Here is a 141,894-nt window from a genome sequence, read left to right as displayed (position 1 = left end):
CAGCAACTGCCTTGATCCTGGACCAGCCACACTCATTAGCTCTGAGTCTGAACGCTTTTTGTGGGTTTCGGGCTCCTCTGAACACGGAGCGAGGACAGTCCTAGGAGCAAGCTTTCCTTCTTGCCCTTGGCTTTCCTACAATTCCCCCAACTTCCCCCAGCTGTTGGTGTTTGGCAGAGGGAGGGCTGATCTTCCTGGACAAGGCCAAGACCCTATCAGTTCACGCCAGCCTGGTGGCTTCCATCATGGTGCCCCCGCCCCCGGCAGGCTCACTGGAGAGTCTGAGCAGGAGGGGCCCGTGCAGGCAGGAGAAGCCATAGGTGTGATGGAGCCTTGTCACTGGCTCTGCACCTTCCAGGGAGGGGCTTACCCAGCCACCTCTCCGTGCACCAGGGCTGACCCACCCCCAGACACACCATCCGGGAAGACTGGCGTACCCAACTCTATGCAAAGCCAGAGAGAAAGGGAGAGGGATAGAAACACCGATGAGAGAGAAGCATCCATCAGCTGCCTACTGCACACTCCCCACTGGGAATGTGGCCGCAACCAAGGTACATGCCCTTGACCGGAATTGAACCTGGAACCCTCGAGTCTGCAGGCTGACTCTCTATCCATTGAGCCAAACCAGTCAGGGCAGCAAGTGCCACTTTTGAAAACGGTTTAGATGATTTAAATTACTTCCCAGGCATTGCCACGGCTTCCCCGTTGCCATCATTGGCAAACCGTGACATGAATTTCACGTTGTGTCCATCAGCTCCGTGAGCACTTAACTCCTGGCTCCTGTCCCTGTGTCTGCTTGGCCTCTTTCGGCCTCTCACGCCTCTCTTCTGTAAGGTGGCTGGTGCCACTCCTCTCTGTGTTTGCTTGGGCTTTACCAAGCCCCTGACTTACCTCTGCCCACAGTCCACCTCTGCCCACTCTCCTGTTCCTTCAGGGCAGCAGGAGCTGGGAGAAAGCTGAAGCAGACCAAGGCAAAATCGAGACGCAAAGGCAGTGAGGATGCTAGTGAATCGGGTTAGCGTCTGGTTGTGGCGTGCTCGGGCCTTCCACCGTGGACAGGGCAGGGTCCTACAGGACACGGGTCCGAGCCTCCCTCGCCACCGAAAACTGCTCCTCCAACGTTCAGCCCAGGGGATGCCACTCGGGCTGAACTCTGCTCGACTGGGACCAAGGAAGCGGGGCCTGTGCCAGCCTTTCTCCCTCTAAGAATTCTGAAGTCACTTGACCCTGATTCTGTAAGTCACATGCTCCTTCTATCAAAAAATGGTGACAAAATAGGCAGAAGGGACACTGTCTAGGTTGTGGCCTCAGGTACTCAACCCCGTTTCTTCCCATCCCTCCTAACCTTCAAACGTGTCTCGGTCATAGACTATATGACTCAAGCTATTATTTAACCATGAAAAGAAAAAAAGAAAGAAAAAAAAAAGACAAACCAGGAAATTAGAGGCTGAATGACCTAAAATTTATTCCATTCAACTGAGCTAATCTCCTCACAAGGGTGTGTATGCTAATAAGTCATCCTATGTCTGCTCTGGGACAGGCGAACACTGCAGGGGAAAGTGCGATGTGGCTGCAGATCCCAACTTGTCAAGATTTGTCCTCAAAAGGTTCAAGTGTCTGGGCCTCGGCCAAGCTGCCTTAGCCGTTCGCGAAACGAGTCTCAACATTTGGGAGCCGACGTGTTGCAACAGAGAGAGCACCCAGGGCTCAGGCTGACCACATCCAATCCTGGCACCGCCCCTTCCTCAGCCAGCGAGGGACCGGACCTACCTGCCTCCTCCTTCTCCCGTCTTCCTCGCTGTGAAATGGCAGTGACAGTAATACCCGCCTCCTGGGGCTGCTAGAAGGATAGATGAGCAAAGCACTTGGCAAGTGCACACGACCCCCACACACACACACACACACACACCGCCCCTTTCCCAAATGTAGCCCTGGTCAACTGTTGCTGTATGTTCAACACTGGCTTGGCAAGACCAAGGAGAAGGTTGGAGGCCCCACCACGTGGGGTTGGTTCCACGGAGCCACTGGAACACAGTCAAGCATCCCGAGCAGGACAGAGAGAAGGGGTCCCAGAGGAGGCGCAGGCAGCTGGCGGGTGGAGCGCCCGCAGAAGGCCAAGGACGGCCACTCGCAGCCTGGCTCCGCGTGGTGGGAGGACGCAGGGGGCTGCGGGCAGGCCTCCCTCCCGCATGAGCTCAGCGGGCTGCAGCCCCACCCTTGCGGGAACTCCCCCTGCCAGGAGCTCTGCGCGCAGACCAGGCCCACTGTGTGCCCGGCTCTGACCCAGCAGGAGCTGTAACGGGCAGGGCAGTGACGGGCTTATTGGCCTCAGGGACTCAGTAACCGGGGGTTTCCGCCCAAATCCACAAGCCTGCCCTGGAGCAGCTAGATGGTAGGGACGTGACCCACCACTGAGAAATTCTCACTCAGAATCCGGGCTTTTTCTGCCTGAAGTAGAAAGGGGTAGGGTTTTAAAACGTTCCAGGAATGTGAGCACCAACGGAATCTCGGTAACATTAGGGGACATCATTGAATTTCAGGTGCAATAAGGATGCTGTGGTTCGGTGTAAGTTTTTTTTCCTTATTTTTTTATTAAATTTATTATCTGTGTACATATCTTACCATTGCCCCCGTAAGTTTTTTTAAAATATATTTTATTGATTATTTTTTACAGAGAGGAAGAGAGAAGGATAGAGAGTTAGAAACATCGATGAAAGTGAAACATCAATCAGCTGCCTCCTGCACACCTCCTACTGAGGATGTGCCCACAACCAAGGTACATGCCCTTGACTGGAATCGAACCTGGGACCTTTCAGTCCACAGGCTAAGGCTCTATCCACTGAGCCAAACCGGTTTCGGCAAGTGTAAGTTTTGTGTATGTGTGTTGGGGTGGGGGGGAGGGGGTTTGTTTTGTTTTGTTTTTGAAGCTATGGACTGACATGCTGTAATGATATGATCTGATACAAGGATTCACTTCCCAGTTACCTGGGCGTCAGGGAAGCAGGCGGTGATACTCGGACAAGCGCGGGCAGCATTGAGTGACATCGGTGAATGGTATATGGGGCTTCACCAGATGACTCTGTCTCCTCCTCTACGTATGGGATTTTCTCTACTAACGTGTTTTAAGTGCAAAGAAGCTATAAGAATTTTTGAACTCCAAGATTCCTGTCTTATTGGGGGTTTTTGTTGTTTTGTTGGCTTTTTCATCTTCACCGAGAATACGTTCTCACTGATTCTTAGAGAGAGAGGGAGGGGAAGAGAGAGGCGCATCGATGTGAGAGAGAAACACTGACCGGTTGCCTCCCATACACACCTCGATCCACCCCGCCTGGGAGTCCAGCCCACAGGCTTTGGGTGCCCAGGACAGCACCCCACCCAGCCAACCAGGGCTTGTGGTTCTTGCCACACGGTGTTTCCCTCCTGAGGACTCGCGCCCTCGGACAGCAGGTGAGGCTGTGTGGGGAGATCTTCCAGGAGCCGGCGAGGGCTGGACAGCAGGCGGGAAGACACACACACACAGCCGGTCACGCTGAGGACCAAGAGCGTGGTCCTCAGACTGGGAGAAACATTCCAAGGGCCTGGTGTCCACCTTGCACTGCTTTTAATCTCAATGAAAATGGTTTTTTAAGTTGGTTCCAATGTATTTTAAGCCACGGTGAATGAACGGTCCCCCACCTGCCCGCTCCCCCCGCCCTTCCCCTAAGCAAAGTGGGCAAGCTACTCAACCTTTCTAAAATCACTTCCTTCAGCTGGAAAATTGGGGGGTAATCACCAGGACCCCATTTTCTAGGGTGATAGTAAACGAGTTAAATGTGGGTAAAGTGCCCTCATGCTGGTCAGCACTGATAAAAGGCGGGGACGATTTGAGGGGTTTTGGCAAATGTCAACCTTTAACCCAGGGGTCCTCAAACTTTTTAAAGTGGGGGCCAGATCACGGTCCCTCAGAGAGCTGGAGGGCCGGACTATATGAACTACTAATTCCTACTGTAACACCTCGGCTGCGCTCACTGCCCAAAAAACATGGCGGGCCGGATCAGACTCCTCTGCGGGCCGCATGTGGCCTGCTAGCCTCTGAGGACCACAGTGGAGCCACCCCATCTTGGGCGTTCTGTCTGAATTAAACATCTAAATTCAACAAAAGTCGCCCTCGCTGGTTTGGCTCAGTGGGCAGAGCGTTGGCCTGCAGTCTGGTCTGAAGGGTCCCGGGTTCGATTCCGATCAAGAGCACGTGCCTGGGTTGTGGGCTTGGTCCCCGGTAGGGGGCCTGCAGGAGGCAGCCGATCCATGATTCTCTCATCATTGATATTTCTATTCATTGATGTTTCTGTTTCCCTCTCCCTTCCTCTCTGAGATAAATAAAAATAAATTTTTAAAAAATAAATTAAAAGTCAAGGCCCACTCACGCTGAGATCTCTTTGATCAGGCGCCGTACCGGATGAAAGCCCCTTCAGGTGTCACGGAGAAGTCACTGCTGTCTTCCTCCCTTCCTGCTCAGAGGAACAGGCCGAGTGGGACGGAGCCACGCTGCTCTCTCTCTGGGTGAAGAATGAGTCGGAAAATGAGAAATAGGGCACAGCTCCCTCTGGGCCATGGCTTTGAATGGCGACAGGCATTTCAAGAAAGCAGACCTTCGGCAGATCAACTCACCCCCCAAGATGGAGCCGGGGGGTGGGGGTGGGGGTGGGGGAGGGCGGCGGGGGGGGGGGGGGGGGAAGGTGTGCAGGGTACACAGACCTAGAGCAGGCCCGGGCTCAGAGGTGCACTTCACAGGGGCCTTCCCCCCTGAGCCTTGGGCAAGCGGTCCCGAAGGCTTCCAGACTGCAGGGGGCAGCAGCACACACCCTCCCCAGCCTCGGGGACCCACCGGGTGGCCAGGCAAGGTGACCTGGCCAGACACTTTTCCCAGAACAGACCTAAGGGAGGAATCCCAGGACGGGGCAGGTGACACACACAGCCCGCCCCTAAGCCTCTGCCACTGGCCCCAGCAGCTTCCTGTGAGACTAGTTTCCGCCAGAGGAGGGTGTTTGTGACTTCAGGTGAGAAACCCACAGGCTGCGGAGGAGGGCACAGAAGCAGAAGGCAGTCCAGGGGCGAAGGGCATAGGCTTTGGAACCACAACGCCTGGGTTCAAGTCCCAGCCCTGGAGCAATGGGCAAGGCTCCCCCCACTCTGTGCCTCAGTTTCCTCCTCTTTACCGCAAGGAGGACAGTGGCCCTACAGGGCAGAGCTGCTGCTTACGGCAGTGACTGGCAGGTGGAAAGCCCTCAAGTAAGAACTAGCAAGGCTTCTTCCTGAGCTCCGCGGGGATGTGCTTCGAATGACCCCCAGGCCTGGGGGGAAGAGCTGCACTGAGCTTCCCTAGGCAGCGGCTCAGAGACATGCATGGAGCACAGCTCTCAACACAGACCACAGGCCCCCAGATGTGTGCTCTTCTCCATCGGAACACAGCAGGCCCAGGCTATGCACAGGGGCAGGAATGGGTTACCCCAGGGCTTTCCTGGAGGGGGTGGCCCTGGGTGTAGCCCTCCCTCCGGTGCCCACGTTGGGTTCTGTGTGGGACAAGCAGAGAAGGGAGCTGGGTTTCCGAAACGCATGGCCCCGGGTGAGAGGCTGGGAGGGAGGTGGGCAGGCGGGCCTGTGCTGGCCAGGCCCACGTGGGCCGCCCCGAGGCTGTGCAGAGCCCGCCGGCCGCACTGCAGGGTTGGGCTTCGCTGGGGCGCCGAGGGAGAAGGGGAGGAAAGAGTTAAGCCCGCACTCGGGCCTGGAGGAGGGCTGGGCTGCTATAAACAGTGAGCCAGGGGAGGGAGGGAGGGAGGGAGGGAGCTGACACAGGATGTGGCCGGGCTGAGCTGTCTGATTATTAACTTCACTTTTATTTGGAGGGGGGATTCGATTCTCTGTTTTACTTCCCATCGAGGAAGTGAAAGCCCAGGTCTCAGAGGGGCCTGGTTTCAAATTGTTTTGTCACAGCTCATTTATTTTTCCTCTTAAATAAATAAACAAAACCACCTCTTTGTTTTCCCCTTAATGAGCGTTCTGCAAATCATCTGCAGGAGAGGCATGAAAGGGGTTTTCTGGAGCCCTTCACCGGGCACTTTTGGCTTATTCTACCCTGGTGGGGGGAGAGGGGGGTTCTTCCTGAGGCCCAAGCCTTCTCCCAAACTCTCCAAGGACTTGCTTTTCTGCCTCCTCCTCCCTGCAAGATCTCAGCCTAAAATCATGACCTCAATCCCAGTGTAGACTCTCCTTGGCCGGCGTGGGGGGCCTGACCTGCCGATTGACTGCCGTCCCATGTCCCAGGCTCCGACTCAAGGCCACAGAGAGGAAGTAGCCAACACAAGACTCAGGAGTGAGTGCTCTTGGTCCAGCCGGGACCCACGGTGTGTGTTCCTATGGCACCCTGACATGTGCGCTAAAAATACCTTACAGCAATGAAACACAAAGGGATTCCACGACAGGGCTAAGGAAAACACCATCACGTGTTCCTTTGCCCAAGGTCCAAAACGTTTGGGCCAAACCCATTCAGTAATTTCCCGATTGTCCTGCAACCGCCCTTTTCTCAATGAGCCGGAGGGGTGAGGGGCCACAGGGACCAGGGAGCCCATCTCCCGGGGCCCTCCGAGCAGCAGGGAGAACAGGGGTCCCGAAGCAGCGAGGCTGGTGGGAATGTAGATGGGTGGGGGAGGGGAGGAGAGAGGCAGAACCTGCTGGAAACCAAGGGAGGAAGGCTTCCTGGGGGAGGTGACCTTTAGGCTGGGCCTTGAGAGATGGACAAGATCAAGAAGAAAGAATATTCTAGAAGCAGAGCAGGACCCAAATGACAGAGAGAGACACTATCAATGTGTGCGCCAGGCCACATATCAGACAACAGGATGATGTGGCCTGTAGGGCCTGCAGCTCCTCACACAGCATCCAGAATGGAATTTATAGTCCTCGGGGGGGTTGAGTCAGCCACTTAGACGGCGCTCCAGGCTGCCAGCCCTTGACCCCTGGCCGGAGGCAGCCCTGACCCCGGAAGGAGTTGTGCCTCATGCAGGGAGCAGCCAGACGCTGCCCTCGGATAAGGGCTCCGCGGGCCTGACACGCCGCTGCCCACAGACACCTCATGAGTAGGAGCAGACTTTTACTGCCCCTGGCTCCGTGCTCTTGGGATATGGGGCAAGAGGGAAGGAGGTGACTGGATCCAATCCAACGCACTTGCAAAAGCTCGGGCTCCCCGGGCTCCTCGTGGCCAGTGGAATGGGATTTCCAAACACCCGCGAGGAAGCTGCCAGGGTCCAAGGTTTTCTTGCAGTTCTTAGAAATCCCTCCCCATTCCCATGGCGCCTCAGCCTCCAACCCTAAGCCCGCCCCCGCCAGCCAGGAGAGGGTTAAGCTGCCCCGGCTGCCCTCCCTCCCCCCCCCCCCCGCCCCCACCCCAGATGAATGGCTTGTTTTGCACTGCAGTGGGGGTCACGAGGGAGGTTGCCCTTTGCCTCTGGGGAGGCAGTCAAGGTCCTGCTGCCCTCTCTGGCACTGGGCCCCAGGCAGCCTGGCAGTATCTCCTCCCCTGGACGCCCTGCAGCCCTGAGCCTCAGAACCTTCCAGGCCCAAGGCCGGGGACCGAACCCCAGCACCAGGCCAGGCTCTGGAGGGGCCAGGCAGGGAGGCCCCCTCAGAGATATAGGAGCCTAGGGTACATGCCAGCGGAGTCCCTTAGCTTCTACGAACCTCTGGGGACCTACTGCCTGGAACCAGATCCCTTTCTGTTGCTTGGCTCCTGGCTGAGACCCCCCAACTGCTGAGTCTTCCTGGGTAGGTCGGTGAAGGCTGCTCCCTCCTGAAGCCTTTGCAGGGGCTTCATGGATGTGGTCACACTGCCCTCCAGTGGCCAGCCCACCAAATAGCACTCATGGGCTCCAAGTGGGGTTGGGGATGGTGGTCTGGTGTACACACACACACACACACACACACACACACACACACACGGGGGTGGCCCCTGGTGAGACTGGGCTTCCCTTTGCTACCTCTGAAGACGTGGCTGTGCTCATCCCAGCTCCTCTTACAAGCAGTCCAAGCTGCCCTTCGCCCCGGTGGACACTGGTAGCACAGCAGGGACCTGCCTTCTCCAGTGGTTCTCAACCTTTAGTACATGTGCCTGAATCCCTAGAGAGCTGGTTCAAACCCAGATCGCCCACCCCGAACGACAGAGAAGCTCCTTTGCTAACAAGTTCCCAGGTGCTGGTGCTGCTGGTGCTGCTGGTGCTGCTGGTGCTGCCGGTGCTGCCAGTGGTTCAATGCCCTGAGACCACACGTGCAGAACCGCTGGCTCCTTCTCTCCTCCTGCCCTGGGGCTTCTGGCATTCACTGGAAGAAGTGCCCACGACCAAGTCCCTACCCCACTCAGCCGGGCTTAAACTAACAGGAGAGACAGACTCATTTAAACAAATAATCTCGGACAGAAATATAAGATTTCATTTGAAAAAGGGAGAGATGCAGGGGTGGGGGATGGCGGGGCAGAAGGGCAGAGCAGCTAGGGCGATGGATCCGCCTCTCCAGAAGGGGCAACATTCTGAGGAGGGAAGAGAGAAGCTGGACCCGAGCCTAGCTCTCTCCTTCAGGGCCCAGGCATGGTGTCCCGCCTTCGGGAACCTCAGCCTGTGGCCCATGACCTTCTCGCTGCCCGGACCAGATTTGCTTAGCCCCTTCCCCAAGGCCTGGAAGAGAGTCACGTTTGATGGGCCCGGGTTGGCTGAGCAATGGTGAGAAGACACGGTGTTTCACCTCCTCAACGTTCCATCTCCTCTCTACTGTGGGGCCAGGGGGCGGCCACTTCTCGAACGAGCATTTTTAGCGCCTCCTGTGTGTCTGCACTGGCATTGCTTCTGTGACCTGGGAGGCGTATGAGGCCTGCCCTGTGCTCTCCCTCTGCTCCAAGGAGGACTCCTCCGTCCCTGCCCCCGTCTCAGTTCCCGGTCTGCTGAATGCACCGCGCGAGGTGCCCGTGGCAGCCCTTTGGGAAAAGACCCGATGGGCAGGGGAAAGCCAGGTGCGGGTTTGCTACTCAAAAGTACAACATTCCCATGGAAACTGCCACAGGCCCAAATGGCATAAAGCAAAACAATCACCCCTTCCTTTACCTGGAAAGGAATCTGGGTGTCCACAGATCCCCAAACCTACCGAATCATACTAAAATAACACCAACATAGAGTAAACGCAGGAATGCACAGAATCCATCTTGACGCTAAGTGTAGTTCCCAGGACGGGCACTGGGTGGCGCCACTGTCGCTGCCGCACTGCCTCCGTAAGGATGGCTGCAAAACAGAGAGGCTGAACGCCCTTCTTAGTGTTCACCTTTCCTCAGAAAAGCACAAGTCCTCTTCGGATTTCTCCCATTTTTCGAAAACAGTTACTAATGTAGGCCCTTTGTAAACGTGAAGTGGTGCTAGGCAAGCTTTTGAAAAATGTGTGTGTGGGGGGGAGGGAAAGAAGAAAAAAAATAACAACAAAAATGTGGGCTACTGTATTCTCTCCTGAGGAGGCCTGATACTTAGTAGCCACGCCAGCTCAGGGGAGCGGGTGGGTGCGCAGCTGCGGTTGCCCACAGCCTCTCGCTCCTGGTGCTTTGAGGAGGAGGCATCTTCCCACAAGGCCTGTCCTCTGGCACAGCCACTTCCTTCTCCCGTTTTCTCATCTGGAAAATGGGTCGGGGGAGTCGTATTCGATAGTCCCCAAGGTTTTAAGGTCTCAGTCCAGCCCACCCGTGCCCTCTGGGAGAGATGGATGACCCCACCACTACACACTGTGAGGCCTGGGGGTTGGCGGCCTCCAGGTCGTGGGGAGGGAGGGAGGGAGAGAGGAAAAAACACCTGAGAACTTAGGTGCCACGTTAGCGTCACACCAATCCAGTTCCCGCGGTGGCTCTGCCCCCGACGCCCGGTGTGATCTCCAGCAAGTGGCTTCCCCCCTCTGAGCTTCAATGTCCTCCCCTGAGAAATGCAGGCAGCGTCGCACCGCCCTCGTCGAGTTGTTCTGAGGATTCAAGTCGTAGCTACCCCCTATCAAGTGCTTATTCCACGCAAGACTCGGAGCCTGGGGCTTCCCGTCCTTTCCATGAGGCCATGCGAGGAGGCCCCATGCCCACGGGGAGCACGGCTGGGTAGTGAGGACCGAGGCTGTTGCCATTTCACGGCGCCCGGTTCTCTGCGCAGGTGGGCACGCTCCATGGACAGAAGGAGGCCGTGGCCTTGCTCCTGGGAAGCTCCAGGCCTTGCCCCAATGGTGGCTTTCCTTAGCAGCCCGAGAGGGGTGCCTGGGGAAGAGGTCCCCAGGGAAGAGCCGTGAGAAGGACTGGGTGGCCCCAGCCGATGGCCTCCCCACTCCTTCCCAGGAGAGCCAGCCCCGAGTCCGGGGAGCCAGTGCCCGGCTGGGACGTCAGCTCTTACTCACTCTTCCCAGAGCAGCTAATTAGCCTGCCGGCAGCCCGCAGCTCCCAGATGAAAGCTGCTTAATACACACGCGAGGCGTGTCCTCCATCTTTATAACCGAGGTTCCCTCGGGTGAGGAAGGCCCAGGGGCGGACAGACAGGCCGGGCCAGGGCCTCGCCTTCTTTATGGCAGAGGTTCTCAGGGAAGGGAGCTGGGGCGGTGGCCAGGAGCCTGAGAAAACGGCTACAAGGGGGCGGGGTGGGGTGGGGGTGGGGCCTCCCAGGGCCTGGGAGTGGGAGGAGCCAGGTGGCTGAGGGGGCAGAATGTTCCAGGCCCCAGGCTGCCTGCCTCGCAGACCAGAGCTGCCAGGCTGGGGGAGGGGGGATCGGAGGGAGGACTCTGATGCTGGGCTGCCAGGGGGAGATCCCAGCTCTGGGGTGGCCGTCCCATGTGCCAGGGCCTTGCTTCCTTATCTGCAAAGCAAGCGGGGATAATGACAGCCCTGACCTCACAGCTATTAACCGATAGCGCTTCGTGAGGCGGGGCCTGGCACCCACTGTGCGAAGAATGATGACGTGTGCGTTTGTTCACCCAACAGACATTTTTAATATATTGTGTGGTTGTTGTTGTTTTTAATTTTTGGATAGAGAGGAAGGGAGAGGGAGAGAGAGAAACATCTATCAGCTGCCTCCTGCACACCCCCTACTGGGGATCAAGCCTGCCACCTGAGCATGTGCCCTGACCGGGAACTGAACCGGCAGCCTCTGGGTGCACTGAGCCACACCAGCTGGGCTCAACAGACACGTATTGAAACCCACTACGCGCCAGGCACTGGGTGCTGAGTTTACCGTCCGTTATGAACAAAACAGACCATCCCGTGGGAAGGATTTCCTCCCCATGGAGCTTGCCTTCTGCCGGAAAACAGACAAAAACGGCAATAACCAGGAGGTGCCTCACACAGCGCCCAGCCGTGGTCTGCACAGCTACGTGCTGTGGCTGAGCAATGTCCCGCTGCAGGCAGGCACCTCCGTCCTACAGACGAGGAGACAGACTCCGGACAAACCAGCCGCATGCGAAGGTCACGGCCGGGCCGTGGCAGAGCAGGACCTTGATCCCAGCCGAGTCCACGCTGTGGAATCGCGGCCGCGGGACCCTGCCGTCCTGAGGGCCCCCTCTGGGCACTGCCACCGGGGAGGGGGGCTGCTGCTGGGGGCGTGTCTGGCTCTCCGCCTGTGGCCCAGGCTCTTCGGGGCACAGGCTCCCAGGTGTGAGCGAGGCGGCCTCCCGGTCACCCTGCTCCCGGCAAGGTAATCACTGCTAACGAGGCCGCCTCCTCAGGGATATTTCCAGCTCCTGGCCACCCGGGCTCCAGGGTTCAAACCCTCCCTCTCAGCTGGGTCATGAGATTGGGGCGGAGTCTCAGCCGGGGGACCAGCCTGGTGGGACAGTGCCCCTGACCCAGCCAGCCAGTGGGCACCTCATGGACAGGCATGCATTCAGCACCCGCCTCAGTGCCAGGTGTCATGGGTGCCTGTAAGGTGCCCCCTTTCTGAGGAGGATGCTGATCCCCAAACAAAGAGCGGGTGCTGGGACCAAGGAACAGGACACGGGGAATCCCTGACCTCAGACCCGGAGGCTGCACACATGCCAACTTGCCAACCTCCCGCCTCAGTGCAGGTGGAGGGCACAGGGCAGGCAGACACAGGACTCTGGAGCACCTGGCCTTCATTGTCTGGGTACCCTCTATGGACCATGTGCCTGCCTAGTGTCCATTCAGTCATTCATTCATTCATTCATTCATTCCTTTTATTCACTCAGTCCGTGCTAGTCACACTACTAGGCTCCAAACAAGGATCCAAAGGTTTAAAAAAAAAAAAAAAAAAAAAAAAAAAAAGTCCCTGTCTTTTGAGAGCTTAAAACTGAGCAGACTAAGCAAGCGAACAATGACCACGTGGCCAGGGCCACAACCCCATGGGCAGCTGCTGGTGGAGTGTGGGGTACGCCTGCTCGCATATGGCACACAGCTGAGCCCACCCCTACACTGACATCCCCCTTAGCAGGTCCATTCAGTAAATCAGGCTGAACACAGGGTCTGAGGGCGCTGGGCTCCTTAACCACAACCCACACCCACACCCAGGGTGCAGGAGGCTCTCCCCAGTAAGAAAATGTCCCCCACAGGCGCCCCCTAACAGCCTGGCGGGGGGAGGGAGGAGCTCCTCCATCGCGGGAGGCAGTGCTGGGCGCTGGGCTGAGCTGAGTGGCCAGGGGACTCACCAGGCCCACACACAGCCACTGCCCACAGCGCGCTCCCCGACACCAGAGCCCGGCCGAGGTCCCAGGTGCCTGCTCAGTGCGGCACGTGCGTTTCTTAAACCACCATGGCTTTCACCCGTGAGGAGAGAATCTGCATTCTGGGTGGAGCCACTCTCAGTCCGGACGGCACCCTGCACATTTCCCCAGCTGAGGCCAGAGCTCCCCTGTGTACTGCACGGACCCCTGGCCAGGCTGTCTGGGGGGGAGGAGGAAATTCCTCAGCCCAGATCCCCCCCCCACCCCGCTCAGCCAACCTCCTGCCCCTCCCCCCTCCCCCATCCAGCTGACCCTTCCAACTCGACTGAAGCACCTTCTGCCCCCCAGGGAGCCCCGGGGGGGGGGGGGGGGGGCTGACTGGTTCCTGGCCACGAAGAGGCTTCAGATGGGAGGAGAATGACCCCTCAAGGGTCAGACACTCTAGGCCTATCCCCACGCCCACAGCGGCCCCGGGGAACTTGGCAGGGGAGGGCGAGAGCTGGATCTTCCAGGTGTCTTGGCTGAACTTGTGCAACCCCAGACTGCCCTTCGGGCCAGAAGGCAGAGGAGAGGGTGCGTGGGAAGCCGGTGATTACCACCCTCCGTTTCAGGGTGGGGATGGGGCCGCCTGCCCAGGGAGCACAGCTGGGCCAGAGGCAGGGATGAGCCTCTGACTGCCCCAGGGGTAGCCCGGGACAGGTAGGGTGACACACATGAACCTTGAGGGCAATCCTTGCACCCGCCCTTGAGGAGGCTCAGACATTTGAGAAATGTGTCCGGAGCCACACAGCCTGGAAACAGTACAGTCAGAATCCACATCCCGTCCCTCTGACCCCCGAGACTTCGCCCTTGACAGCTCAGGGCGCCCCTGCTGGCTGAGGCCCCAGGACCGGTGGGGCCTGAGATGGTCAAACATTTGCTGGGTGAGGAAGCGAGCGGACAACAGAGCAGCCAAGTGGACGAGTGAGTGGACACGTGCATGAGTGGACCGGTGGACAGTCAAGGCCTGGGAGGGTGGTGAACAGGCTCAGTTGGCTGGGAAGCACCTGCTGCTTTGTCATGTAGCTTCTGAGAGACTGGTGGCCCGTTGGGGTGCTGACTTACTATGGAGAGGACCCTGGGCCTCCCCCTCAAACAGCAAACCTCCAGAACAAGGGGCTCTGAAGGCCCCAGGCCCCTGCCTGCCTGCCAGACACACACACACACACACACACACACACACACACACACTCAGTGACCAAGTAGCGGGCTGACCTGGTCAGACATCGATGGGCCATTGAGAGCCCTATTGCTTAACTATGAGGACCCTGAGCCAGTATTGACCTTCACCCTGCTGCGCGGAAAAGAGGAGCAGGGACCCGTTGGCCCTGCCTGAGGTGGAGGTGGGGTGGGTGGCCGGGAGGCCCGCCCTGTTGCTCTGGGCGGGCAGGGCAGTCTGGCCAAGGCAGCAGCCCAGTGCGCGGGCCCCTGGGCCCCCGTGTCGGCTCCTGGGCCTGTTTGCCTAAGGGGGGGGGGGGGGGGGGTAGCTGGCAGGGAAGCGGTTTACCAAGAGGTCACTGCCATGGTCAGGGAGGGTCAAGGGGTAAGGCCCCTCTTGGGCTCTGGACTGGGAGGTGGGCAGGTTGGACTGGACCCACGTGGGGGCGATGGGGCAGAAAGGGGGTCAGGATGAGGCTGTGGCTCTAAATTGGGGCTCTGTATCTCAGTATCTTAGAGCTGGGGGTGGGGGGGTGCTTACGGGTGAGTGAGCCCTGCCCCCAACACCTTCTGGGAGGGCCGGAGGAAAAGTAACTGGACCAAGTCAAGGGCAAGTCCCAGAGTTAATGGGCACACAGAGGACTCCCCCCTCACCTGCACCCCCAAACAACTCTCTGGGGGAGACTGAAGCCCCCAGGGGGCAGGTGGGCCCCAAGTATCTCTGGAGAACAAGCCCCAGAATCTGCTCAACTCGGGGACAGAGGAAGGCACGGCCTCCCTATCCTCCGGCAGGAGTTGTTATCTGCGCCCCCAATGGGGTCCAGGGAGGTAACAGGGAGGTTGTGAAGGGTGGGGACGGGGCACACATTAAATGTGCGTGCCCCCCCCCCCCCGCCCTTCCCCCTTCCCTGCCCTCTGGTCCTGCATGAGCGCCCTGCCCCCAGGGAAACCTTTAAGGGGACAGAGACCAGAACCGCCCTCTCTGGCCTCTCGGTGCAGGGTCCCTCCAGTTTGTCAGCTCCTTACCCACAAAGGGGGACCTCCTGGAGAATGCACTCCGCCCTAGAAAATGCCCCAGAGGCCAGTTTGGATATGGAGCAGAGAAGCAGTGGGAGATAGCGTTGGTTCACAGGCTCTGAGGAGGCGGTGAGCGCCCTCTGCTGGCTTGTGGTGGCGCAGGTGCATGGAGCCCTCCTGAGACAGAACTCGGCAACCGCAGCCTCCTGCAGCCTCCATCAGCCTGTGGGAGCATCTTATAACCAACCCGCAATTTCCTTAACAAAGAAAGAAAGCGGTCCGACTTACACAAAAGGACACCGTGAGGATCGCCCCACGTTTGCAGCCCTCTTAGACATACGTTCTGCAACAATAATAGTGGCAACACCAAGAGCAAAAGTTGTTTTCATTCTCACAGTCACCCCATCAGGGAGGTGTTATTATTTCCAGTTTTCAAATGAAATGGGGCTTGCACATGCATGCACAGATGGTAACTGGCAGAACTGGGATTTAAACGGAGGTGTGATGCCCAATTTTGTGCTGTGTTTTAGGGACTCAAATCAAAGGCTGTTTCCAGCCAAGGAGTAGCTTTCTCTCCTGTTTTCTCCTAAGAGAGATTGCCCCACTGGGCAGAAGGCAAGGAAGTGGCCCTCCCGCCTCTTCTGGCTAAAAGGGTCACTGATAAACCTTTGCTTATCTTGTTGTACTTTACAGGGACTTTCATCTGTGTTGCCTCATTTGCACAGCACACCAGCCTGAGAGGGAGGGGAAGGTGACTGCACACCATACACAACCCCAAAGGCAGGGGTCCACTCAACTTTAGTCCTACACCCACGTAAGCCAAACACAAGACCTGAGATTCCTGTAAAAATCCATTCAGAGAAAATATTTTCAAAACCCACCTGACAAGGGACTACTATCCAGGGTTTAGAAAGAACTCCTATAACACAGAGACAAAGAGACAAATAGCCCCATTTACAAACAAGAAAAGGATCTGAACAGACACTTCTCAAAAGAAGATATATGAATGATCAATCCTATCTAATAAAGAGGGAATATACTAATTGACCATCATGTCCTCACAAGATGGCAGAGCCCATAAGATGGCAGCGCCCAAGTCCCCTCAGCCCTGCCTCATCCAGCCTCAGTCCCCCAGTTCTCTCAGCCCTGCAGGGGAAGGCAGTTGGGGGCAATCAGGCTAGCAAGGGAGCAGTTAGGTGTCAATCAGGCTGGCAGGGGAACGGTTAGGGGGCAATCAGGCTGGCAGTTAGGAGCCAGCAGTCCCAGATTGTGAGAGGGATGTCTGACTGCCAGTTCGGGATTGGGCCTAAACCAGCAGTCAGACATCCCCCGAGGAGTCCCAGATTGGAGAGGATGCAGGCTGGGCTGAGGGACAACCCCTCCCCCTCGCCCCCCCCCCCCCCCGCATAAATTTTGTGCACCAGATCTCTAGTAAGGATACAAAAGAAGATAAGCAGCATCATTAACCAATCATCATTAGTCATCTTTAGGACGTGCAAGACAAAACCACAATGAGTGAGATACCCTTCTACACTCACCAGAATGGTTAAAGTAAAACATCCTGATAAAGCCCAATGCTCATGAGGGTGTTAACTGGAACCTGCATAACATTGTTGGTAAACATGTAAATGAGACAGGAGAGTAAGAGGTTAGGAAAATTCCTTGGCAAGTGGAATGGGGAAACAGAAACAAATAGCTGATTCACACTGACCCCATCCCGCACTCTGACTCACCTGCCTCCTTCTCTCTGGCATGGCCGCTCTCTTCAGCATTAAGCCCTCAGGACAGTGAGGTTCCACTCAGCATCAAATAATCTTAGGAACAAAGACACTTGGTCTGTCGATCCCAGAGACAAAGTTTTGGTCAAACTACAGATAACATCTAGGCATCAGTTGTGTTTCCGCTCCAAGCCCAGAAAAGCAGCAAAACCAGACAAAGTGACACCATGGCTGCCTGAGGACCAGAGGCACTGACTGATCCCCCCCTACCCCATCTGTGCTGAACAATCAGCAGAGACCAGGACCAGGACCCTATCTACTCGTTTTGATGAAGCAGTGTCCTAAAGGCACACCTGGAAAGCTGATGAATATTCTATTAAAATTCTATTAAGAATTCCTGCCTTTGGAAAACAGATAAAAACCCTTCAGACAAAGGACGCAGTGCACACGCTCTCTCTTGAGGGCTTTCTGAAGAAGCATGTATGTTTGCTTTCTTTCTCCTAAGCTCTACAGGGTCCTGTGAGACTTGTAACCAGAGGAGCAGTGGGCAGCAGCAGCTTCTCCCGGGCTAAACCCTGAACCTGTCTCCAAGGGCCCCCTCCTTTTGCTTCTGTAACTTGTTTCCTGAGTCCACACAGCCCAGTGGGCTCACTTCTACCACTTCTGTGACTTTCTAAAACTCCAAGCTCTCTGAGCAGCCAGCTCAATTCTTCTCTTCAAGTTGACTTGCGCCTTGCATGCTCAATAAACTTCCTCTTGAGCTAGAGTTCTTGGCTCTGAATTCTTTCTTTGCCAAACTCAAGAACCAAGAACCAGAGTCCACACCACGGCAAACAGAACGTAAAAGGGTAGAAGGAAAGTGATCTCTCCTCCCCCACACATGGATGTATCGAAAGCATTATGCCGAGTGATCGGAGTGTTACACAAAAGCACCTATTATAGGATTCCATTTACATGGAATTCTAAAACTGATCAGAATAACAGTTGCCTCTAGGGGCCGGAGCTGGATTGATGGGGAAGAGGGATGGGGGTTGCTTTCTCGTTGCTGGTAATGTTTGGCTGGTGTCTGGTTTCATCAGTAGATGCATTTGTTAAAACTCAAAGGGTACGTTAACATATACATTTCATGGCATATAAAGGTTACTTCAAAGGAAAGCAAACTATAAACAAATATCGGATCCCAGTTAAGACCTTCCATGTGGAAATATTTAGGGAGCAGGATACGGGTTGTCCCAACCCACCTCTCCGGTCTTTTCTCTCCTTGCCCCACCAAACTGCTAGTCCCATGAGCTGAGGCTGAGAGCTGGGCTTCTCACAACCCGACACCCAAACTAATCACATGGACCACTTACTTGATAAAGGCCACACGCTGAGTCAGGAGGCCTGGGCTGGGGCCCAAGAGTCTGCATTTCTTACAGCTCCAAGTGATACTGCTGCTGGTCCTTGGACCACATTCTGAAGAACAAGCCCTTAGCACGTGACCTTCTGATAAAGGTCACTCATCTGTGGGGACCCAAGAAATGCAGGCTGCCCCAGGGACCCAGTCCACATCACAGGTCTGAACCTGAGTCAGTCTGCACTTACGGGAAACCTACCACTCACCCACAACCCTCCAACTCGTCTTTTGCTGACCTACCTGACCTCAGAAAACGGGTCCTGCTCACCTCTTCCAGTAGATGGCAGCTGTAATTATGATAAATGACAGCAACCACAATCAACCGTGAGAATTCTCAGGTACCAGGGACTGTGCTACATGCTTTATAGGCATTATCATCTAACAGCCCTCTGAGGTCAATGCTAATACTGTTTCCCTTTTCCAGATGAGGAAACTGAGGTCTAGAAAGGTGAAGGTCACGTCGGCTTGGCCATCTGGAGGCTTCCCTTGGCTTTAGTTACTGGCAGCCTTAAGGTGACTGCATGGTGTTCACACACTGGTGTGTTTTCTCTTTCCACCGAGAGCACGCTGTCCTGAGGAGAGGCACGGGTCATGCTCTTTTCCATCCAAAGCAAGGCCTCCTCTTCAAAACAGGACATGTGACAAGCAGCTCCCAGCCTCCCCTGTAACAGGGCCATCATGCTCCCCTCTCCCCTCCCCCAGGCTCTGGTGTGGGTGCCCACAGCTCCCAGCCCTACTCCCCCTGGCCCCAGTACCCCCAGCAGCCGCTCTCCCCCTGCTGTGTAGACTCTCCAGCTCATCCCCCCTGGCTCTGCTCATCTCCACTCCCAGATCTCTCCTTCCAGTTTTCTCTCCCACCCCAGGATGTCCAGTCTACAGCAGTGACCCCTGACCTGGAAGAGACCCCCTGTTCTGCTCTCCCCCAACAAGAGCAGCAGGCTCTGTGTCCCAGCTGCATCCACAGTGGCATTTCGTCAACATAGGTGGGTGGCCAGAGGGGGTGACCTAGCCTGGTCCCCAGAGGTGAGAGCAGAGCTCAGGTGAGAGGGCCCTTCCTCACCCCACCCCACCTACCCCACCCCACCCCACACCTCCCGCCTAATCTTGCCCTCCTGTCTCTATTACCCTCTGGCCCAACCCAGAGTCCCACAGGTTGGCCACTGGATGTCCTCAGACCCAAGGCACTTCCCACTCGGAGCCCTAACCGCTGCCATGCAGTTCCCAGCCCTCCCACAGCCTCCTCCTGCTGCAAGGCCTTCCTTCTGCGGTGTCTCCCCACCCACCTAGGGCCACTTAGGGAGGATATTTTACTTTCCCAGACAAGCTCAGCGATGCAATTTCTCCCCCTAAGAGGTTAGGCTAATTGCTCTTCCCAGAAGAAAACCCTCCGAAGTTTTCCTTGTGGTGGGATAGGAGGTTTGAAAATTATATGTTCAGGGCGACATGGGGTTACTATATTAAGTCCCGCTACACGGTCGGTGGCCACTGGGGAGCGCGGGCGCCATCTGCTGGCCTGAAGCAGGATTCCCGCACTGTCCTCGGAGATGCCAGCTCAGTCTACTCATTCATCCAGGTGCAGCCCTGGGCCCCCATTCAGGGCAAAAACCCAGACCCGGCTCAGCCCTCCCTCCCGGTCAGCTTCAGTGTTTTCCATTTTAAGTCCCATAACAACAGCGATGCCTGATTCATTGGCCCCCACATACATAAATTGTATGATTTCCAGGGATGAAGAGATGTAAAATGTGCCAGACACAAACACATCAAATTGTATACATTAAACATCCACAGATTTTTGTAAATATTTTGTAGATATTGCATCTGCAGCTTTTTAAACCTCAATAAAGCAGTCTTTTTAAAAAGAACCAGACTCACACTTTATAAACATTAGACAATGAAAAAATTACGTAGTGGCACACACACACACACACACACACACACACACATATACTGAGACGTTTCATGGACAGTGATCTCTACCACGTCTCATATCAAATTAGACTATGCAGTTTTGATCCTATTGGATTGTTTCTAAACTCATCTTTAAACAAATGGGTTCTCTCAATTGTCTAATTCATGGGAACATGAATTAGAAGTAATTTTCAGTCCGTCCAGTTACAAAAGCACATACCCATCAAGGCAGCAATCCCATTACTGGCAATGAACCCCACAGATGCACCCACGGTCATGGCAGCAATATGTATTGCCTCTGCTGCATCACTATTAATAGCAAAACACTGGGAACCACGGGTAAGACGCTGGTTAAGGAAATGACGGTCCCTCCATGCAAGGGAGATGATAGAGGGATCTCTCCCTGCTGATATGGACCCGTCTCCAGGCTGTAACGCAGACTGTGGTGATGTAAATTATATCCCAGTAAAGCTATTTTTTTAAAAAGACTATAAAGCATAACATGTAACTTACTCTCTTCTATAAAACTAAATTAAAAGTACATATTTAATCATATATGCTTGCATATGCATAAAAATTCTGGAAGAATATATTAAAAACTTAATAATAGTTGCTCCTTGGATGGGAAATTTTTATTATATATGCTTTGTCCTATATATATTTACTATGAGCAATGCATACTCTCTCAATAAATTATTTAGTCATTTCACTCATCATCCCATAGTTTCCACAGCAACAATTTATATAGAATAAGAAATATTTTCAATATTTTAACAACTTGAAGAAAAGAGATTTTTTTTTTCACCAAAGACTTAGGTTTTATGTACAAGGTACTTACTTCCTCATAAATAGAACTTGAAAAAAACTCTTTTATTCCATACTGATTACACCCTCATGTGCAAATACACGTGCACACACACACACACACACACATACATGCCTGTGTTTTTCTGAATATGCTGAATTTTCAGACTAATACTTGATTATTATAGAAATTTTTAAGTAGCAAAAACTATTTTAAAAAGAGAAAAGAATCATCTATAATACAGCAACTGCTAACATGCTGGTGTGTGGTTTCAGCCTATTCTTACATGCACATATTTCCTGTTTTACAGTGTTATGAACAAACTACAAATAGTTCTGTGTCCCAGTTTTTCTTCCAATTCCTGTATCATGAAAAACTTTCCATGTCCTTAAAGCATTCTTGTTTTTATCATATGGATGGGATTATATCCTGTGGACAGTTTCTAAGTTCTTTAATCAGTTTCTTTTGAAAACAAACAAACAAACATATTTTTATTGATTTCAGAGAAGAAGGGAGAGGGAGAGACAGAAATATCAATGGTGAGAGAGAATCATTGATCCTCCTACACGCCCCACATTAGGGATCAAGCCTGCAACCTGGGCATGTGCCCTGACCGGGAATCAAACTGTAACCTCCTGGTTCATAGGTCAACACTCAACCACTGAGCCACACTGGCCAGGCTGGTCAGTTTCTTCTTGGACACTTGACTTCTTCCAGAGTTCTGCTCTATAAATAGTGTACTCATCCTACAACTTCTCCAGGACTGAATCCTTGAGGCGGAACAACTGGAATCTCAAAGGACACGCCCATCTCAACACTGGCAGCAGGTAGCCAGCCAATGGGCCCGCCACAAGCGTCACCCGGGGAGAGGGTGGGGGTGAGCACTGGGCCACTACCGGGTGCACAGTCATGGCTTCTCCGGAGGACGGCAAGGCCAGCGGCATGGTCGGAGGCCTGCTAAGTACAAGCGCCATGGGGGGGGCGGGGGGGATATTTATACACATGATTTCACTGAATTCTCACAGAGAGACTTTATGATGGTCTCTTTTTGACCCATTAGGAAACTGAGGCTAAGAGGCTGACACTTGGCAGTCCAAAGCCAGGACTGAAAATCAGGTCTGATTCTAGAACTCACACTCTTCCTTAGGAGGAGGAGAAAGAGGAGAAAGAGGAGGAAGAGGAGGAGGAGGAGGAAGAGGAGGAGGAGGAGGAAAAAAAGGAGAAATAAGAGGAGGAGGAGGGAGAGAAGGAGAAAGCTAGGGTACATTTTTCAACGAAAGCCATTCCTCTCGTGCCTGAGTGCCCAGGGCCACAGTTAGGGCTCCGGAGTACACTGACTAGGTCCGTGAATGGCTAAAGGGTTTTGAAATGCAGATACTAGTATAACTTTCATGCAGGAGAAACAAGAGCTAGCAACCACTTAGCCAATTTATCTCAAATGAGCAACAATAACAATTTTGGAAACAAGTTTTTTAATTCATAGCCATCAGCCTTACCTTAACTATGGCAAGAAGGAAGTATAGTCGGGTATTAAAAGGCAACATTTGACAGAGCAGACCTGGTGTGAAAGCCAAGCCCTGGCCTGTGTCTGGATGGGCGACTGGCACAGAGACCCCCATGCACCTTGCCCAGCGCCGGGGGCTCAAAGAGCCCTCAGGGCCGAGGGAGACGGGGCCTGGTTCCCTCTGCCCTGAGTGGGACTCACCTACCCGACCGAGAACTGCGGGATCCGAGGAACAGACGACAAACTGGCTCTGGCCTTGTCCCCTCACTTTACCCAGAAGGAAGGGAACAGGGGCAAACTAGTGGACAGGCCTGGGTTTGAACCCCTGCTCTGCTGCCTCCCAGCCCCGTCGGGCAGGGCACGCCCCTCAGCTCTGTCTGGACCTTTATCCTTCAGCTCCAAGCTCAGGCGCTTCCAGGAAGCCCTGGTGCAGGGCGCACAGCTCCAAGGTCTGGGAGCAGCTCCGGAAACATGGCCTCCCCGGCCAGCCTCCACCCCCGGCCTCCCAGCCCTGACTGCAGGTTTGCTGTTGCCTTCCTAGCCCCCTGGGCCTCCACTGACCAGCCTGTCCCTGCTCCTCCGCCCGCCCCAGGCCCAGGGCCGCAGGTAGAGGCCCCGGGAGCTCCCAGAGGTGGCAGTTGTGAAGACACTCATTGCAAGTCCTCCAGTCAGACTGGACCCTGCTGGGCGGCTGGTGAGGCCGGGACCCCCACTTTCAAATCAGCTGATGACGGGAGGGCCCCCTGGTGAGGCCTGTCTGGGTTCCAGCCTCAGGGGAGCCCATGGACAGCAGGCCAAACCAGGGGTGCTGTCCCCCAACGAGGCTGCTCCCCACCTCCCCAGGAGCCCAACCTTCCTCACACATGCTCTCCCCCTGCACCCTCTTTGTAGCTTTGTTCTCGCTGACCTCCGTGTGTTCAACTTCTTCCTCCCTTCCCGCCAGGCCCGGTGGCCTCAGCGTCCCAGCTGGAAGGCCCGGCAGGCGGCCACAGCTCTCCCAGGCCCACGCGTCCCCTGCCCTCTGCCCAGACACCCTTCCCCACCCGCACTTCTCACCTACCCACCTCCACGGCTCTGCTGCTCCCGAGGCGCCACAAGCACGTGTACCTGTGGTGAGTGGACACTCTGCTAAGTGCTGAGGTGACAGGACACCACGTGGGGGGCGGGGGCAGAGTAGGAGGCAGACCCCGTAGACGTGTCAGCGTTGCAGCAGCAGCACATGCAGGTGCACCTCTCTGCTCGTGGTCTGTGCGGCCCTGGTAGGCGTCCTCATACCGCGGGAGTCAGCCACCAGGTGGTGGTTGTTTTCCTCACCGGCAGGTTGTTAAGCCAGAACACATGTCCTGGCATGCACTGCAGGAGGAGCACATGGGGCCATGGCCAGGGAGGGCCCGGGGCTGGGTGTGGGTTCCCCCTCTCCTGAGATGGGGTCCCCCCTAAACAGGCCCGGAGACGAGGATTTGACAAGTGGTTTATTTGGAAGGTGACCGCAGGGAGGAAGGACAGCAATGAGGTGGAGAAGAGACATTTTTAAAAAATATATATTTTATTGATTTTTTACAGAGAGGAAGGAAGAGGGATAGAGAGTTAGAAACGTCGATGGGAGAGGAACATCGATAAGCTGCCTGCAGCCAAGGTACATGCCCTTGACCGGAATCGAACCTGGGACCCTTCAGTCTGCAGGCCTCAGATGCTCTATCCACTGAGCCGAACTGGAAGAGACTTATGGAAGAGGTAGTCAAGCCGTTTTGTCCCTGCAGCCAACTGGAGCTCAGTCCCAGGGATGGCAGAGAGCATGGGGCAGACCTCAGTCAGCCACGGGGCTACCGGGAGCCCAGGCATGTATCCGCCCCGCCCTGCCAGCCTTTGTTTGGACGTGGTCTACGGCTCCTCCAGCTCCTCCGGCCCCTCCCCCCTCCGGCAGGCTCGGTGCTCAGACCCACCCTGTGGGGAGGAACCCTCCCCCTGAGCGGGAGGGCTTCCCCATGAGCAGCTGCCTCCCGCAGAGGCGAATGCCATGGAGAGCCGGCGGGCACGACGGTGTGGGCCACGAGGAGCCCACCCAGAGCACCAGTCCCCCGAGGGCAGCTCTGCTTTCCGCCCGGGGGGGGGGAGAGACCCCATCAGGACATCCGTGAGGTCAGAGCGACCTTTACAACAATACCAGGGCATTCGTGTTTTGCCCTCTGGTTCTCTCATGCATATACAATAGAATTTTCCAGATGCTGTACCACATGTAATATTGCAATAGATGGAGTGCTGAAGCAAATCTGAGCGTCCGGCTGCTGTTTTAAGGCAGGCATCAAAGAGATTTGCAAAAATCTATATAAAATACTTACCTTCTCACTAATTTTTTTGGTTTGTTTTGAAAGATGTTTATTTTTCTTTTTTTAAATATATTTTATTGATTTTTTTTTTACAAAGAGGAAGGGAGAGGGATAGAGAGTTAGAAACATCAATGAGAAAGAAACATCGATCAGCTGCCTCTTGCACACCCCCTACTGGGGATGTGCCTGCAACCAAGGTACATGCCCTTGACCGGAAGCGAACCTGGGACCTTTCAGACCGCAGGCCGACGCTCTATCCACTGAGCCAAACCGGTCAGGGCTACAGTTATTTTTCTTAAAATGAATTTTTTTAATCCTCACCTGAGGATATTTTTTCCCACTGATTTTTAGAGAGTGGAAGGGAGGGGGAGAGAGAGAGAGAGAGACATTGATGTGAGACACATCAATTGCTTGCCTCCTGCACACACACTGACTGTGCAGCTAGGGATCCTGCAACCCAGATCCATGCTCTTGACGGGAAATCAACAGACTAAGCACACACGGCCTCTGCCAGCACCTGTGCTGTGAGGCATCCCATTTCTTATTCAGGTTCAGAACATGGAAGAAGTCCTTCACGTTCTGCTGAGAAACTTGGAGTCCTTCCTCTCGGTCACACAGCTGTCACACGCCCGGCAGTCACTCAGAAATACCCTGGCATCGGCCAATGTGGAATTCTCCCTTCTCTCTGTCCTCCTGAGCCGGACTCCGGATGTGGACTGCAGCATTCTCTTGGGCATCGATATTTTGTTTTTTTACTACATTCCTTCTGCATGCAGTGCTCACACTTCATCTGGAGCAGGGCAGGTAGGTGCCAGCTCGAGTGGCCTTGGAGGAAGCATGGGGAGAACAGTCACCGCTGGTCACCCCTGGCGCTGCTGGCGGCCGCTTTTATGTCCTTTCTTCCTGTGAAGCCTCTAGGGAGGGAAGCTGCCGTGGGGCCGGAGGCCGGGCTCCAGGAGGCCGGCAGCACTGCTGGGATCCAGCAGACAGTGGCGGCGCTGGTCCATCAGTGCCCGAGCGGTTCTCTGGAGATTGAACCTGCAGGACTACTGAGGGAGGGAGTGCCGCTGGGCTGGTGGGAGCGCACTGACCACCAGCTCCCACATTGAGCGTCTGCCCCCTGGTGGTCAGGGCACTTCATAGCCTCTGGTCGACCTGTTGTTCTGGTCGCTCTGCCATTCGGTCACTGGGCTTTTATTATATAGGATAGCTAACGTCAGCATGACATGACCACTCAGACATAAACACTCCCCTAACCATGTACTCGGCTGGTTAGAGAGCATCCAGATACGCCAAGATTTGATGCCCGGTCAGAGCATAGATAAGAATCAACTAATGAATGCATACATAAGTGGGACGGCAAATCTCTCTCTCTCAAATCAAGAAATAAAATAAAATCCTGTTTCTGTTACTGGTGGAAGTGGGGTTTCCCTTTCCCCACTGGGTGCTGAGGGTGGGGTCTTGGCAATATCTTAAGAAAAGAATTTTCGGAGACTTGCAGGGGAGGAGGAGTGATTTTTGTGTAGGGGGGATCCCATCCCTGGGTTTCTACAGTCCCATTTCCTTAACCCAGTCCTGGAAGAGGTGCAGCTGGGGGTGCAGTAGAGCTGAAAGCAGAGCTGGCGTCCGGGTTTCCTTTCCAGGGTGGCGCTGGGTCGGTACAGCACAGGCTAGCTGCAGGCCATTAGTCCATTGTGTGGGTAAATGTAGGGGAACCAAAAGAGAGAGCTCCCTGCAATAAGAGTCCCAAAGTCCTGAGAGCACAAGAAAGCGAACTCCTTTGTTTAGGGGATTAAATATTCCAAATCTCCCCATAGGTGCAATGGCCATAGCTACTCCGGCCAATGACCTGTTCCCAGGTGTGACTGACAGGCAAGTAAGTACCTTCCCTGTGTCACCCCCTTTACTGGGCATGCTCTCCCACCCACGGCCTTCCCCCAGCATCTGTGTGGCACGAATCGCCTGGCCTTCCCTCTGCTCCTCTCCTGCTACTAATAACTAGGGTGATACTAATGGTGTCATTTCCATTTTTTTAAAAAGGAAAGATATAAACAGTGAACACTTTGGGTGTATCTCTATGTAGTTACTCACTGACGTAGAAACACAACAGTGCGATAGGCTGTATTTACGATTGAGGGCCAGGTGCTCTGTTGTGAGGGAAAGGTGCTTTCCCTTTTAATCCTCCAAATAAGCCTCAAAGCGGGCTTATTTTTAACTTGTTGGAAGATAAACTGAGGCATATTAAGATTTTTTTTAAGAGTTTATTTGAGCAAATACCAATTTAAACCACCCAATCTCGCAGCTAGAAAAGAGCTCCAAGGAGCTGCACGAAATGAATTACTTTTATGCGCAGAAGGAGCAGGAACAAGGAAGCTACCCTAGGCAAAAGGCAGGCTGGTTATTGCAAGGTTACTTCCCTCAGCACGGTAGGGAATGTCTGGCCCGAGGGCCATAGAAGGCCCTCGACATCCTTTGCTCTGGTCCTGCCAAGGCATTCGGGTGAGTTAATTAAATGACCAATAGAACAGGCTAATTTTTAAGCTGATAATCTTGTATGGGCTGCAAATGATGTTTTAAATACCCAAATGGCCCTTGCAGAAAAACGTTTCCCACCGCTGCTCAAGAGCTGGCAGGGTTTTATCGGGCAGATCACCTAACTAGTGCTGACCAGGGGATTCCTGATTGACTGGTTTAAGATTCCATTTCCAGGAGAGCCAAAACCAAAATTAAGTGTTGGTTTGGTGACATGGGGCTTTGAAGAATAAGTGACTCCATTTGGGGCCTGCTGTCTTGTTTGTTTTGTGTGTGTGTATTTGTGTGTGTGTGTTTTAATATATATATAGTGTATATATATATATATTTTTTTTTAATTGATTTCAGAGAGGGAGAGAGAGAAACATCCATGATGAGAGAGAATCATTGATTGGTTGCCTCCTGATGAGCCCACTACCCAGGCATATATCCTTGAACCTTCAGTCTGTGGGTTGACTCTCTATCCACTAAGCCAAACCAGCCAAGGCCTGCTGTCTTGTTTTTAACAAACCCCAGGAGGAACTACATGCCCAAGGTCATGCCATTGGGAACAGGGCTCCGTGTGAACATAAGCTACTAGACTCTGGAGCCAGAGCTTTCAAAGGCTGTGGTCCATCTGCTGTGTCACATGGCATGGCACCTGGCCTATTGGATATTTCAAGCTGAAGGAACGTGAGATACTGGCAGGTGTAGGAAGGACTTTCTGACATTGCCCTGAAGCGGATCATGACACCATCAGGTGCGCGGTGCCCTCCCTGTGCCCAGAGGAAAGGACACCCCTATCTCCAAGATGGAATCTGAATGAGCAGCCTTGCTACGTTTACCCAGGTGACTACACTCGGCTCCACCTCCTGTCCAATAGCTTTTCTCCACTTCCCCCTCTTCACCAGACCTGACATGAAAATGCTCAGTCTAACCACTTCTTCAGCCTTCATTTCCTTCTGAAGGTTCCCATGTCACTCAATACTCCGATTAAACGGGTGTGCATGCTTTACTCTTGCTAATCTGTCTTTTGTTGCAGGCTCCCAGTTGAGAACTTAGAAGGAGAGAGTTTTTCCTCCCCTAAGCAACCCTACAATTACCTGTCTATCTGACTTCGGGCTTCCATTTTGAGTGTTTCTCCATGCCATCACCCATTCTTCTCACACAGCGGTTGGTAAGACCGCATTTCTCTGGGAGCAAGGTTTAGCTGCACCAAGAAAAAACAGCTCTGAGCACCAACACAACATCAGCCCGGCTGCCTCTCAGACAGGGCCCTAGATCTGCCTGTTTCAGGGAGCACAGATCCATGAGCATTTTTGTGAGAGACACATCGATTGGTTGCCTTCCACATGTGCCCTGACCAGGCCGAGGGATTGAACCTGCAACCGAGGTATGTACCCAGGATCCTATAATCCGAGGGCCGATACTCTATCCATTGAGCCAAACCGCCTAGGGCAAGTTGGGGTTATTTTAATAAACAATCTTAAGATTTTTAAACAAGTTTTCATAATGATATTTCACATTTAAAAGACATTTACTCTAAGACCTTATATTTCCCAGTTAGAATTTTCTCAAACTGGGTTCTGAGATTTTTTTCTTAGAAATATGTGAGAACATAGTTCTTCTTTTTAAAAAAAAAAAAAAAAATTAGCTCATAACCTGTTTGGCTCAGTGGGTAGAGTGTCGGCCTGTGGACTAAGGGTCCCAAGTTTGATTCCAGTCAAGGGCATGTACCTTAGTTGCAGGCACATCCCCAGTAGGGGGTGTGCAAGAGGCAGCTGATCGATGTTTCTCTCATCGATGTTTCTCACTCTCTATTCCTCTCTATCTCTCCCTTTCTCTCTGTAAAAAAAATCAATAAAATATATTTTTAAAAATATTTTTATTGATTTCAGAGAGGAATTGAAAAGGAGAGACAGAAACATCAATGATGAGAGAGAATCATTGATCAGCTGCCTCTGCATACCCCTTACCATGGATGAAGCCTGAAACCCAGGCCTGTCCCCTGACTGGGAACTGAACCATGACTTCCTGGTTCATGGGTTGATGCTCAACCACTGAGTCACCCCAGCCAGGCGCCACCATAGATCTTTTCAATGAAATTATTGCTCTAGTTGAGTTAGCCTGTTTTTCTGAGGATCATCCAATTTGTAGTTTTCCTCAAACAAAAGTGTTTATATACAATTATAAAATAACACTTGCTTCATGAAAAAAAAAATCAGGTAATACAAAATGGTATAAAGAGGAAGTTGTGAGGGAGACAGACACTAAAGAAAGGAGCACTGCGGGGGGGCAGGGGGAGGAGGAAGAGTGAGGGGAGCCCTCTGGTCCTGGTTTTGGAGTAAGAGGAGCAGGAGGGCAATTCTACTGGGTTTGAGGGGACAAAGCAAGGATCCCCGTGCAGGGTTCCTACTGAGGGACCCCCTGTCTGCGTAAGAGCAGCGGGACCAGCCACCAGGGCCGGGTGACAGATTTCATCCCTGGCTCCCAGGCCCCACGTAAAGCTTACACAGCTTGGCAGCTGCCACCCCCACCTGTAAAGCAGAAGCTGGATTACACTGTCCATGCTTCCTGCTCCATCCTCCCATCGCAGCAGGGTGTCCGTGCCAAGCCCCCTCCCTCTCCCTTTCACACACACCCGGGCCATTTCAGCCTGAGGGCCTGATCCCCTAAGTGGGGTGGAGAGACTAGCAGCCCATTCCTCTCCAGCCCTCAGGACTCCGGGGAACCAACCCCCCCCCCCTGCCCTAACCCCACCCCCAGCCAGGAAGGCTCAGTTCTGGTTCCACAAAGCAGGGCCAGAGGACTCTCAGGGTCTGCTTTCTGCCCAAATCACCAAAAGGCTAAGCAGAAGCCCCCAACACTGCAAGACCTGGAGCCTGGGAAACAGCAGGCCTGTGGCCACTGCCCAGAGGGCTTTCCTGTCTCCCTTGGGTGCCCTTACTCAGCTGTTAGGCTGCCCAGGACTTCAACTGGTGCAGCAGCAGCTGTGGCAGAGCTAGTTGCCCCTCCCAGCCTGCCTTGCAGCTTGTGTGCTGCCCTGGTTCCTTGCCCCATGAGAACACCAGGCTTACTGCACAGCATCCCTTCCCCCGGGGAGGATGGGTCCTGACTCATTAGCACAGTGGTCGGCAAACTGCGGCTCGTGAGCCACACGCAGTTTGCCGCTCTGATGACTAATGAGTTTGCCGACCACTGAGTAAGGCATTACCCTCACCCAGAAGTTTTTACTTCAGGTTAAAGACATTAATACATTATTTAAATGTTTTTTAAGTGTTTTTCCCTAAGGCAGTGGTCGGCAAGCTCATTAGTCAACAGAGCGGCAAACCGAGTGCAGCTCACAAGCTGCATGTGGCTCGAGAGCCGCAGTTTGCCAACCACTGCATTCGCACTCTGTGGGCTCCCTGAAAAGCAGCCCCCCAGGGACCAGGACTTGGCTCCCAAGTGCTGTTACCGCACCTTGTCTTCCTGCAGGCCTTTCCCAGGGATCCGCTGCTCCGGAATGATGCTTCCTCAGTGACACCTGTGGCAACTGCTCCTCGGGTCCAGCAACCCCTCACTCAAGCCTGTGCACTGCGGATGGGGCCCTCACTTCCCTGCACTCACTCTGTGCCCTGGTCAGACAGCGCAGAGGTCCCCAACAACATCAAGAGGCAGCACAAGGTAAGGGCTCGAACAACTGTCTGCCACTGTTCTCCTGCTAAGTGTGCCTGCTTGCTTCTGCTGTCCCTCTGTGACACAGTTCAAGGCCTCTCGCCACCCCGGGAGTAACCCAGCTGGGACCTGTTAGGAGCAGGGCAAATGGAAGCCAGGTGGATGGAGGGGCTGTGGTTCTGCTCCCTGCTCCTCTCAGTGGAACGCTGTAAGGACGCATTCGGCCACTGGAGGGCAGCATCCACTTAGCACATTTGAAGACAAGCTTTCTCAAAAGCAGCCTTTTCTGGTAATTGTGCGGGTTAGGGGGAAGGCTTAGTGGACTGTGGGTTAGTTGCTTTGTCCCAGGATTTCATTCACATCCACCCTCCTCCAGGCAGGTGCCCTTATAGAGAAGTGTTCTAAAATATAATCTATAGGCCCTGGCCAGGGTAGCTCAGTTGGTAGCATCGTCCCTATATGCCAAGGTTTCAGGTTCAATCCCTGGTCAGGGCACATACAAGAATGAACCAATGAATGCATAAATAAGTTGTGGAACAACAAATTGAGTCTCTCTTCCTCTTCCTCTAAAAAAATTAAAATTTGTTTTAATATATATATATATCCTATATAATAAAGATCTAATATGCTAATTAGACCAGACAACGGAACCACCTTCCAGAATGATCAGTGGGTGGGGTCCTGGGGCCACAAGGCAGCTGGGGGCTGTGAGGGCCGAGCCTCTTGCATGAATTTCATGCATCTAGTTTGTGTGTGTGTGTGTGTGTGTGTGTGTGTGTGAGGCCCAATGCACAAAATTTGTGCAGGAGTAGGCCTTCCTTCCCCCAGCTGCTGACACCAACTTCCCTCTTACACTCAAGACCCAGGCTTCCCTCCAGCTGCCGGCAGGCTCCCAGGACCTGGGCTTCCCTTGCAGTCCTGGTTTCATCCGGAAGGCCATCTGGCCTAATTAGCATATTATGCTTTTATTATTAAGATAGTAGAGGCTTGGTACACAAAATTCATGCTTGGAGGGGCAGTCCCCTCAGCCCAGCCTGCACTCTCTCCAATCCAGGATCCCTCTCACAATCCAGAACCACTGGCTCCTAACTGCTCACCTGCCTGTCAGCCTGATTGTCCCTAACTGCCCTAGTTGCCAGCCTGGTCATCCCCACTGTCCCCCCTGCCAGCCTGGTCTCCCCCAACTTCCCCCACCCCCACTGGCCTGGTCATCCCTAATTGCCCCCCTCCTATGGCCTGGTCACCCCCAGCTGCACCCCCTGCCAGCCTGGTCGCCCCACGCAGCCTGTGTTGTGTCATCTGTCCAGTTGTTTCAGTCATGACAGCCCCTGGATTTTTATATATTAAAAATATATAAAGGCCTGATGCACGAATTCATGCACACTGAAAGGAAATTAGAAGGTGGCTGGTGGGGTGGGACTGGATGAGACGGGCTGGACACGCCCTGGAGCCAACTTCCTGCAGTTCCTCCCCAGTCAGCTGCACCTGGGGTGGCGCCATGGCATGAAAGGCATCTGCGGAGTGAGTGGAGTCCTTCCAGCAGGTGAGGTCCCTCAGTCTGGCCTGCAGGGATTGGGCCGAAACTGGCTCTCCAACATCCCCTGAGGGGTCCCAGGGTATGAGAGGGCACTCTGCAAAGTTGCTGCCATACAGCGTGTGGAAAGCAAAGGCAAGTGTGCAGTAAACCAGATTCGGGGCTGACAGTGCCCTACCAACATCATAACCCATGGCCAAAGGTGAAATCTCATGACCCCACAAGGAATTGGGCTCCCTCCGCTCTGGTTTTGACGTGCATCACCCAAGAACATCTGCTGCCAAGTCACTGCAGCTCCCACGTTGATTGTCTGCCCCCTGGTGGTCAGTGCATATCATAGTGACTGGTCAGATGAAGGGAAGGACACAGTATTTCATATATATATATATATATATATATATATATATATATATATATATACACTAAATTTCTGTGCAAGGGGGGTGTCCCTCAGCCCAGCCTGCACCCTCGCCAATCCAAGACCCTTCAGGGGAAGTCCAACTGCTGGTTTAGCCCCCCCCCCCCCCTGCTGGACTGATTGCCCCTAACCACCCTCCCCTGCCTGCCTAATTGCCAGCAGTCAGACATCCCTCTCACAATCCAAGACTGCTGGCTCCTAAAGGCTCACCTGCCTGACTGCCTGATAGCCCCAACCCCTCTGCCTGCAGGCTTGATCTCCCCTCACCACACTCCCCTACCAACCTGATTACCCCTAACCGCCCTCCCCTGCCGGCTTTATCACCCCTAATCACCTCTGCCTCGGCCCCCGCCATGGTGGCTTTGTCCAGAAGGAGGACCACTCAACCAGAAGATGTCTGATCAACCCTATCTAATTAGCATAATACCCTTTTATTAGTGTGTGTGTGTGTGTGTGTGTGTGATATATATATATATATATATCTCCTATAAAATAAAGATCTAATATGCTAATTAGATTGGACAATGGAACCACCTTCCAGAATGACCAGTGGGTGGGGTGGGGTCCTGGGGCCACAAGGCAGCTGGGGGCTGCAAGGGCCAAGGAAACCAATAGGTCCAGGCCTCTGGAGAGCCCGGTTGCCCCCGTGACATCAGTGACTCAGCTTCTAAGGGCTGATCTGGCCACTCTGGTCCCTGGGTGGCTGCCTTAGCTGCTGGACCAGAGCCCCTAACCCTGAGAATGCTAGTCCACAGAGTGGGGGATGGATGCCCCAAAGCCCTGAGCCCCCACAAACGGGCCAGAATGACAGCTCAGCAGAAGTGGGTGGGCTGGTTAGTGGCACTGGGCTGATTGACATATATACACACACACACACACACACACACACACACACACACATATATATATATATATATATATAGAGAGAGAGAGAGAGAGAGAGAGAGAGAGAGAGAGAGGAGTTTTACATAAAGAACCCTGCTTTCCCATAGCCAGGAATTATAAAATGAGAGATTGTTCCTAAGCCTGGGTCCTCCCACACGTGCCCAGGAGCGGTTTTCTGCGTGCCCACGTGCCGCCCACCAGGGCCCTCCCACAGGGACATGCTCCCACCTGCCAGCTGCTGCCTGCTCGCACAGAAACCCGGAGGCCGCAGAGAGGGCGCAGCCCCTCCCAACACCGCTGCCTCTTTCTCCAGGCAGAGCAGGGCAGGTTTCCCCACCAGCGGGCTCAGTGTCCTGGTCCCCAGTGAGGACCCGGCCTGGGCTCCAGGGTTTTTCTTCTGCGGCCCAGCCTGCAGGCTGTGATCCTGGGGCTTGATCTTACCAGAAGGTGTTAATGGGAATTTGAGACAAAACCAGGACTCATGTTCCTATATCAAATGGTAGGGCAATAACACCAAGTCGACCAGCAGCGATGGTAGGACATCCCAGCCTCAGGGGTGAAAATGGATGAATTGAGGGAGCCCTCTAGGTAAGGTGACCAGACGTCCCGCTTTTGGCGAGACAGTCCCGATTTCTAACCATTTGTCCCGCGTCCCACGGCATTTTAAAACGGGACTTTTTTTAAATGCCCTGGGACACGGGACAAATTGTTAGAAATCGGGACTGTCCCGCCAAGAGCGGAACATCTGATCGCCTTACTCTAAGGCCACCTTTTTGATTTTCTGTCCCACCTAAACCCCGAGAAATGGCCTCAGCCTGTCCACTGCTAGGCGTCAGCGTGAAAGGCCGGGCAGGGCCAGGCGGCTCCTGCAAACTTGGAACCGAGACCGGCCTCTTGTGCAGAGGAAGTTAAACCCTGGGGCACTGGGGTATGCCTCTCCCACCACGGGGGTCATGACCAGAGACAGCTGGACAGGGGGAGGAGTGAAGCCCACAGGCAGGTGGGAGAGTGCAGGCTCTCAGCTTCCTGAGGGTTTTCCAGGTCCTGCGGCCGCTCCCTACCTGAAGCTGCCTAGCTCAGGGTTTTGTGAGACACCCCAAAACCTTCAGCACCTCAACCCAGTGCCACTAACCAGCCCACCCACTTCTGCTGAGCCGTCATTCTGGCCCTTTTGTGGGGGCTCAGGGCTTTGGGGCATCCATCCCCCACTCTGTGGACTAGCATTCTCAGGGTTAGGGGCTCTGGTCCAGCAGCTAAGGCAGCCACCCAGGGACCCGAGTGTCCACCTCAGGCCTTGGAAGCTGGGCCACTGATGTCACGGGGGCAGCCGGGTTTGCCAGAGGCCCGGACCTATTGGTTTCCTGCCGCTGCTACAAATGGCCACGAACGCAGTGGGTGAAATACACAACGCTGTCTTCCAGTTCTGGAGGTCAGAGATGCAAAATGGTTCAGCAGGGCTGATCCTTTCAGAGGCTCGAGGGGAGAGCCATTGCCTGCCCTTTTCCAGTGGCTGCCCACAGCATTCCAACCGGCTCCGTCCTGGCAGCCCAGCCCAGTGGCTGATCCCGGGTCCAGGGCACAGCTCTGAGCTGGCCCAGTGGTGCAGGGCACAGCATCTTCCTGAAGACAGGGCTCGGAACAGCCATTAGGATTTTGCTACAAGGTTGACAGACCAGAGAGAAGTTCTTTTTCAGTTAGCCTTCACAAAGCTGTCAAGCCAGTCCCTATACACATATGGGCAGAGGCCGGTAGACATACAAGGACATGCATGCTCCACACAAGCAGGAGAAAGGCAACGAATTCATCCCATAGATGCAAAAACGACTGCCACCTGGGTTGGGGTGCAAGCGTCCTCAAACTTTTTAAAGTGGGGGCCAGATCACGGTCCCTCAGAGAGCTGGAGGGCCGGACTATATGAACTACTAATTCCTACTGTAACACCTCGGCTGCGCTCACTGCCCAAAAAACCTGGCGGGCCGGATCAGACTCCTCTGCGGGCCGCATGTGGCCCGCGGGCCGTAGTTTGAAGACCCCTGGGTAGAGACTCCACCTACCTAGTCATTCAGAGTGAGCTGCAGTAGATGGGGATGGGAATTGGGCAGGGGTAAAATCCCAGGATGCATCGGGGCGTGATGCAATGGGTTGCAGAACAAATGCCAGATGGAAGGCATGGGCTCAGGGACCCTGGGGACATAGCCAACAGTGCGTTAGAATCAGCGCCACGACTTCGCCTGGGCCGTGGGTGGCATCTCCCTGGAAGTGAGCGACCTGGTTTAGAATCTGCTAGTGATATAAGAGTATCAGGATTCTAAACCTTTGACCCCACGCCCCCCCCCACCTTCCCAAAACCAGGAACAAATTGTAAAGGGACTTAAAAAAATCACCTGTTGTTTCTCTGGATTTATTTTTGTTCACCAGTTTATGTTGATCATTATATTCCACAAATGAGTGAGACCAATGTGATATTTATCTATCTCTGCCTGGCTTATTTCACTTAGCATAATGCTCTCCATCTCCATCCATGCTGTTGCAAATGGAAACATCAATAATCAGAACGTCAAACCACAGGGAAGGTAGGGGTCAGTTTGAGTAATGGGGGATCAACCAAACGACTTATATGCATGTATATAAGCCTAATCAATGGGCACAGGCAACAGGGGGATGAGGGCATAAGTGGAAGGTGGGGGGTAATGGGAGAATAGGACACATATGTAATACCTTAATCAATAAAGAATTTTTTTTTAAATCACCTGTTTAGAAATAAGGAAACCAAACTCTTACTACTGATACTTTGGTGTAGTCAGCAGTTTTGTACAAATCATGGCAACCAGTGGAATAATTGAGGGTGCTTGGATACCTTAAGACACTGTTTCCCAAACTTTTGACATATGGGTACCCCTTCTATAATTTTCGTAACGATGAGTACCCCTTGTACTCATGAGAACGTAGAATTAGGCGCAGCTAAGCACGGTGCAATGCATATCCCCACCAAACTCCGGTGCAACGCGTACCCCCACCAAAGTCTTCCCGTACCCCTGGGGGTACGCGTACCACACTTTGGGAAACACTGCCTTAAGAGAACCTGGCTTGCATTTGTGGTTTTCACCTGAAATGTGTAATTGCAATTAGTGTGCAATTCTAATTCTGGAGGTGCCAGCGAATTGTCAGTAAACTTCAAAAAGCTTTGAACTGCTCCAGAGAACCTGATTTCCTACATCTGAGCAACACGTTGCTGCTTGGATCTGAATCTTGCCTGGGCTGGCAGTCTGACATCCTGGAAAGATTCATTAAAACTTGGAAATATGTTTAAAATATTTAAAAGAAATGTAATGATGTTTGCAAATAGGCTTAATTGGGGGCATTTAATGTGTTAAATGTGTGACTAATTAGGACAAGCAGTTATTTTTACAGAAAAAAAAAATACATTATAACAAAATATAATGTATTTAATGCATGACCTTAAATTTTTAGAAATAGATTTTTAAGCTTTTACCTTTTTTTAATTTATTTTTTTTGGTCTTGATTTTTAGAGAGAGGAAGGGAGAAGGAAAGAAATGTCGATATGAAAGCAGAACATGGATCGGCTGCCTCCTGCACACCCCCTACCAAGGATGGAACCCACAACCCAAGCATGTGCCCTGACCAGGAATCGAACCAACAACCTTCAGTTGACACTCAACTGGGCCACACAGGCCAGGGCAAGTTTTTACCTCTTTGACAGATTGAAAATTTATTTAAAGTAACTATGGTCATTTGCACACATATGAACACCCCTGAACTCTGAGAAACTCAACTGCATCTCTCTGACAATTGTAGAATGCACAACCCGTTTCCATTCCAGCGACTGTTACACATTCTTTTTAAGTGAGCACTGAAGGAGGCTGATTGCTCAGACCTCTGACAAGTGAGCCATGTGTTTTTACCCTGGTTTTAGGCAACTTTCTGGTTGGAACCATTTCCCCTGTCCTCAACCCCTGTAACACAGGGCCCTCGGTTGGACTTGCATGTTAGCAGCTTAACAAGGGATCTCGGGTCTTCCCAGACTCTGATCTGGGACCAGGCTCTGGCCTGTACCGTGAAGCTAGAGCCACAGCAGATCCTCTGTGAACATTTACTAGACTCCTTACCTCCTATCGGCAAACCTATACAAATACTTCCCAAAGCAAATGCTAACTTCTCCCCATGTCCTTTCTCCTGAGCAGCCCCTTGCCTGGGCCCTTTCCCAGGACAGCAGGTATTCCAAAAGCTTACTGAACTAATTCCTCTCCAAGAGGGCCTCACACCGGACTGCCATGGTTGGCCCCAGTTCAGTAAGTTCTGATGGAGTCCTCATCCTCCTTTCTTTTAAGTTGACTTGAGAAACATCAATTTGTTGTTCCGCTTACTTAGGCATTCATTGGTTGATTCTTGTATGCACCCTGATCCAGATGGAACCCTCAACCTTGGCATTTCGGGGCGACATTCTAACCAACTGAACTACCCTGGCCAGGACCAAGTCTTCATCCTCTTAAACGAGAGGACAAATCATGTTAAAGGTTCTCTGAGAGATTCGTTAACAGAACCCCGTAAAATAGGATTGACCACAGCCAACATTTATATGGACTAATATTCTAGGAGCTTGACGTGTTGCCTTTCCAATGGCACTCTTAGCCCCACTGAGAGGATGGTCGTGCAGTTACCCCCTGTGGACAACAGCAGACCCCACAGCCCCAGCTCCCTGTAGCTGCTGCACTAAACTACCTTAACTAGTAGACACAGCCCTAACTGGAACACAGACCTATGGCTTCTGCTACTAACTTACACTTCCCTACCCCACTGCACTATTGTTATTTACACTGAAAGCCTCAGGGAGAGAGAGAGGAGGAAGCTAGAGCCAGAGCATCCAGGTCCCCTGGGATCTTGTTTAAAAAGCAGGTGCTGCCAAACAGGTTTGGCTCAGTGGATAGAGCATCCGCCTGCAGACTGAAAGGTCCCAGGTTCGATTCCGGGCAAGGGCATGTACCTGGGTTACGAGCACATCCCAGGGGGGTGTGCAAGAGGCAGCTGATTGATGTTTCTAACTCTCTCTCTCCCTTCCTCTGTGTGTGTATATATATATATATTTTTTAAAATAAATAAAAATAAAAAGCAGGTGCTGAGGGGTGTGGGGTGTGGGGGGTTGAGGACAAATATGTGATAACTTAATAAATTAAAATAAAAAAAAAGCAGGTGCTGCCCTGGCTGGTATGGCTCAGTTGGTTGGGCATCTTGCCATGCACTAAGAGGTTGCTGGTTTGCTTCCTGGTCAGGGCACAGGCCAGGATTGTGTGCTCCATCCCCAGTAGGGGGCGTGCAAGAGGCAGCTGGTCAATGTTCTGGTCTCACATTGGTGTTTTTCTCTCCCTCCCCCTTTCTCCCTCTGAAAATCAATAAACATTTTATTTTAAAAAAGAAGAAAAAAAAAGAGAAAAAAAAAGCAAATTCTGATTGAGAAGGTCAGGGCAAGGCCTGAGGATCTGCATTTCCAATAAGCTCCCAGGTGACGCTGAACAGCTGCTGTCTATGGGGCATCTTGAATAGCAAGGGGTGAGAGGACCTCCACTGAGACCACTCAATTTGTCCAATGGCAAAAATAAGAGGAATGGGGCAGACAGGCATCACAGAGCTGTTTGACATTGTGGAAAACAAATGAAGAAACTGCAGTGCAAAAAGGCTGAATGTGCCAGGCTCAAAAGCATGTTAGGAGTGTGACGGATGCCCCACACCCGTGTTCGGCAAACGGTGGCTCGAGAGCCACATGCGGCTCTTTGGCCCCTTGAGTATGGCTCTTCCACAAAAGACCACGAGTAGTGACATTCTGGGCGAGTTTATTTTGAAGCAGTGGTGTTAGAAGTTTAAAAAATTTGGCTCTCCAAAGAAATGTCAATCGTTGTCCTGTTGATATTTGGTTCTGTTGACTAATGAGTTTGCTGACCACTGTCCCACACCATCCTTGGGCCACCCTTCACACACACACACACACACACACACACACACACACACACACACACTTCTGGAATAGCAAGGAGCAAGCCGAGAGCTGCCAATGGACGCTGTTGCTTTAATCTGTCGGTGCCAAGCACTAGCAAGGTGGTCCACACTCCAATCGCATCCCTTTAATGGGCAGTACTAAAGTAAAACAAAGTGTGCTGATGAAGAGGCCCGTCACACCTCTGCACCAGAAAATGAGGCCAGCCACATAAACTCTCTTCCTTAAAAAACAGCCATTTCAAAAGATTTTCTTTAATATCATAAAATATTTCCACGGACAGTGAGCTAGCAAACACACATGCACCAATGTGCCTTCTGACAAGATCACCCCCTCCCCACCCCTTTCCCATGTCAAGTTGGACATGAGACCGGAGAAATGAATACAGCAGATGGAACAGATTAGAAAAAAAAAAAAAAAAAAAGTCGGTAACAAGGATGGCATATAACATTGTGCTTAGTTCTTTTCCTATTGTCACAAAACAAAAAACATTTTGGTGCAAATAGTTAATTCTTCCTCTTTTTCCATTTAAGTCTGGTGGAGAAAAAAAATACTTTTTTTCTATAATAAAATATGCGGTTTTTTGTTTTGTCTTTTTTACTTTTTTTTTTAACATAACTTTTTTTCTTTTTTGCAGAAAATAATTTTGTAAACTGTCACTTGGCGGGCAGGGAGGCTGGAGGCCACAGGGTCCCAGCTCAGGAGGCGGGCGGGCGGGCGGGCGGGGGCAGCGGGGGAGCAGGGCGGGGCTGGCAGGGGCAGGGTGCGGGCGCCGGGCGGGCGGGTTAGAGGTCACTCTCGCCGTAGAGCGCCGTGGAGAAGGACATGTAGTCCAGAGCACCGGGCGCGGCGTCGGGGCCGGTGTAGGGGGCCATCCGCGCGATGCAGTACTCGGCCTGGTCCGGCGGCAGCTCCCGGCGCAGCTCGTCCACCGTGATGTAGTTCTGCGGAGGGAGAGGGCGTCACTGCACAACTGCGCCTGTTCCACCCGCCACCCCTCCTGTGCTGGGTACACACAGGACACTCCGCACACGCAGGTCTCCATCCGCAGTGGGACCGTGTAGGACCCCGAGGAAGGGCGGTGGAAGTGCTCACCACCTTCCCGCAGGTCAGCGCCCACCCAGCCAGGGCCTGCCACCCCAGCGGGGCACCCGCAACCCGGCAAACGCACCTTGTCGCCAGCCAGGATCTTGAAGGAAGCCATGACCTGGTCTGCTGTGTCTGTGTCGGCCGTCTCCCGGGACATGAAATCGATGAAGGCCTGGAATGTCACTACGCCCAGGCGGTTGGGGTCCACGATGCTCATGATCCGGGCAAATTCTGCCTCTCCCTGCAGAGAAGAGCCACCCCGGGCCTGTCAGCCTCTGAGCCACACAGCCTGCGGGGACTCTGCAGGGACCTGGAGCCCTGGGGGTTCGGGGAGCCTGTGGCTGTTAGAGGAGGTACAGCTGCCCCCGGGGCCCAACCTGGGCTGTCCTGAGGGCATGAGGAGCCTCTCCACAACACCCAATAGTGAAGACCCCGCTCAGGGCTCCCCTTGAAGCAAATTATGCTAATCTACACTAATAAAAGAGGAAGAGGCAAACTGCCCGTACCTCCGCAACACCCACAAGCCAACCAGGAGTATGCAAATTAACCCAGCAAAGATGGCGGGTTAATTTGCATAAACAGGCCACCAAATAACCCCAGCTGCTCCAGGCCTCTGGGCAGTGTGGGAAGGCGGAAAGGCGGCTCCGGCCACAGCGAAGGTGGTGCCAGCAGGCAGGAGAAAGAAGGCCCATTCTTGCACGAATCTTTGTGCATCGGGCCTCTAGTGCTGCTGATGATGATAATGGCAATAACAACAGCTCCACCCACACTGCCTACATGACATCCCAGGCACTGTTCCAAGTGCTGAGCATATTTTAGTTCATTTAACCCTCACCACAGCCACACAGGGCAGGCGTTTACTTCCATTGGGTTTCCAGATGAGGCACATGCAGCCCAGACAGGCTTAGTGACTTGCCCAAGGTCACACGGCCAGCAGCAGGTAGCAGACCTGGGCTTTGTAAGTTCCTTCATTTAACTTTTACAATAGCCCTCGCCTCGTCCGGGCCCCCACGCCGGTGGTGGCAGAGCTGGGACTGACTCCTAGGTTCGCTGCTCCCACAGCCCAGGCCTCACTCCTGTGCGGGGCAGCCCAACACTCTGCACGGTGCACGGCCCGGCAGTCACCCGGCTGCCCGGCTAAGGCCCAGCCCTGCCTTGGTGGCTTGCACGAGGGCAGGCAGCTGAGGCGGCTGGGGAGCAGCCTGGGGCAGTGCAGAGGAGCAGCAGGCTCGGCTGGCCCTCACAGGAAAATGGCAGAACTCCCCACGCCTCGTACCAGAACGTGCAAACCTGCAGTCCTTCTGCTAGTCTCAGTTCGGCCCAGCAGGCCGCAGTGGGAGTGAGAACGCCCGTGTCCACGGTGAGCACCAGCAGGCAAACTGGCACCGACGGTGGGACAGCCAGAACTCCAGGACACACAGGCCCTTCCTTCAAGCTACGCCTTCCCCGAGGACCAGAGCCTTGAGCCCCCTCTGGGGAGGGCAGCCCTGGCCGGAGGGCACTGGACTGCCTCGGCGAGGACGTGGCCTCGGCGGCCGGCTGGCTGCCCCTCGCCAGGACGGAGGGTGGGGTGTACATTACCATGTTGTAACCCATGGAGATCAGGCAGGCTCGGAAATCATCCGTGTCCATCATGCCTGTCTTCTTCTGTAGAGACAGTGGCACCGAGACACGAGGAGGAAGGGCCGGCCCAGGGCCGGGAAGACAGGGCACAGAGGGCCGGAGGGGGAGAGGAACAGAGGAGGAGGAGGAGGAGGAGATGTGAAACACATTCGGGGGAGATATCCAGGGAGGAGGAAGACAGAGCAGGGAGATGCAGAGGTCCGTCCACGGGAGGGAGAACGGCGAGGAGAGAAGGCGGGCACCGAGCGGGTTCCCGGGAAAGAACCGAGGGCAGGGCCAGAGGTCGAAGTAGTGGGAGGAGGAGCCCGACGCGGGCCAGGCGAGGACAGCACGAGAGGATGAGCCCCGGGGCCCACAGGGAAGGGAGACAGGGAGATCCAGACAGACAGAGAAGAGAAAAAGGAGAAATACGCATTATTTCTTGCCCCGGACGCCACCCCTGAGCGTGCTCCATGCAGGAGGCGAGTACCTGGGGGTCGTTGCCAATATCATAACCCAAGCTGATGAGGCAGGCTTTGAACTCCTCGGGACCCAGCGTGCCGGAGTGATCCTGGGGCCGCCGTGCGTCAGGCAGCGAGCCATGCGGTGCCAGGGAGGTGAGGCCGTGAGGGGAGGGGTGGGCCATGCCCCGGGGGAGGGTGGCATGTGAGGGAGACACAGGGATGAAGGCATGCGGACAGAGAAGGTGGAGGGTGGACGGGGTGGGGAGGAGGGAAATAAAAGTGCACATGGTTAGACACACGGACACAGTCCCGAGGGTGCCCTCTCCCCGACACACGCAGCCCTGCTCCGGGGGGCAGGCCAGAAGGGAGCACGATGAGCCACGGGGGCGAGAAGCCACCACAGGTGCCCAGCCCGCCTCCAGCCCAACGCCCCACCCCAGTTTCCAGGAGGGCTTCACCCAGCCAGGCAGGGTGGTGGGCAGCTCCTAACTCATGCCCCCTCCCCTTCCTATGGTCATCCCGAGGCCCCGGAGCCTGGGAGGGGCACCCCACACTGACAGCTCTGTGCTGGGGGCGGGCGGGGGGCAGGAGGGAGCCCCCGCTCCTCTGTCCTGAGGCAGAGGCAAGGGACGGTCCCTACAGCCAGAGGCAAAAGGCCTTCCCTGAGGCTACGGCAGCCTTGCTCTCAAGAGCTGAAGTTACAGGTAAGAGAGCAAAGGTCAGGGCTCAAGGGTCCTTCCTTTCTCCACCCATGATCCTAGCTGTCTCTCCAGGAAAGCAGAGAGGCTCATGGGCCATGAGGATTGGCTTTCTGAGGCCGGCATCGGGCAATGCAGAGTAGGACAGGCTGCTGGTGATGCTCCCTCCTTCCTCCTCCTCCTCCTCTGCACCTGCCCAGGAACTGGATCCAGCTCGGCTGCCCACACCTGGGGCAGTGCCCTCCAGGGCCCTGGGGCAGGGGCTGGGGCTGCTCTAAGCACGTGCAGGGGGGGGCTCTCACCCGGTCAAAGTGGTTAAAGGAGGCCCGGAACTCGTTCATCTGCTCCTGGCTGATGCCCTTGGCGTCCCGGGTCAGGATCTGGTTCTCCACCTCGTTGATGGTCCTGGCGATGGTGGTGAGGAGCTGCTCCCAGCCCACACGTATGTGCTGGATGCGGACAAGGGGCCACGGGGCCAGTCAGGACAGGCTGCCCTGCACTCCGTCCCCTGGCCACCGAGTGGTCCAGGCAATCACACCGGCCTTCGGTGCGATCCATGGTGTCAGCAGAGGCAGGGGAACCAGAACCAGGACAGATGAGCCACGGGATGAGGGGCAAGTGCGGGCGGGGGTGGGGGAGGGGTGGCTTCCGCCTGGGACAGCAGAGACCAGCCAGGGCGGCCACCGTGGAATGAATAGGAAGGAGGGAACATTTGGTAGTAGGAAGGATTAAAGGATTAAAAAACTGGGTAGTTCTTTGAATATCCAACGCCAGAACTACACACATATGCTTTCATGGTCAGAACAAGTAATCATTCAGAATGCAGGTGCCTAAGGCAGCGTTTGGAGACCAGCATCAGAATCTCCGGGGGGCTTCTTAAAAATTTTAGATTCCTGCCGAAACCGGTTTGGCTCAGTGGATAGAGCATTGGCCAGCGGACTGTGGGGTCCCAGGTTCGATTCCAGTCAAGGGCACGTGCAAGAGGCAGCTGGTCAATGTATCTCTCTCATCAATGTTTCTGGCTCTCTATCCCTCTCCCTTCCTCTCTGTGAAAAATCAATAATAAAATATATATATATATCTTTTTAAAAATTTAGATTCCTGAGCCCCATCCAGACCCAGTGAACTCTGGAGGCGGGGTCTGGACACCTGAATGTCAACAAGCTCCGTGGGAAATCCAGAAAGCGCTGAGGACTGAAGACCGGGGTGAGAAGGGAGTGACCCCTCAGCCCAAAGCAAGCAAATTTCCTGGGAAGATGACAGCCTCCCCCAGCCCCAGCCCGGGAAGGGGACCGGAAGGGGACCCGGGCTTCCCCCCGAGCACCGAGGCCCAGACACGCACCTCCATGGTGTAGTTGGTGTGCTTGTTGTCGAAGATGAGCGCCTCCTGGATGAGCTGGTGGTCGCCCTCCAGCTGGTCGATCTTGGGCTTATAGTTGACGATGCTCTTCTCGTACTGCCGCAGGTGGCTGAGCTGGTCCTCCAGGGTCCCGTGCATCTCGATGGAGATCCTCCCGATCTCCTGCTCACCCGGGAAGGAGGCCCTGGTCAGACACCCCACTCTATGCCCCGGGGGTGGAGATAGGGCCCCCAGGCCACTGGTCCAACCCTCAGGTGATTCTTGGCTCCCACCCCAGGACCTGAGAGCCCCCTGGGGTAATTAGAAGCCCGGACTGGACACATCCAGCATCTGTGCCCCTTGGCACGGCAGTAGCGTCCCAGCAGAGTGGGACAAGCAGTGCCATCAGTGGGTGAAACCCCGCCCCTCCACCCAGCTCAGGGACCTTGTGGTGCCCACAGAGCCAGGTCCTCACAGCCTCAGTGCACCTGGCTTACCTCCCCAGGGCCATGCCCCTATGTTCTGCTCCTCAGATGCCCACCTCGGCCCTCCACAATGCTACCCACCTGTGAGCCACTAATCCCCAGTCTGTTGGCCCTTCATCAATACAGACTTTGCTTGTGAAGAACTCAACCTGGGCTCTGCCCTCAAGGAACTCAGAGGGACATCATGCTCTAACCAGGGACACTGTGGTCGGCAAACTGTGGCTCACGAGCTACATGTGGCTCTTTGGCCCCTTGAGTGTGGTTCTTCCACAAAATGCCATGGCCTGGCGAGTCTTTTGAAGAGGTGGCGTTAGAAGAAGTTTAAGTTTAAAAAATTTGGCTCTCAAAAGAAATTTCATTCATTGTACTGTTGACATTTGGCTCTGTTGACTAATGAGTTTGCCGACCACTGACCTAACCCAAGAGGTGTCCCTTCCCTGACCTACACAGCACCCCTCTATCTGGCCCGCACAATTCAGCAAAAAGTGCCTTGCCTGCCTGAGGTTTACGTCTCTCTCTGGAAAGATCCAAGCTCATTGCTTAGGAGCAGGGATAGTGAAGGAAGAGGCCTGGTCGGCCAGATACGCCATAAGGGTGAGCCAAGTCAGCCACCCAGGCACTAATCCTGCTGTGGGACTTCCTCGTGGGATTTTAGTGGTGTCCCTGTGTGGGTCTTGGCTCAAGGCAGCTGCTAAATGATTCTCTCTTATCATTGATGTTTCTGGCTCTCTCCCCCTCTCCCTTCCTCTCTGAAATCAATAAATATATATTTATAAATAAATAAATACTAAAAAATAAAATAAAAGACCGGATACTGGGATCAGCCCACAGTCTCCCTGCATGAGCTCCATCCCTCTGTAGGGCAGCAGACCAGTCACAGGCTCAGGACCCCCAGTCCGCCTGGGAGGAGACAGGCAAGCCTGTCTGGCTGGGACGAGGGCGGGAAAGGAAGGGGTGGGAGCCTCATGCCTGCCTCCCACGATGGGACCCACCTCCATCTTGGTCTGGATCCAGGGCCCGATGACGTTGGCCTGGGCGCCGAACTGCTTGCGTAGCCTCTCGTTGTGCTGCTGGCGGGTATGCTCCTCCGTCAGGGCCTGGTCCCTCCGAGGCACCAGCTGCCGCACCTGGGGCAGGAGCAACCGTGGGGCATTGGGGGTGGGCCATCTACCTGCCCCACACTTACGATGAAAAGGAGGACCCAAGGAGGGTAGGGCCAGTCAGTAACACACGGGGGTAAAGATGTTGGACGGCTCTGCCAAAACCAGTTTGGCTCAGTGAATAGAGCGTCGGCCTGTGGACTGAAAGGTCCCGGGTTCGATTCCGGTCAAGGGCATGTGCCTTGGTTGCGGGCACATCCCCGGTGGGGAGTGTGTGAGGGGCAGCTGATTGATGATTCTCTCTCATCGATATTTATGACTCTCTATCCCTCTCTCTTCCTCTCTGTAAAAAAAATCAATAAAATATATTTAGAAAGAAAAAAAAAATGTTGGATGGCTCTAGAAATTCAGTCATTCATTAACTTGACAATATGACTAGGTGACAATAACAAGAAACACCGAAATAAATAAAAATCCACCAACCAAAGAAGGGACAAAAATCCCTGCCTTTAGGAAACTTAAAGCCCTTGGACTCACATGGTCCCATTTGCCATTGATCTCCTGAGGCGTGATGGTTGTATAGGGGTTGGTGCCGGCCATGTTGACGTGGTAGGTCTGGACAATCTTGGTCACCTCGTTGTGGATGCCCAGGATGGCCAGGCGCTCCTTGTCAGCATCTGGGAGGGTGGCCTTGAACTGCTCATGCGCTGTGGTCAGTCCCTGGACGGAGATGGGGATGCAGGAGAAGAACAATGACTGGAGGGGCTGGTGCCTGCCATGGGCCAGATGAGCAAAGACAGCCCTGCAGGTCCCAGGGAAGAGGTGGGAGGAAGGGCCCCCCAAGGCCTGAAGGTGTCAACTGAGGATTATCATGGCTCAGAACCAAAAGGGGCAGGCTGGCTGGGGAAGGGGAAGGCAGAGGCATCAAAGCAATAGCTTCCTGCTCAGGGCTGGGGAAGTCAGCAGCGACCTCAAAGGCGCTCATCACCCCTCGGTCAGGCCAGGAACAAGGAGTGCCCCAAGGCCTGCTCCCAGGTGACCTCCCCCAACACAGGCTTCCTCAGCGCTTTGCAAAAGCCCTTGCAGTCTAACCTGTGCAGCTCTATAAAAGGACAAGGAGGCTGTTTACTGATATGCAACAAGTTCCAAGGTATCTGTTACATTAAACATCAAGGTTCAAGCCTTGGCCGATGGGCTCAGTGGTTAGTGTTGGCCCACACACTGAAGGATCACAGGCTAGCTTCCTAGCCCCGGTCAGGTCAGTCAGGGCCCAGGCTGGACACAACCAATGGATGTGTCTCTCTCACACTATGTTTCTGTCTCTCTCTCTCTCTCTCGCTTTCCCTCTCTCTCTCACTAAAAATCAATGGAAAAGCTCTACCAGCATGGCTCAGTGATTGAGTGTCAGCCTGTGAACCAGGTCACAGTTCAATTCCCGGTCAGGGCATATACCCTGGTTGTGGGCTCCATCCCCAGTATGGGGCGTGCAGGGGGCAGCCGATCGATGACTCTCTCTTATCTCTGATGTTTCTTATTTCTTTCTCCCTCTCCCTTCCTCTCTGAAATCAATAAAAATATTTTTTTAAGTAAAAATTAAAAAAATGGAAAAAATACCCTCTAGTGAGGATTAACAATAAATAAATAAATAAAAAGATTGGAAACACAGTATATTATAAAAGCTGTTGTATGTAAGAGTAGGGTGTGGAGGAGACTGTTAACCAGTAAGTATATTTGCTTGCGTATGCAGAGGCTGTGTGTGTGGCCATACTGCTTTCTTCTGGGGGCCGGGGGATAGGAGCACGAACTTCCTGCACAACTTTCTCATCTTTCAGATTTTATACCATCTCCATAGGTTACCTAATCGAAATGAATGCAATGCAAAGGTTTCCAATCTATGAAACTCCTGGGACGCCGTCCTCAGCCCTCTCTCCGCAGGGGCAGCCTGGGGAGTGGGCCTGGCGCGAGGGGGCTGCACCCACCTGGATCTCCTCGATGGTGTGCACGATGAAGGTGTCCTGCAGGTCCTCCATGGCCCCCTCCATCCAGTTGTTGAAGGGTGCCGCCCGCTTGGCGTACTCCAGGTACAGCTGGTCGATGGTTTCCAGCAGTTTCTCTGTCCGCTAGGGGTGTCGAACGGGGTGGAGGGAGGGACATGTGAGCAGGGTCATATCCGGAATCCCTCCCCTCTCCCCGAGGTCCCCCTGGCCAGCCCCGAGTGGCCCAGGTCTGGGAGCTCCGGGCAAACTCGGGCAGAAAGAACAGGCTGTCTGGGCACCACGCCAGGGGGAGGGCGGGAGAGGAAGCATCTCCACAAGCAAAGCCCAGACACAGTGCCCGTGTGAGTGGGTCTTCCGCACTCAGGCCACGGCTGGGGGAAGGTCTGAGGGGCCCCGTGGAGCACTGTTGCCCAAAGCAAAGGGAGTCACAGAGCTGCAGGAGCAGGCCCCCGTCTCCCTCGGGGCCCTCACCTCCAGGGCTTCCCTGCGCTTCTGAGTCAGGGCTCCTAGATTGTCCCACTGGTCACAGATCTTTTGGCACCGGGCGTTGACACTGGGTGAGTCGTAGTAGTCCAGCTCACTGGGAGGGAAGAGACGGGAGGAGTCAGTGGCCCAGGCTCCCTGGGTGACCTGCTGTCCTCCTCACGAGGCTGGGGCGCCAGGGGTGCTGGAAGGCCAGGGGCGCCCCTCCCAACCTTCCCGCTCCTTGCTTTCCGGAGGCCACTGGGAGAAGGCCAAAGAAGGCCCATCCTCCGCTCCAAGGTCCCCTCCCCGACCTCAGCCGGAGGCAGTGCCAGGCTGCACCTGAAGCACAACACCCAGGAGCCACCGAGGCAGGGAGAACTCAAAACCACGGTGGGTCACTCTCTGGTCCTGCACTAGCTACAGGTAAGATCCGAGGCCTGTGACAGGAAGGGTCCCTGGCTAATTCCCCATTTGGGGGGTGGGGGATGGGGTAGATGGCCTTCCTGCCCAGGCACCGAGCTGTCCCACCCCCTCATGGATCAGGGCCACAGCGCCCATCTCCCACAGCCGCGCAGCCCCGGGCCAGGCCACGCTTACTTGAGCTCCTGGGCGATGGCGGCGATCTGCTCCACGCGGTCCTGGTGGGCAGCCAGGTCGCTCTCGAAGGCCTCGTGCTTCTTGAGCAGGGCCTTGATCTCCGAGAGGGTGGCCGTCTCGTAGTCCTTCTGCTGCAGCATGGCCTCTTTGCCTGGGCCCGGAAAGATGGCACAAGGCTGAGCGGAAGCCGGGGCACAGGAGGTCTGACCCTCCACCCCTCAGGGGCCCAGGGGCTCCGGGTCCAGGGGTGCACCCCCCGGGGATGCCCACTGTACAACGATCAATCGTCTGCAGGGTGAGACACCGGGTTATCCACTAAGGGGCCCGGCCAGGGAAGCTGCTGCTCTCCATGGAGCATGAATGTGGTTACACACAGAGGCTATGCCGGGCTGTGGGGAAACGTGTGGGGCATAACATTAACTTTATAGACAGCAGAAAACAACGTGGCATAATCAGGAAAAAAAACAAGCCAAGCAGTAAGGGGTACCCCATTTTATAGTTTCTCCAGGCTGCAGGGAATCCCCCCTCCCCCCTCAATTACTCCCAGTGTGGTCAGTGTGTCCAGGCACTGCATTCACCGATGGCCGGAGCCTTCTTGGGCCAGCAGGTGCACTGTCCTCTCTCTTTAGGGGCAGGCAGGACTCGCATTTCTTGGGTTTCTGTTTCCCGGGAGGACAACGGAATGACCTACGACCTCTCAGGACTCTTAGATGAGATTCCCAGCTGCCTTGTGAAGTGACTAGCAAAGGCCCGGGAGGGACCTGGCCTGGCCGCCCACCCCGGCTGCACCCGTCATGGACGCTCAGCCCCCTCAGTAAACGGAGGCTGGGCTGTGAGGCCAGGGCTGGGCCCAATGTGGCATTTCTCTCCTTCCCTCTACTCCTTCCTGTAAGTCAGAATAACATAACAATACAAAAAACTACAGAGGAGCCTCGTTATCTCCGCCTTTCAGCCTTTCCTTTATGGGCGCGCTAAAACCACAGGGTATATATACGTTACACTTCCTGCTGAAACCGGTTTGGCTCAGTGGATAGAGCATCGGCCTGCGGACTGAAAGGTCCCGGGTTCGATTCCGGTCAAGGGCATGTACCTTGGTTGCGGGCACATCCCCAGTAGGGGGTGTGTAAGAGACAGCTGATCGATGTCTCTCTCATCGATGTTTCTAACTCTCTATCCCTCTCTATCTCCCTTCCTCTCTGTAAAAAATCAATAAAATATATTTTAAAAAATAAATAAGTTACACTTCCTGCTTATGAGATCAGCAGCAGCACATCACCGAGTGTCTCCCTTGGCCCCACCGTCTTCACAGGGGCCACCCGGGGGGGCTGTACATCCGGCCAAGTGGTGAACAACCCACTGTGCTCAACGGGCCCCTCAACTCACACGGTGTACTACAGATGGTCTCACCACAACGTCTCCAGACACGAGATTTCCCCCACACTTAGGGTTAATTCTTCAGACAGTCTCAAGAAATGGAATTCCCAGGTCAGAGGGCAATACACCCTCAGGTATGAATGAGTCCACGTGGCCCGATTGCCAGCACTGCTCATGGCCTGTTGGTGCTGCCAAGCCCACAGGGTGGCTCCTGCTCCGTGTCGTGCTCTGAGCTCTTCCTTGGCCCCGGAGAGGACATGACAGAAGCATGTAGGTGAAGAGTACAACCTCCACCATCGCCCTCTGCTCTGTACCGTCCACACCGGGATAAATAACTCTGTGCACGCAGTGCACAAAGCCCAGCACAGGTACCCACAACAGGGAGCTGAAGCCAACCCCCTGACTGAGTCCAGCACCCTCCTATCCCTACCAAACCAAGCCACCCCCAAGTGGCCATGGGTGCAGCTGTCCCTCTGGTCTCTCGCCTAAGGAGTGAGGGCATAACAGAGCTGAGTGGGGAAGTCTTCGAGCTCAGACCTCCCCTGGCCAATGGGTCTGCCCCGGGGGATCTAGCTGACACAGTCTTGAGGTCCTAAGATTTGGGCAACCCCATTCCCCTCTCCACCCCAGCCCGGGGTCTGAGGAAAAGACTATTCCAGATAAGATGTTCTCTCTGGAGTTAACCTCAGCTGCCAATCACACACACAAAGCCCGGGTGCCTTCGGGCTGGAGGAATGGAGACACACGCAAGAAAAGCAAGGGCTCTGCTTCTCTGAAACCGGAGGCAGAAGCAGGAGGAGGGAAGGCGTGGAGGGGAAACACGCAGGCCACCATCTCCTGATGAGAGCCAGGTGCCATGAAATGTGAAGCCAGCAATAACCCTACGAGGGGCTGTCCTGAGTTGAACGGTGCCCTCCCAAACTCAGGTCCACCCAGACCTCAGAATCTGACCACATCTGGAACTGAGGTCTTTGCAGATTTTCTTGGTTAAGATGAGGCCCTTATGGATCAGGGTGGCCCCAACCCAACGATGGTGCTTTCATTAGAAAAAGGAGTGGGGGACTCAGTCACAGAGATGCAGAAAGGAGCTGCTATGCAACGACAGAGGCCCAGGGAGGGAAATAAGGCAAGGAATTCTGGGATTGCCGCCAACCAGCAGACCCAAGGACTAAGCATAGGAAGCAACCCTGCCGTCACCCAATTTAGGACTTCTGGCGTTTGAACTGTGTCAGAATAAGCCACCCAGCTTGTGTTGCTTTGTTGCCGCAGCCCCAGGAAACGAACCCAGGAAGGCAACATCATCACCCACGTGGTCCCAATGAGGAAAGGAGACCTGGGGTCAAGTCTCGGGACTAAATTTTACACTGCTGCTTGGTGGCAGGGTCAGGATTCGAACCCCCACCTCCCTGCCTCAGGGAAATCACTAAGATGGCCTGAGCCAGTGGTCGGCAAATTCATTAGCCAACAGAGCCAAACATCAACAGTATAACGATTGAAATTTCTTTTGAGAGTCAAAGACCGACTTCTGCGCACGGGCCACAAAGCTTCAATCACACTGTACATGCGCGCCCAAATGTGGTCTTTTGTGGAAGAGCCACACTCAAGGGGCCAAAGAGCCGCACGTAGCTTGCAAGTTGCAGTTTGCCGACCACTGGCCCTGAGCTATCAGCAATGGGCCTAGCTCTGTACTACGCCAGGAACTCCTCTCGCTGCTTCACATGTACGAATTCACTTCATCCCCATAAACCTGGCAGACTGGTGCTACTATTATCCCCACTTTACAGATGAGAATACGGGGGCAACCAACGTGCCTACAGCCAAAGCCCTAGAAAGAGAAAACAAAACCAGCAAAAGCAAGAGTAGAAAGTTGTGGCCGATGGCTGGGCTGGGGGAGCGTGAAAGCGGCCGCCTCACCGTCCGTCCAGGCCTCGTGGATGGAAGCCTTCTGCCGGAACTTCTCTGCCAGGTGGTCAAGCCTCTCCAGCCTCCGGATCTCGTTCAGCAGCCACTCCTCGTACCCCTTCTCCGCCTGCTCCAGGCAGCCCCAGGCGCTGTTGATGTCCTGCGGGGAGGGAAGGTGCACGGTCAGCCCGCAGCTGCCCCAAGCCTTCCAGGAGCCTCTCGCCCACCTTGGCCGTGTCTGGCCATCTCCACCCGCCCCCACGCATCCCCACTGGTATTTCCCTGGGCTCCTGGGCAGGGAATGGGGTCCGAGTCCACGTCGGCCACTCAGCTGTGCGGCGAAAGAGCCCAAGGCCTTCTGTGGCCCCAGGACCGACCTCCAACAGGTCTCTCCACGGTTCCGGATCGCTCAAGGGCTCTGGGAGCCTGCAGGGACCCTGACCTGGGCAACGAGTCTGAGGACAGTGACTTGCTGAACACAAACCCATAGCTCTTTAGACAGGGAACCAGCAACAGGACCGCCCGCTAGTGACCATGAAGCTGCTGGGCGAGGCAGCAATGGGCTGAACCTGGCCTGCAAGCCACTCGAATCCCTCACTGGGTCTCCACCCTGTGCCCGTGCCCGGGGCCTGGCTGCAGCTGCCCAAGGGGGTGGGGGTGGGGGGCACTTTTCCGAACTTGCACAGACCCTCCGGCCAGCACTGGTTCTGGTCACCCGAAAGCTGCTGACTCAGCCTGGAACCATGAAGGACCACAATTTCCCTAACAGTAGACACGTCAGGGGCCTTTGTCCTCGCTCCGATTTCCCTGGAATCCCGCCTCCTCCTAACGCTGTTTGCAGGTTTTGCCCTTTCCCGCTCCTGGCTTTCTGTGCCCAGGCCTTTTCGTTTACTCTCCATCTTAGAGGGCAAACACTCTACCCTGGTGAGTTTTTGAAGTTCCTTTTACATATGTCTCTGGCTTATACAACGTCTCCCCCGAGTCCTCCAGAGTACACAGAGAGAAATGACATCTAAAGTGACATCTATGTCATAATGACACAGAAATCTGTTAGTTTTTTTTAAAAAAGAGCAGTTTATTAAATAAAACATGCTTTAGGTTTCCCTTAAAGACTAAGAGAATCTTTCCCCCTTCCAATTTTTTAAGTGAATAATGGGGTCGTAAGATTATAGCTAATTTCTAGGTTCTGAATTTTGCTTATTTGTATCAGAAATAGCCTACCACAAAAATCTGTTACTTGTTTAAGGTAATAAATGTGGTGTTCTTTTAGGTGCTTAAACAAGATTCCATGGAAGTAAAAATTATCTTTATCAGGCCCTGGCCGGGTAGCTCAGTTGGTTAGAGCAGTGGTTGGCAAACTCATTAGTCAACAGAGCCAAATATCAACAGTACGACGATTGAAATTGCTTTTGAGAGCCTAAAACTGACTTCTGCGCATGGGCCACGAAGTTTCAATTGCACTGTACATGCGCGCCCAGCAAGTGGTATTTTGTGGAAGAGCCACACTCAAGGGGCCAAAGAGCTGCATGTGGCTCGAGAGCCGCAGTTGGCTGACCACTGGGTTAGAGCATCATCCCCATACGCCAAGGTTATGGGTTCAATCTCCAGTCAGGGCACATGCAAGAATCAACCAACGGATACAAAGTTAGTGGAACAACAAATCAATGTTTCTCTCTCAAATCAACCAACTAAAAAATTGAAAAAAAATTATCTCTCACTACTGAATTATGCCCCCTTTGGGACATTCTGTTTGCAAAGATGATTTTTGAGAGGTGGGAAGCTGGCGGTGCCCGGGAGTCTGGGGTGGATGTTAGGGTCTGGAAGGGCCAGTCTGGCCTGGAAAGGTCAGGAGCAAGAGGCTCCCCGGGGAGAGAAGCCGCCCACCTCTGGGTGCCGGTGGAGCCTGGCGGGTCACCTGGAGGAGCAATGTTTCCGGGGCAGGATATGCAGATCAGGCCCGGCTACAGAACCATGTGGGAGCAGCTCAGAGACGGAGGCTGATGGTAGGGGGGCGGCCGGGGGGAGGGGGGGAGGGAAGGGGAGGGGAGGGGAATGACCCCAAGCTGGCCCCCTGGCTCACCGAGACCATCCTGCCCTCGGAGGGCATGAAGGCGGGCCGGTTGCTGAGGCGCAGCTTGGTCTGCAGCGTGTTGAAGTTGATCTCCAGCTGGCACTTCTCCTGCACCTTGGGCGGCTTGTGCAGGCGCCGGTAGTCGCGGAAGTCCTCCAGCTTCTGCTGCATGGCCTGCATGGTGTTCTCGGGCGCCCGGTTCTCCAGCCACGGGATGGTGCGGCGGATCCACTCCAGCAGCTGGGGGCGGGTCAGGGCGTGGAGATGCAGGAGGGAGGGAGGGACGAGGGCCAGCGCCCCTCTCCTCCGAGTCCGTCCCCCCCCCCCACACACACACACACGCACACAGGAGGCGCTGGCAAGCGTCTCTCCCAACAGCACACTTTTCCCAACCTCCCCCCCCCCCCAGGCCACGCCCAGGCCACCGGGGCAGGTTCCAGGCCCTTCCCTCCGAGAACCTGGCCTTCGTGAAACCTGGCCACTGAGGTATATTAACCCCCAGCCGGCACCACAGCCTCCCTGCTCTGTCCAGGGAAGAACCGGACTAAGAGCAGGAGACTGACTTCCGGTTCTAGGTCTACTGCCTGGCCAGGCCTCAGCTTCCTCGTCTAACCCATGGGCAGGGGTAACAGCTGTTCCCTGAGGTCCTTGGTCAAGGCCTTCTAGAATGTGGTGCCTGACACAAGAGAACAACTGGCTCCTGGGGCGCGAGCAGGGTGTGGCCTGGGCTGTTTTCCTTGATGCGACGGAGGAGCAGTGGAGGTGGTGACAGGACATACACGGCTCCCAAACTAAATCACCTGAACAGTCCTGGGGGTTAAGGGTTATGGAGGGGGTGACCAAGGCCCTGGAGGCTATGTGACTTGCCAAGGTCACAGCTGGAATGGTGAGCAGTGACCACACCCAGGCACTGGGGGCCCAGAACCTGGGGTCCTACTAGGCTGGAGAGCCGATCCACCAAGGGGCAGGGCTGAGCTGTTCAGAAAGCTGCATGCTTTTAAGGAGAAGCAGGTGCAACCTTACAACTCAAGTGTGGTCAAAGGCAGAAGAGCAGACCCAGCCCTGCCCCTTCCTGTCCCCTGGGTGGGCCCAGCCACGAAGCCAGCCTGAGCCGGAAACCATCCACCCGCAGCCCATACCCCCAGTACCAGACCTGCTCCTCTGCCAGCTTAAGTGACACTCACAGAACAGACACCAGCTGCAGAGCCTCTGAGACCCCCTTGGCTCAAGTCTCACGTGGCAAGTGAGAAAACCAAGACCCACAGAGGTGAAGGGACTGCCCAGGCTCACTGTTGGAAAAGCCGGGGACTGACTCTCTCTCTCTAAAGCCCAGAGATTGGCACCTGAGCCCCTGTCTGCTTTTGGGAGAACAAAGAGGAGCCCTCACTTCCCTGGGTCAACTGTGCTGGGGTCACGGGCCACACCCAGCCTGGGACTGTGCTCTGGGATGGATTTGAAGGTACAGGTTCTGGGGCTCCCTTCTCCCTTGGGGTGGGGTGGCAGGCCTTGCTGGGGCCAGAGAACCCATGGGTACCCACATCGCTGGCCAGCTTCTCGTAGTCTTCCATGAGCTGTTCATTCTCCTGGTTCACGGCCAGCACCTTGCAGATACGATTGGCTGCTGTCTCCGCCTGGCAAGAGGACAAAGGGGCACGGGTCAGCCACTAGGAGCACCCAGGAGGCACAGGCGCAGACAATGCCCCTCCACCCTGCCAGCTCCCGAGACTTCAAGTTCACCACCGCACCCCTCCTCGCCATCCTCTCTGCCAGCCCAGGCTCAGCCCCGTGGGTCGAGGATGCTGGATAGAGGTCCTGGTGGCTGAACAAGGTCCCGGAGAAGGGCCTGAGTTTGAGACCCAACAAACCCACTGACGAATACATTCAGAAGGCTCAGGTCAGGTGGCGAGGTGATCACATCCATCCTGGAATTCCAAGTGGAGGCCCTGGATCCCCAGGCTCAGGATCCCCGGCTGGATTTGCCAGGATCTTGGAGAGGCAGGAAGTCCAACCGGGGAGCCCCGGAGGAAGAGCGGACTGAGAAGGCCCGGGCCTCCCAAAGTCCCCACAGTATCTCCCAAGGCTCCTGGCCCGAAGTTCAAAGCGCTTTCGCCCAAACAGAAGGACCCACTGCTGCACGAAACGCAGGGCTTCGGATCAGCCCGGCCTGAGCAGGACGCCCAGAAGTAGGCATGGCACCCCTGGGAAGCCGAGCACACACCGCACTGACAGCTGGGCGCGCAGACACCCTGTGGGCTCAGCAGCCAGAGGAGCGAAAGGGGCCCGAATGGCAACCGCACCCAAAGGCCCAGGAACCCCAGGGAGACGCCGCCTCCTCCGGCCGTGCGGGGCACTGTGCACCTGACACGGGCAGAGCCAGGCGCTCCTAATACGCCTCCCTCAGGAGACGGTTTTAACTCAGCTGTGTTCTTGTGCAAAGGAGGGGAACTCAGAGCTTTTGGGGGGCCCTGGGATGGAAGGAAGACAGCCTGTGAGAAGATGATAAGCATCTTGGGGCCCCGGGGAAGTGTGACCCTGCTGATGGGTGACAAAGGCTTAAGGGTTGTAGAAAGAGGGGCCCGCACGGCTGATGGATGAATAAGACAAAACGGGTTTCGTTGCAGCCAGACAGCCTGAGGCTGGGCGTAAGGAAGAGCTTCCTGAGAAGGAGGAAGGCATTAGAATTGGGATGGGATGACTAAGAACATGTAAATGCTTTTTCCTTGCAGAATTTCTGAAATAGGACATACACCCACTAAACCATATGACTTACAGGGGACCAAGCTGGGATGTGTGTGTGAGGGGGGCAGAGTGAGATCATCACAAATGTCCTTTCAAGCTCAAAGTCGAGACTGTACCCCTCCAGGGCGAACCGTCAGACCGGGGGGTGGGGGGGGGGGTGTTTCCTCCAGGAGGGAATGGTCAGAGGGGGAGCTAAGGGCCCTCTGGTCTCAAGAAAATGAGGGAGGAAAAGAAGAAGAAACTAAGGGCAGGAGTCACATCCTAGACCCTCCTCCCCTGCTCCCCACCCAACTCTGTGCTAGAAACGGCACTTCGCTCACAGAACTCCCGTTTGGTAGTCTTTCCTTTGGAGGAACAAGTAACCCTGGGGAATCCCAAGAGCTGACAAAGAGGGAGATTCCTTTCTGCAGTCTGTCCCTGAAGATGGGGGCCCCGGGGACCCCTGTGAGGCAGAGGGTCCCGGGAACCAGGCTGGCATGCCCACTGGCTGGAGGGCCAGGGCAGGCGACCCGAGGGAGGCCTTCCTCGCCTTGGTGCTGATGTGTGGAACTCGGGGTAGCTACACAGACCCCTGCTCAACGTGCTGACCAAGCAGGAAAGGAAGAATCGGGGGTGAGGAGGACCACCCATCACAGGCAAACAGCAGCTGCCGCTGTGCTATTTCAGGAATAAAGCTCCTCCTCAACCTCAAATCCCCCTCATTCATCTTGAAATCCTGGGCTCCCAAGTTATAAACATCACGTGTCAGTTTATCACACGGGCAGACTGAGTGATGCCTGCATTTGTGGGGTTTGGGGAAACAGGGCCTAGGACCTCGGGAGCCTGGCCCATCCCTCAGAGCCCATTGGCAATTTCGGAGTCCAAGGGGGGATCCTTTTGGACGCGGTCTGGGGGAGTTCCCATGTGGGCCTCCTGGGGACTTTTTACAAAGACCCAAGCCCTCCTCTCAGCCTGCCCCATCCCAGGCTGGCCTCGCCAGGAGAGGCAGACCAAGAAAACCCATGGTCATAACCAGTAAGTCTGCCTTTGGAAACAAAGCATGGACATCATGGAACAAAAAAAAGGCCTTTGGTCTCCCCCTTGAGGGACAGCCTGCCCCTCCCCCATCCCCTGCCACCAGGAAGCAGGCTGGAATCCAGATTGGACTTTAGAAAACATGACAGGCACAGTCTTCAAACTCTGACCCTCCCTCGCTCTCCCTGCTCAATTCCTCCCCCACAAGCAGGCAGGCAGCCCTATAGGAGCCTGCTGGGTGATGGCTTACACCTGCTCGCACTGGGTCCCTGTGTAGAGAGGGGTTCCCTCACCCACCCTCCCAGCCCAGGAAGTCAGAGAGACCAGCCCGGGAAGAGAGACTTGGTAAGGCCTCCAGGGCTAACCCTGGAGTGAAAGGCAGGAGAAGACTCCTGAGGGTGGGACCTGGGCCTCCCCGCAACGTCCTGCTTTCCTCTCCCGTGGCTTCAGGAACCCTGGGCGGGAACTCAGGACGGGGGCACCCAGCACCACCACGTCTGTAAGAGCCTGCGCTCGGTCAGAAGCCCAAAGGAGAGATCTGTTCCGGGGAAGAATGACTCGCCCCCTGAGGAACCCGGAAACTGAAGCAGCCCCCGTGTCATGGCTTGGGGCTCAGAGAGGGTGGAACCCAGGAGCAGAACGCTCAGCTCTTCCAGATGGGGACAGAAAGGATGCAGCACAGGCCCCACTGGCTGAGAGTATCTGAGAGGAACAGCCCGACTGAAGGGCCGAAGGAAGAGGCTGGTGGAAATCGGTGTTCACCTTTCCTGGTTTCTATCTTTTTCAGGGACCCACTCGAAGCTGCACTACCTTCTCTATCACAGTCCTACGTTTGGTTTTACGCTCGAGTCATTTCTTTAAAAGCACGGACCGTGATTCCCGGAGTTTGGAGAGATCCCAAATGACAGTGCCAGCTGGCCCCAGCCAACGCACAGCTCTGAGACCAGCTACTCCGACGGCAGCGCCACTCCAGCTGCCACAGGCAGAGTCTGGAGAGGCCTCGTCATTGAGGACGGTGACATCAAACCATGTGGCCAGATGACACCCGACCCGCGGCCCACAGATTCCCACGAATGCCACAAAGACCTCCTCCGTGACCTTCTCAGTCCGTCATTTCCCAAATCTAACTAGAATTGCCTACTTCCTTCCTCCCGAGTCAGCGCCCCGCCCCGGTGTCCTGCCAGGGAGTCCCCCAGACCGAGGTGAGCTGGCCCCACAGCAGCTCAGCCCTGTCCCCACTGCGGTCCCTGCTCCAGCAGTGGGACGGGACCCAGACCAGCACTAACGTGCTGCTCTCCTCTTGCAGGCTGCCCTTCCCACCCTCCCTGAGCCTTTCGCTCGAGGGCTCCTATCCGACCCTTAAGGCTCAAGCTCAAGTGTTTCCTGCTCCACAGTCCCGGTCCCGCAGCCCCGCACCCGCCCTCCCCCGCAGGTCTGCAGCCGAGCGAGCGGCGCACTGGCTACACAGCAGCCATCCTGCCTCCTTCCATGAAGGGTTTTCCCAGATGGGCCATGAATTCCTTCAGGGCAGTTGGGGGTTTCTTCCCCCAGAAGATCCACAACAGCAAATAAAGCAACCAACTGGCAAAGAGAGGATGCAGACGGCACCTCCTAATCGCATCCAGAAACACCTACAGCTCGAGCCTGAAAGGGGAGTTTCTCAGAGACTGTTCCCGCTGGGCCACGACCGTGAACTTTAAAAGCTTTACAATCGGCGTCCACAGAATCTGCGTGTTGCCTGCTCATTCTAAAACCCCCTGCAGGGAAGAGGAGAGCTGAGGAAGAATTAGAACCACAACCAATGGTTCAAACTGAAGCTGGTCCTCATCTGACTAGAAAAACTTATCACGCACACTTGCATGCCACTCACCTATGTTGGGTACACGTACTGCTACCTCTGCACACACGTGTACACACACGTGCAGGCATGCATTAGACCCTCTGCCTTTCTAGTTCCACTGTCCAAGGCTTGACAAGAGAAAGACAGGGGAGGGGAGAGAGGGCACCGGGCACGGGTTTCGGCACATTTCCCCACCTCGGCTCCAGACGCGAAGGAGACAAGCACACACAAGGGTGTGTGTCTGAAGGACTTCTCCTTCCTCCGCAGGAGAGAGGAAGGACCCCCACCCCCCTGCCATGGCCTGCTCAGCTCCAAGCAGCTGCCTGAACCTTGCAGGTGGTGAGGGGCAACACTGGGTGAGGCCCTGACCCAGGACGTGAGAGGAACACCCTCCCTCCCCTCACTGCCACTTCCCTCCACCGAGCTGGGGGTCTTATCCTCCGATGTGGACAAAGGGAGCATGAAATGGTTGCAACAGAGATGAGTGAGAGGAAGAGGGCGTGGGGGTAGGTGGTGTAAGACTTGGGAGGGAGAAAAGCAGGCACACACACACATACACACACACACACACACACTCCTCCCAAGCATTATCACAGCCAGGACACAGGGAAGGTTCTGACAGGGAAGGCCAGTGTCAACTGGCACAAAGCCCGGGACAGAACCCCTGGAGGAGGAAAGAGGAAGGAGCCCTGGACAAGAGCAGCCAGCCTGTCTGTGGTTATCAGGGTGGGGGTCCCCCGAGGCACCCAGATGGATGCTGCTCACATCCCGGCTAAAAGGTGGGGGGTCCGAGAGAGAGAGCAGCAGCAGCAGAGGTGGAACAAAGAGAAAGAAAGCGAGAAGCAGGCCAGAGGAGAGGCTGCCAGGGCTGGGCCTCCTGGGAGGGCCCGGGCACCTAGGAGGGCGCCTCCATCTCCGGCAGCGCCAGTGAGGCCTGGAAGGAAGGGGAGGGGCCGTGGGGCCCACCCAGGCCAGGGAGGGATGGTGCCTCTGTGTAATTTCTTAAAGGCTCCTCTTCCTCAAGGCACCTGAGCTGAAACACGGTCACATGGACTATGTGAGAAGGCATTTTTTTACCGCCGTTGGGGGGATTCTAGTGATGCGCATTGCAACCTGCGTTGTCTACGGTGCACACAGGGCCCTCTCGTGCGTGAGCAGCCTGCCCTGCTGTCCGAGCGGGCCTGGGGGGAAGGGTCAGGCAGGGCTCTGTGCCTCCGGCCTGGACACCAGGGAGAAGGCAGGAAGGCTTCTGGCTGCTCTGGCCGCTGGACTGTTGGAGAGGATGGTCAGGCCTCAGTGGGGAGGAGGGAGAGAGACATAGGGGACGTAGGGGTACGGACAGGAAGCAGAGCCAAGAGTTGTGCTGCTGGGATAAGGGCTCTTGTCGAGGGAAGGAGCTGAAACCACAGGCTTCCCTCCGGGCTGTGACGCCCACTGTGCCCAGCGGGTAGGGACAGGGATGCAGGCGGCCATCAGAGCCTCCGGAATCTTCAAGTGTCCTGGCCAAGGTTCAGAGCGCGCCCCGCCCCGTGACGCTGTGCCCGGGGTACCGGAGGACGGAGCGCAGGTGAGACCGAGGGAGAGCTCACCTTCTGCGCGCCCGAGAAGGCGCGGCAGTGACATGAAACATTAGGTCACATGGCCTTCCCAGCCCGCCTTAGCGTGCCCACACATCTGCACAGAGAAGGAGAAGAGGTTGAGGAGGCAGTGGGCGGCAGCAGCAGCAGCAGCACAGAACACACCCCATCAGCATGGGGGACAGAGAGAACACCAGACGGACAGACAGACAAACAGGAGTGAGGGAATGGCAGAGAGAGGGGAAATGAGATGGAAGGAGGAGAAGGGGCACGGGGAGGGGAGAGCAAGGCTGAGACAGGGTGGGAGAGAGAGCATGGGGGCAGACTGGGCAGAGGGAGGCGGTGGGGGGAGCACCCCGGTCATGCATGTCAGGACGGGTCACTTAGCCACCGTGTGAGGATGAGGAATTTGCCGGGGCACGTGACAAGTCCACGGTCCAACGCCATGCAGGCCACGCCTGTGGTCCCGTGTCCACGGCGACCTGGATGCTGTGCTCCCGGGTCCTGCCTGGGAGGGGCCTGGGAGAGGGCAGCTGCTGCTGACTGAGCGTGGCCGGGGGAACATGCATGTCTCCCCCGTCTGTGCGTGAACGATGCTCCTCCGTGTGGGGCCTGGTGCAGTGCAGAGCGGGCACCGCGGGACTTTAGCCTCAGGCCTCTCGGAGCCACGTTGGGCCAGGACACTCGAAGGGGCTCACAGCTGCCCACCCCTCCGTCTTCCCTCCGAGGGGCTGTGCTTATGTGCAGGAACGCAGTGCAGAGTGCCCCAGCATGGGGGTCCCCGGCAGGGTACAGGAGGAAGCACCGAAACCCAAGGGGCTGGGAACAGACCTGCCAAATCGTGTCCACGCAGGAGGAAGGTGGGGGCTTCCTGGCACCTTTGCCAACAGGCCAGTGAGGACAGGAGGCCCCTCCCCGGGTCTGCCTCCCAGGGGAAGCCCTGCTCCCACCGAGGTGGGCCCGGAGGGCGTGCGGCCCACTGAGCCTTCCAGCGGCCCTGCCTGCTGTCTGGGCCCCAAAAGGTGAGCTCTCGCCCCGTGTTCTCAGAGAAGCAGAGGGAGATGAGGGCACAGGTGCAGGGAGGGAGGGGGAGAGCAAGAACACAGCACGTCTGCACCGGGGGCTAACTCTACCAACGAGACGGCCCGTCCTGACCCTGTGGCCAGGGAGAGGTGGGGGTGGGCGAGAGGGTGCGGCTCGGGGTCTGGCATGAGGTGTGCTGGGCGAGGAAGGAACAGGGGCCTCGGATACCTTCTGGGCACCAGAGAAGGCGTGGTAGAAGCTGGACACGTAAGTCATGATGGCCTTCTCATCCGGTCGGGCAGTCCCCACGATGTCTGTCAAGAAAAACCTGGACTTAGGGCCAGAGCCAGCCAGTGCACACGAGGTCCACCTCCCACGGGATGCTCGCTGAGCCACCAGGTCTTCTGGCCGAGATGCTGAGCCGGGATCTCGCCAGCTTCCGGCATCGGCTTCCACTCACGGGAACACGAACGGCCGAGGGATGAAACTGGGCCCCGAGGAAGCAGGCAGCGAACCCGAGGGAGAAACCTGACAGGGGACAGCTGGCCCGGCTGCGGCAAGTTCAGGGGCAGAGATACAAGGGGTAGGAGGGAGGATGGAAGTGCTACAGACTAGAAAAGGCATTAGAAATGGGATAACTACAATAATTGCCATGTGCAGACCCTGGTTGGATCCTCATTTAAATAAACCAACTCTAAAAAGAGACGATGGGCCCTAACCAGTTTGGCTCAGTGGATAGAGCATTGGCCTCTGGACTGAAGGGTCCCAGGTTCAATTCCAGTCAAGGGCATGTGCCTTGGTTTCGGGCACATCCCCAATGGGGGATGTGCAGGAGGCAGCTGATCGATGTTTCTCTCTCACCGATGTTTTTAACTCTCTATCCCTCTCCCTTCCTCTCTGTAATAAAAAATCAATAAAATATATTAAAAAATAAAAATAAAAAGAGACGACGGGGAAAGTGAATTGTGAGCTGCATAGTGGAGGAAGGAATCCGGCAATGGGAAGGTGCGAACGCTGCCTAAGAAAACAGCCACCTGTTAAAGGTCTGCAGTCTGAAGTGTGTAGCAATGAAGTACTTGTGAAGTCTGGCATTTGCTTTAAAACACGTCGACAAAGAGAACAAAAAGGGAAAAGAAAAAAATAAAACAAAATCTCGGGAATTGTTCTGTCTGGGTGACAGGTGTGTGGAAGTTCACTGTATTTTCTCTGCTGTTGTATGCATTTGAAAATGGCCCCCCACACAGACAGATTCTGCTACAAACCAGCACATCTCCCGTCTGGTCTCTGAAAGGGCCATTCATCTTCCCAAAGTCACTTGCTTTTCCATATGTGTCTGATCTTCCCCCACCTTCCCTTACAAAGTTATGTGTGCATGCAGACCACCTGCCTGGGTTACTCTGTGCGTGCGTGTGCATGTGTGTGTGCATGTGTGTGCATGAATGTGTGTGTGTGTGTAATGCACGTGTTAATAAACTTGCTTGCTTTTCTCTTGTTCATCTCAGTGTCCATCTAATCGACACGGCCCACGCCGGAGAAGTTAGGAAGGCAGAGGGGAAAGGTATTTTCCCTCCCCTACAGCAAAAGAATGCCACGCTGCACACGGCACCCGCTCCCTGACTCCAAAACAGAGATGAGAACCATCCTCAGACCTTTGACGAAGAAACAGCCTTCGGCACCAGCTGTCCCCTCTTCCTCCAAACCTCAGGGAACTGTGGGGTCCCCGACACTCAGGTGACCCCCTTAGGCCAGGCCTTCTCCCTTCCCACCTCGGGCTGCTGGTCCCCCACCCCCCCGCCTTGGCCATGGGGTGCAGGTGGGAAAAGCGGTGGAGGTCCAGACAGACAGAAAGTGCCTTTACCTTCAGCATCCAGCATCTTGGGGATGTCCAGATACTTCTCTGCCACGTCGAAGGCCGTGTTCAGATTTGTGAGGGGGTCGTCCTAGAGCGAGAAGGGAAGCTTAGACAGTGAGAGGTTTGACAGGATGCCGGCAACCCAAACAGGCGTAACCACAAACTCTTGGGGCAGAGGGGACTCGTACTGCCCTGCCCACAGTAGGTCAGGAGCCAGCTCTGGGTGTGAATGCTGGCCTCACCGGCTAGGGTGTTAAAACATCATCTTTTGCCCTGGCCGGTGTTGCTCAATGGTTAGAAAATCGTCCTGCAAACTGAAGGGTCACAGGTTGGATTCCTGGTCAAGGGCACATGACTGGGTTGCAGGTTCGATCCCCAGCCCCACTTGGGGCGCATGCAGGAGGCAACCAATCTCTCTCTCTCTCTCTCTCTCTCTCTCTCTTCATCCTCTCCCTCTCTTCTACTCTCCCTAAAAAATCAATGGAAAAAATATCCTCAGTGAAGATTAACAACAAAAATGTCATCTTTCCTTCGCAAGCCTTAGTTTGTCAGAGAAACGGGGGGTAAGAATCTTGGCCTGCAGCCTAAGGAAGAACTGCTAGGTGTGAGTGTGAGAGAAGGCATTGGCCCGGGTGCCATCTGTCTCGGCTTCCAGTTTCAGCTTGGCCACCAGGGAGCGGGACTGGAAACCCGACCTCAGTTTCCCCGCCTGTTACTGAGGAGTCGGACTAGGAGCTCCCATGCCGCGGCCCACGAAATCCTGGGGCTCCCTCAAATAGCCACAGCCTCCTGACTAATTTGATTTCCGCTACTTTCTCAAGAACACTGATTTGGGATTGGCGAGGATGTGGAGGAATCGAACTCTTATGCCCCACCGGTGGGGCTGCAAGATGGTGCAGCTGCCGTGGAAAAGCATGTGGTGGTTCTTCAAAAAGCTGAGCACCGAGTCACCATAGGATTCCACTGTGCCAGAGGCCAAGAGCTCTGGGGACGGAGGGGGTGATGGCTGCACGCCAATGCGAACGTACTGAACGCCGCTGAACTGGACACTTAAAAACAGGTACAGCCCTAACTGGTTTGGCTCTGTGGATAGAGTGTCGGCCTGCAGACTCAAGGGTCCCAGGTTTGATTCCAGTCAAGGGCATGTACCTTGGTTGCGGGCACATCCTCAGTTGGGGGGTGTGCAGGAGGCAGCTGACTGATGTTTCTCTCTCATCGATGTTTCTAACTCTCTATCTCTCTACCTTCCTCTCTGTAAAAAAATCAATAAAATATATTTTTTAAAAACAAAAAAAAACCCAGGTACAATGGCTGGCCAGCGTGGCTCAATGGCTGAACGTCAACATACGAACCAGGAGGTCTCAGTTGGATTCCCAGTCAGGGCACATGCCCGGGCTGTGGGCTCCATCCCCAGTGGGAGGAGTGCAGGAGGCAGCTGATCAGTGATTCTCTCTCATCATTGACATTTTTTATCTCTCCTCTCTCCCTTCCTTCCTCTGAAATCAATAAAAATATATTTTAAGAAACAGTTGCAATGGTAATTTTTGTTATATATACTTCACTACAATGTAAAAAAAAAAAAATGTTTTTATGTGGAAGAAAACCCACAACTTGGGGGGCAGGGGAGATCCTTGTAGGACCTCCCACCCTCTTCCTGGTTCCCCAGAATAGTAATCTAAAGCAAGCTGGTTTTGTCATCCCGGGACCCAGTTCTCCCCAGTGCCGAGGTGAGACGCACAGGGAGCAGAGAAGTGAACACATTCCTCTGAGATGCTTTCAGGAAGAAACTGCTCAAAACACAGAAGGTGGAGCTCTTCTGGGAAAGTCTCCAACCGCTTCCAGAGTGAAACAGAACCCTGCCAAGCTGGGAAGGTCATTTCCGCCCAGGGCCTCAGGCAGGCTCAGGCCAGGGTGCACATCCGCCTGCCCCACTCAGTGCCCAGGCTCTGCCAGGCCCCTCGCCCACCGAAGGTGGGTGCAGGAAGGAAGAGCCTCCTGGCCGGAGCCCCTCCACTCCCCCATACCATCACGAAAAGTTCCATGATTCAGTGGGCACAGCTCTGTGCTAGGATGTGGGCTGGATTGTATTGATGCTTCTGGATTAAAGAAACGGGGGGAAATGAAAAGACACAGAGAAGGACAGAGAGAGGGGCCAGAGCTGGCCGTGTATCAGATAAAGGCCATGGGACTGGAGGTGCCTGGAGCCAATGGAGTAGGGGAGGGTAAGCGTGGTCCCGTTTTATTCGGGGGCAGGAACAGCTGTGGATGAACCGGCTGCTGCCACCCCAGCACACCCACAAAGGGACACAGACACATGTACACCTGCCACAAAAATGCAGCAGCAGAGCAGTGAGGAGGCATCTGACGACGCCTTTAAAAGACAAAATCGCTACCTTCAGGATTTCTGGCCTCCGCCTGTTGGTCTGGCCCGATAGCTTTCAGCTGGCTCGAGGTGTTTTTTCAACTGACATTTTTATTATTTTTTTAAAATATATTTTTATTGATTTCAGAGAGGGAGGAAGGGGGAGAGAGAGACAGAAACATCAACGATGAGAGAATCATGGACCAGCTGCCTCCAGCACGCTCCACACTGGGGATTGAGCCCACAACCTGGGCATGTGCCCCAACCAGGATTTGAACCGTGACCTCCCGGTTCATAGGTCAACGCTCAGCCACTGAGCTATGTTGGCTGGGCCCTTCCTATCCCCCAAGACACCAGCTTGGGAGGGCTGCCCGGGGTGCGTACACCTGGGCGCAGCCACACGCTGTGCCAGGAGCAGCCACTCTCCTTCAGGGGTGGCCCATCCAGGTGGAAAGGGTCCCAACCTCGAGCTTCAGGCCATACTTGGGCTGCCCAGAGGGTTGGGAATCTGCCCCTTTCCTCTCTCCAAACCAGTGGTTCTCAACCTTCCCAATGCCGCGATCCTTTAATACGGTTCCTCATGTTGTGGTGATGCCCAACCATAAAATTATTTTTGTTGGTACTTCATAACTATAATTTTGCTACTGTTATGAATCATTATGTAAATATCTGTTTTCCGATGGTCTTAGGCGACCCTGCTAGCGGTTCTCAACCTCTGGAACCACTGCTCCAAACCCTTCTGGCAGCTCCCTCCCCACACCCTGAGACACAGGGCCTGATGCCACCAGGCACGGCCAGGCTCGCCCGGCACTGAGCAGCAGCAGCAGCAGCAGGGCCCCCGCAGGGCGCAGGGAGGGTGGGGGTCTTTGCTGGACACTGCACTCTCCTGTGTCAGGGAAATACAGCACCCAGCTCAGTGGTTGAGTGTCCAACTGTGAACCAAGAGGTCACGGTTTGATTCCTGGTGAGGGCACATGCCCGGATTGGGGGCTCAGTCCCCCAGTAGGTGGCATGGCAAGAGGCAATCAATGATTCTCTCTCATCATTGATGTTTCTACCTCTCTCTCGCTCTCGCTCTCTCTCTCTCCCTTCCTCTCTGAAAAAAAAGGAAGGAAGGAAGGAAGGAAGGAAGGAAGGAAGGAAGGAAGGAAGGAAGGAAGGAAGGAAGAAAATACAAGAATGGTCATTCCTAGGAGCTGCCTTGCCAAGAGACTCAAGTGCAGACTGTCAACCCGAGCTCCAGGTCACCAACTGGGGGCACAGGGAGGGCTCCAGGGTGGCCTTTCCCAGGATGCCTGTGCCATATGGGCGAGGCGCAGGATGGACTGAGAGGGAAGATGGGGTAAGTAGTCTCCAAGGTCTAGGCCAGCATCCTTTTACCAGCCCAGACACTAAGAACCACCACGAGGCTATAGACACAACTCCCAGATCCTGGTCTCCTCCCCCACCCTTCCCCCATCCTCCCTCTCTGCCTCCCCTCCAACCCCCTACCCCCCCTACCCCCCCCCACACACACACAGACTCAAGAAAATCCTGCAGCCACACCTCAGGATTGAGGGAGACCAAACCCATCGTGGGAACTGCCCAGGGCTGCACAGTGAGTCTCGGACACGGCTCAGCTACGAGGCCCGAAGAACGCGCAGTATTTTAAATCATGAAACTAACAGCTCCACCTTATCAAACCCGGGAAATGGGAGGGGGAAACGCCACTGACGATTCCACCGCCCTCACAAACTGCTGCGGTGGCTCTCGTCCTTTCCTTGTGGGCTGTGCGTGTGGGCACGCACACACATGCTGGGCACATATGGTCCTGAGGGAGCCCTAGCGGTGGAGGTGTTTTCCTCTTACTCCTCAACAGGCTGTCTTCTTGGCTGATCTAAGGAGACAGACACCTGCACGCTGGACCCCCGGCTCTCAGAACAGGGTCGCAGCTCTGCCCAGTCCTGCCCACTGGGACCCGCGGCCGGGAGCTGCAGTGGGCGGGCAGCGGGGGAGCACACGTACCTTCCGCAGCTTCCCGTAGTCGATCAGCTCAGGCCGGTGTCGGTGGATCAAGGCACAGAAGCCAAGGCCATCCTTCCAGCTGCCCGGGGAGAGAAGGGGGGGAGCTGGTGAGTGTGAGAGTACGTGTGTGTGAGTGTGTGTGTGTGTGTGTGTGTGCGTGTGTGTGTGTTTGTGTGTGTGTAGGTGGGAACACTAACTATGGGGAAAGCAGGACCTCCTTTTCCCGCAGGTGGACACACGGCCCTTCAGACCAGGAGCCAGAGGCTCTAGAGAGGATGGGCAGGAGCATTCCTATCCACCAGCACCCCAGGCGCCAGGGTTAAGACTCTAGGGGGCTTGGCACATTGAGATGCACCTGCCACATCCCCTACACCAAGGCCACGGCCTGTCTGCTCTGTCCCAGAACCCGCAGCGGCCCCAGCACAACCAAAGGCGAATGAGGCGGTAGCTGCGTCCAGGCAGCGCCAGCAGGGATGGGGGGCACTGAAGCGCCAGCAGGACTCCCTTCCCCCGAAAAGTGACCTCTTCCCCAGGGGCCTCTGCTCTGGTCTAGAGCTGAGACCGACCTATCCACGGCGGCCTGCAGGCCTCGGGGGCAAGGCCTCGGTTCTGTAGGACACCCCCCCCCCCCCCCCCGGCTCCCGGCCACTCACCTGATGTGGAAGTTCTGGATGTTGACGTTTTTGTAAGGGGCTGTCTTCCTCTGGCACCACAAGAGCAGCCCTTCCTTCGCCGAAGTCTCTGTGGAAGGGCAAGGCGGGCAGAGAGGTCAGGGGCTGGCTCAGTGGCGGGAGGGTTGCCGACTCGCGGGAAGCCCCATCGTGACGGCAGGGTCCCGGCTCCTTCACATAGAGGGTTCCCACAAAGACCCCTAGATTCCAACCCTGCTGCTGACAAAGGCCGAGGAGTTATTTGCCATAGAAGCCGGCTAGGAAGCTGTGCAGAGCGAGCTGCAGCACGCACCGAAATGCTGAGATGATGGCCTATCTCCCTGTCACTCCCTTTTATCCAAGAAATGGTAACGCCACAAAACAAGTGGGCAACCAACTGGTCTACGAAATCTAAAATTCAAGAATCTCCAGACAGGAGCGTGTGCCATATGGAAAGAAAGGATTGGGACTCCTATTGATATTGAGTGTTTATCTAAAAAGTAAGGCCTCCTTATATTAAATGCACGGATCAACTCTGTTGGTGTATGTGAAGCAAACGCATGCCTATCAGCGAAGGCAAAAAGGTAGGTATTGGAGGGGATCCAGGAGCTCCCTGAACAGGAGGGCTGCCAACCACACTGCCCCCATGTGTCCACCTCTGTGAATTGCAGGTTACAGCACTGAGTGAAGTGGCTTCCTGGATGACCTCATTGACTTTCAACTCACAACATTTTAAAATGATGTTAAACGATTCCTACCAAGAAAATATAATAATTCAAGCGCAAACAACTTAAAAAATCAGCAAAGCTAATGTTTCTACTCTCAGTTCAAGTTCTTTGTCAGCAACAAGATTAAAATAATAACTGTTTAATAGGAGCTGACAACAAGTCTGCCCAAAAAAAATCAAACTCACCAAGGCTACTTGAAAAATGAATTGGTATTTGCCATCACTAACAAGAACCAGGCTCTAAGTGACTGCTGAGGGCATCTTTTAACCACTTCCACCCTAAATACCAAGTATTTATAAACCAAACTTAGATCCTCACATCGCTGTGTCACTGCCAAGCCAAGATTTCCGTAACAAAGCAAATTAGTCCACGCTGTTCTCATTAAAATGTTACATTAAAAATCTTTTAAAGATTTCTTTAAAGTTAATTTAAAATACTATCTCCATCTTATTTTTGTGTGTATTTTGTAATATGCTTGGAAATACATAAACATAAATTATGACAAAATAAACACATATCTCAGCTCAAAAGTTGCTGGAATGTAGAATCAAAAGTTTAGAGATCACCCTAGCCGGTTTGGCTCAGTCAATAGAGCATTGGCTGTGAAATGAAAGGTCCCAGGTTCTATTCCAGTCGAGGGCACATACCTGGGTTGTGGGCTCGATCCCCCATTGGGGACTTGCAGGAGGCAGCCAATCCATGATTCTCTCTCATCATGATGTTTCTATCTCTCTCTCCCTCTTCCTTCCTCTCTGAAATCAATAAAAATATATTATTAAAAGAAAAGTTTAGAGCCAAAACCGGTTTGGCTCAGTGGAGAGAGCATCGGCCTGTGGACTGAAAGGTCCGGGTTCAATTCTGGTCAAGGGCATGTACCTTGGTTGCGGGCACATCCCCAGTAGGACGTGTGCAGGAGGCAGCTGATCGATGATTCTCTTTCATCGATGTTTCCAACTCTCTATCCCTCTCTCTTCCTCTCTGTAAAAAAAACAAAAAAAAAACAAAAAAAAAACAATAATATATGTGTGTATATATATATATATTTTTTTTAATTAATTTATTTTTTTTTTTTAAAGAATGTTAAAAAAAAAAAAGTTTAGAGATCACTGACCTGTAGTGGCCCCTTGCAGATTTACAAAGTGGCCACCAGAGGGTGTTATGGGAGCAAAGTGGAAGACGTGGGATCCTCTCCCCAGCAGGCAGGCCCTCCTGGCTGCTAGTCCCCTACTTTTTCAAGATTTAAAATCCAAGAGCCAGGCGGGGTTCCCAATGCCCTTCCCCAAAGCAACCTCAGGCTTTCTCCAAGTGGGGCGTTTCCCTGGCGCCAACACTCCTGAGGGAACCAGCACCTCCAACAGTTCTCCTCTAGGGACTAGGAGGGAGGACAGACACTAGAAATGGGTCAGAAGCTCAGGGTGTGGCCCGGGATCAGGCTCCCATGCCCAGACCAGAGAGCCCTTGAGGCTGAGCCGGAGGGGGGCTTGGAGTAACCATGGAAGTCCGAGAAGACCTACCTTCCACGGAGATGTCCTGGATGGCAAAGCGGAGGATGATGGTCCAGATCATGCCCAGGGTCATTTTCGCGTTCCCATCCACGATTTCTACAAAAACAGCAGCAGGATGGGTCGTGCAGGGGAGGGGCAGAGTTAGCATTCCCCGAGAGCCCACGTGGCTCTGTGCACCAGGTAGCGACTGAAAGACCACACTGTTCCCTTCTGGAGGGAAGTCCGTGTGTTTTTTAAAGTTAGTGCAATTGCGTTTCACAGGTGGCATGACCTGGGGGAGTCGCAGAGGCACAAGGTGGTAGACTAGGGGTGTCCTGGGGGTACAAGGTGAGTGTGGTCAGTTCTACAGGGTACAACAGAAAAGGGGGCGACTTAAACCCGAGGGTGTCCAAGAGCCTGACAGAGAGCGGAGGGTCTCTGAGCCACCACAGATGCCCTGGCAGCTCTGAGCTAAGGGCCTCTGGGCACAGCATCATGCCAGTGCAGGCCCCGGAAAGCACTAACTAAGGTTTGCACACTGCCATCCTGAAGGCTCCACTAACTCACACATCACCCGCACCGTGCCATCAACTGGGTATTTTTTAAGGAAAAGGAAAACTCAGACCTCTCCCAGACCGTAACGAGATGCCCCCTAAATTCAGTCTAAGCAGCACTTTTTCAACTTTCCAAATCATGCTGTAACTCCGATGAAGTAATATTTCCTGGGCCAGGCAACACAAGCATACACGAGCCCTGTCTGCAGGCGCCTAAGACACGGAAGAGCCACTTGCAGTCTTGGGGCTTGAGCAGCTCACAATCCAATGCAAACTCCTTCCCTCTCACCCGCCTCCAGACCCCGAGGCGGTAACCTGGCCCTGTGGTGAGGTGCTCTGGTTAAGAGTGAGGCACCCCAAGAATATCTTACTTTTTTGGCCTACCTGCAACACACGTTTTTTTTAGGGTAGACGCAACAGAATCGCAACAGAATCAGAAGGGGCAACTTCCAGGGTTCCCCGAGCCAACGCCCACTAGAGTTTGTTTCCCACACACCCACTAAACAAGAGTGGCTTCCATTATGGAAATTACACTCTAAGATCTCACTCCCTTCAGAGAAGGGAGGGGAAATGTGGGTGCTGCTGTCTGGCCTCGGGAGGCACAGGGCATTGGGGTGGGCAGGGGCCCTGCGGAGCCTGCACTGGAGTGCTGAGAAAGGAGGGGCCGTGTCCACGGAGGACCTGGGACAGGATGTAACTCTTCCTGCCCTCGAAGGCCTTGAATGCCCCTGCCAGACCCCCAGACACCAGCAGGGCCCAGGCCTGAGTCAGAGGGCCTGGGTTAGAGACACGGAGAGCTGTAGTTCCATGTGACCATGTTTCCTGAGCAACCCAGCCAGGCCTCCGCAGAGCCTGCTGGGGGAGGGGGAAGGGGAGTGGGAGGAGTCCGTGGAGACTCCGTTCGTCAAGGTTTGAGATTTTTTTTTTAAGTGCCCTTTCGTTTGTGACTTCTAATGGGTTTCATATCCGTTACATTTAAAGTGTTTATATAAATTGATAAGGAAAAAGCCTAAACCCACAACAGAGAAGCAGGCAAAGGAAAGGAAGAGACACTTTATGAGGCATGAAATAGAATAACCCCTTCACAGGATGTTCCATCTCACTTGTAATTAAAGAAATCAGACACCGTTTTCCCAGCGATCAAATTAGCGAAGTTAAAAAGAAATGAAAAGCACATGCACGCCTTGAAGTGGATATTAGCCTAAAACGAAACAAAAAACACTTCCTGGGACATCATCTGGCAAGGGGGGGGCGGGCAAGCACCTCGGAGCCGGTCAGCTTCCCGGGAGCCAATTCCACCTCCAGGAGCCCACCCCTCGCCACAGCTGTGCCACGCAGAGCGCAGCGCTGTAGGAAGGTGCCTGCTTCGGGGGTCTCTCTCACGGCCCCAAGTCAGCAGCCGTATGAATGCACCAAGCACAAGGCCTCAGACCCCATGGCTCTCTGCTCACAACCTCCGCAGCTTCCCACCTCACCCAGAGCCCAGGCTGATGGCAGGCTGGGCCCCTCGGCCCCTCCTCCCGCCACCCCCTCCAGCCACAGCTCTCCCTGCCCTTCACCTTCTCATTGAATTTGTCCTCGACCACCCACTTGACGCCTCACTTCATCTCTCTCCATCTGATGTGAGGACGTTGTCGTGTTTTCTCTCGCCCCTTCTAGAACATAAGCTCCCAGGAGGGTCATGATGTTCTGTTTAGCGTCACTGCTTAGAGCCCAGCACAGTGCCTGGCACAGAGAACACCTCAGTCAGTATCCGCTGAATGAATGAATGAATGAATAAATGAATGGGTGGATGGATGGACGAAGGGACGAACACTGGAGGACGCTAACCAGGTGGGTGGATGGGCAGAGGAAACGCAGGCCTGTCCGTCCCGGAACAGAGCACAGCTGTGCCCAACAAACAGACAATTAGCAGAGCCATTAAAATGACATTCTCGGGCTTTTAATGACTTAGGGAAAATCTTTGCACAGTAATATGGAAAGCATAAAAAAAAAAGCAGCCACAAAATTTTATGAGCCGCATTTTGAATACAAGGGGAAATTTGTTTAACGTCTAGGAAAAGGTCCACTGGTGATAACACTGCCTGTTGGCCTTTCCGGGAGTGAAGGCTGCTGTGCTGCCCCTCCTCCCCCCGCGTCCCCTCTGTGTCCCCCCCCCGCCTGCCCCCCGGGGCAGGCCCCACGCCCGGGCCTCCCGCTGGCCTCGGGCTCAGCGCCCTGCCAGCACTAATGAAGACGAGGCAGCTTCCTATGTGGGTTTTGCCTACTTACTACTCTCCTCCTTCCCCAGAAATCCCCCAGGGGTTCCAGAGGTTTTATTTACTGATTCTCACACCAAAGAGGCAATGTCGCTCCAGGCGGAGAGAGGGGTGTGATCCCTGACCAGCCGGGGCCCCGCCCCAGCCCCAGCACCCACCCGACTCCTGTCCCCCTCAGCGTGCGACCCTCCCCGGAAAGGCGGGTCCTCTCCCAGCACCTCTGTGTCTGCAACGGATGCCCCATCTCACAGGCAGCTCCCTGTCAGGAGGCTGTGGGGAGCTGGGCCCCGTGGGGACACCTCAAGGACCAGTTGACAACACAGCCGCAAGTGTGGGGGGAAGTGGAGGCACGTGCCCGCCATCCCTGGTCTACAGTGGTTATGAAGCTGCTCACATTCAGGATTTCCTCAAAACCGGCTCTCCCTTCCCCTCTCTCGTGACCACCCCCCCCCCCCCCCCCCCCGGGTTCCACAGTGTTCAGGCAGCAGAATGAACTGAGGAACCCCACAAGAGGGAAACCAGCCCCGCATGTCACCACCTCCAGACCAATGCTGCACACCCCCACAAGGAGGGACGCTAAAGCATCACCGCCCCAAGCTCTTGGCACCCACACCGTCATGCCTGCCCTGCCCAAAGGTTAAAAAAGAACCCTGCCGAGGTCCCCTCACCTGGTAAAATCCCACCCACTCACCCAGGTGAAGCCCCAGCCCCGACCCTAGAAACTTCAGAATCGAGGATCCTACAAGCAATCTGAATATCCGCAGGAACCCCTCCCCGAGGCTGCCTCCAGCCTCCATCTGAACATCTCGGGGACAGGGAGCCGCCCCCGAGTCCATTCCCAGAGGTTCCTCATGGAACCCACAACCAGCCTGCCCAGAGGTCCCCATTCCGGGCTGGTCCGGCACTTCAGGGTCGATCAGAGTCTAGTCCAGCACCAAGTGACAGCCCTTCAAAGGTCCGGGATCTCCTCTCCCCGACCCCCGCGCCCCTGTCGCGCGTCCCCGCCCCCCCTTTCCCTGCCTGGTCTCCACAGCACAGGATGCTCCTCAGTGAGGCCAACCAGCCAACGCCTGGCCCACCCCAAGCCCCAGGAAGAGCTCACTGCAGGGGACCCGCTCCACTGCCTTTTATTGCATCGTCCTCGCAGTGAAATCCATTGCGGTAAAATACACAAAACCCATTTGGAGCTCGTCTCGTTTCCTGGCTCAGCAGAGCCGCCTCCCGCAGGATCCTGGAGCTCAGCGTGAGAGGAGAGAGAGATTTCAAAGCGGGGAGCGGCGAGCAGACACGCTATCCCATCTGCAGGGACCCTTTAGGAGCCTCTGGAGAAGCGGGGCCTGTGGGAAAGGACCTGGAACAGCACGGCCAGCAAGGCTCAGTGACGGCCCGAGATCAGGGGTGGGGGTTCGGTTTCGGTCTTTGGTCCCACCCCTCTGCTGGGGCGAGCGCAGCCACCTGACCCGCCACGTCCCCGCCCCCGCCGGCCACCGCACGGCCACCGCACACGAAGGAAGCTCTGTCCTGGGCCCTGCAGGGAGGAAGCTGGGGAAGATGTTTAGAACTCAGCTCTGGAACCAAATCCTGGGTGCCGTCCCAGCTCTGCCTCCTGGAGGCAGGCAGCCTGGCCCGGAGCCCGCGATCAACGGCACTGCACGCTTCCACCCCAGCAACTCTCGTGAGCCCGAGGCCGTGACAGTGAAATGGGGCTGGTGGTACTCGCTCAGCCACGTGCATTACAGCCAGGCTCAGATCTGAACTCGGCACCTGCTCTTCTCTCCCTCCTTCCCTTTGCTGCACAAGGTCTTACACATTTTTTTCCCCCATAAATAGTTCAATTTTCCTTTCTAAGTAAGAATCTGGGTTTCTGGCTTCTTTTGGGGAAAAAAAAAAAAAAAGGGAGATCTAGCAAGTGCTGGGCCTGGATTCCCACCAGGCAGCAATCGGCTACCCCTATGTGGCAGCTGCCCCGTTTGGAAGGATGTGCTCTCCCCCGTCCTCCACAATCCCCACCCGCCCCTACCGTCCTCCCCTGGCCCAACGCACACATCCTTCACTTCCCTTCCCCGCCCCAGAGGGCACCTGATCCTGCACCACCTGATCCTGCACCGGATAGCCTGAGCAGCCATTTCTTTGGCTCCTCGTCTCTGCCCAGTGAAAACTTGTTCCGCCAAGGCTTTCTTCCCTCCCTAATAGCACCAACTATTCTTTTTTCTCACTAAAAGGCAGAGAACGTTTTCCCACTCACAGACTACCCTGCTATGTGCAAGTCCTTCAAACATGTACTGCGCACCTACTATGTGCATCACACTGCTAGGAACAGGGGCCACAAGGGTGGGTGCAGAAGGCTGGACTCTGCCTCACAGCTGAGGGGTGCTGAGATACCCCTCAAGCTAGCCCAAGTCCCCGATAGGCAGGAGTCAGCAAACTTTTCTGTAAGATGGCCGGATAGCAAATGTGTTTGGCTCTGGAGGCCAAACGGTCTCTGTCACAGCTACTCAGCTCTCCCTCGTAGCAGGCAAGCAGCGAGGACAGTCTGTAAACAAACAGTGTGGCTGAATTCCAATATTTACAAAAACCCGCGCCGGCCAGTTTCGATCTCAGGGACTGTGATCTGCAGACCCTTGTGCCATAGGATTCCGTTGGATGGAGCAACACAAAAATCCTTCGATTTCTAGAGAAAGGAGGAGGGGGACTGGAAGGCCATCCACCAGGGAAGGGCCCTTCTCCTGTGGACTGGCTGAAGCCAGGCCCCCTCCTCAAGAACAGGCAGACCCGGGTTTGAGTTCTGGCTTTGCCACGCACGATGGGACCGTGAGCAAGTTACCTACTCTACTGCGGCACCTGTTTTCTTTTCGTGAGATGGAAGCCGTAATGAAAGCCCCCGCCTGGGGCTGGTGTGAGGACTAAGTGAGAGCCCTGGTGCTCAGCACCTGCCACGGGGGAGGTCCTCAGTGATCACAGCCATAGCCACATTGTGAATGAACGCATGAATGAATAGAGCCTGCGTCTTATTTATCTTTCCATCTCTGGCACACAAGCAGGTGCCTCGTACACACTTGCTGAATCCACCCAACACAGTCCTGACGGCGCAGTCCTGACGGGGCGTGGTTATTCTAATCTAATCACCAACCCTCCCCCAGCCCCTCAGAGCCACCGCGCTGCACACAGAAGCAGGGCCACCTCCCTTTAGCCTTTAAGAAGGTGCTAATAACTGAGCCTTAACAATTTTTTCAGTGAAGGAAAAAGAGCCAAGAAGCCCCTCTGTGGGAAAATGCTATTAAGAATGTTCCTAAAGCCGAAACCGGTTTGGCTTAAGCCTTAATGGATGGAGCTTCGGCTTGGAGGCTGAAGGGACCTGGTACCTTGGTTGCGGGCATATCCCCAGTAGGGGGTGTGCAAGAGGCAGCTGATCGATCTCTCATCGGTGTTTCTAGCTCTCTATCTCTCTCCCTTCCTCTCTGTACAAAATCAATAAAATATATTTTTTTAAAAAGAATGTTCCTAAAGCCGAAGCCGGTTTGGCTCAGTGGTAGAGCGTCGGTCTGCAGACTGAAGGGTCCCAGGTTCGATTCCGGTCAGGGGCATGTACCTTGGTTGCGGGCACATTCCCGGTGGGGGGGTATGCAAGAGGCAGCTGGTCGATGTTTCTAGCTCTCTATCTCTCTCCCTTCCTCTCTGTAAAAAATCAATAAAATAGATATTTTATTAAAAAAAAAAAAAATGTTCCTAAAGGCTTGTGGGCATCAGCCTGCCGGGCCGTGGAGCCTCCGGTAGCTTCGCCCTCTACCCACTAAGTGTCTGCACCCTCTCCCCGGCCCACAGAACTCTCCGCCTTGGGCAGCGAGGTGCAGCCAGGCCTGCAGGCGAGGAAAGCGGCGCGGCACACGCAGGGCTGCCCAGCGCTGGGACTGGCTGAGGGGTGCCGAGGGGTGGGCCAGGGAGTGGACTTTTGTTTGCCCGGAGCGGACGGATAGGTGGAGGAGGCTGAGCTGGATGGAAGGTACTGTTGTCACATCAAGAATCACGTGACATGAGGTCAGCCAGATGGAGGTGTTGGGAGCCCCACTTCCCAAGGCCTCCAGGGTGTGTAGGTGCAGGAGTCAGGGTAGAAAGGCCCAGGGGAGCATAAGCTCAGGCTCCGAGGGGCAGCCCGAGGGCCGGCCGCACTCACCTTCCGCTCCGATGGACACCAGCTTGACCCCCTTGCTGGCGATGAAGTCCAGGGCCTTGTTGACGTTGGAGATCTTGTGCACCCGCATCTTGCCTCTCTCCGGCTTGGCCAGGCGCTCACCTGAACACAGACCGGGAGCGGGAAAGGGCCGGTGAGGTGACGTCCACCAGCTCCCTCATCCAGCGCACACCTCGGCCGGACGCCCCCCGGTCACCGGGCAGGGAACAAGAGGGGGCGCCCTCCGGGGCCCTTCCTTCTCCCACGCCTCGGACCTCGCTGCCTGCGTCCATCAGCCATTCTGCACGGAGCCCCTGACGTGTGTCAGGGACGTGGCTGGGCGCCGGAGTACAGGGGTGAGCAGAACCATTTCCTGCCCTCGTGTCCTTATGGCCCAGGAAGAGAGACAGATGTTCGGTAGAGAAACACACAAGTAAACATATACAAATACCGAGACAGAGAAAAGCTTAGAATAATTGCCTCAAAGGAGGCTGCAGAAGAGGAGGGGCGGGCAGGAGGGAGAGGAGTCTCGGAGTGCAGGAGAGGGCCTCCGAGAGGGAGGGCAGCCAGGCCTCGACGGCAGGGAACAGCGATCGCGGCAGAAGGAACAGCACATGTGAAGGCCCCGAACTCCATCCGGGCTAGCCTGGGCCTGGGAGAGGCGTGTGGGTCACTCCAGAGTATGGTGACCAAGTTCCCACCGGGTCCCATGGAGCTGCCCACAGCATCCCACCCTCATTGGACAAACAGGGTCCTTGTCCCGGCACTGCCTCTGGGGGGCACCCCCGGCTCAGCTCCAATTCCACCCCCACCCGCACTCGGCCGCCACTCCCCAGCCCCCAATCTCCACCTTCCACGTGGGAGCTTCTGCTGCTCAGGTTTCAGGGCCAGAAGCTGCGTGGAAACTTTCAGGACCAGAAACTGCATAGGGAAAGGGGAGCTGGTTCTCCCAATAGCCCATTCAGAGCATCATCCCAGAACAGGGGCCTCCAGAAACCTCCTGAAACTACTTGGAAAAATTTTATGTGCAACACACCTGCCCAAACCTGGGGAAGGAACACAGCTTTCAGCATCTACATGGCCACAAACCCCCAAAGGCTGAGAACCACCACCCGAGCCTGAAACTCAGGGCCCTTGCAACTGTCATGGTGGCCAGCCCGGAGCCCCGCCCCCCGGATGTCAGTGGCCTGGCTGAGGAGGCTCTGGGCCAGGCCCACCCGCCCTGTCAGCAGAGCAGGTCTGCAGGGGGCTCCCAGCTTTCCTGCCGCAGATGTCATCTGGCCTGGCAGCTCCCAGGGAGGCACAGCTGGATCGTTATTAAGTCGAGACTTTCCACGTGTGGCTCTCCCACAGCTGTGGCCGCTGCCCTCCAGCAAGGCACCCACCCTCCTCCTGAGCAGACGAGAAACCACAGGGGCTCCCTCCCATGGCTGGTGGAGACAGTGCCACGTGCCACCGCTACCACTACCCCCATTCCCTCCCTCCCTCCCTCCCACCACGGCCAGGCTGCCCCAGCTACGCCCCAGTCCTCAGCCCTCAGCCCTCAGCCCTGCTGAGCCTGAGCAAGGCCAGCGGTTTTCAAACTTCAGTCAGCACAAAGCCACCTGGAGCACCAGCCAACCACAGATGTCCAGCCACTCCCCTGCTCCTCGTTTCTGATTGAGGAGGTGTGGGTGGGGCCTCTGATCCTGCTGTGGGTGCTCCAGGGACCACACTTCGAGGACCTTTGCAGGCGGCACCTCCTTCCTTCTTGTCATCCCACCCGTCTCCAGAGGCGGGGGTGACTCGGTCTCCCCGAGCCTCTGGAAGAGACGAGCCCGCCTGACAGCCATGCACAAGTCCTCCTCGGGCACAGACCACCATGCAGTGGGGAGTGGAGGAGAACAAGTGAGCCTCGATGACTAAACCATAGGGCAAATGACACAACAGAGAAATTAATGGGGTGCCTGGAGGAGGGCAGCCACTCAAATTTGGGGGGGGGGGTCCTGGAGAAAACCCCTGAGCTGAGTTTTCAAGAATGAAAAAAAAAAACAAAAAACAATGCTAGGTTGGTTGGTTGGTTTTCTTAAACTAAGAAAATATTCAAACTAATAAATGCTGGGAGGGGAGGTTGGTAGAGGAGAATAGACTAACAGGTCATTGGAGAAAACAGTATGGCAGTTCCTAAAACCTTAAACATTGCCCAGGCCTGGTGGAATGTCGTCCTGCACACTAAAAAGGGCATGTACAGGAGGCAACTGATCATGTTTCTCTCACACCAATGTCTCTCTCCCTTATTCTATAAAAAAATAAAAATGAAATTTAAAAAATCCATTAAAATTTTTATTATTTTAATCGTCATCTTCAGGTAAGGATTAAAATAATAAATTTTTAAATAACTTAAGCATGGAATTTCCATATTACCCAACAATTCCACTTCTGAGCAATGGAATATTACTCAGCCTTAGGAAATTCTAACCCGTGCCGTACATGGATAAACTGGAAGACATTATGCTAAAGGAAATAAGCCAGTCACAAAAGGACAAACACCGTCTGATTCCACTAATGTGCAGCTCCCAGAGTAGTCACACCAGAGACAGAACGTAGAAGGGTGGCTGTTGGGGGCTGGGGGTGGAGGCAGGGGGAGTTAGCGTTGAAGGAATATGGACTTTCAGTTCTGGAGACGGATGGTGGTGATGGGTGCACAGCAACGCGAATGTACTAGATGCCACTAAACTGTACCCTTAAAAATGGCCAGGCCCCGGCCAGGGAGTTCAGTTGGTTAGAGCATCGTCCGATACACAAGGTGGTGGGTTCAAATCCCTGATTAGGGCCCATATAAAAATCAACCAATGAATGCATGAATGAGTGGAACAATAAATGGATGTTTCTCTCTCCCCCCCACCTCTCTCTAAAATCAATCAATAAGAATTTTTTAATGGTCAAAATGGTAAGTTTTATGTTTTATTTATATTTATACATACATATATATATATATATATATATGTGTGTGTGTGTGTGTGTGTGTGTGTGTGTGTATATATATATATATATATATATTTTTTTTTTTTTTTTTAAACTACCCACCCCTCCACCACACACACACACCGATTTCATCTCCAAGGGAAATAGAAAAAAAGTATTGGTGTGTGTTTTTTTGTGTGTGGGTGTGTTTTTTTAAAAGCAGTTAGCACGGAATGCGGGGAGGACCAAATGTCTCATGTGGCAGGGGGCCTGAGGACCGAGGCCTTTTTGGGAAAAGCTAGCTGAAACCAAAGCAGGTGCCAGCTCACGAAGGCTCTTGCAAGCTGTGCTGAGGAATGTGGGCTGCGGGCGCAAAGCCCTGGGGAGGCGCCGAAGGCTTCCAGCAGGGAACAGCTGACCATATATGGCTGCGGCGGACCCTCTGGCTATGGTGTGGTGATGGACTGCCTGGGCGGGAGGAGCAGAGGTTTCCGAGGGCCACAAGGACCCACGGTAGCCAATCACAGGAGGAGATAACATGTGTGGATGGAGGTAACATGTGTGGAGCTTGAATGCCAAGCTGGAAAGAAGAGCGGAGGCAGAGCTGTCTGATTCCGAATTAGGTTTAGGGGAACAGGACAGAGACTGCAGCAGGAAAAAAGGGAACAGGACAGAGACTGCAGCAGGAAAAAGGCCCGCTGGGGCCAGGGGTGGTAAGCACAGTTTTGGACACACTGAGGGGGACACACCCGGGGGACCATCTAGGTGGAGATGTCCAGGGCAGATCAGCATTTAAGAAGGGGCTTGAGCCCTGGCTGGTATTGCCCAGAGGATAGAGCGTCAGCCTGTAGATGGAGCATCGGCCTGTGGATTGAAGGGTCCTAGGTTCGATTCTGGTCAAGGGTATATGCCCAGATTGTGGGCTCAATCCCCAGTGTGGGGCATCCAGGAGGCAGCCGATCAATGATTCTCTCTCATCAATGATGTTTCTAACTCTCTCTCCCTCTCCCTTCCTCTCTGAAATCAATAAAAATATATAATTTAAAAAGATGAAGAAGAAGAAGAAGAAGAAGAAGAAGAGCAGGAGGAGGAGAAGGAGAAGGAGGAGGAGGAGGAAGAAGGTGTTTGAGAGAGAAGGCTAGACTGAGACGAGGTCTGGGACTCGCTGACACCACGTGGAAGGTCAAATGAAGGGAGCGCCTGAAGTTGCCCAGGGTGAACCACGGCTAGAATACTGAGGACCACCAACCTTCACAGGAGGTGGAGGAAGGCATTCACAAGACAGCCGAGGAGTGCGTTCAAGGGGAGCCGTCCCTCCAGACACCTGGACGTGCGCATTCCAAGCTAGAGGTACAGATGGTATCCTGTGGCTTTAGGCCGAGAGGTTGCCATGGAGCCAGGGTTTAGGTGTAGCCATGGTTGCGTTCTTGACCACAGAACCCTAGCATTTTGGAGAAGGGACCTCAGAGGCCATCTCTCAAACCCCCTCTTCTTGTAAATAAGGGTGCTGAGGCAAAAAAGGCAACGGCTTGTCCAAGGACACACAGATGATTGGCAGCAGTCTCCTGGTCTGATTCACATGTCACCCCAACTTCTTTCGGAATTCCCAAGCTAGCCCATGACCACGGCAGAGCAGCAGCAGGGCACCAGGGAAGCATTCCCAAAGTGGCAGCCCAGCAGGTCAAACTCCCAGGGCCAGGGCCCACCTCACCTGAGATGACCTCCAGCAGCAGCATGAGCTTCAGGCCGTCCCGGAAGTCCTCCTCTATGTTCTCGATCTGCGTCCCCGCCTTGCGCAGGTGCGAGTTGCACCATGCCGTGAATGTCTAGGCAAAGGAGAGACAAGCATCAGTCACACGGTTGCTGAGGCCCTCACAGGGGCCTCCCCGGGTCCCAGGGCCCCCCTGCCTCACACCATCTCTTTGGTGGTTTGATATAAGGCATGGGTGGGAACAGCCGGATGGACAAAGCAGTACCTTCCTTTAATGCCTCCCCTCTGGGCCTTCTTCCAAAACATCATTCCCCCCCACAGTTATTAGTACCACTAATTTACTTCTTAATTTTAAGGCTTAGTTTCAATCTCCATAGTTTTCTATTGTTGTTTTTATTTTTTTATTCCTCACCCGAGGATATGTTTTCTATTGATTTTCAGACAGAGTGGAAGGGTGGGAGGAGGTGGGGGTGAGGAGAGAGAAACATCAGTGTGAGAGAGACACATCAATTGGCTGCTTCCTAGATGCATCTAACCAGGGCCAGGGATCAAACCTGCAACCAAGGTACATGCCCTGAACCGGGAATTGGACCTGTGACCCTTCAGTCTGTAGGCAACACTCTACCCACTGAGCAAAACCAGTCAGCGCAATCTTCATAGTTTTAAGGCGAAGAAATACCCCAGAGGTAATACATAAAGCCTTATTAATACCATGGCGGGGGCGGGGGGAATTATACCATAGGATAAATTAGTTTATGAAATCCTAGTATATTCAGCATCTGCCTAAATAAAAGGATTCATCAGTTTTGTTAGGCACACAGTTCAGAATCACAGTGTCAGGACAAGGAGAGAGACAGGTAAATACCCCAATGTGTATGCCTGTGTCTTTGGGATGGGGGATGGAAGCACCTTAAAGAATTCTAGAAAGGGAATATAAAGAGCCTAAATGAAAGACCATCGGTGTTAAATGTTCTAGTCTGTGGGGAGAAACAGCAACATTGACACACACTCTCTCTCTCTCTCTCTCTCTCTCTCTCTATATATATATATATATATATATATATATATATATATATATATATATATATATATATATATATTTATATATATGTATATATTTATTATTATTTTTTTTAATCTTTATTGAAACTTTTTCTATATTTAAGCAGATGATCAGGCAGGCCACAACCAAGCTGTCCTGTGCCAACAGCACACCCTGGTGACTCAAAGAAGGAAAAAGATAACAACAGAGAAAAGTGTGCATTTTCATTTTGTAATGTTCCTTCTACAACCTGGGAACGTGTCTCTCCCCAGCTATCACATTCCATGCAAAACAGAGAGAAGCACCTCCTGCTTCAGATCCAGCCTATTCCTCAGCATCTCCAGACTTCTCTGCACTAAATGGCACTCACCGCTACATGGGGGCTCAAGGGCCAATGTTCAGTCCCCACAGCACCCCAGGCAACTCTCCTCCCACCTGTCCTCCAAGTTTCAAGGATGAGCAGTGCATTATTCTCTGTATCAGCAGCAGCCACACTAGAGATGCCCTCCCCTCCTTGGAAAGGTCACCAGACCCATGACCCCCACCACCACTTCCTCTTGTCTCAGGGAACTCCAACGGGAAGTGACAATGGATGGGCGGGGGCGGGAGGAATGCCACATCAGTGATTACTAGGGGGAAAGAAATGGCTGCAAGTGCTGTAAGCAAGAGCTGAAGAGTCTGTGAGTGAGGAGGAGAGATGGCAGTCCACACAGGGGCAGTCTTTGTTTTTCTCTCTCTTTTTTTTTTTTTTTTTAATATATTTTATTGATTTTTTACAGAGAGGAAGAGAGAGGGATAGAGAGCTAGAAACATTGATGAGAAACATCGACCAGCTGCCTCCTGCAAAACCCCCACAGGGGATGTGCCCGCAACCAATGTACATGCCCTGGACCGGAATCGAACCTGGGACCTTTCAGTCCGCAGGCTGACGCTCTATCTACTGAGCCAAACCGGTTTCGGCGAGGGGCAGTCTTTGGACAGACTGGCACCCAGACTGGAGGTGGGCAGGGGGCATGTACTGATTCATCAGCCTGGAATACCCTCTATGTCATGTTTGGCTAACACATCTTTCAAGATCAGGCTAAGATACCACTCCTCCAGGAAGCCTTCTTGGCAGCCACCCACCATGTCTGGGTTGGGAGCACAGAACCAGAGCATCCTGCACTGGCTCCATCACGGCCCATGTCCTACTGCACAGTCCCTGCCTGGCCTCTTACCAGTTCCATACGTCCAGACTGGCACGGACTCAATGCTCTCCCTAGAGTCCCGCCACACAAAGTCAGGAACACAGCCATGAAGAAACAGCAAAAAACCCTGCCTTGTGCGGGGAACATCCTAGTGGATGTAAAAATCAAGCAACTGGATGAAGGAGCAAGTGGGGAACCCATGCAGAAAGGAGGAAGGTCCTGGAAGATCTAACTGCACCTGAGAGTGATACTGAATGGTATCAGTAGGGGGCGCTCTCAGGGACCTCGGGGAGCAGAACACACCTCAGGGGAAAGGGGCTGTGGCAAGACAAATAAGAGTACCCACTGGGTGCCCTTCCTCTGGCGCTGGCCTCACAAAACTGGCAGAGAGGGCAGGGTGAAGTGGCTTTTGTTTTCATTTTGTTGTAGAAAATATGAGTTTCTAAACCTGTAAAATAATTTATTGTGTAGTCCCACATTCTCTCCTTCTTGCCATCTGTCCGTACATGCACTTCTGCCAGTGTCATCACACTGTCCATTCGTGGGGTGGGGCGCCTTTATGACCACCACCACCTGTATCGCCAGAGCACCTGGCCCTCACCTCCCTTCCAGGCCCCGCCTCTGCCTGCGGGCTCAAGGGGAGTGGGATCGCCCAGCAACACAAAGGGCTGGTCTCAGGGCCTACTGGGTATCACCTGCATCTCCACAGGTGGGGGCTGGAGACTCGCTGGTCATCGCTCAAGTCATGGAGCCAGGGCTGGGGTGTGAGGAAAGGGGAAGAGGCCGCTTGTGTAAGAAGACACTGCTTCGCAAGAGGAAAGGTGCTGTTGAAAGCAGCCTGCCTCGTTTCCGGGAGAAGCCGGACTCCCTGCCAGGAGACAGACCGCACCTGTGTTTGCTCAGGTCTCCCATGCAAAGCCTGGTGCTGAGGGCTCGGGCCTGCTCTGGGCTAAAACCTCCAGGCCCCGCCCCTGGCTCCCTCGGGGGACGGCCCTGACGGGACCTCTGAGCACCACCCAAGTAAGAGAGTTCCCCTAGGAGGCAGCTCCTAGGTGGGAGCTCCCACCTAAGGAGAAGATGGTGGGGGCAATTCAGTGATTAAGAACAGGCACTTCCCGGCCCGGGCTGGGTCGTCAGGCGGTTAGAGCATCATGCTGGTTACACGTTTAATCATAGGTCAGGACACATACAGGGATCAATCAACGAATACATAAGCGCATAACTTCTCAGAGGCAGGTCAGGCCTTATTCTCAAAACCTGAGCTCCCACCTTATGACAAGCAAGGGCACCTGCTGCAGGGGTCCAGCGAGGAGGAAAAGCCAACAGTCACAAGTGATGCCTGTGGCTCCAGATGGAGACAGAGGGTCCCATGGCCTCTAGTCCAGACACCCCAACGTGGTGGGCAACCCTACCGCAGCAGGCTATGGTCCGGCCTCATTCAGATCCAGGGCAAGGGGACACTTTATTGCCTCGGTCCCAACCAGGACCTGTCCGATATGGCCTTTCCTTTGCTCTAGGAGCCCCATGCTGGGGCCTTGGCTCACAGCCTGACTGAGGAGACGGGCCTACAGGGGACTCGCTATTGTAGAAATGGGCTCAGGGATGCTGAGGCTTCTCAGGAAAAGGGCTTAGGCACCACGTGGGACGTGCTCACAGGGCTGCAGTGAGGGCTAGTTCCCTCCTCGTTTCACCAGCCACCAGCCATCAGCCCCACTGCACAGCCTCTGCAAAGCCTAGATGGGGACGGGAGGGGGGAGGGAGGACTGGCAGAGAACACAGACCTCTGCTCATCTTGCAATATCTACCCATCTCTCTCATCTGACATCAGGAGATTTTAGTGTTCAACGAGCATAACCATCCAGCACTGTAGCTCACAGGACTTCCTCAGGATCATGCCACAGAGCAAGAATCCAAGTGATCAGAAGGATTAAACCACTCTAAAGAGGACAGTGCAAATCCCGCCTTCATCTACCTCCAGCCAAATGGTAACCTTGTAAGTGACTCAAGATGGCTCTGCCGCAAAGCACTCATTGGTGAAATGGGGGCAATAATACCACGGGCTTGAGGATTTAATGAGACACCCCACTGAAAAGAGGGCCTGGCACAGAGTCCCGGCTCAGTAATAATTACCTGATATTATTGTTACCCCAACAATTAGTTCTAATTATTACAAGTTCATGCTGTTCCACATGTGGCATCAATGAATGTCTGAGCTGGAAGAGATGTTAGACATCACCCAAGTCAAACTCTCCGTTACAACTGGGGACACGTGGATCAGAGAGGGTGAGTGGCTTCCCCCAGGCCACACAGCTGGGTGTGTTCACCACTCGGCCTCCTGACTCCCAGTCTCAGACGCTTTCGGTTCCACCAAGAGGACGTGCATTTCAGGTGCAGGTGTGGGTACGGTGCTGGAAGGGCCCAGCAGAACCAAGACCGAGATTGCAGGTGGCCAGGGGGGTGAGGGGAGGGGAATGCGTCTTGTGGAGCGCCACTGAAAACAGGGCACGAAGTGAGAAACGAACCAGATGGAGTCTGGGTGGCCCCGGCCAGCACGGGCACAGGGAGTTTGAGTGGATGGAACATCGGTAGAGTTGGCATGGGATGGGCAGCCTCTCTGGCAGAGAGAGGCAAGGGGAGCAGTGCCCAGAGGCAGGCGAGCAGTTGTCCAGAGGTGGAAGATCATTCTGTTTGGTGAGCCTCTCAGAAGCATGTCTGGAGAACTCTGGTAACTGGGCTTACACCAGGAAGACAGAAAGACTCAGGGGCTCACCTCCAATATCTGAAAGACCCTCCCACGGACGGCAAATAAATGTGCTGGGCACATACCCAGGCAGAACAAGGCAGGCAACTCTCACCAATGCTGAGGAATATAGGTTCTAGAACAAAGCTGACCTAGAGCCACCAGGCGCAGCTCTGAGTGACCTTGGGCAAGTGACTTCGCTTCTCCAACCCTCAGTCTCCACATCTGTAAAATGTGTGTAGTACTAGACCCTACCTCAGAGAGTGGTGAAGATCAATGCAACCAGACATGGTAAGTGCTATGCACAATGGCCACACATAAGGCTCATTAAATGAAAGCTACAATTAAAAGGATGAAGGGCAGGAAGGCGCAAGGACGTCTAGAGTTTAAAATAATAAACAACAGAACAAAACTAGAAGTGCAGTGTGTTACCAGCCAAAGGCATGTACTTAGTGAGGGGGCTGGGAACGGATTCAAGCCCCTGGAGGCTGAGCTAATAAGTAAGGTCCTGTATAATTCTGATAATTCAAGAGCCCAAGGCGGCCCTTGAAAAGTTGGTTCTGAGATTTGTTTGAAAAGCTCATTCGGACCAAGAACACACAATTAAATATCTGAACAACATTATTAATATTTTGGGTTGGCTACTTGTTGGGGGGAGAGGGGGGCGCTGTTCTATGCATCATAGATGGTTAGCAGAATCCCTGGGCCCTACTCACTAGATGCTGTAACATCCCCTCATCAAAAGTCACCCCCGCCCCCATTGAGAGCCTAGACTAGGAGACCAACACACAGGCCACAAATAATAGCAATAATGTAACAATCGCAGCTAACATCTATTTAGCACTTGCTATGTGTTAGACCAGTGGTTCTCAACCTTTCTGATGCCATGACCTTTTAATACAGTTCCTCATGTTGTGGTGACCCTCAACCATAAAATTATTTTCGTTGCTACTTGATAGCTGTAATTTTGCTACTGTTATGAATCGTAATGTAAATATCTGTGTTTTCCGAAGGTCTTATGTTCTAAGCAGCGGTTCTCAACCTGTGGGTCGCCACAGGTTGAGAACCACTAGCAGGGTTCTTACTCTTTTTCTAAAAATCAGTTCAAAATTATAAACAAACAAATAAGTAAAGTAAAGAACAGGACATCTCACAAGCCACCAAGCAGATGCCAGCCCGCTAACTCTGAGTGAAGACTCACAGGGTCTCTGGTTCTACAGCTGGAAACGTGAGCTCTTTCTAAGCCTCCTAACAAAATAAGCTACGCGCACAGGAACGTCTGGTGCGTGAAAACAGGCCCTGGCGCACAGCTGTGCCGCACGGTTACCACTCCTCACAGACCGCGGCCGACACCAGCCATCTGGGAGCGTGGAGGCGAGGCCACGGGGCTTCCTGGGGGAGGGAGTGGGGCTCCCCCCGTGTGGGCCTGATCAGGGACCAACGCACACGCCAGTGCACACGCACACGCCAGTGCACGCGCACACGCCAGTGCACGCGCAATGCCAGGCTTCGTGAACTAAAACAAAGGCACCAATCTCCACTTCCTACGTGTGCAACAGCAAGTTCCCAATTCCTATTGTGGGGTGGGAACCAGGACAAAGCCCGCCCACACCACAGCGGACGGACGACAGACAGGCTGACGAGGTATCAACTCCTGCGGACGGCGACTCCTCCAGGGAACGAAAAGGGGCGCAAGCTGGGACCCCATCCTGGGTAAAGACACTCAATAAGACAAGGCCAAGAGCAGGAGAGCGCTCTTGCCAGCACTGCTAGAGAAGCAAAAAGTCAGCAACAGCCCCCTATTACGTTAATAAAGTATTAGTTAAGCAAATGCAGCTTATGATGGAACATGTGCGTGGCCAAAATGATAGGTTCTGAAACTACGTATTATGGAAAGAGGCTTCTATGTAATTAATAAGAAAGTGGGACACAAAATTGTGTGCACCGCGGGCTTCAGACTGTGTGAGCGATCCCACAGACACGGGACTGTGACTAAGCTAAGCGCGTCCAGATGCAACCAGTGCCTGCGACCCGGCCACGCAATCAGATGCTTTTGCCACCTCCCTGGCCCGGGCAAATGGGGTTCGTCGGGTCTCCTCCCGACCCTTGTCCCCAGCGAGTGCTCTCCCATTCGGTGTTGCCTCGCCTCCTGGCACAATCCAGGCTGTGCACTGGAGGCTGACCCCACTGACAAAGGCGCTTTCTCTATTGTGTCGGGTTTGAGTCAACAAGATAACCCACCTGCAGCCAAATGAGACTGGGGCGGTGGTGGGCCAGCAGGCCCCAGGCTCACGTGCTGACCTCACCCCTCCCTGGCACACCCTTCTGCTCCCCAGGCACCGCACACTGGACACCAGCCATGGCTCAGTCCAGGGGAGTTATTGTGCAGAGAGAGGACAGGAGTCAGGAAATCTGGGCCCTGCCCTGGCTCAGCCCGGCATGCGTGCGACCTCCGAGAGGTCACCTCCGTCCCTTCCAGCTATGTAACCCCAGACGAGCCCCCCGCAGGCTGGAATCCAGCAACTTCCCCGGTTGGTGGGGTCGTATCCTTGTCCAAAGAGGCCAATGAACTCCACGGGGACAGTTTCAACTCCGAGAACCCAAAGCAGGATCAGTGTTTCAGCCCCAAGATGTCCAGCTCCTGCCTGTCACAACCAGACGCCTGTTAGTAGTTTACTGGAGGGTCCCTACAAGCTTTATGGCAGAGTAACCCTGAGGGACACAAGAGGACCTGGAACCGTGGCTGCCTCCAGGGAGGGGAGCTCAGAGGTTCCTCGGAGGGAGGGAGGGGAGGAGGAGGGAGGGAGGGGAGGAGGGACTGGCTATTCACAGAACACCCTTTTGTTTCTTTTGAATTTTATAGCTTGTGCAGTCATCACTTATTTAAAAAAACAGAAATGCTATGCAAATATACGAAAAGTCTGTCTGGAAATGTGCACATTTTTCTGTTAAGTCAGACTCTGGGATGGGATACAGGGGACTTCCTATTTCTCTGAGAATTTATTTTGGGGGCAGGGGGTCAGGGCTCAAGGGGGAAAAAGTATGTGTGCTCAAAAAAGAACAACAACAAAAATAAAAAGATTAAGAAAAAGATAAAAAGGGAAAAATTATCCCATGTATTTAAAAGAATTAGGAAGAGAATCAGGTAAGGCATTATGTTGAGTAGTGTTTCCCCAACTTCTCTCATGATGAGAATCACCTGCTGGAGTTGTTAAAATACAGATTCCTGAATCCCAACTAAGAAGTGCTAAACTAGAATTTTTGGGAACATATAGGTAAAATTGTATACTTAACTTAGAGCACTTCTTAGTTGGGATTCAAAAATCTGTATTTTAACAACTCCACCATGTGATTCTCATCATGAGAGAAGTTTGGGAAACACTGATCGAGAAAGGATTCTGAAAAAGTTTCAAGTCCCTTATCAGAGTAAAATATAGAAAGTCAGAATTAGGCACCGGGACAGCAATTATGAACACACACACACGCACACACACACACACACAAAAACGGTTAGACAACAGCTATTAACTGTGGGAGAAAAGGAGGGGCAGTCCTGGACAAGTGGCGCCAGGAAAAAAAACAAAAACAAGCTTCTCAGCCTCTTGACGGTGGTACAGGCCTCCCATAAAAGATGGCTTCTCATAGCGTGGCCTTCCTTTCCCTGGAGAAAAGCAACAGGACCCTGGTCTAGGCTCATCGAGTCAAAACTCAGCTCCCACAGACCCCTGGAGGTCGTGAGGGGCCCACGTGGCTGCCGTCAGGGCCTGCCCCTCCGCTGCCACTGCTGGCCAGGATGCCGAGCACCAGGCCAGGGACCCTTGAGGGGGCAGGGCCAGCACGTGTGCAAAGAGCTGAGCTCCCGAAGAGCAGCCACGGAGGGCTCTTTCTCCCTCGGGCCGCCCTGCAGCCCGTGACCCCCACCGAGGGGCCAGGGTGTGGGCACCGGGTGGTGTGTCTGGGCGAGGACCTGCCAGCAGTGATCTCAGATGCCCGGTGTTCGGGTAACGTAAACAGGAGTATCTGGTTAACTTATCGAGGGCGGGCGGCCAGCCTTTCAAACCGAGCTGTCAGCTGGTTAGCTCGCAGATGAAAAGCAGAGGCCTCAAGACATCTCCACCCGGATCTGTTTACTTTCCTCCCACCTGGGAGCGGCTGCTGAAAACGCAGAGATCCGCCAGGCAGTTTCCTCTGCCCAACAGAGACATCTCACAGCTTGCCCCCCGCCCAAGTCAGGTGACGGCTGGGGTCTCAGGAACTCAGAATGCAGGTGGCCAGGCACACCCCAAGGGGCTGGACCGTGGAACCGGACACGCGAGCTAGAGTTTCAGTCCCAGCCTCCACCTCTCACTGGCTGTCTCTCTGGACAGAATTCTTAATCTCAGCCTCAGGATGCCCATCTGCAAAATGGGGATAACACCACCAACGACGGCACAGCGTTAAAAAGGGCCAAATTAGATCTTATGTACGTAGACAGTCCGGTGCTATTCCACAACGGACGCTTAAAAAACAAACATGAATTCAGCCCTGGTGGGGTGGCTCAGTTGGTTGGAGCATTGTCCCGTGCACCAAAAGGTTGAGGGTTTGATTCCCAGTCAGGGCACATACAAGAGGCAATCAATTGATGTTTCTATCTCTCTCTCTGAAAATCAATTTTCAAAAAGCAAACTAACATATCCTCAGATGAGAACCAGAAACAAACACACACACACACACACACACACACACACACGCACACAAACAAAAACAACAACACATTAATCCAGTCACTCACTAGCTGTGTGGCCTTAACTAACCTGTCTAGGCCTCAGTGGCTTTACCTGACAAGTTGGGATACCTAACACCACTACTCTGCAGGGTGGTTAACAAGATGAGGGTGTCACGGATGCAAACCAGGCAGCAAGATGCCCACGAGATACCCAGGGCAGAGTTGGAGCCCGGTAAATGCCCGCCACCACCCTGACCTCACTTCCCATTCCCTTTCTATTGAATCAAAGTTAATCATTTACAGAGCTCTGCAGGATGGAAAGAAAGAGGTCATTCTTTTTTCCCCTGCATACATAAGATGAGAAAACCCTGGGACCCAGCCCAGCCAGGGTGCTGGGAGGCAAGCAGGGGCCTGTGCATTTCCTGGTTTAAGTCCACCTGCCGCCCATTCCAGGAGACACAGCACCAAACACCTGGAGGGTGGCCACGGCCACGGAGGAGGGGCTCTGGCTCAGCCTGGGGGGGGGGTCTGACCTAACGAACAGACCCATTTGCAGAGGGCTCCCTGCCAGCGGCCCAGGCACCCCTTTCCCACCGAGGCCCTCCGATGGCGGCTGCTGCCTGGACAGCTCAGCCTCTTCCTGCCAGTGTAGGCAAAACTGGCGGGTCTCCGACAGAACTCAGAGCTGTTTTTACAAGTCAAGGGGCGTGTGAGCCAGAGAAGAAATGAGGGCTGTCCACCTAGCTCCTGGCCAGTGAGAGCCAGCTGCCCCCACCGTCTGCCACATCCACAGCCTGGCCTCTCCCGGGGACCGAGCCTCCAGCCATGGTCCCGCCTTCACAGACTCCCTGAGCCTCGGCTTCCACCTCAGTAAGGCCGAGACCAACACGAGCATCCATCCCGTGCAGCTGCTGCGAGGAGGGTCGTGTGAGCTAACTTGCAGGGGGCAGCTGATCCATGATTCTCTCTCATCGTGGATGTTTTTCTCTCTCTCCCTCTCCCTTCCTCTCTGAAATAAAAAAAAAAATAAAAAATAAAAATTTAAAAATAAGAAAACCCAAACACCTTTATTAAGGAGTCACAGAGAACCTGTGGGCCATGGAAAACCCCACAGGGGTCCAGGCCAACTGCCGCTACCACCACCCCTACCCTCCCAGACCGCCCACCAGACCCGTCAGCAGCCTGGGCGCCAGCAGCCCAGCACAGAAGCCTGCTGGCCAGGCAGCCCGAGGGACAGGCGGCAGGGGGATCCGCAGCAGGGAGCAGACTAAGGAACCGTGTCTAGAAACTCCTACATTTCTGAAATGGTGGGAAGAATGCATTCCAGGCAGATGTGGCCAGACCCTCTGACCCTGCAAGGACAGGGCAGGACATGGGCTCCTGTCTGGAGGTGAGTGTGCTCCCTTCCTCCTTGAAGCTCAGAGATCTACTCCAGCTCTGCCCGCCTCCTACCCACCGCAATGGACTCAACCTCAGAAACTGCTGAGGGGGAGGGCACCTCAGCCTCCCCCAAACCTTGTTCCAGAGCAGAGTACAGCAGAATGCAGGCGAAGTGGGCCTCTGGGAGCCAGAGGGGAGGGAAGCAGAGGAGAATTTGGTACTGGAGCCCTCGATGGTGCGGCTCAGTTGGTTGGGCGTCCTCCGGTGCACCGAAAGATTGCTTATTTGATTCCCAGTCAGGGCACATGCCCGGGTTGTGGGCTTGATCTGGGCAGGAGAGGTGCAGGGAGCAGCCAATCGAAGTTTCTCTCTCTCTCTCTCTCCCTTCCTCCCTCCCTCTCAAAAAAAAAAAATCCATTTTAAAAATCTTAAAAGAAGAAGAAGAAGAAGGAGGAGGAGGAGGAGGAGGAGGAGGAGGAGAAGGAGGTGGTAGTGGAATTGCTTAAGGATGTTGGCTATTGCACACAGTGAGGCATGGGCCATCTCAGCAAATCTACTCAACAATTTACGTTAAAGGAGGAAACGGAAGGTCAGAGGCGTTAAGCAACCTTCCCAGTCACTCAGTTGTGAGAGGCAAAACCTGAGATTCAAACGCAGGTCTATAGATCACCAGAGCTGAACCCTTCCCACTATCCCAGAAGCTGAAGGTACTTCCGGGTAAACTTGCAACCTCTGGGCAGGCCAGCAGCTCCCGCCCCCACCACCCAGCTCTGCCCGCCGTCCCACAGAGCCACAGGGGAGCTGGGCAGTGGCCCCAGGCGGTCCCGGGCCTGGGGCGGGCCGGGGCCAGGAGCTAAAGGGCAGTCCAGGACACGGGGCTGAGGCCACGCCCAGCTCTCACATCAGCCACAGAGAAGGTGCTGGGCCTTGAGGCTCCCTAGGGAGGCAGAAAGGCCGGGCAGGTTTATCTCCTGTTCTCAGCCTCCTCCTCGGATGGAGAGTTTGAATGCTTGTCTCTTTTGGCTTCCAAACACAAAGCCCATTGAGAAAGACCATGAATAATTAAAGGGGCAGCCAGGGAAGGGGGATGCTATGCCAGAATGCGGGCAATTGGCCTGTTTGGGCCAGGACAGGCCTGATGTCAACCGCTTCCCTCTCACAGCTCTGCAGACGCTCCCGACCCACTACCCTGCCAGTGCACAGGAGCCACGTGCCTTCATTCGCTCACTTACAACACATGCCGAGCACTGACTGTGTCAGGAACTCTGGTTCCATGTTGGGCAAGAGAAGACAGTCCCTAAACCAGGGAGCCTTTAGTCGAACAAGGATGACAAACATTAAAGACTCAAATATACATGAGTGTGTATCTGCAAACTGAGCTAAATGCAGAAGGAAAGGTTCCAGAGGGCATGCATGAGACTGAAAACAGGTAACGAGGTCCAGGTGGTGGTGGTGGCGTGTGTGTCCACTACCCTGAGGAAGTCAGGGAATTTTTTAAGCTGAGAAATTTTAATTAGATGGAAAGATTATAAATGTGAAGGGTGACCATCTAATTTATCATCCAAACCAGGACACCTGAAAATAACAGGAGATGCTATTAATAATTACATCAGGACAACAGGTGCAGACCAGATGCGCTATCACCCTATGCACATGTGTGGGGTCTTGGATGGTCAGGAAACAAAACATCACAGACCCCAAGGCGAAGGGAATAAGGCCCCCACGACTGGAAACCGCCAGGGGAGCTGGTGCAGGAGAGAGGGAACCAGAGATAGGTCAGCAGGCCCCGGGGGCAGAGGGCTCCTGCAAGGTGTTAGCATGGTTTCTCCTGAGAATAAAAGGAAGCCACTAAAGAGGTTATGTTTGATTTCAGCTGAGGGTTGGTAGGTGCAGGAATCAAATGTTGGTTTACACATAATTACACCTGCACCCTGACAGAGACAGCTAACTGCAGTGTGAAGAGCAGGTCAGACGTGGACAAGAATGGCAGCAGAGACCAGCTGGGAGACCACACAAAGGTCCAGGCAGGAAAATAAGGTGGTTGAGACCAAGGCAGCGGTGGTGCTGGGAACAGAGAAGCCGGTGGATACAGAGATATTCGGGGAGGGAGGAATCAGAGGCCACACCCAGATTTCAGAGCTGAGCCATCAGATTAACGAGCAGGTAAAGGGGCCATCCATGGGAACACGGCTCTCCACCCTGCCTGCCCAGACACCCGCAGCAGCTCACCACGGTCACCAAAGAAGGCCCACGGTCCTCAGCCTGACAGTCCAATCTGAAGGTCGAGCAGAAAGTCTTCAGAGACCAATTAACTCTACGAGGGACGTATTATTGTTATTAATCCCATCTCACAGATGAGAAAACTGAGACATGGAGCAGCTCACCATGTCGCTCCAGGTCACATCAAACAGTAGATGGAGGAGCCAGAAGTCAGGCTGCAGAGCCTCTGCTTCTAACCAGGCGTGCTCAGCCCGGACCTCCTTTCTCCCTCCTCTCTGCCGACCCTCCCGAGGACCCAGTCAGGCCACCTTCCAGGGCTGAGGCTGGCCGTGGAAGCTCCGGAAGCTCCCAGGATGAAGATAATCCTACTGGGCAGGAGGGCAGACAGCCGTGGCCCTGCCACAGCCAGCCGAATGGAGCAAGTCCACCGCCTCCGCGCTGCCACCACGGCGGCCTCGGCCCTCACCTCCGGCCTGAGGCTCTCCGCGTCCCCCGCCTTCCCTTTCCCCACACTCTGGTTCGAAGAATGTTTGCAGACACACAGCCCCGGGAGACCTGGGTTCCAATTCTGGTTCCGCCGCCACGGAGCCAAGGGCCTCAGGTCCGTTCCTTAAAGCACCCTGGTCTCAGCCCTGAAGGCTCCCACCGGCCCCACACCTGCCTCAGTGGGCTCCCGTGAAGACCAAGTGACTCAGCCCCTGGGAGCACACTCCGAGGAAGGAGCACCCCCACACTGGCCGAACGCAAAAACCCGCGGGAAACCCAGACCCCGCCCCGCCAGCAGCGCCGGCTCAGTGCGAGAACAGGCACGGTAAGTAATGCGAGCTCCAGATGAATCCCATACTCCGCAAGTCCCGGACACGGGTCTCCGGGAGCAGGAAGTCTTTATCACCTCACCTCCCTCCCGAGCACAGAAGGGAAAGAAGGGCGCGCCTGGGCTTTGTGCACACACAAAAGGACGACACCTGCCCCCACTCAGGGAGCCCATTGGGGGCAGAGGGCCAGCCCGAGCGATTTATATATTTATTTATTTATATATATTTTATTGATTTTGTAGAGAGGAAGGGAGAGAGATAGTTAGAGACATCGATGAGAGTCATCGATCAGCTGCCTCTTGCACACCCCCTACTGGGGATATGCCCACAACCAAGGTACATGCCCTTGACCGGAATCAAACCCGGGACCTTTCAGTCCCCAAGCCAACGCTCTATTCATTGAGCCAAACCGGTCTTGGCCAGCCCGAGCGATTTAAACCCATCATCTCCTTCAGTCCCAGCAACGGCCCTGCCAGACAGACTGGCTTCCCTTTGTAGATGAGGAAACTGAGGCTCAGAATAAGGGCCTGTGCAAAGACACAGCTAGTAAGATAGCAGGGACACACACACCCCGCACCGCCCCCAGGACTCTGATGCCAAAGCTAGGCTCTTCCCAACCCCTCGCAGCCTCTGCAGGAGGGGCTCTCCGCAGGGAGAGGCCAAAAGGAGGAGGCAGCTCCAAGCAGGACGGCCCTCCTGCACCCTCCCCGAGCCTGCACATGGCCCATGCATGGGTGGTCCCAGCATCCTATCCTGCGGGAGAAAGGGACACTCATGGAGAGGGAGGACACTGATTCCTGGCCCCAAATATGAGGGACACAGAGATCCTGGAGCCTGCACTCCAGAAAGACGGCCAGGACCCACCTAAGACACAGTCACATGGCAGCCCAGGGCAGGGGAGAGCTCTGAGCCAAAGTGTCTGGTGCTGGGGTGAGGAGCGGCTCCAAGAGGGCCTGGCAGGGAAGGGTGCCAGGAGCTGACCAGACGCTGAATCTAGAATCAAGACCCAGGAACCCGGGACCCCTTTCTTCTCCCCAGCACACAACACCCAGGCTTAGCGGGCAGCAGCTGGCCCCGCAGCGGAGTTCAGCAACCCCCGCTGCCCGGACAGGAAGCAATGTCCTCCTGCAGAGGAAGCTGCCGCCACCCAGCCAGACGGCAGCAGCCAGCCCTTTCCTCCTGCCCCCAGCCCCTCCAGGGGGAGCCAGCCTGGGACCAGACCACCGAGAAGCAGAGAGAAAACGCTGTGGCGGTCCCGAACCACGCCCTCCTGCACGGGGTCCTCGTCAGGCCTGGCGGCTGGCCACGCCTGTCCCACTTGGGCTGGCATGTAGTGACACATTTACGGAGCACATTGCTCTTATTATCCCCCTTACTCTTCACAACAAGCTTAAGTAGATTTTAATTCCCATTTGAGAGACGGAAACACTGAGGCCCCCCGAGGACAAGTAACCCAGATGGAGAAGACCAGGCCCCAAGCGAAAAACCAAGAGTTCCCTCCCACCTGGTCTCCAATTCTTTCTAGTGAGGTAAAACGGACACATAACATTACATTCATTTCAGGTGCATGACACAATAGTGTGATACTCCTAAGAGTCAAACCCCAAATTTTCCCACTGCTTTCTCTCTTTTCCTCTCCCTATCCACAAAGTATAGGCTACAGACCAGCCATGGCCAGAGTGAGACACCCCCACTCTCAAGGAGCCGCGCACACCCCGCCAGTGAGGCCCAGACTGAGCACCCACGGGGAGCAATTCGCAGGGCCCCGCAGGCGTCATGGAGGGGCCCACGCCAGGGAGCAGGCAGAAGCCAGCCTGTTCTGCACAGGGCTCTGGGCTGTGCCCGTATCCGGGGGCTGGACTTGAGACAGTGGTCAACGCCAGGTACAGCAGGCTTGGTGGCAGCAGGAATCAGAGAGGAGAGCGTGCTCTGTTAGTAAGAAACAGAACTTTTCTCCAAAGGAAGCCAGTTGTGCGTTCATGTCTGTAACTCACTGGCCAAAACTGCATCGCTCACTGCTCCAGCCCGCGAGGGAGCGGAGTCTGGGAGGCTAAAAAGCATCAGGAGAGGCTCCGGGAGAGAATCGGCCGGGGGCAGATGACCTGGGAGGGAAAAGGCCGATGGGGAGAGTGGGACCAGCTGTGGGGTCCCTGTCCTCCCCAGGGTGTCCAGGAGGCCCCAGCCGCCTCCCCAGGGTCTGTAGTAAAAGAAGGGTGGGGTCCTGGCCCCAAAGACCCTTCTCCACCAAAAGATGCCGGAGCTCCTCATGAGCTCGGCGCTCCAGACTTCGCAGAGCCGTGAGCGGCCGGCACTGGCCACGGCACGCCTGCGGCAGCCCAGCTGGCCAGCCCACCCACCTCCTCAGGCAGCTACTGTGGCAGGCCCGGCCAGCCAGGAGCCAGCCCTGGGGCAGGAGGCAGGAGGGAAGGGGGTGCAGGGCCCTCTGCTGACCTATCACCCCTGCCTCGGGGACACTTAGTAAGTACATCCACTGCAGCATTTCCGCTTCTGGGTACACACAGAAAAGAAATGAGAGCCAGGACTCCCAACAGATATTTGTACGCTCGTGCTCACAGCAGCAGTACGCGCGCAACAGCCCCAAAGTGGAAGCAATCCAAGTGTCCGTCAGCGGATGAATGGATAAACAAAACGTGTTCTACACATACAATAAAACAGCACTCGGCCTTAAAAAGGAAGGAGATTGTCACACGCTGCAACATGGATGAATCCTGACCGTTAGCTAAGTGAAACGAGCCAGTCACCAAAGGACAAACAGTGCCCCGATCCCACTTTAATGAGGTGCCTGAAGCAATCAAATGCACAGAGAAGAGAGAAGGAAGATGGTGGTCAGGGGCTGGAGGGGAAGGGAATGAGTGGGGAGCTGTCTAATGGGTACGGAGGTGCAGTTTGCAAGATGAAGAGAGTTCTGGGGATGATGGGACAGATGCACAACAATGTAAGCGTACTGGATGCCACCGCACTATACACACTTAAAAATGGTGAAAATGGTAACTTTTATGCTATTATAGTTTACCATAGAAATAGATAGATAGCCTGGCCAGCGTGGCTCAGTGGTTGAGCAGGAACCAGAGGTCACAGTTCGATCCCCGGTCAGGGCACATGCCTGGGCTGTGGGCTCCTACCCTAGTTGGGGCATACAGGAGGCAGCCAATCAATGGTTCTCTCTCATCATTGATGTTTCTAGCTCCCTCTCACTTCATCTCTGAAATCAATAAAAATGTACTTTTTAAAAATATAGATCAAACACATAAAATGTTATGTGTGGCACAGAGAAATAACAGTGTGACCTGTGGAAAAATTTTTTGTACTAGGAGCATGTCATACTTTCATAATAAAACCAAAAGAATGAAGATGTATAAACCAAAAATGTTTGGAATCATGACTCACGAGGGTGGTTAAGAACCCCCCACCCCCATAGAGAATGGGCAGTGCTGTCACCTGACTCCTCTCCTTGCCTCCAACCTGCCCCAGAGGACAAGCAACAACCCCCGTGCCCCACCCCCCAAACACACACACACACACACACACACACACACATACACACACACACACACACACACACACACAGTAAAGGCAGACGTGGGTGCGGGCCTGCTGGCTACATGGGGCCCCTGGCCCTCCCCTTGCAAAAATGGCAGCAGAGAAGTGCCCCCCAGGCCAGAGGCAATGGGTAGCTGGGGGTCCCCGCTCAGCCTCTGACTCCAGGCTGACTCTGGCTTTGGTTTCCCCGGAGGAAATGACCCGCCTGCCCTAGTTCCCTTTCTAGGAAGCCACAAGGGAATGACTTGGCCCAATCCCTACGGCGCAGCCTTTCCCCCCAGACAGCTCTGGTGGCACCCACGGCCCTCCACTGCAGGGGCTGAGGAAGCCGGAATGGAGAGGGAGGCGAGGGACGGGGGGCGAGGGGGAGGACAGCTCACCCGGCTGATGAAGGCACAGAGAAGGGAAGCACAGAGGACAAGATGGGTCTGGGCTCTTTCTACCCTCCATTCCCATCAAGAACACACAGGGGGGCAGGGGGGGATGCAGACTGGGGCTCTGATCTGATTGGCTGTGTGGCCTTGCCTCGGTTTCCTCGTCTGTAACACGAAGGGGATAGGACGTATCCTACCCAAGGCCCCTTCCTAGGCGTCGGTGAGAGCTGTGATGTGCCAGAACTGAGGAAGGGCACCTGGCCCGGGAACAAGAACTTCAGGATGGAGACTCAGAGGGAACCGCCAAGCTTCTAACTGGAACATCAGCACCCACCCTCAGGCCGAGCCACCCCATCATTCATCCAGTCAGCCTCTCTCAGCCCTCACTCTCTGCCAGGGCCCATGCTAGCCTGCATCGGCCCAGACCGGGCTCTCACTCATGGCCTCAGGAACATTGTCCCCAAGTGTCAAGACCTGCCACCCAGCCCCCGTCCTTCCCCAAGGCCAGCCAGTGAGGGAACAGCGTCTGGAAGAGTAAAACAAACATCAGAGGCACCAAACCCAGCTGAGTGTAGGAAGCGTGGTCTGAGCTCCAAGTCCACTCTGGGCCTCAGTTCCTGACACGTAGAGAGGACTGGGGCTGGTCTCCGTAGGGCCTTCCGGCTCTGACACCCGGGCATCCATGGGACACAAGCCCTTAACCCCGGGATCAGGGCAGGGAGGCCTGCCATCCAGGACCCTGGGGACGAGGATGCCAGGCGAGCCGAGCTGGCCGGGGGCCGACTGGGGTCCTGCGGCACCAGAATGGAGCTCGGCCCAGCAGGCCCAGCTGCCGCAGGCGAACATCTGCTTTAACTTCAGGGGTAAAATGCATGTCGGTCTGGGGTGGGTTCGGAGGAGCAGAGGGAAGCGGGGGGCATTCCCCGTGCATCGCTGCCTAGGAGGGGAAAGTTGCGCCCCCTCCTGCCCCGTGTCTGCCGAACAGGAACCGTAAACATAGCCTTTTTCTAAGGGAAGGCCTTAACATGAACCAGATGCTGCAGGGACTCTCTCCCCCACCCCCCTCCTGGCCCTAAAATTAAACCTTCGGTGTCTCCTCTGCCAGAATTCACTTGAAGGCCAAGCCTTAAAGAGCCAGCACCTCCGCTCCTCGCCCTCACACGCTCTCAATCACGCCCCTGCTTAAACAAAACGTCAAAGCCGCCAAGTGCCATGTGTGGATGGAGCGGCCCCCCGGGAGCGCCTGGCGCCCATGCGGCCAGGGGCAGATTCACAAGGAGGGGGTCACCGGAGGAGGGGCGCTGACCTTCACCTCCAGCCCGGAAGGGACCAAAGGGCAGCCTTCTGGGGATGGTCCCCCTCCTGGGGCTTTGCCCCTAAGAGGCTCAGAGAGGGCTTGCAGACAGAGGGCAGCTACCACCCCACCCCACCCCCAAGGAGACTATGCACCAGCCCTCTATCTCCCTGAGGGACCCTGGAGATTCCTGGAACAGTTCATTTCCAGGACTTGAGTTCCCAGTCTCTAGAAAATGGGGTAAGTAGCAGGCCTCGCATTGCCCTGACCTCACTCAGAGCCGTGGGGATCCGGACGGAGCCCATCTTAAGGGAAATGGATTCTGCTGGGCTTTGCAGGCTTCCCAGCTGCCAGGCTGGCTGCTCTGCTGCCCTGAACGCTCCCCTGGACCTATGGGCTCCTCCAGCCCTGCTGAAGGCCCAGACCATCCACCCACCACCAGCACCTTCCATCACCTCCCTCCCCATGTCCTCATCACCTCCCCATGCCCCCACCGGGCCAGGGTCACGCCTCAGCACCCAGCACCAATCAGCTTGCCCAGCAGAGGCACGTCTTGTCATCCCCCTGTCCTTAAGCTCAGGGACCACTTCTCAGCCCTCCGTGCCTCCCAGCATACACCGAGGTGCTCAGAACAGACGGTTCAAGTTCACAGAGCTGCCATTGCTCAAGCAAAGGGACAGGAGACAGCAGACGAGTGTTTGGAGAGGGATGGTGCTTCAGAGAGAAATTCCCTGACTTGCTATAAAATGTAAATGTCACTTTTCTTTAAAAAGTAGTATTTTCTACTTTTTTCAGTCTACTTCAATAAAAAGAGAATCTTTATATATGTTTTCAATGATTTCAAAGTGAGGAAGGGAGAAGAATGAAACATCAATGAAGAAAGAGAATCATTGATCAGCTGCCTCCTACCTGCCCCCTATGGGGATCCAACCCACAACCTGGGCATGTGCCCTGGTTCAGAGGTTGATGCTGAACCACTGAGCCACACCAGCTGGGCAAAATAAAGAATATTCTTAATCGTTTCTTTGTTTCAGTTGGGTAATTTCCTTAGGACACAGCCTGGGGTGGAATTACTAGGCCAAAAGAGTATAAACATTTTCAAAGCTTTCACTACACAAATGAGCCAGGACGCTCACCCACAGACTGTACCTAACCTCAATGCTTCTGAACACAGTGCATCCACATGCTCAGCCAGAAAGCTACCCTGCTAGGAATTCTTTCCTCCTTTCCAAACTGCCTCTCAGTGAAGTTGCATTGACTGGAAGGTTGCATCTTCTCTGGGCCTCCTGGGGAGCCTGTCTCTTAAATCTCACCCCAAGTCCCACCACCTCTATACTAATCCTGCAAGCTTGGTCCACTCTGATGTCAGTGATGCCAAACTCAATCTCACCCCCTCCCCCATTTCTGAGGCTGCTGGTCCCCTCTTTACTGTGGGCCCTATGGTGCTACATCTCCCCTGAGAAATGGCCAGTGGGCGGACAAGCAGTCAGAGGGCTTCTTGGCATAGAGCCCCCAAGATTTACCCTATGATCATCAGGGAAATGCCTGTTAAACAGTCAGTCCTACAGGCCTGCCCAGCGTCCACTGCCTGGGCCCTGTCTCCAGGGGGCAGTTTGAATCTGTACCAGCAAAACACACGGCTGCTGGCAGACCCCCAGGCTGAACCCATCCCCATCAGACAATGAGGAGGCGTTCACAGCCTAGAGCCAACCCAAACCCTGTAGCCACGCTGTCTGGAGGAAAGCTAGAAGCCAGACAACAGCCCACAGTCAGAAGTTGGCTCAGCTGAGATGCGCGGATCAGAGGTCACTAAGGTGGGACAGGGAGGGGAGCAGGGCGAGGCAGGATACAGAACGCTGAAAAGCCCTCTCTCCACAGGAAACCAAACAACAGAGCTGGCAGGTCATTGAAGGACACAGATGTTTGTGCTAGGTGGCAGGGAGGGCCCATGAGCAGGCCGAGGGACTGCTGGGCAGGGTGGGGATGGCCTGTCTGATAGGGATGGCCCAGCATGAGTCAGTGTGCCCTCCACCTCTCACTGCAGTGCTGCTGTAAAGCAGCCATGCAGCCCTGGCTGGTGTGCTCAGTGGTAAGAGCATTGCCCCATGGATTGAAGGGTCGAGGGTTCAATTCCCAGGCAAGGGCGCGTACCTGGGTTTCAGGTTCAATCCAGAGCCCCAGTCGGGATCCATATGTCTGTATCGCTCGCTCGCTCGCTCTCTCTTTCTCTCTCTCTTTCTCTCTCTCTCTCTCTCTCTCTCTCTCCCCCCAACCCCCTTAAAAAAAATCCATGGAAATATTACCCTTGAGTGAGGATTAATAGATAAACAACAACAACAAAAGAATAAGTAGTAGCTTGCTAGAAATGCAGGCTCCTGGGTTCTGAATTCAGAGCATCTGGTTTGGCAGGTCTGGGCAAGGCCCAGGAGGCCACAATTTGTACATGAGCCCCAGGTGGACTGTAGACCAGCTTCCAGGGAATATGGCCTCGGAGTGAAATCTCCACTTGGGTGGTAGAGGGTGGACATGCCCACGGGAGCCAGAATTCCTACAGGAAAGCTGTGGGCACCTGGAGCAGGTGAGGCCCCTAACTGCCACCTGCGCCCACCCCTACAGCAAAGGGCCCTCTCCTTCCGAGAGCAAAGCTCAAGCCATTGTCTCCTGGGAGTCCCTCCCTCTCTCCCAATTACCGTGACTCTCAACTGGACCAGCCTCTATCTACGGTTCACTGTGCTTTTCTGGGTGGGGAGAGGCAGAGGGTCGGCCGTCTCACAAACCAGACAGAACAAATCAATCCCAGCCCGTCCGTCCACATGGCCAAGAGCTGGAGCCAAGAGGGAGCAGTTTAACAAACAACCAGAACAGCAGCGAGACATTCCAGCGGCTTCCGCCTGCCTTCGCTGCTCCCAAGGAAATGTCCCAACACCAAGATTCTCTCTGGTGAATTCACTGGCTCCCACGTCCTCACCGTGTCCGATGGGCTGGCCCTAAGACGCTCAGCACTAGGGACGGCAAACCCCCTCCAACCTCCTGCAAGAGAACCTGAGTCCCACCCGTGGGCAGGGGCCTGGGTGACTCTAAGATGCCATCGTTTAAGGATCATCTCTTCCTCCCCCAAGCAGCACCAGCTGCGGTCCTGCCCAAACCCCACCGGCTCCATCATGGAAGGGCCAGAGTTGCAGGAGAAAAGGGCCTTTTGTGCATCACCTCCTACATGTTGAAAACGACACCAACTTCCAGGTGCGCACAGCACCACGCACTCCTGCTGTAGTCACCGGGAGGGGGGGGGAGGGGGGGCACCTGAAGCCACCCGAGAAATCTTCGGCTGGCACTCAGAGCTCCTGGGCACGGACGCCTCAGTCCCTATTTGAGGTCATGTCATTCCATGAACAGCCCACCTTCTCCCCATCCCAGCTTCCGTGCAATTCAGTCAGGCACTTCACTGCTCAGGTGACAGGGGAGTTAGCTGCCCAGGGATAGGGAGAGAAGTAACACCATGGGTTGGGGGTGCCAGCAACCCTCAGCCCAGAACCAGCAGCCCCATCAAGCGTTTAACAAGGCCCGGGTGGTGCGGCTGAGCCCTGACCTACAACCAGGAGGCCATAGTCCCATTCCCAGTCGGCTTGGGGCTCCATCGGGTGTGTGTGTGTGTGTGTGTGTGTGTGTGTGTGTGTGTGTGTGTGTGCAGGAGGCAGCTAATCAATGATTCTCATCATTGATGTTTCTCCTCTCCATTCCACTTTCTTTTTCTTTTCTTTTTTTAATATATTTTGTTGATTTTTTTACAGAGAGGAAGGGAGATAGAGAGCTAGAAACATCGATGAGAGAGAGTCATCGATCAGCTGCCTCTTGCACACCCCCTACTAGGGATATGCCCGCAACCAAGGCACATGCCCTTGACCGGAATCGAACCCTGGACCCTTCAGTCTGCAGGCTAACGCTCCACTGAGCCAAACTGGTTTCGGCTCCATTCCTCTTTCTGAAATTAATAAAGACTTTTTTTTTTTTTAAGTTCAGCAAGGGCCGAGCCAGCACAGGAAGCGGTCTCTCCTCCCGACGGTGGGGCAGGGGAGAGGTCACCTGGGGCTTCCTCCCCACGGTGGGGGCGGGCGGAGGAGAGGTCACCTGGACCATGGAATGTTTGGTCGAGAGAAGTGACGCGGGGAAGTGAGAGCGGGGAGCAGAGACGGCAGGTTTAGGTTCTCGTTTACGACGTTCCCACTTCCCTCCCCTTTACCAAACACCCTGCCCTTCGACAGGCCTCCCAGACGGGCAGGAACTTGGAGGATGTGGTCAGGACCCAGGTCTGGGCAAAATCTGCTCAGACACATCCCACATCTGACCACTTCTCCCACCGACCCTCATCTTGCCTGGGTCTTGCCTGGCCTGTGGCAGGTACTGAGGAATCGGCTAAGTTGCCAGTGGACGACACTGTTTCACACTCCCTTGCCAAATTCTTAAATCCTGACGGTGCCGGAACCACCTCCCTTTGTATCTGGCACTGGATTAGAATGTGAGCGAGGCCTTCGGAACTCAGACAGGTGAGGGGCTGGGAAGATACGTTGGGTCAGAGGAAAGCCAGGTGTCCCTGTGCCAGGTAGGGGGCACCGAGGGACAGGCACTAACGGGGGACCGTGAGCTCAAACCCCGGCCTGACGAGAAGCGATAGGTTCATTGCAACAGCACACCAACCCAGTACCCACCCAGCACCCACCCAGCACCCACCCAGCACCCACCCAGCACCTCCACACCTCCAGGTATCACGGCTGCAGATCTCTCTCTTCTCTTCTATGTACGTGGCTATCTTTTCCACAACAAACATTACTTTTCTTCATAGTGAGAAAGGAAAAAATAGGTTGTGCATTGCTGGTGGTACGTTAAGCTGGTTCGTTTTATAAAGAGGCCTGATTGAGAGGTGAAAGGACCCGTACAGTGATCATTCGAATGTCTTTGACCAATTCACTCAGCTCCCATTAGCCTCAACGGCAGGGAAACGTCCAGGCCAAAAGAATGTTTACGGAGGAGTTATCTATGGGAGCCCCAAACGGGAAACCATGAAAAGGCCCAGTGATGGAGAGTTCAGGGGAGGGCATATGTCCCCTGGCTGAGGAGTGAGGCGGCGGTGTAGGCCCATCCCCAGGCCAAACCCCGGCTGGCGCTCCGTTTCCTTCCCAAAGGGCCTCATCCTGCTCCGTGGCAGAGGCCTGAGGCCAGGATCGCGGAGCGGAGACACAGCGCAGACCGAACGAGCTTCTAGAAGGCAGCAGTGGCCTCCGCGGCTTCCTCCTGAGAAGGCTGGGTGGGCCAAGCGCTCCTTTTCCCAGCGAAACAGCAGCAGCCGCTTGGCTCTGCCCTCCGGTGCCCAGCAGCTAATGCAAACAGCTGTCTCCGCAGTCCAGGCCTCAGAGGACCTCTGAGCGCCCGCCCAGGAGTGCACACGGACTGCCCCAGGTCCTGCCCGGCAGGTGCCGGGAGAGTCTCCAGGAAATGCTGCTGAGCACCCAAGGACCGGGCCTTCTCATGCTCAGCCTCCACAAACAGTAGGACAGGATGGCACCCCTCCGCGCCCCACAGAAATGCCTCCACACGTAACACCACGCCTCCGGCTCCGAGGGAGGTTGATCTAAGGACCGTTAGACAAAAAAGGTTCCTGTGGGTTCCAGGGCATTAAGGCTGACAGCATCATCCCCACTGCTGCTCTCCTAACGTGGAAAAGCCCTCGGCGTTCGGGACTTAAAAAGGAGGTTCTTCCCCATGAACTGATAAGAGTTCCCTCTACTCGGACAGAAACCTATGACATTCCAGTTCCCCCTTCGGTTTGGGGGCCAGGGAGCTCGGGGCCAGGGTCAGTGCGGACTCACAAAAGCTCAGCTCTTTTCACCTCGTTTTCTCAGTTACCTCACCGCCACCCTGATGAAGCTCCAGATCTCCCAACTTCGATTTAAAACTCGGCTACCCATGAGCCTTGTAATGTGTTCTCCTCAAATGCTTTTTGTTTAAAGAGGCAGGAAAGTACAAATAAATATATACTCATGAAACCGTCTCTATACTTGGATCTCACTTCTCCAGGGAAGGAACATGAAGGCGGTGTGGCTACAGAAGAAAAAAAAAATGCCTTCGATAAAATGTCATATGTGGAAATAAAGAAGCAGACTCCACTGGATATGCTCTTTGATTACCACTGCTTTTGTAATGTGTTTTTATTGATTTTTAGAGAAAAGGGAAGGGAGAGAGAGAGGCAGAGACAGAAACATTGATGAAAGAGAAACATCAATCAGCTGCCTCCTGCACACCCGCTGCTGGAGATCTAACCCACAACCCTGGCATGTGCCCTGACGGGGAATCGAACCAGTGACCTCTCCATTCATGAGTTGATGCTCAACCACTGAGCAACACTGGCTGGGCTGATTGCCACGACTGAAGTAAAGCAAGCATGAGGATAAAAACAAAAATAGGTTTTTGAAAATATAAGTACTTGCATTTAGGTGAAAGGGTTAAAATGGTCATTTCCCCCCCACCCCCCACCCCTGCCCCCAAGTTGTCTTCTCAAAGGGAAGCAGAGCCCCCTGTGGGTGGAGCAGGTAGGCAAGCAGAAGGTGGAAGCGCGGAGTCCCCTGACCCTCCAATGTCATCCCCCAGGTAGCAGCACTGGGAGGGAGGGGATAGGCCACAAGCCCCCACCTGAACCCTTAGGGACTGGACCCAGTAGGCGATGGTCTGCATTTCTCAAGGTCTTGGGGAAGGTTCTGGTGCCCTGAAATCACAGCTATTGAGATTCCTGCCAACCCCTTCAGTTAGCGGGCATGTTCTGACCACTCCCTCTCAAGAACAGAACTGGGCCCTAGGACACATGGCTGGAGGAGGGGCGAGGTATGGGGGGGGGGGGGGGGAGATGGGGGGAGCAGGGGGCAGGCCAGGAGCCAGGAACCATGATCTCCAGGTGCCTAGGACTTGATTGGCATAGGAGCGACCCCCTCAACCTTCCCCCTCAACCTCCCCATGTCAAATCAAACGCCTCCCTCCAGAAAGCTTTCCTCATCACTCCCAGCAGCTACTCCCACACCTGACCGGGAGACATTCACAGAAACTCTCAGCGTCCCTGAAATCACATCCTCAGGATCCATCCAGCTCCCAGGACAGCTGAGGTCAGTGCCCATCCGAAGGAGCTAAGCGGCCTACAGACAGTCCTGCAGGCTCAGTCCTGCTAAGGGCCAAGAATTGGCCAACTGGACTAAAGGTTCCTCCTGCCGCCTCTGGAGAACAAGCAGGAGTCAGGGGCAGGCTGATGCATCACCTCAAAGGTGAGTGAGCTCATTCCCCCCAGGGCATCCTCCAAAGGAAACCCCTTAACCTGCCCTCCTCCAGCCTCAATCCTCAACCCTCAAACCCGGAGTGAGGAGGGCCAGGATGGCAGAGCCCCCTCCCGCCACCTGCATCAATACCTTGAGTCTAGCTGATCCCTTTTAAACCAGGACACTCATCTTCCTACATTATAATCACTATGTTGTATACCTGAAACAAATATAATATTGTATGTCAATGGTAATCAAAAAATTTAAATATTTTTAAATGTTATGAGACAAAGGGTATGATATATACACTAGAGTCCCGGTGCATGAAAATTCATGCACTAAGGGGGGTTCCCTCTAGCCTAGCCTGCCCTCTCTCACAGTCCAGGAGCCCTCAGGGGCAGGAGACGACCCATCACACCTCTGCTGATGCCACTGCCCTGGTTACCTGAGCCTTGGGTGGCCCTGGGCAGCTGGGGGGCTGAGAGGACTGGGTGCCACCATCTTGTGGCTATAGGCACAGCCATCTCTGAGGGCGTGGCAGTCAATTAGCATATTCCCTCCTTATTGGCTGTGGGCGCCACCATCTTTGCAACAGTGTGAGGGTCAATTAGCATATCCCCTCTTTATTAGATAGGATATTTATAAAAGGTCCAATACAGCAAAAAGTAAAAAAGGAGCCTGGACAGTGTTGCTCAGTGGTTGAGCATCAACCTATGAACCAGGAGGTCATGGTTCCTGTTCGGGGTACATGCAGGAGGCAGCCAATCAGATTCTTTCCCGTCATTGATGTCTCTCTCTCTCTCTCTCTCCCCCCATCTCTTCCTCTGAAATAAATTTTATTCACACACATACACATATGAAATAACATAAACAAAGACCAGGAAACTCGTGACCTAACAGTTCATTCCTTCTCTGAAATGTTTGACTGGGAAAAATTCTGAGCTAGGCTTCATCTCCCCACAACCCCCACCAAGACCCCCTGTCCCCTGTGGGCCTACCAACACGGCAAGTCCACAGCCCTTCTTCCTGAAGACAGCCTGGCCTCCTCCAGAAAGCCAGGGTCCTTCCACATTCCTGACATGGTCCCTCCTTCCCTCCGCTCCACAGGGATTCCATGGTCTCTAGCCTCTCAACTCGAGGTGACCTGTTCAGACAGCCGAGTGCTGAGCAGGTCTTAAGACAAGCCCACTACTGCCCAGAAAATGGCCCGAGCTTGTCCCTCCACTGACTCACCCTGTACTCACTCTCACCCACCCCGGGGCCTCTTCCTCTCCCGCTGCTCCCTGCCCATCCTTCACATCCATCTCCTCCTCCTCCCTTCCCCAGAACTTGACACTCGATGTTTCATGCCTTTGGTCATAGCTTTGTCTGGCCCACCTCCCTCATCCTTCACCTCCAACCCCCTTTTTCCATGACTCACTCTTACATGTTCCAGATTTAAATCTTAGCTCCCATTGTCACCTCCTGCAGGAAATCTCGCCTGTCTCCTCCAGGTAGACGGGGCCTGCCCCGGGCTCCCTTCACTGAGGGATGTGGCAGTGCTGAACATGACAGGGAAGTGCCAATTCACGGATCTCTTATCCTCTGGCCTCCTGAGAGGCACGGATCACGCCTCTGTCCCTGATCTAGAAAAAGCGAGTGCTTTGAATTTGTTAAATCTGGGTGGTGAGTGCATGGGTATTTATTTCCCTATTCTCCGTACGTATTTTTTAAGTCCAGATTACATTAAATGTTATTTTTAAAATATATTTTTATTAACTTCAGAGAGAAGGGGAGAGGGAGAGAGAGATAGAAACATCAACGATGAGAGAGAGTCATTGATCTGCTGCCTCCTGCACATATCCTACTGGGGATCAAGCCTGCAACCCGGACAGGTGCCCTGACTAGGAATCAAACCGCTATCTCCTGGTTCATAGGTCAACCCTCTACCACTGAGCCACACCAGCCGGGCTAAAGTCAATATAATTTTGAATTGGTTTCAGCTGTACAGCACAACAGTCAGACAATCATAGATCTCACCAAGTGCTCCTCCCAAAACTTCCCCCCAATACTGCGATAACCATACATATTTATCACAGTATTATTGACTATATTCCCTATGCTGTACGTTACATCCCCAGGACCATTTTGTTACTACCAACTGAACTTCTTAATCTTCACCTTTTTCACCCTATCCCCCACACCCCCTACCCTCTCTCTGTACTTTCTCTTATATTTGAAATGTCATTTTTAAAAAGTGATTTATCCAAAACCAGTTTGGCTCAGTGGATAGAGCATCGGCCTGTAGACTGAATGGTCCCAGGTTCGATTCCGGTCAAGGGCATGTACCAGTAGGGGGTGTGCAGGAGGCAGCTGATGGATGTTTCTCTTTCATCAATGTTTCTCTCTCTCTCCCTCTCCCTTCCTCTCTGTAAAAAATCAATAAAATATATTTTTTTTAAATAAATAAAAAGTGATTTGAATGGATGGCCTATTTCTGGCTGCAGTGTCTTCGGCCCTGCATCTCACGGGTCTGCTGACTCCCCTCCCACCTGGGCAGGAGCGCAATGCCACCTGGCCATGTACTGAGTGAAGTCAGTTCAAATCATCAGGTTAGCGCCCACTACATACCTGGCACAGCAGGACCACGAGGGTGAGCTTTTATTAGTTCTATCGTATCATTTTACCTCCAGTCTTCGTACTAGCTTCCTAATCTCACTGTGAAATAACCCAGGTGGCTAAATATGACCGGCAGGTTCCTCTGCTAATTGTTGAAGCTGGGAAATGGGTGCGCAGGGATTCGTTCCATTATTCTCTACTCCTGTGTTTGAATCTTCCCATAGTAAGTGTGTTTTTTTAATTCATTCCTTCACACCACTAACACTCCTTAAGTGCCTACCAAATACCAGGCATCATGGATAAAGAGAGAAATAAGAAACAAGCCCCACAAGGGATTGATAACTATTAAATTCTAAGTTGTTCTTATCTCTCCCTGGAAATCAAACACCTAATGGCGCTATGCTATGCTTACCTCCCCAAAGAAACGATGAGCTAATGAGGGGCTTCGGGTACTGTGTCTCCCAGCCCTGCCTTCTCCCCTACCCTGAAAGTCTCCCCAGACGCAGAGGCACCCCTATTCTGTCAGTGGTTACAGGAAGCACAGGTTGGGCCTCAGGGCTGCCACGGATCTCACACACACACAGGAGGCCTTGCAGGTCCCTGCAACTTATGCAACTTTCCCTCAAAGGGCAGGCTCCAAGTGCCCTTCATCCGATCATTACAACTTCCCCTAGAACCCACCGGCACTCCGGGGCTAGGCCAGCTGTGGGGACAGCAATAAAGGCCACATGGAGGCCCCCGACCTCAAGGACCACAGTCTTATTAACAAGGAACCCTTGGATTCAAATCCGAGCTCTGCCACTCACCAGCCTGGGCCAAGTACTCAACCTCTCTGAGCTTCGGTTTTTCCATCTGTAAAATGTCCACCTCACGAGGCTATTGTGAGCATGGTTAGTGCACAGAAAGTCCTTGTCCCAGTGCTTAGGTGTAAAGAGCTAAAAACAGTGCCAGTCCAACAGCATTAGAAGTTAGTGTGCACAGCCGTAACCAGTTTAGCTCAGTGGATAGAGGGTCGGCCTGCGGACTGAAGGGTCCCAGGTTGGATTCCCGTCAAGGGCATGTACCTTGGTTGGGGGCACATCCCCAGTAGGGGGTGTGCAGGAGGCAGCTGATCGATGTTTCTCTCTCATCGATGTTTCTAATTCTCTATCCCACTCCCTTCCTCTCTGTAAAAAAATTTATATATATATATATATATATATATATATATATATATATATATATATATATATTTGTACAGAGAGGAAGGGAGATAGAGAGCTAGAAACATCGATGAGAGAGAGTCATCGATCAGCTGCCTCCTGCACACCCCCTACTGGGGATATGCCCGCAACCAAGGTACATGCCCTTGACCGGAATCGAACCCGGGTCCCTTCAGTCCCCAAGCCGACGCTCTATCCATTGAGCCAAACCGGTCTTGGCAAAATATATATTTTTTTAAAAGAAGTTAGTGTGCACAGCTCTTAGAGGAGAGTTGTTGTTGTTGCTGTTGTTGTTATTGCCGGTCCAAGTGCCGATGGGACTGAAGCTCTTTGAAAGGAGGCGGTCACGGGCAGGGCAGAGCAGGGGCAGGCTCCTCAGGCTTCCGGCTGCCCTCGCATTAGTGCTCGCCGCCTGAGCTCCCTGAGCAATGCCCAGCCCAGCATACGGGTTAGAGGTGCCCACAGCCTGTAAATGCTTTCCATCTGGCCTCCTCTCTCCTCCCCGGGGAGCCGCCCCAGCCCACCGCCCGGAGGCTGCAGCCAGGCTGACGAGAGCTTCATTGTTGTTGGTCTTTCCCTTCCCTGTTTTTTGGATTTTGGGGGCCAGCTGCCACTTTCTGCTTACTCTGGGTGTCAGCGGGTGCAGGCACTTCAGGCCCACAGACCCAGGTGTGAATCTCAGTCTGCCATACACTACTTCAACGCATTCTTTCACTTCTCAGGCTCTGACCCCCTCACCTGTAAATGGGGCTAACACATCCCACTTTGTTATGGGTTTGAAAAAAGTGTGGCCCTAACCGGTTTGGCTCAGTGGACAGAGCGTCGGCCTGAGGACTGAAGGGTCACAGGTTCGATTCCGGTCAAGGGCATGTACCTTGGTTGCGGGCACATCCCCAGTAGGGTGTGTGCAGAAGGTAGCTGATTGATGTTTCTCTCTCATCGATGTTTCTAATTCTCTATCCCTCTCCCTTCCTCTCTGTAAAAAATCAATAAAATATACTTTTTAAAAAAAGAAAGAAAAAGAGTGTGTATGCACAGCAGTCCGTGCAGGACCTGCAATGACAGGGGAACACTGCCGTGGCCGTGGCAGAGGGTCGAGGCCTGGACGGAGCACGTCTATGGACACAGGAGCAGCCCAAGAAGTGCCCCAGCCAAGGCAAGGCCAGCACCCCTGCCCCCAGGAAGGCGAGGAAAGCACCCCCCACTGCCCAAAGGGAAGGCCCAGCACAGCTTCATCCAAGACCCCTGCAGAGCAAGAGGGAAAGAGGCAGACAAGAAGGAAGGAAGGGGCAGAGGGAAGTATGGCAGAATAAAAAGCCTCCATGTGGCTGAGCCACTCCAACTCACTGCTCAACACAGTGCTGGGACCTCTAGAGTCAGGGACCGTGAGGCGGCCACTTCCGGGTTTTGGAATGGGCAGGAATGTGTCAGGAGTCAGGAGAGCGGTCTTTGGGAAGCTGGGGACCGGCTCCATCTCTGGTAAGGGGCTTCCTTCTCCAGGCAGGGCTGACCTCATCCCCCTTCCCCCCAGCAGGTGTGTCCAGGCTGCCCTGGTGAGAGGAGGCAGGCAGGGCAGTAATTAGGAGTGAGTTCTGGCCAGACAGCCCTGGGGTCCCAGGCCACAACCCCACTCAACAGTATGGGTTGGGACAAGTTATTTAATCTCCATAATCCTCAACTTCTTTGGAAAAGTGGAAATGAAAATGGGATATACCTACTTCACAGGGGTATGAACACTCTCTGACATGCACTCAGCACAGGGTGGGAGTGTGGGTGTTAGCTGTGAGGTCAGGACCAAGGCCACCAGCACCACCACCACTGTATCATCTTGTCCCACTGGTTCATCTCTTTTTTTCTTTTTTTTTTATTTCAGAGAGGAAGGAAGAGGGAAAGAGAGATACAAACACCAATGAGGCCTGGCCGGTGTGGATCAGTGATTGAGCCCAGGATATCACGGTTCGATTCCCGGTCAGGGCACATGCCTGGGCTGCAGGTCTGATCCCCAGTGTGGGATGTGTAGGAGGCAGCCAACCAATGATTCTCTCTCATCATTGATGTTTCTATCTCTCTTTTCTTTTCCCTTCCTCTCTGAAATCAATTTTTTAAAAAAAATTTAAATAAAGGAAGTGTAAAAAATAAAAAGAAACCTCAATGAGAAAAGAAAATCATTGGTCAGCTGCCTCCTGCCCACCCCACATTGGGGATCAAGCCTACAATCGGACATGTGACCAGACGGGGAACTGGACATAAGTCAACACTGAGCTCAACCACTGAATCAGCTGGTCAGGCTCTCTGGCTCATTTCTTTCTCCCCTCCTCAATAGCAAAATCAGGAGCCAGTGTGAAGGTGACCATGCAAAGGGCTCACGTGTCCATCATCACCTCCAACCTGGCAGAGTACAGCTGCCAGCATGTATGAAATGCACCTGAACTTGACCACCCACACACTAGTCAGAACCTAGCAGCTCCATCTGCCTTCAAGCCCAGCCTGCCTGTCTGTCAACAGGTGTTCTGGGGCCCACCCAGAAGGATGACTTCAGAAGACAGCTTACATGTGCCCCAAATAAAGAGTCCTTTATCAAAACCATCCCCATAAGGAATGCATCCATGGCAGTGTGTCCCTTGGACAAGTCAGATCACCAACTATGGTCTTCAGTCTCTTCATCTAAGGGGCAAGGGTCAGCTGACAGTATAGGTCCCTTCGGGCTTGGGCATTCGATGATTTTATTTTTTCAAACTACGACAAGGGACAGAAGGGATAGAGCTGGGTTTTGAGAGTAAACAAAGTAAGAAACAAGGCTGCTTACTGGCATCAGTCCCTTGGGCAATTTCCAGACTGAAACCCTTGCTCCCTGGCTCCGGCTGGGGTTTCTCCTACCCGCTGAGCCACAGGCAGGCCACCTCCCTCACACGGGCCTGTGGGGCAGCCAAGCCTACACAAAGGACCAATTATGACCATCCACCTTGCAATGGGCAGAGATGCCCTCCCCACTACTCCTGAGCCACCCCCACGCACCCCACCCCTCACCCCCCGGAGCTAGCAAATAGCTAAGGGACTTTTACCAACTCCAAACAAGGCCTTCTCTCCCCTCCCCTCCCCTCCCCGGGCACCTGGCTTCCCACTTGGCCACACCCCAGCAGGCGTTTCCAGAGTAAGAGAGCGCAGGGCCCAGACACAGAGCACTCTGGATCCATAAGAAAAGCTCATTTACCTGGTCCACCCACGCCCTCCCTAGAGGGTGAGAGCAAATTCCTGAAAGCTGAGGACACAGGAGACTCCTACAGATAAGAGGCTGTGCAAGCGGAGCAGTTTAGCTGCAGGACCAGGCTGGGAAGCCCTAGGTCAACCTCAAGGTCACCGCAAGAAATGCTTGACAGCTGAGTGGCTTCCCCTGACCAGAGCACAGACGCGCAGACTGCTGGCGTGGAGCTGGACCCTGGAGGTCATCTCCCTGCAATAGCCCCAGTGAGAGGCTTACTACAGAGCACCACTGCCGTCATACCGCCCAGCCCCTCATTTTTTTATTTTTTTGTTAATCCTCACCTGAGGATATTCTTACCACTGGTTATTTTAGAGAGTAGAAAGGAGAAGATGAGAATGAGAGAGAGAGAGAAAGAGAGAGAGAGAGAGAGAGAGAGAGAGAGAGAGAGAGAGAGAGAGAGAGAGAGAGAGAGAGAAACATCAATTTGTTGCCTCCCACACACACCCTGACAGGAGCAGGGGATCAAGCCTGCAACAGAGGCACATGCCCTTGACCAGAATGGGAACAGGGATTCAGTCCACAGGCCAACACTCCAACCACCCAGCCAAATCGGCGAGGGCCAGCCCCTCATTCTATAGGTAAGGATCCAGTGTGACTTGTCAACATCATGCAGTAGCCACAGGCAGCTTTAAGACGAGACCCCAGGCCCGGCTGGTGTGGCTAGGTGGGTTGAGCACCGTGCCATGCACCGAGAGGCCACCAGCTCAGTTTTGGTCAGAGCTCCATCACCAGTAGGGGGCGTGCAGGAGGCAGTCTATCCGTAGATCTCTCTCCCCTCTCCCTTTCCTTTGTCTCTAAAATCAATAAAAATATATTTTAAGAAAGACAGTCTCCTGGGGCCCTGGTACATAAACACAATCGTACTCCCTATGCTGAGGGGACAGGACACAGTCCTCCCAGACAGGAATCTGGCCTAATAGTGCAAAAAGGACAGTGTTTGGCCCTGATTGGTTTGGCTCAGTGGATAGAATGCCGGCCTGTGGACTGAAAGGTCCCAGGTTTGATTCCGGTCAGGGGCATGTGCCTTGGTTGCGGGCACATCCCCAGTTGGGGGTGTGCGGGAGGCAGATCGATGTTTCTCTCTCATCAATGTTTCTAACTATCTCTTTCCTTTCCTCTCTGTAAAAAATCAATAAAAAAATATATTTTTAAAAAATCAAAATATATATTTTTTAAAAAGGACAGTATTTTTCCACACCTTTCCCTCTCCTCAATGCCACCCCACAGGGTCCCAACAGGAAAGAAGCAGAAAGCAGGTGGGCCACAGTCCCGCACGCTGGGAGCTGGAGGGTCCAGAGGTGCTGGCTGGTCCCACGCGCCCACGGATGCTGTGGCTAAAGACACGGGACTGGGCCGAGGAGAAGGAAAACCCAGGCCCAGGTTTTACTTCCTCTGAGGCCCCTGAACCCACACACGAGGACAAGAAACTCCCTAAGTTTTTCTCAAGTCGGGCTCCGGCCAAAAGCCATCGGCAGGGAGCGGAGGGACGTGTTAGCACGGCCAGTGCCTCGGGAGAGGAATCTGAAGTGGGCCGCGGGCCCAAAGAGGAGAAACCGCAGCGTGCCGGCCTAATATGGAGCTTGGGTCTGTGCTAGCTCCCGCCACCACGTCTGACACCTGGGAAGACCCCGTCCCCAGCACAAGGCCAGCATCCCTGGCCTCGGGCAGGCCCCCCTCTCCCCCGGGGCAGGCCTTTGCCGCTGTGGGGTCAGCCCAGGTACTGCTCTGGGTACTGGGCTCAGCCCCATCCCTGAGCAGCCCACCAGGCACCTCAGCAGCTGCCAGGCCCCTAATGCTGGGCAGTGTCAGTCACACCCTCTCCAAAGGCACGGCCCCTCCCTGCTCATCACATCCAATACCTGGAGCACCTACTACGTGCCAGCGGGAGGCTCTCAGGGAGTTCCCCTTCCTCGGGGTGCAGGAGCACATCTCCTCTCCAAGCCTGGGCCTCTCAGAGAAAAGACAGACTTATTTGGGGAAGGGAGGACAGGTGGGAGGTAGGAAATATCAGCAGTCACCATCGGCCTCAAGGCCTTTCCAGTAAAGTGTAGAAACAGCCCCAGCCCCGATTCTTCCGCTTCTCCAGCTCCTCCTTCCTCTGCAAGTAACTCTGAAGTGCCCTCTGTTAAAAACGCACATGCTCAGCCCCCACCCCAGACCTACCGATTGACAGGCTCTGAGGATGGGACCCCACAATCTGGGGGGAGGTGTTTTTTATTCATCCGCCTCCCCCCACCCCGATATTTCTCCACTGATTTTTAGAGAGAATGGGAGGGGCGGGGGGGGGGGTGACAGAGAGAAAGAAACATCCATGTGAGAGAGACACATCGCTTGGTTGCCTCTCACATGAGCCCCAACCAGGGCCAAGGAAAGAGCCTGCAACCGAGGTCTGTGCCCTTGACCGAAACTGAACCCTGGACCCTTCCATCAGCAGGCCCACCACACTCTATCTGCTGAGCCAAACTTGCTGGGGCAGGAATGTGTGTTTTAACAAGCCCTCCCGGTGATTCTGATGCACCTTCAAGGTTGAGAGCCACTGTCCTACTCCACAACCTCCTTCCACCCGCCATCACCCATCCTGCCAAGCTCCAGGGCTCTGGGATGAGGTGGCATGAGCATGTCCGAATTTCAGGGGCACAGCCTCCAGGAGCCCCGATAACAGGTCCCTTACTAGAGTGCCCCAGGAGACCCCACAAATCCACCTCAGTCATCCAGGGAGCCCCATGCCAGTCGTCCATCAGTGACATCCCCTGAGAACCCGCCAAATGTCCTCAGCGCCAAGAGCTGCACAGCACTGGCCAAAGCAAGTGTGAGGAGGCTGCCAAGAGGCTGCCAGCACGTCCGTCCTCTCCAGCTCCCTCCGGCCCTTCCACCCAGGCACTAAGGCAAAGGTTCGCGTGGCCCATGGCCAGGAAACCCCGGACAGGGAGATGTAACTGCCCCTACTGGCTGCTCGTTCCCAGCCAACAGGCGCTCATCCCGGTGTGGCCCCCTCCTCCGGCCTCTTCCAAAACTGCACGTGGAGCACGACTAGCTTCCCCAGGCTGCAAGCCGCCGCCGTGGGCCGTGAAGCAGAGATTCCTGCAGAAGCATTCCCAAACGCTTTCACAGCAGCTTTCTGTCACTGCCTATTCGCCTCCTCGAGGAGCAATAAAAGCCCCACCGCTACCCTGAGAAGAGAAAAGATGGCAAAGCTGTGTGAGCCCCAAATCCCCTGACCCCCAGAGCCGCGGGGAAAGAGGGCACTGGGCACGGGTGCAGGGCCCCCAGGGCATGGGAGCCAAAGCCAAAGGCACACGTGGGAGGAAAGAAAGAAACTGAAACTGAGTCCTCCTGCCCTCCCTCATCAAACACCAGGGAGTGTTTGAACTCAGGCAGGCAGGGCCAGGGCGGCCGCGGCAGAGAGCACCACCGCACAGGCAGGAAGCCCGGCTCCCAGTCCCACCAGCCATCTGTGCGCAGCTGTGTGACCTGGCAAACCCCCACGTCCTCGGCCCCACAGGCCTCAGCGGCTCATCCACAAAGGGGAGGCTGCATCTGTCCACAGCTCCGGGATGCAGGGAGGTGTGAGCCGACGGGGGAGGGTGCACGGGGAGACACCATTTCTGCAAAGTTTTAAACAGGCGCAAAAATACAACTACACAAACATGCCCATACAGTGAGAACACCAAACCAGACAGTGGTTAAGTCCAGTGAGGGGAGGGAACGGGACTGGAGAAAAGCACGCCTCGGGCCTCAATTCTGTCTATAACATAGTCCGTGGTCGCTGTGAACTGGCCTGAGAGCAGAAAACCCAGAAATGACGGCTGTGACCACCTGAGCCTTTGCAGGCCTTTCTAAATGCTCCTCCCCCGGCGACACCACCTCCAAAGGGAGCTGTGAGGATTACATGAATCTGTCTGTGATACACTGAGTTAGCCCACTGGTGCAGAACCGGGTTAGCGCTTCTCAGCAGGGGGAGGGGAGATGAGGCTCAGCTCCTCATTCCCAGACACCCCCCTGAGCCACAGGTGCCCCTGAGCAGGCCTTCCCCTGAACTAGCAGCTCCCGTGGGAAGGGAACGGGGGCAGGTCCCTCAACCAGGGACCCCTGGGCCCCTCTGTGGCCTCACTGCTCATGCCAAGCAGCCCCACTGCGATGCCAGTGTGGCATTCCTTAATTTTTAAAAAGCTGATTCTATACAATAAACCTCTAAATTCACTATTGCTTAACTTAAAAAAAATAGGTGTCATGTGACAGGGGGTAGGGGAGGCTGGGGGGAGGTCAATGGGAGGGAAAAAAGGAGATATATGTACTACTAATGTAATGCTTTAAACCAGTGGTCGGCAAACTCTTAGTCAACAGAGCCAAATATCAACAGTACAACGATTGACATTTCTTTGGAGAGCCACCTTTTTCTAAACTTAAAACTCCTTCTAACGCCACTTCTTCAAAATAGACTTGCCCAGGCTGTGGTGTTTTGTGGAAGAGCCACACTCAAGGGGCCAAAGAGCTGCGTGTGGCTCTCAGCCACAGTTTGCTGACCACTGCTTTAAACAATTAAAAAAAAAATGAGTGTCTTTCACTGGGGCTGGCGTTTGGGAAATTGTCCCAATTTCTAAAGAGAGCCTCAGTGCTGTGCGAATGCTGACTGCTCCAGCCCCCGCTGGGGGCTGGAGGGCAGGAAGCCGGGGTCTGGCCCGCTTCCGCCGCTCCAGGAAAGCGGGATTCGTGAGCCGCGGCCTCCGCTCCCAGGGCACAGTCTGCAAAAGCACTTTGGGTTCCTGGAAAGAGGCCTTTCCGAAATATCGGGAACTCGACGGCAAAGTGCCATTAGGCATTATCTGGAGGATGTCCGCGGTGTTTGAAAGGGAGCCTCTGCTCTGCCAAACTCCCAGCAGCAGCCAAACAAACAGAGGGGGGTCTCAGAGCAGCACGCACTCACACACACATACATACTCACTCACTAACTCACACACACACGCCCTCATACACTCAACTCATTCACTCATACACTCACTCACTCACTCACACACTCACTCATTCACTCATTCACTCACACACTCACTCATTCACTCACACTAACTCACACACACACACCCTCACACACTCACTCATTCACACACTCATTCACTAACTCACACACACACACCCTCATACATTCACTCATACACTCACACACTCACTCACACACTCACTCATTCACTCACACTCACTCATTCACTCACACACCCTCACACACTCACTCATTCACTCACACTCACTCATTCACTCACACACCCTCACACACTCACTCATTCACTCACTCACTCACAGACCCAGAAAGACACAGAGGTCAAGACAGCAGGACCTTGGCAAAAGCAGCTGCCCTCCCCCAGGCCCTCACACTAGGGGTGGTAGGGAACCTGCTTTTCTCAGAATGAAAAGCCCCATGTATCTCTCCATCCCCAAACCTCAGGCTGTTCGGCTGGGCCTTTTCACACAGGACATAAGGAGAAAAGAGGGAGTCTGACTGCAGCAAGCCCCCTTCCACCTACAGGCAAGGCTTGCCACCTCTCCTCCCAGATGGAAAGCCAAGATCCATTAGGAGACCTGCCTGCAGGAGGCCACCCACCTCACCGCTCCCTCCCCCGGGTTCCCTCCCCTGGTGTCATTTCACCTACAGACGATTTGAAAATAGAGCTGTGCACCACTCTGTTCTACGCCCATGGGTTATCATCAGCTTTGCAGATGGCTTTTAAAAAATAAATCTTCAGGCCCATGAAAATGCTCCCCTGCAAGCCCTGTCCTGGTCTCAACTCACAGGCCTGTGGCCACCACCTGCACAGCCCCCTACCACCAGCCACCCCAAAAAACAAAAATAAGGTAGAGAGGAGAGAGCTAGAAGGGAAGGCTCCCGTCCCCCAGGGATCGCCACTCTGCTGTGCCCTCCACTGAACCATTAGGGGGGGCCTTAGATTTAGACTCTGGGGGCAAAGGTTCAAAACTAGGGGTCAGGAAGGGTACTCTCTTCTCCCTGGCCAGGCCCACAAAAGCGTAAAGCCAAAACTGCTTACCACAACCTAAGCCCCCAAGCTTTCCCTCACCAACTTCCTGAACAGTCTCAAGGCTTAAACCAGAACCCCTAACCTTGGGTTTCACGTGCACAGGCTTAAACAGACAAGATAACACTGAGCCTCAGCTACCTGGTCCCATCAATCCTGTTCGGTTCTCCTAGGGACCAAAGGGACCAACAGGAGCAGGTAACGCTGAAGGAACTGAAGCAGCAGAGAGGGAGGGGGACACGATTGAATCTTAAAGCAGGGAAGTCCGTCATAAAAGCAGGGATCAGCTCGACTTGGGCCAAGGGGGACCGTAGGATCCTCTAGGTTCAGGGGACCTGAGTCTATTCCTGACAGTTACTCCTTCTACTGAAAGTGGAGAAAAATTCAGCCACAATCCTCTACTACCTTTTCAGCCAGACCCATGCCCCCCCCCCCCCCCCCGCCGCCCACACACACACACACACCCCCGTGAGCCTCACAGACTGACCCTCCGTTCAGAGACGTGGGTTACAAACCAACTCTACCCCACTCAGGCTGGGAGACCCGGTCAAGTCACCTACCTCTTCGGAGCCTCGCTTGCCCTGTCTATGAAATGGGGATAGGGCCTCACAAGTTGGCTCAAGGTGATTAAAGGAAAGAAAACCCTATGTGAAAGCATAAATGTTAAAAACCCTGAATCGCATGAGTACTTGATTATACACCATCTTGAGCTGTTCCTTTTTCATTTATACATCCTTGTCTCACAGTTAAAGCAAGGCTGTGTCTGTACTTCTGGTTAATAGATGAATTCTGAGATCGATCCATCTGGGCTCATTCCGCACCTGGCTTACTGGCTGGTCAATCTTAATCGAGTTACTTAACCTCTCTGAGCCTCAAGGAAAATAACCTTCTCCGAAGGGTTGCTAACCAGATTAAAGTAATCCAAACCAGGCAACCTTCAATCAGTGTGAACTATTAGTCTTATTACTTATTTGGAGAACTGAGATGTTTTTAATAAATATTGGTTGTTTGGTTGGTTGATATAAAATAAAACAAATAATTCGCCCTAATCTGTTCGGCTCAGTGGATAGAGTGTCGGCCTGCAGACTCAAGGGTCCCAGATTCGATCCCGGTCAAGGACATGTACCTTGATCCCCAGTAGGAGGTGTACAAGAGGCAGCTGATCAATATTTCTCTCTCATTGATGTTTCTAACTCTCTCCCCCTCTCCCTTCCACTCTGTAAAAAAAAAAAAAAAAAAAAAAAAAATCAATAAATTATATTTTTTTAAAAATAAAACAAGTAATTCTCCTTTCAGTCCTTCTTCCATCTTCTCTTCCCTTCCCAGGAGGTGAACAGTGTTGACATTATCTCCTGGATCGTGGCCCTGTGAAATGCCTTAAATCAAAAGGAGAGTTTCCTTTAGAGACCAAGGGTGCCAGCACCTTCCTCCCCGGCCCTTTCCTGCTGGGTGGCTGAGAGCCTGTCCTTTTATATCTCTAAGCTCAGGATCTTCATCTATCAAGTGCGATCATCCCACATACCTTACAAGGCTGGTGGGAACGTTAAGTGTGGCTGCCAACAGAACACAGCTCACACACAGGTCATGAACAAGAAGGGTTTCTCCGCCCTCCATTCGCCGACACTGTGGGTGAGAGGCCCTTACAACCTCCCAATGAAGAGTGGATCCCAGCCCAGTAGCCCACGGTAGCCAAGGACCAAGCAGGCGGTTTCCAGGGTAACAGCATCCTCTGCATGTACTTCCCACCTCCATCCCCGGCTGCCTTTTATTCTTCCCCCTACCTCTGTGGTGGGCTAAGTCACCTTGTCCCACTATTGCTAAGCAACCCACAAATAGTGCAGCTGCCTCCGAGGGGAGGACCCTGACCCTCCCCATGCCTCAGACTCTGGGGAAAGCTGGCCCTCTGGGACCCCCACCTTGTTATCCCTGGGGGTGGCAGAGATGAGAAGCAATCCCGGGCCAACAGGGTTTGCAGACGCAGGTCCAGGGGGGAAACGAGGAAGGCTACCTCTCCTCCCCAGCCCCGGCCTTCTGGTGATCTATCCGGAAGCAATTCCCAAGAAAAGGGCCGCATCACACATTTTGTGAAAGCTGCCCTTCTTGATTATTTTCCTCTTCTATTCCCTCCCCTCCTACCCCCCACCTCACCCACCACAAACTCAGATCCCTGGCCTTGGAGTGGACAGTGAGGGGAGAGAAAAGGGGACACAGGAATGACAGGAAGAGGGACTCGGTGGCAGAGGGCACCTGAAACTCCTGTGTGGGCTCTTACCGCTGGGAGGTGGGATGACAGGCCGACAGGGCACCGTCACTTGCTCCTTTATGTTACTGAGCATGTTCTGGGGGCTTTTTGAGACGTGATTATACCATGAAAGGCGCCCATTTGAAGCACGCGGTGGTTTTCAGTGTCTTCACACAGTTGCCAGCCATCACCACCATCTAACTCCGGAATGTTTTCCTCACTGGGTTTTGCTCTGTATGCCCGCCTTTGGTTCCATGTTCCTAGACACAGGAGCATTTCCTTTACAAGCAGCAGAGCAAAGTGGTGAGGAGGCACAGCGCCTGGCCTCGGGTCCCAGCTCCCCTCTTGCTGGCTGTGTGATCTGGGAAAAGCCATGTAGCTGCTCTGAGCCAGTTCTCATATCTGTGACATGGGGCAACACAGGACCTACCTCACAGGATTAGATGTGAGGACAGTGCCTAACACTTAGCATGTGCTCAGAAAGCGTGAGAAGCTATGGTTATTACAAGAATTTTTTTGTTTTAACTTAAAACAAGAAAACAAAAAAAAAATCCAGTCCTGCTCCTAGCTCTGGGTCTGGGAAGGTGGCCCTGCCCAGGCAGCAGGGGACTGCCACAGTTTTTGCTGACTTCTCTAGGAGGGGCTGGAGCTGGCCTAGGGCGCTGTCACTCCCACCCATCTCCTCTGTAACCAACGCTGCCATTTGGTGGCTGAACGGGGCCCACAGAGGGAGCAGGCTAGGGTCCTAGCGCTGGGGCATATGATTCCTCCTGGTGTCCCACACACTGAGATCCTGCCAGGCAATCCCCAGCAAGGACAGGACAGGACAGGACGGGGGCAGAGCACAGGAGAGGGCAGGGAGCACCAGACCAGCCTTTTCCATCCGTTCACCTCCCATCTGCTGAGAAGAAAGGATTCTGGGGCTTGATGCTCAGCCTGAGGACCAGCGAGAAACCTGGGCCATGTGTTAAGAAGGATGTGGACTTCCAGGGTGGCTCTGAGCCCTGCTTTGCTGCGTCTCCTCCCCGGTCACTCCCAAGGCTCCTTGCCTCCATCAGGACCACATGTGGACAATTCATACTTAGCAAGAGGCTGGCACCTGAGCTGATGGAAACAGAACCCTGGGCTGGATCATGAGTCTGAGTAGGGTGACCCAGTCTGGCCAGGACTAAGGACCAGGTTAAGGGGGTCTCCTTTGCCCCAGGCCTCTCAGGCATGACCCCTCTGGGGAGTTGGTGGGCCCCAGAACCGCTCCAGGATCCTTGGTGAGGAACTAGATGACCACACTCAGAGGGAATAACGGCAGGACAGTGGGGAAGGTGCCCTCAGACCACAGCCTCTCAGCCAAACAGCAGATCCCAGGAAAGCACTGGGTGGTTACACTGGGGTTAACTGGCTGGAATGGTCCCAACGACACCTGCACAGAGGAATGGGGCTCCAGGGCCCCACCTGTGAGCTGTGCAAACAGCCTGGCCTCTCAGAAAGGCGAGAGGTCAGTTCTGGGAGAAACAAACAGAATAAGAAAGAAGGACAAGGAGTGAGAACAATAGGAGGGGTGTTCCCCCAGCCCATGGGCCCTGCAAGGAAGACAGGCAGCTGCCCTTGCTCTGCCCTTTTAGCCTTCTCCCCTCTCCCTTCCCGTCCTCCCCTCCTTACACACTCACACTCACACACACTCACACACACACACACACACACACACCCCCCACAGCCTCGCTGTCAGGGGAAGGGAGGCTTTCCAGAAGAAACTTCAATCCCTGGCCATGAAGCTCAAATGCCACCAGCCCTTCACCTTCTCCACCACCACAGGCCACTGTGACCACAGCATCTGTCCTGCCGTGACCATGGCATTTGCCTTGGCCATGCTTCTGGCCATTACCGATGCAGCCTGTTGTCATTTTCTGTGTCTTTCAAGTCCTCTCTCCACCTAAGCCATGATTTCCATGACCACACGTGGGCACAGCTCTGATACCTAAGAGGAGTTCAGTCACCGCTCATTGACTGATCCGTGAGAAACTATCAACGTTCTTACGCCGTTAAGGAGCCAGGTGGAGAAGCAGAGTCACTCCCAGCTCTTTCCCGGAGACACACAGTAGCAGGCCGGGGCCTAGGGTCACAGCTCAGGCTCGTGCTGCCCCACGCTGGCTCCAGGTCTGGTGTGACAGGTCCTCACACCAAATTTATGGTTTGTGGCCACTGGCCAGGTGCCCAGCCCCAGATCTTCCCCAAGAAGATGGGAAGAGGGGGCCCAAATCCCAACCACAAACCCCAAACTACAGGACACTCACTGGTCTGACCTGCTCACACTCAGAACTACCCCACAAGGCACGCTCACGGCTCACGGGGTCAGGGCCTCCTCCCACGTCCACCCCGCTGAGAACAGCCTCCAGCTCCTCCTCAAGAATGGAAATGAGTCTCTTCCTTCTCCATTTGAAAAGGCTCGTGGCCAGGATCCTGCAGAAGCCTGCTAGCCTCTTGCTCCTAAAGCCCACCTCCGGTGACCCTGACGGCCCCTCAAGGTCCCATCATGCCTCAAAACCGGAAAGTCGGGTTCACAGAGCGCTCAGGCCGTCTCACACCTGTCTGTCTTGGGCAGCACAGGTGGTCCCCACAGCGCTGATGCTCCAGCCCCCCTACTCTCTCCTTCAGGCTTCGTCAATCACTATGACAACCAGCGGGCACCTGTTCTCAATGCATTCACGTGGACAAGCTCTGGTGAGAAAGCACCTGCAACAGGTCCTGAAGCAAAGCAGGGCCGGGTAAGCTGCTGGGAGGAGGGCCCTGGGGGAGGGCCAAGAATGCCCCAGCCATGTAACAATAGGGCTTGCAAACACACCCAGGTTATCTCGTTTAGAGGAAATTCCTATTTTGAGGTCCTTTTACCTGTCCTGTAACAAGCCGACAAGCACTTTAACATGCACCTCTTCCTCCTATACATCTAGGAAGTAGCGAAAGGCTGAAGAGGAATTTTACAGCATTCTATAGTGAAGGACCTGAGCAGAGGTCAAGTGACATTGAATGAGCCAGAGCTGACTAAAAGGTCAGAGGTCAAGGATGGCACAACTCCCACACATTCCTAGGCAGCCTTGGCTCCTTCCACCTACCTCAAAGCATATTGGGTAAAGGCCATACAAATTCTGGTTCCTCAAAATTGTTAACGTTTATTGAGCACTGACTATCTGCTACGTGCTCTACTAAACTCCCTATGTATTGGATACTTGGCTTAACTCAACTGTATCAGGCAGGAACGATTATCATCTCCATTTCCGGGTTGGAGTCAGCAGGTAGGTCACACAGCTCCAGACGACCTAGAGTTGAAGCCAAGGCACCCAGAGCGTGACTACCGGCAGAGCCGGAGCCAGATACAGCCCCAGGAGCCAGATACAGCCCCAGGAGGGTGGTGTATCTGGAATGTAAAGCATTTCGTCACCCTCTCCACCCCCAGAAGTTCAGAGGCATGCATGACACCATTTCCCAATTATTCAGCGATATTTCTTGACCACCTCCAACAGGCCTGTCTGTGTGCTCGGCACTGGGGATTGGGCAGAGAACCGGGCAGGCGGGGGGTGCCTGCACCATGGGCACTGGCAAGAGGTAAAGCCGGCAGGAGTCAGAAGTGAGAGGGGCAACAGGACAATCGCCAGAGCCAATGCTCTCTTCTCTCTGGTTTTATTTCTGCCAGACACCACCCTGGCCGTAGGAGTCCTCCCCTTTCAGGCAGGCAGACGTCTGCTCCTCCCCACCTTGGCCGTCCTCCCCGCCGAATGGTCGGCTCCCGTGCAGGCCACGCAGTCCAGAGGGCAGTGTAAACAGGGCGGCCTCTCTCCCCGGGGCCTGGCTTAACAGCCTGGCTCCACGTGGGTGCAGAATCAGGATCTGGGCCTGTTTACAACTATGTTCTTACACCTGCCTGTTTCAACATCCATTAGCTCAACAAATATTGATTAAGCTCCTACATGTTAAAAAAAAAAAAAAAAAAAAAAAAAGCAGGGCTGGTGCCTGTGGAAATACACATTCAACCAGAGCCTCCAGGATTTCAGAAGGAAGAGAGAATCACAGAAGCTGCTATTTTACATATCCTCTCCCATCAGCCTGGGCAGTGGCAGGGTGGGGGTTGGGAGGGCAGGAGGGCAGGTATTAGCTCCTTTTAAAAAAAAAAAAAATGTTTTTATTGATTTTAGGGGGGGATGGTGAGAGGGAGAGAAATTGATGAGAGAGAAATATTGATCGGCTGCCTCCTGCATGCCCCCCCCGCCAACCCCGGCATGCGCCCTGACTGGGAATCAAACAACAACCTCTTCGGTGCACGGGTGGATGCTCAACCACTGAGCCACATGGAGAGGTTAGCTCCACCTTTTTTTTTTTTTTTTAATATTCTTTATTGATTTTTTACAGAGAGGAAGTGAGAGAGGGAGTTAGAAACATCAATGAGAGAGAAACATCGATCAGCTGCCTCCGGCACACTCCCCACTGGGGATGTGCCCACAACCAAGGTACATGCCCTTGACTGGAATCAAACCCGGGACCCTTGAGTCTGCAGGCCGATGCTCTATCCCCTGAGCCAAACTGGCCAGGGTGAGCTTAGCTCCTTTTATATAAATAAAAGACTGACAGAGCTTAAGTGACTTGCCCAAAGTCAAAAGCCTGAAAGTGTAGAGTCACAATGCTACCCACAGTCTTAAGATCTGTCCAGCCTGCCTGACACACACCCACACATACATGTAAGGCCATGGGCAAGATCCATGGGGACTATGGTCAACCCAAAAAGACAGGCGTTCAGACCTGCTGCCCCTAGGACAGCTCCTCTGGCGGCTCAGCCTCGAAGGTCAGGAAGACTGGGGGCCAGTGAACACCTCTGACCCGCTGCATTCTGGGTCTGAAGCCAGGGAGTCCGGCCTGGTGAGCTCTGCACTGACGCATTCTTTGAAGAAGGGACAAGCCACGGCCCACCTGCCACACGTCTTGAGTCATGCCTCCTGCCTGTGCAGAAGCCTGAGGGCATGTGCAGCAGGCCTCGCCATTCAGACGAAGTGCTTCCTTCCACGTCATTTAATCCAATCCCTGTAGGAGCCCCAGGGTGTTCGCAGGGCAGGAATGCAGCCCTTTTACAGAGAAAATATAATGGAAGTGCTGGGCTCCTGTCTGTGCACTGTCCGCAGAGTTGGTGCTCCAAAAGTATTTGCTGACTGAGCCAATGAAAGCTGAGAGGAAGTGAAATGACTTGCCCAAAGTCTCACGAATAGTCCTGGTTGCACCAGGGCTGGAAACAGGGTCCTTTGCCTCCCCGCCAGCGGCCTTGCTCTCCCACTGCCCTGTGTCCCCCACCACCACACCCCCACTCTCCTGCCTCCATCTGGAATAGTCAGACGCTGTCCACTTGTCAGTTCTGGTCTCACCCAATGCCTACTCCCCAGGGTCATCAGGGAGGGTGTCAAAAGCAACAAATTACGCTAAGTCCGATTCTCCACTTTATATCCCACTGAGAACGAGGTGAAATCTACAGAGGAGGGGATGGAGGCCCCTGCAAGGCGAATTGATGGCAGAAAAAAAAAACAAAACTTGGGACCAGGTTTTCTGAGTCCAGCCCAAAGCTTGTGCTGTCCAGCTGCTCCCTCCCATCAATCCCACCAAAGCAGGCATTGGCTCCCCTTGGTCCAGAGATCCTGGCAGGACCTGAATAGCCAGGCCCGACTTCCCCACCTCCCTTAGCCAACCAGGGACAGGAAGGCGAAGTTGCCTGCCTTCGAACAGGGTTGCATCCCAGCCCCACCCCGCCCCAGCCCGGAGCTCTGGGCTGGTTAACTTCCCCCTCCGCCCCTCATTCCCTCATCCTCATGTGGGCCTGGCTCCAAGCTGTTAGGAGTAACAACTGGGACAATATATGTGACTAGATCAGAACAATGCCTGGCACACACCAACCAATGCCAGCTTTTGGAACTGTTGAGTTTGCCCAGTAGATTACCACAGGTCCCAGACCACTCAGTTGCCACACCACCCCGGCCAGAGTTTTCTGAGTAGATATACATAGAGATAGAGATAGAGATAGAGATAGAGATAGAGATAGAGATAGAGATAGAGAGAGAAGGACACTCTATCACTTTCCTTCCCAAATATATTTAATATGTTCATTCATTCATTTGATAATACTGAATAGTCGCCTGCTCCGTGCTGGGGAAACAAGAGTTGGTACTTCCCAGGAACTGAGTCTTCCTCACTTCTCATTCTCGGGCAGTCCGGTCACTCCCACCCCTCCTAGGCTTACAGTAAGCAGCTACTCCGTAAACAACCATTTCCTTCTCTTCTACTCCCCACGGGTGACCCCAAGACACCCACCATCCTAATCTCGTCACTCCTGTCCACGTTAAAAAATCTATTCTCAAGAAGGAAGGCTTCACCCTGAAATTTAAAAAGAGCCCTCCTCTGCCTTGCCTCCACGGGAATTTCTGTCACCCACTCCCCTCTCTGCTCCACCAATCGCCCAGCTGTCCCAGGACACAAGGGGGTAAGTGGGGTCCTGTCACAGCTCCCCCGGAGGAGACAGAGAGGAAGAGAGGGGGTGGTCTTCAGTGACTGCTGTATTTCCATTGAATCAGTCAGCTCAAAGCCGGGGCACCTGGGGATGTCGCTTAGGGCCCGGCCCAGCCAAAGCCTGCCCGGGTGTCAGGTCGACTGGCTCTGAGGAAGCCCTTTGTGTGTGTGTTTTAAATTACCTCTACTTGTCTGATGAAGTGAGTAAAAGGGCTTAGGATTCCTGAGTGAGCTAATACAGGATGCCTTTGGCTGAAGAAAAGAAAAAAAAAAACTTCAGTCGGCTCCCTAACCTCCCCCCCCTTTTAAGTTTAAAAAAGGGAATGAATGTTACCATTTTTGGACATGAGCGTTCTCCCTCAAGCCCAGCCCTAACCGCACTATCCAGAGGGACGCGCCATCCTGTCCCCCCCCCACCCCAACCTCCATTCCCAGATCAGCAGGGGGTGGGGGAATGGGGGTGGGGCGAAGAGGGATGAAACGGGGAGGGACCGGATGGTGGGGGTTGGAGGCAGAGAGAGGGGTGTCGAGGGTACGTGGCCGCCTGGGGCAAGACCTCACCGCGCAGGCAGGAAGCAAAGGCGGTGTCGGGGCGCCCTCCCCCCACCCAAAGAGTGGTTTCTGACCTCTTCCTGCCCCTGGCCACTGCGCCGGGAGTCCCACCGCCGGCTGAGAGCCGGGCTCGGGGGTGGAGCGCGCACCGGGCACACGGAGGCTGGGACAGGGCTCGGTGGCTAACGCAGGGATCCCCATGACCCTAAACATTCCCGGAACAAACCCCGGCCCTGAAGCCCCTCCACTCAAACCAAGCTGCCTACATTCGCCTTCTCCCAGGAATGAGCAGGGTCCGGAGGGGCAGGACGCTGACCCAAGCCCACCTCCGCTCGCAACCAACAACCCAACTGAGTGAAGCAATCAAACGGTCTGCCGTCCTGACCCCGCCCCCGGGGGCCCGCCGGGGAGCCCGCGAACACCCCAACCCCGCTTCGGCAGGTCCCCCTCCGGGCCGGCCCGGGGGCGGCTTCCGATCCTCCCGCGCCCTCGCTCCCCGCGGTCTGCGGGCCGGGCAGGAGGTGCCCCCTCCGCCTCCCCAGCCCCGGGCAGCCCAGGAAGCGCGCTGCCACCGCACGCCCGCCATATGGAGAGGCGGCCAGGGGGCGGGGAAGAGAAGAAGGGAAATCGATCCGGAGCCGCAGCTACCGAGCAGCCGGGGGCTCAGCCCCAGCCTCCCGAGCACCGCCCCAGCCAGCGCCCTGCCCACGCGGGACGGTGCGGCTGCGGCGGCAGCCGGGTGACCTGGCTCACCAGCCCCCAAAGCGACCCGCCCGAGGGCGGCCCCGCTGCCCCAGGGTCCGGCTGGGCGTTCGCGGGCTCCGGGGCAGGGGCTCTCCCCCTCCCGCCCCCCGCCTGTAACCCAACACCCCACACCGAGCGGCGGGCGCGCAGCCCCCGCCCCCGCCCGCGCGCCAGGAACCGGCTCCCAGTCCCGATCCGCTAGCGCGGCGGGCGGAACGGAGCGGGCCGGGGGCAGCAGGGGGCTGGGGCGGCTGCTGACCTTTCTCTGCTGCTTCTCCCAGGCCGGGTCCAGCAGCAGGTCTCGATCCCAGTCCTCTTCGGGCTGCATGTAGTCGTTGGTTTGCTGGGAATCATAATGGTCCATGGTGGTGCGCGCGTGCGAGGAGCTGGGTTTCCTCCTCCACCTTCTCTCCCGGCGGCGGCTGCCCCGGAGCGGGGTGCGAGTGGAGCCGGGCGGCGCTGAGCTGGCGGGGCCGGGCTGGCTCCCCTGCGCCCCGGTCCGCCGCGGCGCGGCTCGCGGAGGCTGCTGGCGGCGGCGGCGGCGGCGGGAGCTCGCGGACGGCCAGCCTCGGGGCTGGCGGGCGCTCGGACCTGGTCTCCACGCACACTGAGCGGGGCCCACACGCTCGCGCTGCCGGAGCGAGGCGGGCGGGGGCGGGGGCGGGGGGAAGGGGCAGAGCCCTCCCTAGGCTCTCTATTGGCCAGGCCGAGTTGCCCAAACTTCCCCCCATCGCCTCTCATTGGGAATTCCTGGCATCCGTCAGCGGGGCCGCCGAGCATCGAGGTGGACGGGGCGGCTCCTTCCCCCCGGCGCGCACGCCCCCGCCCGCACCCCGGGCTCCCACTCCCCTGGGGCTCATGTGATTCCAGCTTCAGCCGAACGGGACCGAAGCCGGGGACGCCTCGTCCAGCTCAGGGACCGAGCGGCGGCGGCTCCGGAGCCCCCGGAGCCGCCGGGAGCTGGACACCCGCCCTGCCCGCGGGGAGGCCCAAACTCGGGCGCGCGGGTGTCACTGCGCTCCCACGCGCGCTCCGGACCCAGGTGGCCGGGGCTGGAGAAGGACCGCGAGGGAACCCGAGTACAGTAACATTTCATTTTCTGTTTCCCGAGGCTCCGAGAGATCGGGCACCGAGGAAAGGGGCGGGGAATGCGGGAACGGAAAGGAATTTCCTGGGAATTTCCTGACTCCGCCGCCCCCACCCCAGCCCCGCCCGGCTCCACGCGGCCGACCCCTGCCCTCCCTCCGGGAGCCAGGTTTCTGGCCAGACATCTGCGCTCAGAGGCCACGAGCTTTCCCGCCCGCCCTTGGGCTAAGCCTCGGGGCTCCCCAGGTGGCAACGTGTGTCCCCCTTCCCTCCCTCCCCCCCCCCCCTAGCTTCCCGGGAACCCCTGTCGGAGCTATCCTCCTACACACCCGGGCATCATCCTGAAAATTGGGAAGGAGGGCCCTGAGTAATCTACCCGCTCCACGCCTCCCCCCTCCACCCAGCACACACCGGACAGATAAGGAGGCGAGGCCCAGAGGTGAGCTTGAATAGGGATGTAGCAGGTTCTCAGAACTCCACAGGCTAACCCTGTAACCTCAAGCCGACCAGCAAAGGCTTATTGTTATTGGAGGAGAAAGGAGGGCGAGACTACCTGAACACCTCTTAGTGCCTGCCTGGGCCTCCTTCCCGTGATCTAGCAAGAGGAGGGTCTAAACATCTGCCCCAGCAGTGACAGGCACCTGGAAGAGGCAGCCTCGCATCCTGGTGGGCTCCGGAGGGACCCCACTGGCTGAAGAACAGCAAGTACACCTCCAATGGCTTTTGTGCATAATAGTGCTTAATTTATATGTGTGGCCCTGAAGGGTGGCCAAGTCAGCGGCAAAAACGCAAGGGTGATGGTCCAGGGGTGAGTGAAGGTGCTAAGGACAAAGTTCACGGACAGGAAGGGCCATCAATTAGGCTGCTGGAAAGACCACAGATGGGAGAGGTGCGGAAAGCGCCTCTGACTCTCAGGAGAGCCAGCTGATGCTACTGTAAGCAGATATCCGTGGCGGTGTTGCTCCCTGCATCATTAGCCGACCTCACACACTTAAGCAAGTGCTACCAGTCAGCACTGCGCTTGCCACCCGCCCCTGGCTGAGGAAGCGCGGCTTCTGAGCCACAGAGACAGCAGATTTATGGACTATTTTATAACCACTTCTAAACAACGGCTCTCAGCCTGACATAGAGGGTAATGGTGGTGCTATAGCCATTCATTCGCTCAGTAAATATCTGCCGAGCCCCAAATGTGTGTCAGGGGAGGTGCTAGGTGTTTTGTAGATGAGAAAAAAGACACAATCCCTGCCCCTCTGCAGCCCTGCAGAGACAGACACACAAGCAAAAACACACTGCAGTGGGCCAGCTGGGCTCCATGTTTGAGCGTCAGCCTATGAACCAGGAGGTCACAGTTCAATTCCTGGGCAGGGCATATGCCCAGGTTGCAGGCTTGACCATGGATCAATGATTCTGTCTCATCAGTGAGGCCTGAATTCCGGCACGTGGGTGTAATTTCTGTCTCTCTCTTTTCTTCTTCTTTACCTCTCTGTAATCAATAAAAAGTATATTAAAAAAAATACACTGCATAGAGATAGATGCAAGGGAATAGATCTGACCCGGGGACCTAGAGCACAGAGGAAGGACCATGGAGCCCAGCCTGGGAAAGGAAGCCAGGTATAACTTTTTGGAGGAGGTGAAATGCACATGAGCTTTTAAGAGTGAGCCAGATGAAGAGGGGTGTGGGAAGTTATTCCAGGCAGAAGGAACAGTGTGAGCTAATAGACGGGGGCAGGAAACTGCATGGTATAGAAGGAATGCCCCTTGTTTCAGTGTGTCTAGACTAGAAGTTCAAGGCTGGGAGGGGTGAGAGATGGGGCTGCAGAGGTGGGCAGCAGCCAGACCGAGAAGGCCTTGTGTGAAATGTGGATCTGAGGGGAGCAAGACTGGCTGGAGGATGTGACAATGAGTTGCAAAGCTCTTCCAAAAATCCAGATAGAAAACGCTTGGACCTTCTGGGCTGCAATGACAGAATACCATAGCCTGATGGCTTACACAGCAAACATTTATTTCTCACAGTTTTGGAGGCTGGGAAGTCCAAGATCAGATTCAGTGTTCGGTGGGAGGCTGCTTCCTGTTCCTTAGATGGCATCTTCTCACTGTGCCCCCATGTGGCAGAAGGGGCAGGGAACTCTCCGGAGTCCTTTTTATCGGGATACTAATCCCACTCAGGCGCGCTTTGCTCTTATGACCTCGTCACCCCCCTAATACCACCACATTGGGGGGTAGGATTTCAATGTATGAATTCCAGGCTGAGTCTATAGCAAATGGAGAAGAGTAGCTAGCCTTAGGAGATAAAACTGGGAGGCTTAGGCGTTTGGATGTGAGGATGTGGGAGGAGTCTTTGTTGCTCTCAACAAATGCCCAATATGGGACAGACCGTGCACTTTACCTAAATTACCTTATGTAAGCTCACCTTATGAGGTGAGAATTAGCTCCATCTTAAGAGAAAACCAACAAAATCTCCAAGAGGTAGCTAACTAGTTCGAAGTTACATAGTTACGTGTGGCTCCCAAACCCATGCTTTTAACCCAGTGGTCTTCAGCTCCAGGTTAGTTTGACACCTCCCTCCCAGGAGATATTTGGCAATGTCTGGAGACACTTTTTCGTTGTCTCAATGGGCAGGTTAATGTTAGCATCCGGTGGATTGAAACAAGGGATACTGCTAACCATCCTACCATAGACAGTACAGTCTCCCCACAAGGAAGAATGGCCCAGCTCAACGGATCGGCAGTGCTGAGATATAGTTTTCACATGGGTATGGAGGATCCGGTGGAAATACAACCAATTGAGATAAAGAATTTCAGGTTTGCCCTCACTGGTTTGGCCCAATGAATAGAGCATCAGTCTGTGGACCAAAGGGCCCTGGGTTTGATTCCAGCCAAGGGCACATACCGTGGTTGCAGGTTCCTCTCTGGCCTGGGCCCTGGTCAGGACGCATGCAGGATGCAATTAATTAATGTGTTTCTCTCAAATGGATGTTTCTGTCTTTCCCTCTCTCTTCCATTCTCTCTAAAAGATCAATGGGAAAATATCCTCAAGTGAGGATTAACAAAAAATAATTAAAAGTTCAAAGTAACTTTAAAAAAAAGAATTTCAGGTTTGGGAGTGGAATCATGGATCCAGTTTGAATACATTAACTTGAAGTGCTTTGAGAATGCCCAGCTTCAGCTGTCCAGAAGGAAGTTGACTGCATAACCCCAACCTCAGGGGAAACAGAAATTTGAGAGTCATCTGCATATGGTTAGTACTGACACCATGAGATAGCCTTGGAGAATGCCTACGTGGAGCAGAGAAGACCAAGGACAGAAGCCAGAAAAGCAGCACTTAAAAGAGGAGGGTAGCCCTGGCCGGTGTGGCTCAGTTGGTTGAGTGTTGGTCACCAGTTCGATTCCTGATCAGCGCACACACCCAGGTTGCAGGTTTGATCCCTGGTTGGGGTGTATACAGGAGGCAACTTCACATCAATGTTTCTCCCTCTCTGTCTCTTCCTCTCTCTCTAAAATAAGTAAAAAGCATATTTTAGGTGTGTGGGGGGCGGGGGTTGTTAACCAGAACCCCTGAGTGAGAGAGAGAGGAAATGATGAGTGAACATGAGGACCCTGACCATATGGTTCCATGAAAGTCAACGGAGTGAACTTTCAACGTGAGAGGAATCAGAAAAGTCTGGAAAGTAAAGCTTAAAAAGTGTTCTTTGGATGTGACAGTTAGAAATTCGTTGGTGACCTTTGCCTGTGGAATTTTAGTAATATGGCCAAAGCTGTGAGTTTCAGGTGCTAGGAGCTGAAGAAATGGAGACGGTGCACATAGAAGGGAAGAGGAAACATTGGGCAGTAGTTAGAGGGGGAACTGGGGTCAAAGGAGGAATTTTTTAGGACAGGAGAAACTTGAGCTGTTTATAGTCTTAGAGGAAGAATTCAGTTGAGATAAACGGCTTGAAAATTTAAGCAGAAGTATTGGAGGGATGGCACCAGGTTCTTGCGGAGACAGAACCATGTGGGTTCTAGGATGCAGGCTAAAGGATGGGCCAGTAGGAAGAGGAAAGCCCCTCATGTTCTGAGAGGGGAGGGAAGGAAGGATGGCAAGGATGTTCACAAGTGTGCAGGAAGAGAGGAAGAGAGTGGGTTGAAGCAGTAACTGATGACCTGTCTTCTCAATAAGAAGGAGGCCCTGGATGATGGGCCAATCTTTTTTTTTTTTTTTTTTTTTTAATATATTTTATTGATTTTTTTCAGAGAGGAGGAGAGAGGGATAGAGAGTTAGAAACATCGATGAGAGAAAATCATTGATCAGCTGCCTCTTGCACACACACACACACCCCCCATACTGGGGATGTGCCCACAACCAAGGTACATGCCTTTGACCGGAATCAAACCTGGAACCTTTCATTCCGCAGGCCAACGCTCTACCACTGAGCCAAACCAGTTTCGGCTGGGCCAATCTTTTGAATCAGAACTCACTGGTGACCATCAACTGGTGATGCTAGTCCCATTTAATACCACTGTCTATAGAGAAAACAGTTACTAAATGTGTTGCTTTTTTAGTGCTGCTAAGGTACATGCATGTTTATAACATCCTTTTTTTTTTAATTGGGGTGTAACACATAAGTGGTCTAATCTTAAGCACAAAGCTCAGTGAAATTTTACACGTCTGAGCTCATATGAAACATTTCCAGCATCTCAGGTTTTCTCGTGCCCCTCTCCAGTCCACAGAGGAAACCACTTTTCTGACTTCTTATCACCAATGATTATTTTCACTTATTTTTGAAGCTTATACAATGTGTACACCTTTGTTTCTTGATTTTTACTGGATTTAGTGTCTATGAGATTTGTTTATGTTGTAGATTGTATTAGTAGCTAATTTTTTGTTTGTTTATTTGTTTGTTGGTTTTTTTCCTCTTATGTAGTATTTCATTGATAAGTATATCCCCGAATAATTTATCCACACTCCTATGGATAGGCATTTGCATTGTTTCCAGTTGGGAGCTACTATGAATAAAACTGCTGTGAACATTTTGTGTGTTTTTCTGGTGAACATATGCATTCTTTTCTGGTGGGTATCTACCTAGGAATGGAATTGTTAGATCATATGGTAGGTATGCTTCATTTTAGTATATATTGCCAAACAGTTTTTCAAATTAGCTGTAACAATTTGTTCTCCAAGCAGCTGGGTGTAAGAATTTCAGTTGCTCTACATCCTCCTACCGCCTCATATTGTCAATTAAAAAAAAAAAAAAATTAGTCATTAAGATTTGTGAGTAGCCCGGCTGGTGTGACTCAGTGGTTGAGCGTCAATCTATGAACCAGGAGGTCATGGTTTAATTCCTGGTCTCGAAATTTAATTCACTCAAAAACTGTTTATCAAGCAACTGCCCAGTGCCTACCACCATGCTGTAAAAGCAAATTAGTCAGGTGTGGTCCTATCTCTCTTAGAACAGATGGCAGTAAATCCAGGCATGCTAGGGCCTACTTAAGAATGCAAATAATTTGTTGTTACTTCCTGGTATTGGGGGTATAAAATAAATGTGCTGGGAGGGGTCGTAGTCTTCCTGCCTCTTCAGCAGACAGAATGGCGGCCCACCCAGCTCCCAGCTTAAACCCCCCCCCCCCAAAAAAAAGAAAGAAAAGAATAAATGGCAGATATGTGATAGATGTTCCATATGATTGTTTGGGGAGGCTGTTTGCTTTGGTGGGAAGCTGAAGCAGGTCTATTTCATATGAATTTTCAATAAAAAGCTTAACAAAAAACAAACAAACAAAAAACAGCTCTTGGAAAAAACCCTGGGGTCACAGGGGCAGCCAAAGTGGAATGAAGTAAGATCATGAAGAAAAATGAGAGGATTTCTCTGAACTCAATCCTGACTCCTTTCTTCCCGAGGCTCAATCTTTGTTGCCTTTTCCCCATCCAGCCTCTGGATTTCTCTGTGTGTAATGACAAAGGAACCGAGATTTCACGTAGATATCTTGCCATTCTGCTGGCCAGTGGGTATGAACTGAGACTTAAGCGGTTTGCACAACCCTCCCCTACCAGCCAGGCTTTTCTCCGAAGCTTTTCAAAAACACACAGAAATTTCTGACTCATCAGAGCCCTCTGAGACTCTAGCCCAATCAGTTACCAACACTCAAAAGGGCAGCTGCTTCTGCCCCGGTCCAGCCGGAAATGAGTCACCCAGAAAGCCACAGGTGCTTTGCTGTTGAAAAAACCTAGCTCTGGGGTGGGTGGGCTAACTTCCCTGGGAAAGAAGGAGGGATCATTATGCCTATGAATTCTGGGAGTGTTTATCAACCACCCACTCTGCGCCAAGCAGAATGCAGGTAGACCCAAAGAAGAATTGTCTTCCCAAGCCTCCTGGTCTAGCTGGACAGGCTGTTGGCTTCTTTCCCTAGAATTCTTTCATCCCACAGATAGCTACCAACAGGCACAGACTGAGTAATAGAAATGAATTGGACTGACATGTGAAATGGCATAAAGAATGTAGAGCCTGCCCTAGCTGGTTTGGCTCAGCGGATAGAGCGTCAACCTGCTGGTTCCATTCTGGTCAAGGGCACATGCCAGGGTTGTGGGCTCAATCCCCAGTAGGGGGACATACAGGTGGCAGCCAATCAATGATTCTCTCCCTCTCCCTTCCTCTCTGAGACCAATTAAAATAAAAAAATAAATGTAGAGTGTACCCTGGCCCAAGAGCCAATAAGCTCAGTTGTTTGGAGTGTCATCTCGTACACCAAAGGGCACATACATACCCAGGTTGTGGATTTGATCCCTGGTCAGGGTACCTGTGGGAGGTAGCTGATCTCTCTCTCTCTCTCTCTAAAAGTCAAATTAAAAAAAAAAAAAAAAAAAAAAAAGTAGCGTGCCAGCCCAGCACCTGTCATGTAGCAGGCCATTTTAATGCTAATAAGTTCCTTTTTCTTACTCTACTGTGTATAACTGATCACGCAAGGCCCTGTGGGAAACACAAACAAGTAGGATCTAGATTCTAGAAACTAAAAGCACATAGACCTCCCAGCCTGGAGATCTTGGAATTTCCTTTTTTGAGTCCTGAACCTCTAACCTTACAGCCTACTGGTACAAAACTCCCTACAGGCTCTTCCTAAGAGCTAAAAGCACATACAAGGCCAGGAGGGAGGGAAAATCACTATGGTTTAGGGGGTTTCTAGCTCAGAAGGCCAGAGACTCCGTTTTGTTCTCAGTCCCAATATCAATCAAATTCATGAACTTGATTCCCCCCCAAACATCTATAGAACACCATTTATAACAGAATTTTCTGCCTTATTGTAGTCCTTTGTGCACATTTTATCTCCTACTGTCCCTATGTGGTCTCACCCCCTTCCTTTCCCACAGAGCCTAACACAGGGCCTAGGACATAACAGGTGTTCCAGATGG

At 54.2% G+C, this 141,894-nt stretch overlaps 1 protein-coding gene and 1 long non-coding RNA gene across 5 annotated transcripts in view; one reads left to right on the top strand and one right to left on the bottom strand.

Annotated features, from left to right (window-relative positions):
* LOC118716300 overlaps nt 1–1,506 on the top strand; it is a 13,895-nt gene extending 12,389 nt beyond the window's left edge. For both annotated transcript variants that reach the window (XR_004987110.2, XR_006741152.1), the window contains one exon: nt 935–1,506. This is a non-coding gene — a long non-coding RNA (uncharacterized LOC118716300). The remainder of the gene's footprint in view (nt 1–934) is intronic.
* A 38,312-nt stretch (nt 1,507–39,818) lies between these two features.
* ACTN1 (actinin alpha 1) lies at nt 39,819–134,051 on the bottom strand. Of its 3 annotated transcripts, XM_036433191.2 has the most exons (22): nt 133,691–134,051; nt 83,671–83,785; nt 79,020–79,139; nt 72,067–72,153; nt 69,828–69,915; nt 69,175–69,253; nt 64,815–64,896; nt 63,185–63,270; nt 56,302–56,394; nt 54,773–55,003; nt 52,705–52,852; nt 49,417–49,567; nt 48,826–48,934; nt 48,337–48,477; nt 46,895–47,077; nt 46,250–46,384; nt 44,776–44,955; nt 43,736–43,882; nt 42,762–42,842; nt 42,251–42,316; nt 40,752–40,910; nt 39,819–40,524 (listed from the first exon to the last, which is right to left on the bottom strand). In XM_036433191.2, exons 1-22 carry the CDS (start codon nt 133,793–133,795, stop codon nt 40,366–40,368), a joined length of 2,745 nt encoding a protein of 914 aa, XP_036289084.1. In that variant the 5' UTR covers nt 133,796–134,051; the 3' UTR covers nt 39,819–40,365. The 3 variants fall into 3 exon arrangements, with proteins under 3 accessions (XP_036289084.1, XP_036289103.1, XP_036289094.1); XM_036433210.2 differs by lacking the exon at nt 42,762–42,842; XM_036433201.2 differs by lacking the exon at nt 42,251–42,316 and having other exon boundaries at nt 133,691–134,049.
* Between the last annotated feature and the right edge of the window lie 7,843 nt (nt 134,052–141,894).

Source organism: Pipistrellus kuhlii, unplaced genomic scaffold (assembly GCF_014108245.1).
Source record: "Pipistrellus kuhlii isolate mPipKuh1 unplaced genomic scaffold, mPipKuh1.p scaffold_m20_p_1, whole genome shotgun sequence".
Taxonomy (NCBI): Eukaryota; Metazoa; Chordata; class Mammalia; order Chiroptera; family Vespertilionidae; genus Pipistrellus; species Pipistrellus kuhlii.
This window is presented reverse-complemented; position numbering and strand designations above follow the sequence as displayed.

What these genes read in the sequence shown, in the direction of transcription:
- ACTN1 (XM_036433191.2), bottom strand. Translation starts at nt 133,795, where the DNA reads ATGGACCATTATGATTCCCAGCAAACCAACGACTACATGCAGCCCGAA. An exon ending in GGGAGAAGCAGCAGAGAAAG is followed by an intron (nt 83,786 to 133,690) that starts GTCAGCAGCCGC and finishes TCCTTTGCCTAG; the next exon opens with ACATTCACGGCATGGTGCAA. An exon ending in ACTACGGGAAGCTGCGGAAG is followed by an intron (nt 64,897 to 69,174) that starts GTACGTGTGCTC and finishes TTCTCGCTCTAG; the next exon opens with GACGACCCCCTCACAAATCT.